Raw genomic sequence first — 142,165 nt, 5'->3', positions numbered from 1 at the left:
ACATCAATTACAAGTTGGAATATTTAATACCTTTTTTTGTCACACAAGCAAATGGAAGCTTATCACTACTCAAAATCATCCAGGCAAAGAAGCATGTTCCGGTCTGTGAACAGCAGAGGTTGGTAGAGATGTTTGTGCCCGTACTGAAAGGTGGATAGCTTGAGTCCCCTTAGTGAACAGCGCTTGACGTTTCTTGTTTGTATGACTGTGACGAGTAGCTGTGTGTCGCTGTATTTTTGGTGGTGGTTGGAGCAGCCGTAGGAGCAGAAGGGCAGCCACTTTTCAGTCAGTGTGCCCTAGAACATGTGGCATAATATAGGATTGAATGAGCACAGTTACGAGAACAACCAGGGGACCCACTAGAGCTGCTCGATTATGGAGTAAATAATAATCCCGGTGTTAGGACCCGGCTCTTTTGTATCACGCAAGGGCAGATATTTGGATATAGCCAAAGCATACACTGGAGATAGAAGTCGTCTCAAAGATAAGGTGTTGTATAACCAGGTGATGACTTCAGAGAAAGAGAAGAAGTGAAGTGAAGTCCCAGCTGCCTACCTATGAGTCAGTTGTTTGTTGCTATGTGTTTGTATTTTATCTGTACTTCACGTTATGTTCAGAATGATTATGTTGCTGACCATTGACCATCAGCTAATTTCACTGACATGGTCTTCTTGTTCTGTAGCGTGCAATCAAAGTATGCGTCAGAAGCAAGATTTAGTTCAATCTGGACACCTTAACTTCATCATAATTATTTGTCAAAAGGGGAAAATTCAGCTGTAGAATCTGAGTTCAGGCTTTGATGAGGGAGCTTGTGTGGGTGCACAATATCACAAAGTTAGTGTTTACTAATCGTTTTTTCTCGATTTTGTTATTTGTGTTCTTGATTTGTGCAATAATCATAATTGGAATTGAATTTTGATTTATTGTGCCCCTAATAGCCCACTATATTCAAAAAGTGCTGTTACTAAATGTACTGCTTTAATAAGACCATGCTGCGCATCATTTCACCTGATAAACTGGTCTTCATTACTGTGTCTGTTCATTGGTGAAAATACCTCATAACTCTGCCAAAGATACATTTTGTACCAAGGCGTGGAAACCCAGGGTGTTGAGGGTTCTGCAGCACCCCCTGGTGAATAGTCTGTGAATTGCAAGTACTAATAATAAACAGGAAATAAGCACTGAAAAGGTGTTTTTGGGGGGCAATGTTCCCTCAACACCCCATAACGAATATATGTTTCCACAGCTCTGTTTGACCCTCAACCAAGGGCTTTGTTTTTACGATGCTTGACAAAAAGAGCATGGCCATGGCTTGGTATCACAGGCATGCTTATGTTTTCAGTTTCACAAGTGTTTGTACACAATTGCTCTTGTGATGTAGCAACATATAATCTGTAATGTCAGACAGGGAGGCTTTAAATTGAAAAATAAATCCACATTTAATTTCCAGCTACTCTGTTCTTTCCTCTTAGTAACAAAATAAAAATGTATAGGCTATCCTAGTACTACAGATACTACTGCAACGGTAACTATGGAATATTAATAATCTCTTTTGTTGCCCCCCCTTTATCATTCCTCAGAACCATCCTCGCGGTGGTGCAGGGAAGCAAATCCTTTGACAAAAGTGTTGAGTTTCTATGGGAGCAGATTGAGCTGACTGAGGTCGTCCACACAAACAGAAGCGACAGTGACTACAGCTATTCAGGACGCAATGTGATGTGTTACTGAATCGACTCTTAATTTGAGGCCGGGAAGAGAAATAAAATAGAATCCCGAGGCGTCCTGAAAGTGCACGCTGAGTGACTGCAAAAGGAATCAATGAGAGCTGTGTTTCGATCCAGCAGCATCATGGATATATAGACAAATCCTGTTCACAGCCCATTTAGCTGCAGGAGCAAATGTCAGTCACACTTAAGATGGGAACGACAAACGTATAAATTACGACTACAAATGAACTACTGCCATTTTAACCCCTACTTCTACTGCTCATTTAAGAAGAATAGCTTAATCAATCTCACTTGATACGGCTAGTATAAGTAAGGTAGGGCTGATTTTGAGCGGGAAAAATCAAACTGCAAATTTAATCAGGAACTTCAAATATGGACTGCTAAAATAATACAATAATCACATGCATTTCTAAACTTGTTTTAGAGGTATTTGAAGGAATAGCGGGTTTTGAACGTGATAACAGAACAACTTATTTTGAGACAATTATTACCAAAATAACTGTGTTCTTTGCTAGTTGTCAGTCACATCTTAAAATAAAACAAAAGAATGACAATACAGCCACTACAACCACTACAATCACCACTTTCACTCACTAGGGCAGTTACCCATGTAGCCATTGTATTGTAAAGACATGCTACAATAATAACACTGTACTAATATTCTAATGACTATCACAACTTGATTTTCAACTACATAGTTATAACGGTTAAAAGGATTTATTACATCCACTGCATTAACGATGGGTTTACAATGCAAGGAACCATGGCATGCAAAACAAACATAGATATATAAAGCATATATAATTCAAAACACCCTGGAGAGGTTTTTAAAGTCGTATCCTCTGAAGAATCTGCAGCTCGAGCCTAATTAGAGAGGCGTCTGTGTTGTACCTGTCCACACTCCTACACACTCGGATGCACAGAACACAAACGTCCGGATTCACTTTTCGCTCTGTAACTTAAAAGTTTGTGGCAGCTGTCTCTCGTCTCAGTGTTCACACAAGTCAAAGATTTGTCAAACGCACGTCAAGCTGTTGCTGCAAGGAAGGTAAGGAGAAGAAATGACGTTTTTAATAGTGGTGCCATGGCAACTTTAGTTATGATCGTAATAACTTACTTTTGAAAGTGAAGTGCACGTTTTACACCAGTCAAGATGAATAATACTAATTATTTAGAAAACATTTAATGACAATGAGTTAATTAGGACATAGCAAAGGGTCAAACTGCAAAATGTGAAAGTCCAACCACTTTGGACGGGGGTGCAATTATGACGTGGAAACCTTTGTGACTTTCATCCCCATATAAGAACCTGTTTTTTGAAAAGCCTGTGATTCCTTTCCTTTCCAATTCAAAGCAATGTACATGTCACTGCAAAAGAGGCAGAAACTGTGCTCGATAATTAGCCTATTATCAGGAACATTTGAACACTTTAAATGTGCACCAATCACACCCCGATAGGAACAGCCTGTAATGGCGCATAATGGGGATAAATGTGGAGAAAAGGAGAGTGACAGAGACCGCCATTACCTGTGTGGCACGTCGAATGTTAACTTGGTAGTATTTACCTTCTAAAATAATTCAACTTTGGTGTGAAGAACGCAACGCAACGCAAAATCATGAAGAAAATAAATGAAAAGAAGTAAAAATATAATTTAAGGTCATAAAGGTAATTTAAGGCTGTATGTTCCGAGAGTCTATGTGCATCCTAAAAGAAGAGCCTAAGTACATTTCAAAAATAAAAGAGCAAGAAAAGAAAGTTGAAAAATAAAGCAGCTGTCCTCAGAGCCTTGCTCCAAACAGGCACGACACCACATTAGTCGGAACGAACAGCGAATTGGACTAAGAACACTGGAGAGAGATGTATGGTCCTCATAGCATCAATGGGCTGCAGCACACGACATGGCTTCACACACAGATACGAACTGACACATCGTCACGTACAGGTAAAAATGGATCTTAAAGCACACCTCTAACAAAGTTTATGATCTGACACCCTCGGACAAGTGCCCAAAACTACAGCCTCAGCCAACCAGAAGTTCATGCAGGACTGCTCGTAGTCCTGTCACTACCCTTACGGCAATAACGTCCAGCACATTACAACTAATGGCTGCAAACAAAGCCCTCGTAACATCTCACCAGGTATCTACCATCGCCTGGGTCTGATCCAGCCGTTGACACTTTTTGGTACAGCTTTCTCCAAAGGACTCAAACACCACTTGCCGGACACGTCCAAACGGGCTACTCATATCCAACTGCTCTGCTACGCACATAAACAAATCCAGATCAATGTCTTGGAACAAACTCCATGTTACACTTTTCACCACACTGGGTTACAGCTATAGAGGTTATGTGTGTGATAACACAGCAGGAGGTCTGCAATGTTGTTCATTGCCACTTAGCATGGATTGTTGAAGGTTCAATTGTGATTGCTACCCTCTGTAGCAGTGTTTCTCAAACTGTGATACATATAGGGAGAATATGGGTAAAGTGGGACACTGGGTAAAGTGGGACACTTAACTTTAATAATGATTATTTTATTACTAAAAATACAATGTGCCGGATAAGTTTCTGCAGATATTATTTCATTTGGCGTGGCAAACCATAATCTACTGAGGTGTGTTCAATGACATAGCATTTGTGGATTTAAGATCTGAAGGTTTTAACTTTTTAAAACTAACACGCATGTAGATTTTTGTTGATAACTTGTATAAGGGATTGCATCTGCAAACAAAACATCTCAAAACCGCATGTTTATTCTTTGTAATTTTATTTTTACAAGAGATTTTAACGCTGTTCACTTTACCAATGTGGTATTGCTAAAGTGGGACAGTTTCACATTGGCAAAGTTGTACAGTGCCTTTTTGTGGAAAATCCTGGGTATTAGGTGTTTTTTTTATTTATTTACAAGTGTTCCAATTAGATCAATTTAACTCGATATTTCTTGTTTTCATTAAGTTTCTGATGATTACATGTCTGACTGAAGTTTTAACTGTGTAGCTCTTCTTCATTGAAGGTTCTTGAGTCAACGTTTTTCCTCTTATCCGAAAGCTTCGTCAGTGCACTGAAGTTCAGTTCAGCCCCAGTCCAGATAAAGACCATAGGGAGCAGTTGAGTTTGGCTCAGTCCCTCCCCTCTATTAACAGCTCACCTGTTAAAGGAGAGGAACTTAGCCAAGCTCAAGTCCTCCCTATGGTCTTTATCTGGACTGCCTTTAGTGTCACTGAAGAAGCCTTTCGGATGAGAGGAGAAACATTCGACACTTCAACTACAGAGTATGGAGATGACACAAGAACCTTCATTGAAGATGGACAACTCCTGAGAGCCAACACAGACAACTAGTGGCTAGAATAGTGGCTTACCACCACCACCAAGTATGGAGTGAATGAATAATGATGACAAATTTACACAAAATAAAATTAAAATAGCAAATAACAAAATTAGTCAATGGGTAATTGCGCTACCACAACCCCTGTACTACACCCAGTAGGAATCAGAGTTTACCTCCAGCTTCATGAGTTCCCTCTTGATGTGATCGACCAGCTGTTGCGCACCAATCCCTACAGTTCGGATCACTTCAACTCTGCAACATGACGTAGGCTACTTGTTTATTAAAGGCAAGTACTGTACATCTGAACCATCTGGACCTTCTTGAAAACACTCACCATCACGCAGGTGCCACGTGGCTCTATTAGATTCATGGCGCAGGCGACTCTGGACCATAGACTGTAAAAATAAGTAGAAGCTGAGCTAGATCAGGGCCGAAGTAAAGGCTATAGGAGTTAGGTTGCCCTGCTAACTTTGCAGATAACTTTGCCAACAATGTCTGAACAACATGCCAATGTGACAGGCTGTGTCGTAGACTAGGTTGCTCAATTGTCTTCTGTATTAAAATGATAAAATGTTGACACTAAAGCTAAGCTCTCATCTAGTCACATGACCTTTAGATACTGTTGTGGATCCGAATAAATTGCTATCCTGATTCATTAAGATGCGTTTTCTCTGTGTGTAGCCTGTTTGCTTTAATTTCGCAATATTTTTACCTGCCCTGCCAGAAATTATCGCAGGCTCCGGAACGCTCATTTGGCACGCTGTCTTGCACAGCACCAGAGCGAGAGCAGAAGGCTGAGGATACAGGGGAAGGAGGGAGGGAGGGAGGGCGTCAAAAGCTCCGGAGTCTGAGCGCGCCTTCATTCATCCCGCCGCGCTCACACAGGGCTGTTCTTCAGCGGGAGCACGGAGAGCCTGCCTCTCAAAGGATTCTCACTGGAAATGGAGCTCTTTCCCATCCAACCTCTGGGGATATTTAAGTGTTTCTGACTGTGCGTCCTTCCGGTGAACTCAGCTTGGCTCCTGTAGCAGATGGAAGCGCGTAACCAGCACGATGGATGGGAATGTGTTGGGAAAATATGAACTAAGAATCAAGTTGTGAAAGTGCAGGGGCTAACCGCAGATTTACGCTTTTTAGCCCAAGTTTTTGTTCAATTTCATAATATGCAAAATTAGATGGTTAAGATTTTCCCACATTGTTGGTCAAGTCCAGGCGTAAAGCTGGTCTTTCCTGCTGTGTCATCCTCAGTCCGGGGAGAATGAGGTGTCTCTGGGTGAAGCATGAGCGGTCAGAGGATCAGTCATAGACGGCTGTCTCTGCTATGGAAGGCTCTGTGGCTCTACTTCTGCTGGACGTCCGGAGCCGCAGCCTCTGCCTCCGGACAGAGCGACTCCGCGGACTCTTTCGGGTCCCTTGGCTGGCTGCTGTCCGATAAAGGACCATTCCATCAATCCCTGGAGTTTACAGAAGCGAAAGAGAGGTACCAGCAAGGCTACAGCACCAGGTACAAGATCTACAGGTGAGTGCACGCAGCAGGTTATAGCATGGTCACTTTCCATTTTGCACTGTGTGTTCGCCAAGTAACTGTGGTCAAGGGTTGGGTCACAGAAAGAGAGAAGGACTGAGAAAAAGAATGTCCGACCTTGAGAGCAAATAGCACTGATACTATGACTATGCTCAATGGTGAAAGACTGTTGTAGAGGGGAGGGAGCTGCGCAGGAGGAAGAGGAGGTGGTGGAGCTGACCAGTGCAGGGCACCACGCTCTAAAACAGGGACAAACCCGGGAGGCACTGCACCGTTTCAGAGGAGACTGAAGGCAGCCAGCCAGGTTTGCTCCGGTTTCCCCTACCTCCAAAAACATGTTGGTCAGGCTGGCCCACAATGGCAGCGCAGCGGCTCAGGACTATCACCTGAACACAATTTCCTTGTACACTTGGACAATGACAAATAAAGCACTTACAATTATTATGTAAAAAGAACAAACCATTCAAATTTAAATAGAGCCTTGTTTCAGGCAAAACTTGTTTTTGCCAGAAAGAAAGTATTAATATGTATTCACCTATAGCACACAGGACCCAACAGAATAGAGTATTGTGATATAGCCTTTGAAAGGAATGTAACATTATTGTGTCAAGTTAAGGTTCAACAGTAGTGACCCGGGGTTATGTCTAAAGACTTGAGATTTGCTTTGAGTGTCTTTCCAGGGGCTGCTGATGCTTGAGAGCTACTTCTCAGACTAGCACATTTTCATCTGTGATTTCCATGCTGAGGATTTTGGGTCGGAGTGGACCCATCAGTGCCAGCAGATGTTTTAGTGTCTGAAAGAAAAGCTTGTCCAAACTCAGATATGTCTAGATAAACAGGTACAGCAGCTGCAGTGAATTAGGCAGAGAGATGATGAGCCAAACTCAAGATGTGATATTTAAGTATGCAAAACAGCCTCACTCATCTTTACGAATTGTGTGATTGGGAAGTAATCACTGATCAAAGTCATTAGCTTTTGGATAATTACTTTTTTTTTTGCTAATGTACCAAATGACCTCCACAGGACTCCTTTGATGGGGGATATCCGTCACATCTTAAAGCAGGCTTCAAGCAGGGTGCCATGTCTGTCTATACATCTGAGCCAAAATTCCTCATTTGCATTATCATCTCGGTGGCTGCAGAGGGTTTTGATGAATTTCCGTTGTTTTTTTATCAGTCTTATGATGACTATATCTGGGCTGGGATTGTTCAATGCATCATACCTGGACAGTGTGTGCAGTGCTGCCGGACAGCGCCAAGGGCACACACAAGAGAAAGAATGCTTTATTGTTGAGATTTGTGGCTTTATGAATCATCTTGTCCATTATCTCCCCTCAGGAATCTCTTACTCTGTGGTGTTTATCTCGCGGTGACACCTGCATTTGTCAATACTAAAATCTCCTTCATAAATAGGATCCACAAAAGCAGCCAGGCCTGGTGGACATGTCATACATTACTGCTACTAAAAAACCCAATGCATTGACTTCAGCCAAGTGAATTTTTGTAATTAATTGTTAAATAGTTCTCTGTCAAAAGCCACTGCACTTCACTTTATTTCAAATGGCCACAAAGTGCTCGAATGGGCTGTCTACTGTAGCCTTTATTATACTTCAGGGCCAGAAAAGGGCTGCACATAAAAACAACTTTTGCCAGCTATAGTAATGGCAATTACACATTTTGACCACCTGCAAGAGCATTAGACGGAAAACTGACACAAGAATCACATACTGTACATTTCAGAACATACAGGGTTTGCAAGTTTGCTGATTGAATCCTTATGGAGACAGTTTTTTTGTTTTAATCCCCCCAAGTAATTATTCGACAATTGCACCACTAAAATTGTAACTTCATATCATATGGCAATTATTGTTAGTTTCAGAAGTCACCAATCTGAAGCTAAAGATACGGCGACATGTTGTGTTTGTACGAAGCGTCGAAAAATGGTGAGGTCTACGTTGGCAGGGCATTAAGTTTACCAACAGCCAAAAAAAAGACACATTCTGTTGATGGGTGGGAAGAGCGAAATATGATGCACAATCCCGCAAAGTGCAATTACTTTTGGCACAGCCACCCAATCCACAAAAGCAAGACATTATTATAATTATTAGTGTCCAAAAGGCTTTTAACAGCACAAAATCCTGTGCACAGTTTTACACTTGAGCGTGACTTTGCAGAACATTTCTCCACACACAGAAGAGCACAGTTCAAATCACACAGTATAATTTGGCCGTTACACCTGGTGTCGCCTTTTAAGCCAAATGGAGGAAGAAAAGGAAGTGAGACTTTGTCAAAGTGAAAGGAAAGGGGACCAGGGACTGAATAGCGATATGAGAAAAGAGTGCAGGAAATAAAGGAATGGGAAAAAGCGCAGATCTGGACACATGTATCAACAGGAATATAGACTGTTGTGACGATCTTGCCTACAGTGAACAGATCTGCCAGTATCATATTGCTTCGACATAATTGGAAAGCATGTCATGAGTGAAAAATGGAAAAATGAATGTCACTCTAAAAAGCCTCACTGCCATTTCGTAAAATACTTATTCAGGTTTAGTCACCATGCCAACGATACAACTGGCCGGCTCCTCCATCCACTGTCCCTTGCCAAAAACCCACTGTTACTACTCTTCAGTAATACGTTCATTAAACCATGATTTGATTTAAGCTAGTTCTCTTCAAATGGTATTTTTTAGCAATCTTCTTTTCTTTTTGTTTCTTCTCTAATATCCTCAAAAAACACATCTATCCTTTTTGCCAGAGCCCTGCGTCCCCCTCCGCCTCCACGTCGCCCGCTCTGTTAATCTTTTACAGTAAGTTACAGTGTATTTAGCTGCACCGTTTCTCTACACGGTTGGAGTTTGCCGTGGGCGATCCCTGTCCCCATGTTAAGTTGATTGAATGTAACGACACACATGGCACAAATGTCCCCCCTCGCTCAATTATTTCTCTGTCCATCTCTTGTCTTGTGGTAGGGATTTGATTGGATCCCTGGAGGCGGGGTAGGTACCGCGCGCAGTCATAGAGGTGTAAGCATCAGGCTGCGCGATGCTGCTATGGAGCTGTGGGGGAGCTGCCTGCTGGCTTCTGAATATCAACACTGAATCTTTTTGAAGTTTGCCTACTGCTGTGAAGTAACAAATGGGAAAGCTGATGAGTTGAGTTGCATTCATAAGTGCTGTCTGAGTTTGGTTTGATGCAAAGTTGTTGGGATTATACTGTCATCTTACACAATGAGCTAAGGTAAAAGAGGGGGAGCACATGCTTTTGCCATTTCATAATAAACAATGAGAGATGTACCAATGCTTGGAATATGGAGCATGAACATGGATATAACATTTTTAAATAACTCTTGTCTATTTCACTTAACTCTACTGATATTGATCTGTTACACAACCAGCTTTTCTGCTTTTTATATAGGCTAGTTTATAATGTTAATCTATCTTCAATGTTCAACTACCCCCTAACATGGCTGATAAGTTTTTATAAAAGGTGGATATCTAAAGGCTGTGTTGGTTAAGGTACAAACAAATGTCATTGATAATGATGGATGGTGCTGTTGAGGAAGAGTTAGCCATACCACCTTAATTTCTCCTTTGGCGCCAAGGTTGCCAGGTTGCAGCAGCCGAACCTGTCCAAAAATATCTGAAAAACCGCCCTAAACCCACAGCTGGAATTTTAAATGTTTTTCATGTGCTCCTGAGATGATAAGAAACCGACCTTTTCTCCCTCTCCGACTGAAAAAGCAGCTCTCAGGGCTTTGGATTTGAGATTTTGACATTCGAAAATAATGATTATGATCAAGAAATAAGCTAAAAATTGCCCAATTTATGTTGAAAACAGCATGGCAAAAAAAAAATAACTGTGGACACTGTCTGGCGCCCACAGTAGCATCACTAAATAAACCACAACAAACGGAAAACAAAACAGGTCAAAAGACAAGCCTCAGTTCAGACGAGTCGAACCGCTCTGCCGTTGCTTAATGAGGGTCAGAATGAGTCTCTTTTTTTTTAAACTGTAAAGAACAAATTTTGTTTTGTTTGCTTTATTCAATATGCTTTTGGCTTTGCTATTGTAGACCAAACAAGGAGGGAAAATGGGGCAAATTGTGCGCATTGATTGATATGTTGTTGTTTTTTCCTGTTGCACACTGTTTTTATCTTGGCAAGGGCATGAACATGGATTTGAAAGCCAGAGAATATGAAGGAATAATGTTTTGTTTACAGATCTTGATCAGCCGCTGATAAAGTTTATATTAAGGGTCTTTTTAATTATCAACTTAAAGCAGAAAGAGGAAACAAGTCTTGCTTCAATCAAAAAGCTGCAGAATGTCAAGTGAGCTGAACTGTGTGGACGTATCAGGTTACATTGTTACTGCGAATAATGTGCAGTGGTAAGTGCTGGGTTTGAGGGTAAAGAAAGTGCATCATTATTTCTGAATCACTATGCATCTTTTAGCAGTAGTAACTGAAGTGGCAGTGGCTCAGATGACAAAGCTGCTGGACCACTGATTGTGAATTGACCGTTCTTGAGTTCTTGGGTAAGACTCTTCTCCAGTGTCGGTGACGAATGTGAGTGTATGAATATGTGGCTGCTTGGAAAAGTGAAAAGGATGAATGATTACCTGATGTAAAGCTCTTTTCAGTGCGGATGGAGAAAGAAAGGCATTATAAAAATTGTAAACTAAGTATTTCTAGAAGATTTCAGTTTTCCGCATAGATATTGAGTATGCTGAACATGTTTACAGTGTGCACGGTGATTTCAAAAGCAACTCTAATCGCTCCGACTTGATAACATGCTTTTAACACCTTTTCCACTCCTGCCAGAGCGACGCCGTGTTATTGGTGGCGTCTCACATGGGGTCACCTTTTTCTAATCTCCATCACACCCTTCACTTTAAACAGGGACTATCGACCACGTCCCAACAACAGCATTAAACCTCACTGTTTCTTGTGTTGTTTTTGTTGTACCGCAGGGAGTTTGGTCGATGGAAGGTCAACAGTTTAGCCGTGGAGAAGCGGGACAGCTCATCGGGCAGCGGGGGCCTGGCTCCACCCCTCGACCCCGAATTCATGCAGGCGGTCAGGCAGCTGGGACGCCGGCCGAGCCTGCAGAGCATCACAGAGAGCCTCATTAAGAAGTATGGCACTCACGTCCTGGTGTCTGCCACGCTGGGAGGTACGCTTACACTGAGCACTCGCTCACTTCCGAGAGGAGGGTTTTTGTTTGCAAATAGCTCTAACAATCTGAAACTGATGTTGAAAGACATGTTTTATGTTCTTTACAAAGGAACAATGTGTTTTTTTAAGGAGTTCTGGACCATATGCTTCATAGGGTAGGACAGTTGAGGGTGAAGGGGGTTTAAGATACATTCAGCAAGTTGTTGGTGCAATCATGGGCGCAGATAGCGGGGGGGACGGGGGGGACATGACGTACCCAGATTTTCATTCACCTGGATCCGTCCCCCTCACTTTTATGAAGAAAAATATCTTGCAAGCATTTTGCAATGTGCGAAACAGCGCCTCCCTTGACCATTCACTTTGATATGCGGCGAGAAACGGTATTGCGCTCATGTGTTTGTGTTGACTGGGCTGTGCGTGTGTCAAAATGCGAAACGCGAGCTGTTGGTTTACTTGGTTATCAGACAGTGTAGCCTACGTCAGGACTGCTTTTTCATACGTCATGTGGCATGCTTGGTGAGTGATTAGAAACCGTACCAATACGCATTATTGTCTTGCAATGATGGGCAATTAAGTTTGATAGGTTGTCATGCCTGAGCAGCTTTGTTCCCCCCCAGTTTCAAAAACCTATCTGCGCCCCTGGGTGCAATGATCCGTGTACATGTCTGCACTATCCGCTACTAAACCGCATCAACCGCATCACTGTATTATTGTGGCTATCCTGAAGTCATTCGGAATATTATTTTTTGCAAACTTTAGGTCATGAAGCCATGTATCTGTGTCCGACATGCGACATCATAATATGGTGAGTGTCTCTTGGCTGGTCCTGGAACAACAGCTCAACAGATATGGTTTTGGAACGTTAACGCAGAGAAATGCTATCACACCGTAAGGCACGCCAGTCTGTACATCTGTTGTTTTCTTATCAACAAAGCACATAATACATTTCTTGGATCAGTGGTTTGCGTTACACCCGACACCAAATCACTTTTAGGGAAGTAAATTGGAGAACAGTGAGGGAATTTAGTTCATAGCATCAGCCGCCAAAGGGAGGATCGTGTTTGTTGTGCAATGTGCTGTTATTTATACACCACAGGCTGGTCGCTTATTTTTCTTATAAATCATTATCAATATGCTTTAACCCAGATGGAAAAGGAAATTCAACTGGAAATCCCTATTATTATGTTGCACTCAGTATCATTCTGATGTCTGCTTTGGCTTTTATTTCATTCCCATGAATACGGTAATTGGCCAAAAACCCACAGTAAACATACGGTTTGGCTGTCACTGTTTCAGAAGTGGAGACAAAGAGCTTTATTCCAGTCTCACTATTTTGTACCAGTGTTCAAAAAATCCCTCCAGCAGAAATCCATCCAAATCCGTGGAGAAGATAAATTCAGATGCTCCGACACAGAAACACAAGTTCACAAAGCAATTTGGAAGTGCTCTCTCTGCTCCTCACAAAGTGACTTTCAGCAGCTGTCATGTCTCTGAGATAGGCTGACACAGACGAGTGGTGGCACTCTCAAGTCGAGATTATGTTAAGTATTATTAACTTGTACACCGTTTCAAATTTAGACTGGCTTTGTAGAATTATTGTACGTGTAATATTGAGAAACGAAATAAAAAAGCAGGTCCCTATTGGTGGATATGACAGGAAAGAATCACTTTGATTAGTCAGTAAAACATGGTTCACTTGACTTTCCGGTGATGTTTGATATTTGACTTCCTTATTGCACTCGGGCACAGTATGTGACATTCGAAGCGGAAGAATTTCCATAATTGGTGTTGTGCCGCCATGCCTCACTAAGGTCCAAGAGCAAGTCCAACCCGGGAACTTTGCTTCTTCCTTATTCCCATGAATACGTTTTAGACTCATGAAATTGCCACCACTGGCTCAAAAGTTAATACTTTAAATCGCCTTAGTTTATTTAGATGACAATAATTATGGGATTTTAGCCATTGCAAATTACATAACATGAAGACAATATACGCTCAAACTCAGCACCGACAGTTGTTATTTCCTAATTTGGTTCTGTTATTTATTCCTTTTTGTTTTTTTTATTCAGTTCTGATTCACTGTTTACATGTAAATCTGCACAAAATGTAAACATGTTGAATTGTCAATTGCCCTTTTCACTTTGTCATAAAGCGGGTCAGAGACAGAGTAGTGTGTAGCTATGGAATATATCAAAAAGCTGCTATTATGCTATACAAATCAGCTTCCTTCCATCTGAGTTTACCACAAGTCTCTGCACCTGCACAGTATTATTAAGTACCACTCCTTAGAGCTAGCGAGGTATGCCAAAAAATCATATCACAATTTTCTTGTGAGAGATCATGATTTAAGCGGTATCTGAAGATCCGAGCACTTTTGGTTAAATACCTCCCTCCCTCAGAGCATGAGAGAGGCAAACCAATAGGAGAGAAAAATACACTGAAAAGCCACAGAATTCACTATATGACGATCTCCTCATAACAGCAGATCGTCACAGGGATCAGACCACGGATTCAATTTTTATTTTTATTTCGCTCAGCCCTAGGTTCTTGTACAGTTTAGCTCAAAAGATCAAAAGATTTTTATTGTCAATTAATGCAATTGAATCAAAATTGAAGTTCTGTCAAACCCATGGTGTGGGGCGGGGGGTTGGGGGGTGCCTGGTGGATAAAACAACTTGACCTGGCCCATGGATTGCACTGGGCTCCTTCCTGATAGCCTGGTAAACCATATCCACCTCTTTTCTGCGCGAAAGGAGGTGGGTCTGGACATACATGGTAAACAAATGATTGGCGGCTAAGGCCGAACCAATCATGACAGTCACAGTCAATTGACAAGGTTACGTCACTCACTGTGCCACTACAGTATGTTGTAGTTCAATCAACAGTGACACGTGCAGAACTTATTAACCAAAACTAATCATGGATGGATTCAGCTCATATTTTTTGTGAGTTGGACTACAGCTGTCGTCACGTCCGCTAATTGCTGATTGGTTTATTTCACTGACAATCTGTGTGCAAAAAAAACAAAAAATAGGCTCGCCCGTTCAGACTGCTCCAATTGCTCCGTTACCAGACTAATTTGCAGAGCTAGGCAAGGTGGAGAAGGTGAGACAGGTGGAGTACATGTCCTTAATGGAGGGGAGAGGGGCTCGCTCTGCAGATCTTCTCCGCTGCTCTCACTCTGCGCTGGAGGCTCCTGTGTCAGGAGCTGGTGCCAGACCACACAGTGATGAGGCTGGTCCGGATGCTCTCCATAGTCCATCTGTAGAAGTTGCACATAACAGAGGCTGGGACTCTGGCTATTGGTTGGAGAAGGTAGAGACGCTGATTACTTTTCATGACCAGTGATGTCGTTTGCGTGGTTCTCTGTGATGTGCACACCCAGGAACATAGTGCTGGTCACTCTCTCCACTGCAGTACTGTTGATTGTTAGTGGTGCATGCTGGAGAGGGGGCTCAGCACACTGCCTTGGGGACTCCCCGTATTGAGTGTGATGGTTCTGGAGGACTTACCGCCAACACGTACAGCCTGTGGTCTCCCCGTCAGAAAGTCCAGCAGCCAGTTACACAGTGAGGTGTTGATCTCCAGGTTTGTGTATTAGCTGCTGTGGGATTATAGTGTTGATGCTGAGCTAAAGTCTTAAAACAGCATTCTAACGTAGGAGTCCTTTGTTTCAAGGGGAGTGAGGGCTGTATGAAGCGCAGTCGAGATGGCATCATCAGTTGAGAAATTGGACAGATAAGCACACTGGTATGGGTCCAGGTTGGGAGGGAGAACAGACTTGATGAGCACATTTCAGTTTTCTCTCAAACGTTAGTGCACATGGACAGTGAGGTGCACCTGGTTGAAAAAAATGAAAATGAAAAATCGTTACTCTTATCACAGTGGTATATTATAAATAAAATAAAATAACAATTAGGTACCACATTTTTCTCAAGGACGAAACAACATCTACGCCTAAACACCAGCAGCGTTTGTTTTGTCTTTACAGTAGAAGCGCAGTCTTTCCAGGTCCTGTCCTTCCTCTCCACTCTATCAGCTGTAATCACAGCTGCACTTCCACCATCTATAAAGATGTTAATGAAAGATGATTAGCGCTGCTCAGTCAGAACTAATGAAGGCCGTTTTTCTCTCTGGCACCAGGAGAGGAGTCTCTCACCATATTCGTGGATAAGAGGAAACTGAACCATGAGTCGCCATCTGCAGACAGCGAGACGTCCAACAAGAAGTTCAACGGGACGGGCGCCGTGACGCTAGAGACACTCCACCAATTGGCCGCGTCGTATTTCACAGACAGAGAAAGCACGCTGAGGAAGCTACACCACCTACAGATAGCGTCCAGTGCTATACGGGTATGTCATCTTCAGTCACATAACTTTTTACAGTATGGACGTCATTTTGAGGACTTTTTGCCATTCAAGAATATTTCGACTTTTTATTGCTAAGGTAATGGGCCTCATACATCATCACGTTGTACCCGTGATGAATATGAGAGACCAAAAGACCATAAGGCTATACCGTCTTGGATGGGGGAACCACTGAGGAATACCAGGAAGCCGGTGTGAGTGAGGGATCAGGGGTTGTCGGAGGGTCCTTTAGCGCAATTGTGTGCAGACGCACTTCTGTCAGTCAGCCCCAGGGGAAACTGTGGCTACATATGTACAGCTTAAAAGTTAATGAAAATTAGCCTGGTGAGACCAGAATGATACCCCTTTGTATTTTTATTTTGTATCAGTCTAGCTCGTGCATTCAGGTTCTTCTTGTCCGCTTCCTGTTTGCTTGAGTATGTTCCGCTCTGGACATATCGTTGATGCCACGGTCACCAGACTCAGTCGCTGGTACAGCAGTGAGTCTGGTTTTCAGGCATAATGAAAATACTCTTCTTTTGTGTGAAGTGCTTTGAGTGACTGTCATGTGAAACGCGCTATACAAATAAGATTCCCTTTCACCTTCCCCAACGTAAGAGGATAATGTTTAAATTATAATACGAATGCAGAATCAAGAGCAGCATCTGACCTCCCTTATCTGCCAGTAGTAGATTCTTAATCAAATCCATCTGGCAATTCATCTCCCTCAATTATTCAGGAGATTTAAATGTTTTAGGTATTGTCCCATAAAGCGGCTGTTGACAGCTACAGCACTCGCATTTGGAAAAATGTACTACTTTAAAAAAAAAGGTACAAAATAGTATAGGGCAGCAACCATTGTTTACCAATCTCTTTTGGAGGCAAGGCGTATGGATCATAGCAAAGCATTCCAATGTTCCCTGATTTATTGCATAGTGTTAACAGCCGAAAGGCTATACACCTCAGCATTGAGGATTCAAGTCCTGGCTTTAGTAATTTGCTGAATGTCTCTCCCTCTCTTCACCCCCTTTCACACTGCTCTGTCCTGTTTAATAAAGCCAATGGGGAATGCATAAAAGAGAAGTGTTAATAGAAAATCTACCGATAATCTAAACACCTTTGATGTATCACTGACCACGAGCTCTGGACAGTGTGAGACTATTCTTTTAGCATCCTGTCTGTCCTCTTCACCTTCACTGCACTGCTTCACATAATGTAATGTTGATTTAAGCCTCTCTGCAGAGTTACTTTGAGACTTCTTTGCAGCTCACCCTGAAGATAACAATAAGGAATAAATCACTTAATTCTCGCTCTGGGAATTAATTTAGGTAATTTACTTAACCAGGCTGGATTAAGAACAAATGCCTGTTTAGAAATTTGCCTCAATACATTACAATTTACCTGCTGCTGCTACGGGGTACAGCTAAGCAGATAAAGTACTTTAAAGCTAAGCATATTGGCTGTGACATGTTGCCAAATAAAGTTTTTAAGACACATTCAAGTATAGATGCACTACTTTGCATCAGCGTGCTTTAAAACACCAATCATTTTCTTATGTGAAGTGGCTATTAGGCTGTACGCATTAATCAGGCTGAGGGGCAAACCGCGCCTCTAAAGTGAGTGGCCTCTGATGAAGACGAGTGTCCCGGCCCCCACCCCGTCCCGACTGGAGAAGCGGTTATGAATCAGCCTGATTGATTAGAGATATCGTGCCATTAATTTCCAGTCAAGGTCCTCTCCCCATTTACTTTTGTAGCATGTTGAGGCAAATTGAAGATGAGAGGTAGAGATGAACAGCAGTATCGTGTAATATGATGAAAGATGTGAACGGCGGCACCTACAGAGCATCGCGGCTCATTAGCGATTCGTTAGCTGTTCACCATATATACGTACACACTTTATGCTAACATACTCTGAGTGGTGCTTTCCTCAGCGCCAGCATTAATTACACTTAGAGGCAAAGTGAGCACATGGTTTGAAGTTTGCTTTTTTATTTTACATTTGCAAAGGAGTTGATTTAGCAAATTATTCTGTGAGAGCATAGGGAGCTATGTAATTGAAGACCTTCATGATGCTACTTCACAGTGACTTAGTGCATTTAAAATTCATTTGAGGCATAAAGTGCTCCTGATGAACAATCTCTTGACCCTAAAATTTATTTCATTTTAACACAAAAGGGATGTTATTCACAGGTTGCACTTGAAAGACTCGATGTTCTTTGTATTGAAGTGAGCAACAGAACACAGCTGTAATGACTTTGCATATTTCAGGTCTAACACACTCCTGCATTTGAATGAGGCTCCTGTATTCATGTATTATCAATGTTTTCCAGGTGACTGAAACCAGGACGGGCCCGCTCGGATGCAGTAACTATGACAATCTGGACACAGTGAGCTCAGTGCTGGTCCACAGCCCAGAAAACAAGGTCCAGCTCCAGGGTAAGAGCCATTGAACTCAACAGAATGCTGGTTAGTGGAGTCAAGAGCGACGAGGGAGCGTTTAAAGAGCTCCGTGCTGTATGCCAGTGGGCATTGTGGCTGAAGAATTATTGCTCTTTCCTCGCAGCAAGAAGGCTGCAAGTTTGATTGTGGGGCCGTTCTGTGGGGAGTTTTTCATGTAGGTTTGTGGGTTTCCCCCAGTTGCTTCAGCTTTCCGTAAAACATGTACAATAGGGGACTATGTTTCCTGCATCCTTTGTTTTATAAAAGCATAAAAAGCATTTTCACTCCACAGTGACACACTGGTGGTAGGGGTGGACCAAACCGTATTGCATATCGTTATCGCGATATCATTTTTTATATCATAATTTTTTACGTCGCTGTGGACACAATATAATTTATGTTACGCTCAGCTCCATCAGAGCAGCATAAACATTGACTGTAGAACACAGGGACAGGTGCTTAAAAAGTAAAATCAAATGAAGGATGTTAACTGCTTGAGTAGATCTTTTTTTTCGAGGAAATTAGTATGTTGTAAAAAAAAATAAAAAAAAAAAATTAGCTGATTTAATCTTCCCAATAGGCGTAAGGCTGGGATTTTGAAGGAATTTGTCCATTGTCAAATATATTGTCAAATACATCGTTATCGTGATATTTCTTTTATATATCGTGATATAGATTTTAGGCCATGTCTCCATGCACAAACTAGGGCTGTCACGATAATAACTATTTCGACTTATCATTCAATAAATAACAGATAAACAATATATTTTTTGGCTCGATATTTATCGTCAGTACATTTAATAGCATTTCCCCTATTTTTTCTTTGTAAAACTTGGATTTTTAACTGAAGCAAATTTAGTTACATTATATTTCATGTTTATTGCAGCTTAGGTAGTATTTTAGGATATGATGATGCGCTTTTAGAGCAAAGGTTTATTGTCCGTTTTATGTTGACAGTATCTAGTATAGTTAGAGTCAATAATATCGTTTATCGTGAGACTTTCTTGCCTCAATACATCAAATGTCAAATTTGTTGCTGTGACAGGCCTAGCCCTAACTGCCCTAACTGCCCTAACTCTTGGTTATAATGAGCTGCCTTTGCCACAGCTGCCCTGGGGCCAAACTGAGGCAGATGTGGCAGCTGTCCAGTGCCAACAGTCTCAAAGGCCATCATGAAACACCCTGAACCCCACAAGTATGTCAGGTATTTAGTAAAGGGTCAAGTAAAATTCCTACATATTTGTAGACTCATATTTTTGCCTTAATTCCCCTAATTAGTCAAAACATTATATTACATTTGTAGGTTTTCATTGTACTTTCTTTACCTTTTGAAATTCCTCCTGCCAAGTGCTCACATATCCCCTGTAGACACAACTGGGGATTTTTTTAACTCCAACCAGCTGCTACACCAGGGGTAAGATACCACTATCTCAAGAGCCACATGTGGCCCTTTAAAGCCGCTGGTGCAGCTCTTTTGATCTTTCATGGGAGAAAAAAGAACACCAAGAAAGCGAATTAATAAGAGTGATGAGCTGCTAAAGTATAGGACTATATCTGAGACAAACGGTTTGATGTTCAGTGAAGGACACTCCAGATCCCCCTATAATCCCTTCTAACAATACAGATTTCCATCATAATACTATCAATAATTATAATACAATTGTGGTTATTTTGGTTCCTGTTTTACATTAATATAGATATTTTCAACAGTGATTAGCAGGTACTGTAGCCTATATTTCTATTCAGATACATTTATGATTACATGTTTCCCTCTCAGGGTTGCAGGTCCTCCTCCCACTCTACTTGCAGAGCCGTTTCATCCAGGCTGCGCTCAACTACATCGGCTGTAAGTCCGAAGGGGAATTCGTGTGCCGCGGAGGAGACTGCTGGTGCCGCTGCAGCGTGGACTTCCCACACTGTAACTGCCCCCTCTCAGACCTGGACTCTCTGCAGAACAGCCTGCTGCGTGTCCAAGAGGCCTGGAGCAGCACCAATCAGGAGTTTGAGCAATCTGGTGAGTCCGTGGCATTCACTGGAGGCCTCCAAAACCAGGATTAAAACAGTTAAGGGACATAAGAAGTTCAGGCTGAGATTGCCGCAGAAATACTCTCTCTCACCATTAATTCTTCGGGACAGTTTACTTGGCTCACACTCTTCTAATCTCCAAAGTTTCTTCACAAACATTAAGCCTTTTGAAAATTCACGCCCAGCTATGAAACATTGCCAGGCTCTAAATCCGACGCCTGTCAATCTTGGTGTCACATCAAATAATGTTTGTGAAACGTCTCCGAGCTGGAATGTGTCCAAAAACAGCATCCATCTGTTTTCACTCGAGTCCCCCCCAAAAAACATACATGTTTGCCAACACAAGGACGAGCATAATAGCGTGTCAACAAAGATATATTGCAAGTCATTTTAAACTTTAATAGTTAAGAGTTGTAGATGTTGAGAAATTTCAGTTTTGTTTTCCCACCTTTACACTTTAGAAACATTATGCAGAGAGGTTTAGATTCTGTAGAACAAGTAACCTGTCAAGACAAGCCATTACCAAAAAAACATTTAGATATACTTTTTTCTCTCTCTCTCCCACGACTTTAAAAACACACACATTTGCTTTAAATAATTAAACATTTAAACATTATTTGCTCTCCAATACCGGGTGTAGAAGATGCCATGTAAAAATTGCATTATAATAATATCAGGACTTTCAGTAAGTCACACAATAACATGCAATAGTTGAGTCCAACTAGGAAAAATACACCTATCTTCAAAGCATTTGTGCTTCAAATTTACAAAGGTAACCTGCTACAAAATCAAAGTCAATGTGTTACTGTTGAGGAGACCATATTGTGTGCTTCCAGCTCGGCCCCATGTGGCCTTCAGCGCTGTGTGGTTCAGGTGTGTAACATGTGAGGGAATATATGAGATCTTGTCTTCTGCCTACAGCATTTCACAAGTGTGAGATCAAAGCTCGATATGTTTCTCTGTGATTTAGACTCTCATCCTTTGAAAAAAGCCTGAAAACTTTTCTGTCACACTCTTGTTGTTCAGTGACTCCGCACTACCAAGGCCACCAGTGCACTCTATTTACTTATCATTGAAAGTTATTGTGCCAAGGAATAAAAGCTGTATTTGATTAGAGAGTAGTTTTTCTTGATCAACAAGCGCTAGAACAATTGCCCGAAATGTCGGCCTTCTCTGAATTCCTCAAACAATCATGCTTTGCTTTCTTAAGGATACGCAATAACAAAGTTTTGGTGTGTGTGTGTTACTTCCGCACTCTGTTTAAACCAACACACTTTACTTATTGCATCTTGTTTTACAGAGGAGTTTCGCGGCTTCGTGGAGACACTGCCAAAACATTACGCTGTGAACACATCTGTGGTGGAGCACTTGTGGCGCGCGGACGCCAACCTGCTGCAGCGCTACCGTCAGCTGGAAGCCAACAGCATCCAGCTCCTCAACAAAGCCCAGCGCATCACTAACAAGCTCTTCAGACTGAGCAAGAGGTGCAGACAACAGCCCAAAATAGTCCTACCAAGGCCGAGGTGAGACAACGCCGGGGGAATAATTCAAACCCCAGTCTGTTAACCCAATACGCTGCTAGAAATGTATAATTATGAAAGAGATTTATGCGCCGGGCGTTGTGAGAAGCAGCCGCGCGAGACGGTACTTATTAGAAGGCGCAGTTATGCAGGAAGTGCTGACAGGAGCAGGGACGGTTCCCTGTTAACTGAAAAAGACAAGGTTGATTGTCCATAGAGACGGTTTTCACTAACACCACACAGACTGGGTATAAATTACTGTGCATTTAAGGAAGGATGTAACCTGACTAACCGACTGACTTACTACATGTATTCTGAAAGAGTAGTTTCCCTCCAGACAATCCTGCCTGTCCTAGCGCGGTATGCAGAAATGTAGCAATTCCAAAACATTCAAAGTAATTCAAATATACATTTCATGTTTTTTGCTATTCTTCCAAATTCAAGGATGTTTTTGCCGCTGGATTTTGAAAAATTCTACTAGCAGAGCAGATTACGCAAAAATATCAACACAATTGACCTACAGTTTCAGATAGACCAGTAACTATATCAAACTTGCCGAAGTTGAATATTCATTGGTCATTCGATTACCTTTTTATGTTAGAATGTTTATTATTTCAAAACGTAAAAAGAGACCCTCTAATGCTGTTTAATTAACCCTATCATCTCAGGATATTTCAAAATGCAACAACAATTACATTTAAAAAAGGAAAGAGACATATCAGTATTAGGTGTCTTGCCTATTTACAGCATGTAAACAGGTATGATTGAAACCCATCTTAGATAATCGTATATTGATTTTTTTATTATATTGATGGCTAATGGGGCCCTTTAAAGAAACACTGTTATTCCAGACTAAGATATGTTCTTACCTGAGCTTAGACGAGTTGATGTGTACCTGTCTGATCTTTACGTTGTTAGATGTTGTTAGCATTTAGCCTCTCCTTCTCTCCTCTATGGGGTCAAACGGGGGTGAAGTTAGAAGTGACCAAGCTCAGTATATCTCAGTATGGAAAAACGGTGGCCTGTTCCTTTTAAGGTAAATAGAATGTCCTAAGCAATATGTATGACAATTTTGGCACTTGTATCACAAAGTGGCCATAAAATGAGCTTAATCTGCTACACTATACAGCTGGAAATTACATTTAATGGAAGCAGTACCAGAGTCTTGAAGAAAGCCCGGTGGCTCGTTAGGTTGAGAAATGTGTGGAGCAGATGCACAGTTTTGTCCCTCCCTCAAGCTCAAAAGAGTCAGTGTGTACATGCTGCCAGGGGATTGGAGTTTAAAAGAGAACAAAGGTTACATGGTAATTTGTAGCTGTCCAAAGGCTGTAGTGAGTGTGGGACAGTGGGTCGTCCAAGTCGCTCCCTCAAACTGTCTTCCTGCGTTTTCAGCTGCTCTACCATCTGTTTTAATATCTATCAGAGATCACTTTGGCCGTATCTCCGCTCAGATTTATGCCTCTCTCATGAACACTCCATATTGATAGCTATTTCTGGCTGGAAATTAACTAAATGACACAATCCATCAGCTCAATAGTGAAATGCGAAGCCCTCTCAGTGTACAATCCAATTACAGTTTTTATCACACTCCTTTTCTCTATAAAAGGAAATTCAATCGGTCTTGCATTTAAATCTGTTTAGAAGGAAATTGCATTTTTGTGTAAACACAAAAAAAAAGACCAACTATTAACTTATAGTTGGTCTTTTAACAAAAATAAAATGTTGCAGCAGTTTTTCCATTGTTATAAATAATGTAGCAGAGCAGAGAGGCATGCGTTTGAGGGGTTTTTTGAGCACACAAAAGAATAGACTTGATTCAAATCGGATTTTGCTTCCATGGCTGCAGCTGAGGCTGTTTGGTTAGAAAAGCAAACATGACTGGCAAAACTGAAAAATCAGAGAGTAACAAAAGGGGGAAAACTGACAAAAACAAAAGTTTTCCAGACCAACTCTTAATCCATACATGACACTTACATAACTGTTGACCTTAACTGAAATATCCCCTGACCTCTGCAGGCCCCGGCACTTCTGGCTAGGCTACTGTCTGTCCATCCTGTACTGCAGTGAGAACAGCCATGTAGGAGTCTACAGTGAGGAGGGTCGCAGCTGCTCGTGCCCCCACGCCCTCCCCTCCTGCCAGGGCCTCATGCCATGCTCTGTGGGAGAGGGGTCCCGCTGCGCCTCCTGCTCCACAGAGAACCGCACACGCTGCTCCAGTTGTAATCCAGGCTTCAGTCTGACTCAGGGGGCCTGCCGGCCTTCTGTGCCTGACCCCACTGACCCTTACCTGGGGCTGGAGAGTGACCGTGACCTGCAGGACTTGGAGCTACGCTTTCTGCTGCAGCGACGCGACCCTCGCATCACTCTGCACGGCGTGTTTGTGAGCAACGATGTGCGTGTCAACACCTGGTTTGACCCGTCCTGGAGGAAGAGGATGCTGCTCACACTCAAGAGCAATCGCGTCAAATCCAACCGTGTTCACATGCTGCTGGGCATCGCGCTGCAGTTCTGCCTCACCGCCAACAGCACTCTGGAACCTGCCTTCTCTCTGTTCGTCAACCCGTTTGGAGGCAGCCATGCAGAGAGCTGGACCATGCCCATAGGCCAAAGCGGGTACCCTGACTGGGAGCGCACCAAGCTGGATAGCCCACTGGACTGCTATAACTGGACCCTGACTTTAGGAAACCGCTGGAAGAGCTTTTTTGAGACTGTACACTTTTACTTGCGTAGTCGTATCCGGGAGTCCGCGGGAGGGAATCGTACTACGGTGTACTATGAACCTCCAGAGCCCACTGAGCCGGCCAATAATGTGGGCTACATCAAGATCAGCAGCATGCAGCTGCTGGGATACAGCGTGCACTTTGACCCGGAGGCCATTCAGGACCTGATCCTGCAGATTGACTACCCATACACTCAGGGCTCCCAGGACTCTGCCCTGCGACAGTTGGTGGAGCTGCGCTACAGGGTCAACCGGCTCTCTCCTCCTGGCGCGCCCCACGTGGACCTGTTCTCCTGTCTGCTACGACACAGGCTCAAACTGTCCAGCGCTGATGTGAGCCGCATCCTCACTGCCCTGCAGACATTCAGCTCCAAACAGCCCAACCACCAGGAGTACGAGGCCAACAAACTGTGCAGCTAAACACTGTTTCCCTGGATCCATCTGTGTCGCGTGTGTGTGATATGTTACACATACAAGTTGTGCATTTAAAATTGTTTTTACAATCAGTGTATTTTTATCAAAAGATTGTTGTCAAAATTAATACTTCTGTATAAAGTATAACACTAAGAAAATAGGAATAAAGGTGTGGCTACAAATCTCAACATGTTTTAGTCGTTTGTTTTTTAATTGAAATAGCCATTTTAATTAAAATAGTAATTTCATCATTACTGTTGTTGGTGTCCTCAATTTTTCACTCCCAATCTTTCAGTGAAAAATATTTTTGTTTCATAACTTGACAATTCCAAACTCGTTGTAATTACAGAAAACATTTTATTCATGAGGTCCTTGCACTTTTAGCACTGACAATTTTGCTTTCATGGAATATTTTAATACGATATGCAGTTCGGATTTCCAAAATGGACAACTGGACATGGTTGCAAGCCCGGAATTTAAGTTTGACATTAACATTATTCTCACGTTATATTTGTTGTCAAAGCGTTGGCATGCATCAAACTCAATCCTCTAATCTGCCTCACACATTTAGCGTGTTTGCCTCTAGAGAGCTGCAGTGTTGTGTTGTCTTGGCCCATCTGGAGCCTGCGTATACAAGGTCCCCATTCTCCAGTCAGGGGCAGACTGGCACAGATTACTAAGTACACCGCGTTCCTCTGCCATTCATACTTACTGTGATAGATGAGGCCCCGCATCAAACAGCAGCCCCCAGGTGTGTGAGACAAGGATAGTACATTTTGGGTTGGACTCTTACAAAAGTGTCCCAGACCAAACGGGAAATCATCTTTAATCCCCCAAAGGAGCTGCCGGTGGAGCCTCGGGCGCTGCAGCTTTGATTAGACTAGCATCTTAAGACGCGACTTCATCAAGATTCACCGGGCACGTCTCTCCAGAGATTTAAGCCAGACACAATTTACTCTGATGCGCCCGATCCAAATGAATGTGAAGAGGCGGGTTGATGCAGGGATGTACCACACCAAACAAAACTGTTATTCTCAGAGGTACGTGCAAAAAAGATGTTAAATGATTTGAGCAGGAAAGGTTAGCGCAGCTCAAAGTACTGGTTTCATCATATGTTGCAACCGTCTTTGATATTATTTTGAAGCATTAATGCACATGATGAGACAAGGCTGCAGCATCAGTATTACTCTTTCAAACTGCATGTTACAACTTTGGTGAGCATCACACGGAGGAAGCCACAATGTCAGATTATGTGAGAACACTTAGCTGTCGTAAAGCTTCACCATGCAGGCGTTTTTTTTTATATTGGCATCTACATGGTATGAGTTACATAATGAATTCCTACATTAAACCCACCGCATTGTAGAGAATACACGCTAGTTTTATGTAAATACTTTGGCTTTAAATAATGAGCAGGGAGGTGGAGATTCTGAGGGGGATACTGAGTGTTCGGTGAAAGCGGAGCATGTGGTGTGTGTTTAAAGCTAACATTGTGCATCTGGCTGTGGAAATGTGCTGCAGTGGAACCAGCCCAATGCACAAGAACAGATGAATGATGAGAACATATGAGCTGCTGCTCTGTCTCACAGGAGAAAATTGCACCCATTAAATTACTCCAAAAAACATGTTTTGCTTTGTTTTGTTTTTGCCAAAATGACAGAGAGCACACTTGTAATTTTAAAAACCCTCTTGACACACTTCCCTCTTCGAATAAAATAAATAAATAATTCAAATCAAAAATCAAATGAGCTCTTGTTTTTGTAATTTTATAACTAGTTCTTACAATGAGAACACTTTCACATACTTGAATGGTTTTCTATTTAATTTGAAAATGACCCCATAATGATTCAAGTAATATTGTAGCATTACAAAACCATGACCCCTTGGTAATAAACAATGTATGTATAGTAAAGTCAAACTGCAGATGTTTTGACCTGGTTAATGGCCAATATATCAATATCTCGGGGCCTCTGCACATAAACACAAACTGGCATAAAGTTTGACGTCTTCTCTATCAGTAAACATAGAACTGAAGCAATGTTTCTGTCTCTTGTGAGTTGAAAGGATTTAAAGCCTGAATATTAATATGGTTCATTTAAGGACCAATTCACCGGTTATAGAATCTCAGTTTGTCACAGAAGAGGTTCTCAAAGTCGTCGGCTGGACTGCGTTGCTTAAGTTGCCTCACTCCTGTACGCCTGAGAGCTTAACACAAACATGATTCTCAGTTTTGTTACTCATGTATTTCAAGGCTCCTGCCCTTGATCTGAAATTGGGCCATCATATTCACGGTGTCTGCAGTCTGTATACGGGAAATGCATGTAGCAGCACGTACACGCAGGCTTAAGTTTGAGCTGAGTGTCAGTGCGGAGCCGTCTGGTGGTCCTCTGTGGGAACATGAGGTGGACTAATGTGCGAGTGTGTGTTTAACAAGCGTGCCGCGGAGAGGAGAGCAGCGGAGGGGAAGACTTTATGGAGAGGGACGGGCCCGTGGGAGGCATCAGAAATAATGGTTGCCGATTCTTCAGAGCAGCGCAGACGGGCCGCTTTATCGGGCAACCGGGAGAGACAGGCATCACTCACTTCTGTGATTGATACATAATTTGGTGATGTCATTGCTTCAAAGTTTAGGTTCATTCAGGTAGAGGTTCATTATCCGCTTCCAGTTCAGTACAAGAGGCCTCATTAATAGCCCTGATTTTTGTAATAATATACTGTAGCTTTGTCTTTCCGTGTATTGTGGGAAAAGACCCAGGGCGAGGAGCGCCAACCACGCTCCTCACTCCCCTCGCACTTTACAAGCTGCTCAGATTGCATTCAAAGAGATACGGAAATGTCATTGATCTTGTGGGAAACACACATTTATAGTAAACATTTTGACTCATAATTATTTGCAACTTTCATGAAAGTCTCTCTTTTTTGGCATTTAGAACATAATATTTCCATTTAGAACTAAGTTTACAGCACAGGACATTTTTTCCCGCAACTCTTGAACGCCTCAGCCTCTCCTCAGGTGCTGCTTTGTTTGTGATCATGAGGAGGATAAAGATCTGATGGCTCCCTGAAGATATTGGATTATTAACAAACGGACATTTCATGAGGATTTAAGCTGCTGTCAATTTCATGATATTTTTGTAAACTCCTATCATAATGCTTAACTGTTGGCCGCTAACTGTTGCTGCATCTTCTGCTTCAAACACATTTGGGATCTCTTGTTCAAGTTTTTGTGTTTCCATGGTGTGTGTGTGTGTGGGGGGGGGCACTATCCTTCTGCTGTTAGCAAGTGTGGCACACATGGTGGCGCTTCTATGGGACTGCAATGGTGCCGGAACGTGTGGGTCAGAATGTTTTTAATGCAGGCAAGCTGATACCGTAGAAATGCGCTAGCCATATAAAGACTGCAAGAATAAAAAATGTATATCTCAAATATATATCTCCAGAAATCAACAACACTCTGGATAACTAGGAAATTAGGCCCTGTGTCAAAAATCCTGAAATATCCCTTTAAGTTTAAGCCAGGAATGTCCAAACCTATATCCAAGTGCATGCAGTTTTTACTTATTCCACACATGCAGCAGTGTGGATGGCTACAAAACTGTGGTCAGTGCAGTGAAACATTCACCCCGGTGCATTTAAAAGAGGTTTAAACTATGCCCCGCACCTTTATTTAGACTTGGAACCATAAAGACCCACTCTGACTCACAATAAAATGCTAGTTTTGAAGATTTTATTTGTGTGGAATCATAAAAAGTCCTCTCTCTGAAGATGTGTGACAATTAAACAAGAAGCCTGAGGGTCACAAAAAAAAAAGATCTGAGGGGCCGCATTTGGCCCCCGGCTTTGAGCACCCCTGGTTTAGACACAAACTGCATTGAGGCATCTGTGTTTTCTTACAGGACAAGCGCCTCAATTTGTCCTTACCCTATAGAAGCTACTTTCTATTCTATCTTTTTTTTTTTGGACTCAAACATTCTTTCATCTCACAAACAAATGGCAATACACTAAGCTACTGGCTCTTTCCTGGCATTGTTATTTTCCCTCTCCTAAAGACTTGTCTTCTGCGAGCCATTAAAAGGCTATTCACTTTAGTAGCAGGACGTGTTCATTTAGTGAATTAAAGCAGTTGTCTTGCTCTGCCAGCGCTGATAAGGCGTGAGAGGGAGACCAGAATATTGATTAGATGTAACGTTACACCAATGCCGGAGGTCTGAGAAACAGTTGCACTTCTGAATTAACTTTTGGGTTTAAAAAGTAGAGTGGTGTTTTTCCAATAAGCTGAAATGTGACAAATGACAGCCACGTGCCATGTTTGCACGTCAAGGCTGAAATTTTTGAGTGTTGGATTGAGTTATGATAAAGCGAAAGGATTTGACTGTGGACAGAGTGGAAAATCCTATCAATCAGCATTATGTTGACTGCAATGTTGTGAGACAGCCTTGATATAAGCATAAATAAATGGATTCTTACATTTATGAACAGTACAGAGTATGTGGTTGTTCATTTTTACCATTAAAAATACAAACATGTACAGCATTCTTTCATTGAAGATTCATTAAGGACACAGAATCATGGTCTATAGTGTTAAAAGAAAATGATTAAAGCCAAAGCCAAAAATGCAGTTATTTTTCAAGCACAAAGCAAAAAGAAGTCACTCACATGGATAAAGTTTGCATTGACTATTGCCTGTTTTGCAGAACATCAACATCATAGATCTATTATGCTGAGAATTGCTCAAGTCAATACGTCTTTATACTCCACGTTCAAAGACATTCTTTCTCTGCTAAAGAAAGTTAGTGTGTTCCTAACCAAGAAGTACCAACACCAAAAGAAAATTCTTTCCCTCCAGGGCCATTGGCAAAATCATCCTCTTTTTCTTGCACAGATTCAAAGTATGTGTTACTTGGATAGACTCTCTTAGTCTCAGAGGAGTATTGTGGAAAGTACCATTGTCTGAATTTGGTTGAGTTGAAGACGTATCTTCAGAAGCTTCATCTCGCTCTTTGTCGAATGAAAGACTTGTAAAGGTCTATTTAAACTCTAGCTACACCGGAGTGAAGGGGTCAGGACTCGCACCGAATCCTGGTTCACACTTTTCATAATGAGACTATTCGTAACAGTGAAAGATGGAAAACAACTGTGTTTTTGAAGCGTGGTTTCTAACACTGCATCTGCACTCATCAAAAACTTTGTACAGATTTCTGCACTTAGTATTTTCAGAGTTTGGATTAGATTTCAATACAGTAACAAGTCGGTGCCAACACTAAGTCTATGGGGAGTGCTGCCAGGACATCAGCCTTAAATCCATATCACTATAGATTAGGGTGCAGATAACTCGATTTGGAGACCTCAGAAGGATGCCGCTGAAAGGAAACAATATCTTCTCCAGCCTATGCAATTCATGGTTATAAGTCAAACTCAAAGCTATTTCACTTATCCTAAAGCCATACAGTGTCACGTTTAACCTAAAACACAGACATTAATCTCATTACAGCTGCTTTCATTGGAGAAATATAAACATTTATGTGTGTGTCTTGTCTTCACTGTGAGCTGGCTCGCCTCTCCTCAGGCCTGACTCATAATCACCAGCTCGTTTCCATGGAGATGCTGCTGCTCTGCTTGGACAACAGGTAGCCAAATATTATTGATTTAACTACAGTAAGTTCTCCTTCAAATGCTTTAATTTGACAACACACAGTAAAATGATTAGTGTCTTGCTGACGATTAGGAACATATTTCGTGTCCCTTTCATGTTTTTTTTTAGATGCAGACAGCATGTTTGCAAATGCCCATATATGGTCAAAGCAGCCAGAGGGGGAAAACAAAAAAAGAATAAATGTAACTTTCTCCCATTTCTCCACAATAACTTTAACAAATGCTAAATTATGAATACTCCTTTCTACTAAATACATTTTTTTTTAAAAAGACACAGTGAGGAGGTAGAGAAGCTAACACTTGCTTCATGCTACGTTAGCTAACAAGTGCCAGTTTGTCTAATGTGCCGCTAAAAAACATCCACAAGGACCAGATTTTGGCTTGGCTTTGTTTGTGTGTGATAAATGTATACTCCAGAAAACGGCTAAAAAGAGTAAAAGATTGTGATTCCCATGAGAGGTTTTCTTCCCCCTCGGCTCGGCCACGCCCCGTGTATGTCTGTGTCTCAGCCTTTTACCTCAGTTCCCTCCATAGACATATTATTATTGCTCTCGTGACAAAGCATAACCTTGAATATTTTGCTCTACACAACAATGCTCTAGAGGACACAAAGCAAGGCAAGTTATTTGTACGGCACATTTCATGTACAAGACTCAACTCAATGTGCCTCACAGCTACACCAAACACAAACAATACAATAAAAAGCAATAAAACAAAACAATCGATACAATTATATTTTTAAAAAAAAGTCAAAAAGCTGCAAATAAGCAGCCTGGACTTAAACAGTCAGAGTTGAAGCCTGTCTCACAAGCAGAGCTATTTTAACGTCTATTCTCTGAGCACTGGACTAATCCGGTCATATTTCCTGGTTCTGGTCAGGACTGGAGCAGCAGCGTTCTGGATGTACTGCAGCTGTCTAGGCCAGTGTGCAGGCCCTTACAATAGTCTAACCGGCAAATGCATGAATTAGTCTCTCCAAGTCCGGTTTCAACACTGTGTTTTACAAGATCTCCTCTGTGCAGCAGCTTCTTACAATGTGATACTGTTTTGACACCTCCAGCATAACTGCGATGGCTTATCTCTCAACATTATGAATACAGTTTTCACCTTTTGCAACCTCACAAGCCTCGTGTCAAACCTCATTCCTGCAGGTAGTTTAAGGTAAAGCTCCATCATTGCGCACTGAATAAAACTGTCATTGTATTTGCTTTACTTTGATTGAGATCCCCTGGTCCGCTCCCCACTATCGGCCCATCAATCTCGTTTCCTTTTGCGCGCCGCCCGTGAGCCTGTCCTTATAGCGAGATTAACAGCTCACTGGGGCTCACGTCAAGTTGTTGCATTATGACTTAGTGCCCGTTACTTCATTGCCATTGTTCGTCCCTCGCACACTCATTACCGCTGCCCCGCTAATGATGCGGAGGGCCGAGGTGCTGCTGAGCGCAGACGAAACACTTCGATTTACAATGGCTCCCAGATTACTGATAAAGGCGCAAAAAAAAACAGAACTCTGCCTGAGGTCTGTACAGGGAAGCAGATGTAGGATTATTTACCACTTCCATTAAAAAAAACCTTGGCGCACTACAGTATCTGATAATGGACTGGTTACGAAGCATTAACTAAAGGAAAACACTTATCTTTTCCACATCTATTGCTCCTGTTTATGAGATTGGTCATCATACATTATCAGCAGACAACAAAGAAAGAGAGAGAGAAAGAGAGAGGGTACCTTTTCTGTATCATTGGCAATATATAAAAGCGTGTAGAAGAAAAAAAAACAATTTGAACATTTTCATAAAGACTTCAACATTACGAGGGATAAATCTGAGTATTTCACAATATAAGTGTAAATGCGTGAAATTGCCATTGATTTAAAGCTGTGTGGGCTGAATTCCCTGCCCTCCGAATCTTTTATTGCTACAGTGCTGGCAGAGATGGAAAGGAAGCCCATGCCGAGCCTCACACTGCAGTATTTGAAGTAACCAGTGGGCAGAGCCTTCTAAGTCTCTCTCGCCCCGTCTCAGTACTCATTATCGCAGTAGCCGTGGAAACCCTGGTGCCTGCTGTAAGCCTTACAGAGCAATCATTGTTAATGATAATTGTCCGGGCCACTTTACGCATATACGCAGCACCTCTGTGGTCATGGGAGGTTTATGTTGGTTTCTTTTGGGGATGGCAAGTTCAAAGAGAAATGGAAATGCAATATGTGGTAAGAGAGCGAGGAGAGTGGCATCATGTACTGTATCTGGCTCCATATGTTTACCCAGAGACCGAGAACATAAATGAGTTCACATTATTCATCATTTGGTTGTAGTAGTAGTAGTAATAGTAGTAGTAGTCATCATGCTTGGTGATAGTAGGAGTTATACTACTCAAGCAACATTTTTGTTAAGTATACTTTTAAACTGATTAGGAGTACTTTGCCCTCCTCTGTGTTCTCGAAGAAACTTCCCTGAACATTGTGTAAGTCTAATTAAAGAGAACACCCTGTATTTCCCAAAGGAATGAAATAATTACAATCTAGTGTGCCCTGGACATTTATTAAACATAGACCACAGCACATATTTGTCCCAAATGGCACTTTCATTTGACAAGCTCATAGATTCAATATTATTAATATTTCATATCATAAACAAACAATTAGTTGTGTTCATTTATTCAACACTGCATGGTGGCACCGTGAGCCTGGCAGCTCTACAGCGGCCCACTTCACATTAATCAAAGTGGGGCTGACTCGTACAGAAAGTGAGCATCTAGAGGGAGCTCTGTGATTAACACTGAATAACTTCTCCTTATGAAGTGTGTGGGATCAGCAGTTCTGGGTCTGCGGGGAGCGAACGGAGAACAGGAGCTGCCATAACCGGACAAGCAGCAATCTCTCACAGCAGACATTACTGTAAGAGGCCTCAGGCAAGTGACAGCTATCAAACACGGCAATTAGGACAAACACTCAACGTGGGACTATGAAGAGGCATGTTTCAAATGACTCACTTTGGCTTTTTCTATTCAAATGTTTCTGGAAACTGAAGCCTCCACAAGCCTTGGTCAAGGCAAGGAAGGAGACGAGTCATCAATTTCTGAGTCTTCATTTGAGCTTGAGTCCAAGTGGAGTTATTATCACCTTAAACCAAGTCTGAGTCCAAGTCACAAAGTCAAGTGCATCAGAAGTCTCCTATGACTCCTGATGGCATTTAAAGCCAGACATTTTGGATTATTATTTTGACAGCATTACAAAACATCCTCCTAATGAGCAGCTCGACACATATAATGCTATTTTTGGTGTGGGTAATCAAAGGACGGTTTTGGATGAGGACCAAACAAACCCATTTAAATCTCATATTTGGCTGCCTTTACTCAACATCTCCATGGAGACGAGCTGGAGACGTCCCGCTCCCAAGTGACAGTCAGGTCTCACAGCAAACACACATCTTTTAGGGATTTGGACTCATCTATAAATAAATGCTTGTATTTATTTATGACTGATTGAAATGCGACTTAAGTCATATTAGACTTATATTTGAGACATAAAAGAAATTACTTGCAAAACAATTACCAAGTATGCGTCGATGACTGGATTTTAAGAGCTCTGCAAGTTACATTATGATCAGTTAGATATAGAGCAAAATATTTGTATTCATCGGTGACTGAAAGAAATTAAAATACTTGGATTAAACACATAGCACAATCTGAAATTGAATTGAAGCCACACATGTCCTAAGTTAACACAGCCCTCTGTATTTATCCTTGCTTCAAGCCGACACAAAGAGTTCATCAACTTGTGACCCTTACACTTAAACTTACATGTTCCAGTCCTAATAAAGTTATTAAACTGTCAAATGAAATCGATTTACCAGTAATCCCACATTGCTGAAGCCGTACATTTCCTCACAGCCCTTTTGTAGAGAGCCTCACTTTATTAACAGCAAAGTCGGGGCTTAGGCTTCCCGGGGCACAGGGACCCAAAGCAGAAGTCGCATTCCTGATGACTAAGCTGGTGACTAAGCTACAACCTCCAGTGCAAATGCATTTGCCACCTAAATCCCCTCAGAAAGTGGTTGTGCCCTGCCTGGTTAAGCTGCCTCCTCACTCTGGGGGGCATTTAGGAGCGTCGGACAGTGTGGTGATGGCAGAAGGCAGGGGTCAGGGGAGGTCGCGGTGGATCCAGTCAGATGGAGAGTGCATGTGTTCTGCCCCAGAGAAGGACTTGAGTCATGCGGCAAAGGACAAGGGCCCACCTGACGTACAGAGCCTGCTATGTACATTCAGTTATTTTTCTACAAATACAACTAATGTGCATTCCATTAATGGCCTTTTTCATTGTTACCTGTCACTTTATTTCAACAGCACATTTTAAAAACATTCACAGTGCTCACAACAACAAAAGAAGTATATCTGTATTTAGCACCAGCCCGTTCTCAAATGAATATAAATAAAATAGTGTATTCAAAAACAATAAAATCCAAAAAAGAAATAAAGAATAAAGGCACTAAGAATGAGTTGCCTGGCCAGCCAGACGCTTCTCTTTACTGTTCAAAAGAAGAACCGCCTGGGCAGCTGATCATTTCCTGATTTTACCACTATTGGTACACTGCACTGCACCAAGAGAGGGAAGCTGTCCCTGCACTCTTCCAAAACACCAAAGATGGTGATGGTGACGGTGACACTGTTTTCTTCTGTTCTTTCTTCTTTTTTTAAATAAGAGACAGTGTTGTACTGGCAGACATGCCATCCCTTCCTTGTTTAATGTTTACTGAAAAGGTTCTTAATGCTTTTTTCAATTAATTCTCTTTACACTGTAAAGCCCTACGAAAAATGAAGCCCTCACTTGCCAGTAAAATACTTGTTAAAATAGATGAATATTAATTATGTGAAAAGCCGTTGGTTTTGTACAGTGTGTTCAGTTTGTTTTGTAACATGCCACCTATTGTGTCAATTTTAAAAAAAGGTTTACTGAAAAGGCTTCCTGCAGCTTGTTCATGGGTCATATCCGGCGTTTCTCTAATTCGTTGATGCCGTCTGTCAATTACACCCACCGGGAAATCGCTCACTCCCAGAGCACATAGCTTTGAAAAAGCATCTTTGAAAAAGCATATCGTTTGACTAAAAATAAACAAGACATATAAAATGTAAAATATAACTAAAAGACAACAAAGGACCACACACCAGAGAATAAAGTGGATATAAAAATGAGACTTAAAATGCCAAAAGTTCGAAAATGGAGTTACAACAGACAGAAGTTGTGCAAAGTAAGAAAAACTTGAAATGTTAAGATTTGATAAAATATGTAGAAAGGATCATTAATTTATGGTTGTTTTTTTTCATCTTTTTTTTTGCATGTTTTAGAATGAAACATTAACCTTACATTAAGGCTATTATCGGGACCCCATTAACATCATTTGCAAAGACAGCTGGCACTAAAAAACATGCACAATAGGTGAATCCTCCAGCCAGGTGTTGCTGAGTCCCCAGGTGTCGCCCACTGCTCCTTACAGGTTGCCTCAGCGGCATCGAAGGATGGGTCCAATGCAGAGGATGCATTTGTCTATGAGGACAATAAAGCACCATAAACTTAAAGGGACGATATGGAGTTTAAAAATGTTAAAATTATGTATTTTACTCCCCCTACATGTTCCAGCCATGTCCTAATGTGTAGAATGAGCCCAGACCTGTTCACCACAACTGCCTCTAAAATCCTGCACTGTCACTCAAAAAGGTGTAACTTTGGGTCCAAATTGCCGTCATGCACAAGCTTGAGGTGCAGTTACACATATGACCTGAGGTGGCGGTAATGAGCAGAAAATGGCCAAATTGCATCTAGTCCCTTTAACTGTTGTAAACTAGAAGATACATTCAGAGATACATGTACCTGTAGTAGTAGTACGACAAGCCACCCCACCATTTCTCTGGCTGTCTTGACGAGTGACTCATTCCCAGAGACCTCGGCCTCCTCGTTTCTCCTGGTTGTTGCCTCCCGTTTGGAGCCTTCAGATCTAATCTCCCCACACATTCATTACACGCAATAACAAGACAAATCCAGACTAACGAACTGTCACCTGCTTCTGCTGTTGCCTCATTTAATTATCACTTACCCTTAAAGACAAACGCAGAGCAATTTCTTTAAAAAAAAAAAAAAAAAGATTCACACAGGATGTAAAGATTTTCACAAACAAGCCAGGTTAGATTTCATATGTTTGGCATGTAGACAACCTCGTTTCCTACATACAGGTTTCATGTGGGGGCTGAGACAGAACAATGGGAGTCAGTCAAGTTTAATTCTATATGACTGGTGATACATAAAGTGTAGCGTAATTTTTTTTTTATGCAGAGCACCTAAATACAACTGAGAAATAAACAGTGCATCCATTATTGGTAAATGAAAGGCTCAGGCTGAAGAAGAAAACAAACAATTAAAAAAAAGGATAACAAAAATCTTTTACTGCCAGTAAAAATGTTTGTTTGTTTTTAATGAAAATTTAATAACATTTCTTAAATTCTACTTTGACGCTGTTCCACAATTGAACACCCTGAGGAAGATAAACATCTCTATTTGATTTATTTTCTAACTTTTGAAAGAATAAACTTGCATTGATCTCTCGTTTTATATTTACACAAACTCTAAGGAAACTCTCCATCTGGAAACACATTTCTCTGAAGTTCATATGTGTGAAGTAAATGGGCCGCCCCGAATGCCAACGAGCATTGCACTCTCCTGGTAGAGACGTGACAATATGTGTGTCTGACTTATTATATACTGTAGTATTCCTATTTGAAAGTAACAATACTCTTGAGTACAGTCGAGGCTACACTGTCCACCTCCCATCATGATAGCGCTGCCCAGGCCCACTCGCAGATGAAAGAAATGTCTTGGCTTCCCTTCAAGACCATTACTCTCAATTCTAGTGGCTCATCCCCACACCTAGCCTTGTCCTATAGATTTCCCCCATCTTTCCATTCCCACCTCGGACTCGTAACCTCGTGCTCAGCTGTCAGATCTCTCTCCACGCCTCAATAGAGCTCCATGTCCGCTAATAGGATGAAAGTGAAGCTTACACCTCTTTGATGTCCAGATTGAAATAAATTGTCAGGAATCCGGGAGCTGTTTGCCGTGTATCTTTGTGCTGCTACGGCTTGAAATAAAATGCAATTCTTTCATTTTGTTGCAATTTAAAAGGGAAATGAATTGGTGTTTTTCAAATTTGAGAAACTAATAGATCTGAAGGTCACATCTGTTCGAGTGTTAAGTTGCACCTGCGGTAGAGGCTGAAAGCGTTTGATCGTGCTTTGTTTTGTGTTTTGCCATCTGCAGGGATTACAGGTCAATCTGCACAGTCCCAGCTCACGTGGAGACTTGCAGCGGAGTTTTATTTAGATTCACAAGAACATTTTGGGATGATAACAACACAATCAGGCCAGCTGTGAAGTGTCTTTTCACATCAGACAGAATAATCCTACATGGAGTTTACTTGACAAACGTACTTTGAGATTGAGGGATGCCGGCTTGTAAATGGTCTTGTGTTTTAAATGACAAGTGTGGGTATATTTCTCAAAAAGCAAGACCATATGTAAAATGGAGCCCCCTATAGAAGTCAGTGCCCCCATTTAGAAACACGGACTGAGCATGGCTAAGTGGCCTGTAAAATTACAGTGTTGTGATGCTGTCGTTATCTTGTCAATTTGCAGCAAGCTAATTAGCATAACTCAATGACGCACATGTAGGAAAACAGGGATTCAAAGGTGATGAGTGAATGTGTCTTTAAATCAAAGCTGTTTTGTTGAACAATATGAACAGCAGCAGTGCAAGCGCGTGCAGCTGTGCAGTAGTGTGCAAAGAAACTATGCAGGGAATAAATTAGAAGTTCTCTCTTTTGAAAAGATTATTTCCCATAATCAGGTCCCCAGGGACTCCACTACAATACAGAGACTGCAGCCGTCTGCTGTATAAGAGCAGCACAATGCTATTATCATACAAACTAAAGTTTGCTTTATTGTATGTTTATTATATGAGAGAGTACACATTCATTTTCCACATTATTTTTCTGATTTGAGTTTGGAGAAAAAAGAATATACTACCTTAACCCACTGGATTGCTGTGTGATTTAAATCTCACAAAAATCCATCTTGAAACAGCAAGGGCCCAATCTGGTGTTTCTAATAGACTAGACTTTGGGCATTGGGCGTTCAGTGAAATGTTCCAGCTCCAGACCTGGTGCATAAAGTGGGCTGTAAGTGGGCTGGACAGACACCCATGGCCAATGGCTAAATTATAGAACAATCTTTTTCTGCACATCTGAACATCTGCTTTTCAGATGTGCTTCGGCCGTGTGGCTACAGCGGGACCGGCAGTAAATTCTCTTTCTTTCGGAACATCAGAAACAGAGAACAGTGTTTAATTCAGTTTAGTTTGACCTATGGGAGCTTAAAAAAGAGGCTGAAAGAACATGAGGCAGTGCCCAATGGCCGCGGGTAGCACAGAGAGTGTGTTTGAGAGTGCAAGTGGGGGACAATGCATGGAAATTAGCCCAAGGCTACTCCCCAGCGTGGCGTGTTTACATGCATGACCTGCTGACCAGTGCAGGACACCATGCTCTGCAGCAGGGACAAACCCAGGAGGCGCTGCACCGTTTCAGAGGATCAGAGGAGCACTGAAGGCTCCTTTCCCCTACCTCCTAAACCATGCTGGTCGCCGAGGCTAGTATAGCACTTATTTACTTATGAGTGTTCATTAACATGCACTGTCCCAACTAAATAAACAAACAAACAAACAAACAAACAAACAAACAAACAAACAAACAAACAAACAAACACATAAACTAGACCAAGTAGCCAGTGGGACAAAAAGAGTTACCGCCAAAGCTGAAATCTACCTGTTGTAGCTCGGTGTTAGGACGTCAGACTGTGACATGCCAGTATCAACAACAGACGGGGGCATGTTACATTTTGAGAGTGCCCTTTGGAGATGGAAAAATTGAGACCATTTATCATAATGACACGATCGACTGCCAGCTATTAGGGGAAGTACTCTATAACTAACATGGGGTTTGCATCCTTACTGGCAGTGCTTGTGATGTGCCCTCTGCAGTGTGTGATGGTCCGATGTCACTGCTTGTGGTTTTAATTGATACACCCTCCCTAATGGTAATGCATTATGGTGCAATACAATGACTCTTCTCTGATACGTAATGTTATAATTACCTAATGACCGGCTGTAATGGCTGACCTACACATCACCTCCTCACTCACATCAGCGAACCACTCTCATCTGTGTCGCACCACAATGACCCCTCCCTCCAAATGACATGTTACCTTCCACCACCAACACCCTCCCCTCACATCCACATGCATAATGCAGCTTAATTAAACATGATTAGCACTGTCTTCGCGTCTTCATTTGTGTCTAAGGTAAACCCCGAAAGCACCCATGGGTACAAGCAACAGAGAGAAGGATTACTATTGCCTTTGCAGTGAACGGCCATTGTCCTGCCCTTGCCCGTCCTCGCAGCTCTGCCCTCCGCCGTAAAGCTCCAGTGGCTTTATGTCCCAAAGTGCTCGTTACGGACCTCCACACTTACACCTCTCCCAAAACTTGACATTTGAAGCTGCCCACATTTTTGTTATGCTTGCCAAAGGACGGTTATGCTAATGCAGCAAATGAAAGTTTCTTCTTAAGGGAGTGGACTATGTGTGAGTTTTATTACAGCTGTGGCAGATGGTTAATGACTCTCAACAATGAAAAAAAAAAAAAATGATACAAAAGCAACTCCAAGAATGGGAGCATGGGCATCTGCAGTAGAGTCAAAGAACATTAATTATTTGGCGGGATATGGGTGCACATACATGGCACGTGCTTTCTCGAGAAGTAAAATGAATGAATGAAATGAATAGGAAATCTTAATAAGTCTGTTTCCAGAGCAATTTCATTGTAGTTTCTATACAAGGAGCAAATGGAAGGACCTCCCTGCTTAACAAAGTAACAAAGCACTCTGTATTCAGGCGCATATCCTACTTTTCCTCTTTCATTCCTTGTACTATTCAAAATAACATTGTAAAATATCAAATATGTTGCTGATTGAGTTTAAGCCACAGTGATTATGTCAGTTATAGTTGTGCTGCCTTTGCAATATTCAATGTGCACATCACATTTCCAGCATCATGCAGCCCTCTTTACCCTTTCAAATTTCACGTGCGGCGCAAAAAAGACGTGTGGGCAACCAGATCATTAGTGTGACTCGCTCATTGTGCTCTGACGCTCCTGTCAGCCCCTCAGACTGGCAGCCTGAGTCACCAGGATGTTGAATACTGAAGGCACTTTTTTTTTTTCATCATGTGTCTTAAAATATTCAATGTAGCTAATTAAAATGCTCTGTTTGATATGCAGAAACATGCAGAGCTCCCAGAACAATGGCATGCCTCTGAACAGTGCACCTGCCACTTCACTGCTGCACCACCTTCACGCATTACTTTTATATGGGTTATAAAAGAAAGATTCATAAAACAGACTTCTGGGGTGGTTTTAATTTTATTGTTTATATTACCACTGCTGTGCATCTGAAATAAATGTGTTACAAACTGAGGAGTAAAAGCAGTTAATAGCCTTGAGATCTCTGTTATTGGAATGTCCTGACCCTGCCTCAGGAGAGCTTTGCTGGAGATAATTGTTTACTCCTTTTGCTCTTTTGACATTTTGTTACAAAGCTGCTTTAGTTTGAAATAGTTTATTCATGAGGCCGTAAGTAGGAGTACTGTTGTGACATGTAAGTAAGTAATGATACACAAGTAAGTAGGATAAAGTGAGAGAGGCTAAATGGGCTGGCATGCTGTATGTCTCTGATGTGACGGATGAAAAAACAATGAGCAGTCCAGTGAATAACTTCTTGTGCCCCTTTCTGCAGGAGGTATCAGAAATATGGCTATGTATGAAAATTGTGACTGTTTACAAAAATGAACCTGAAGCAACACAAAGGACTTACTGTAGCAACACAGAATGGGGAGGAAGAAAGTGTTGTGTTGCATGACAAACTCAAAGAATACGCATCTTGAATGTGAGGGTGCTCTTTATTCATTCCAAGCCTGGACAAAGAGAAGCCTCAAAAGAAGAAACATGAAGATCCAGGATATGAACATTGGTAAGAAGAAGAAAAAATACAATTTGCTCAAGCGCCAAAGCACAGTGATCTACTGTGAATGCAAAGGCTGCCGTTTTTTATGTCATATCTCAGACTATCACAATAGTCCATAACAGCCCTGCCAGAATAATGTAATTTCAACACATTTATTTCAATCACACGGTGGATGGATGACTGAGATTGAGCCATTTCACAGACCACAGGACAGACACCAGCGCAGACCTTAACTTGGGAACACTTATTTAGACCATCCTCTGTGGACACTGCCATCCATTATCATTAGGCTTCAATTACCAAACCAATTACTCTTATAGACAAAGAAAGTCAGTCAGACATTTAAATGCAAATATCCTTATAGCAACCGCATGTGCTTCTGTGAGGATGTTTCCGTTCAAGTAGTCATGCAAAACACAATCATGAAAATAAGCAGATCTATTCAAAATGTAGGCACACACCATTATGCGTAAACATGCGTGGCTATACCCAGCGGAGAGCACTTAAAAGCAACACAAACATCGCCTCTGTTATCTACAATGGCACTACACAGATAATGCGCTCCTATGGGCGCAGTGGCACAAGACGACAATGCAGAATCTATCTTGGGGTTTTCTGTGTGCAACGAAATCAATGGGGAATACAAAAGCTCTCTGATGCAGTGTCAGTCCCTTACCAAGGCAATGAGGGAAAATTGAGGTTTGAAAGAAAATGCAGCTTTAAACGGAGAGAGATTGTGGGCATTATACCTCTCAAAGCCTGTAAGAAGGCCTTGGACTTAAAGGCTCATTTATGCAGTTCACCCTGTGTTTGAAATGAATAGGTCAAAGACTTTCAGTGTAAGAGGGAATTGTAAGTTTCTCCTTATATACAGACTTTTTTTTTTTAAGTGATATATGATGCAAATGTTTTGATCTCACTTTTAAGTTTTGTATATGATCCCGTCTATTGTAGACCATGGTGAGACAGCTTAGTTTTTTACCCTATTGCTGTACGTGACGTCACGTTTATACTGCATGTTGTGATGATAGTGCCCTGCTGCCATCTGTCGGTGTACAGCAGTAGCGCAGCAGGAAGAGACACGTTACAACCACAGTTCTAAGTGTAGTAGGTTATTTATATTATTGAAGAGCGCGAGGTCACAGTCTCAGCTCGAGGCAGGAGCCAGACTTTCCCATCCTCACGTGGTGACAAAGTATTTCAGATGACAGAGTAGGTCGTCCTATAACCGAGAGGCTTCATGTACAGACTGTCATCATTGGGCAAGACACTTCACCCACTGCTCATGTGAATGTAGTGTGTGAGTGAGTGGAGGCAAGGGCGCAACGTTTGATAAAATGTTGGGCAATTCCTTTCAGGGGATCTAATCAGTTACATGAGTAAGAGTATGGAGGAAATGAGGAGGAACGCAGTGTAGCGTTTGTCAAAACTTGTCAACACAGGCTTGTAAAGAGCAATACAAGTGCAAGCCATTATTATTGATATTATTATTACAATTTCCAGAGCATTATTAACCTCTTACCCCCCGCCTTAAGAGAGCACATTTTCTCCAGCTTTACCCAAATCTAAAAGGTTCTCAATGGTAACTTAGCCTACCCTCCAGGCCAACTACATTTGAAAGCTAAGACCTACCTTTCTTGTGTTATTGTTGCTTTCGTAGCTATTTTGACACTTTTTTTTCAAGAAGCTTTTAGTAGAAGTTTTTTAAACTGGAGAAAATGTGCTCGGTTCAGGTGGGAGTTAAGAGGTTAAGAAACTCCCTCATATTGGGAAACACATGATATATTAAACAAATGATCTCTCTATATCACACATACAAAAAAAAAATCATCAATCTTTATTTTAGTTGGCCCCGTTATTATTTAACTGCATAGATTTATATCAAGGCTGTCAATAGATTTTTTTTTTTTAATTGCGATTAATTGCACTAAAAGCCCAACAGCTGATAACCGGGATCTTCAGCCATTTCTGAAGATCCCAGGATTGATAACTCATATTTTAGAGACATTTTCTTTTGTGCTGAACCTTTTGGACAGAAACTGCAAACTTTTAGGTTCATGAAGTAGAACGTAAGGACAAAATTAAAATATTTTTTGTTGAAATAGGATAATTAAATTAATCACGATTAATTATTTTTGCGATTAATGCGATTAATCGCGATTAATGTTGACAGCTGTAGTTTATATATAGACAGTATATATTTTTTATTTTTTTTATTTTAAACATGAGATTTTAAGTTACAAAGCATATAGGCTACCGTTCAAGTTGCATTCATGCCAAAACGTCAAGTCACTATAGTTTGGGGAAATTGTTAGAAGAATTACCCTTTTAATAATATTTTTTTAGTTGAGTCGAGATATTTCCCGGATGTTACCCCGTCTAATGGTGTCATCAGTTAGCCTTGAGTGGAGAGTTATTACTCAATGGATTTTAGCTAGAAAGTATAATCTCAGAGGAAAACCCTCCGGACCACATCACAGATACAAAGCCAGATAAGATTCCTCCCAGACTTACATGAGTAAAAACATGACCAGTCACATGACCACGCTGGTCACTGGTGCGCAGTTGTCGTGGGGACGCACATTCCCATCCGGCCCATGACTCCGAGGCTTGGGAATTCTCTGGAATGTGGAAATATGGGACATTTGTTGATATCTTTGTTGCAATTAATGTGACAAACACAACAGTAATCATACCTCAGTCGTATTAAAGTAGACTTTTAGGACATTGTTTTCACTGAGACAAAATATGTTTTCCTTTCGCAAAACACTGGGGTTATGTGAAGTATCAACCCTAACTTGTTTGCTACACTATTTATGTACTGTGCATTATTTGATTAGACATTTTCCCTTTTATTACATATAAAGGCTATATGAGGGTCTGTTGTGTGATGAAGGAAAGTTATATGTGGCTGCTATGTACTATTTGAAAGCTGGTGTTTACAAAATATGCTTTAAATTAATGAATCCTTTGATAATTCCTCATAAATCATCTGGATCCTTCTATAAATACTACAAAGTAAAATTTCTCTAGTGTCTCCTCCTTACGTCACGCAGTTTTGTGCACCGACAACATCTTGACCATTTGGCCACGTCTAACTCAGTGCACTTATCCTTGATCCTTAATGCTGCAGCAGAAGAAAAAGAGATACTGTTAATCATATTTGAACTCTAAATGACTCCGCAGTAATCTCACTGAGAGAAGCATCAAATACAGAGCAGCTGAAGGAACATGTGTGAATCTTCATGAGAAGTGACTTATCCCCTGTATGCAGAACATGCATTATTTGTATCATGGCGTTTTGTTGAATAGAAATGGCAATTCTGTAGCCCATGACATACGTAGAAAGACAGTATAAATAAAACCCACTTTGTCCTCCTGCTGAAGACCAGTCTGCAGTTAATGATAGAGGCAGTGCACCGCGCATTGTCAGAGGCGCAGACAAATGCGAAAGGTCCAATCTTGGTCCAAATCCGGCCTCAAAAGCTTTGTTTTCAAAAAGTACTAACACAAAATCAAATCAAATGCTCTGTACATGTTTTCACAGCCGTCTATGGAAAGCAAAATCAAACCCTTGACACTAAGGAGCACATGGCCAACACGTGACTGTGCACAGCAGTTTTTAACTTAGCACACAATTTGTTATTTATTTTGTTTTGCATTATGAGCCCCAGGGCATATTGGTGGTGGTGGATATTTAGTCGGGACAGTTTTTTCTTTAGTTTACAATATCTTGCTGTATCAGGTGATTCACTTTACTGCCTAACGTGAAAGCAAAGGCTATGGTTAACGCAAGCTTTATTTTGTCCGAAAATATAATTAACCCTAATCCTAACCCTAAAGTGTCCCTGTTCCTCAGCCTAATACCATGAAATCTCAGCAGACCGTCCCTCCTGAGCAGATCTATAGTTAATCATATCAAAAACAGGAAGATTTAATCACGTTGTACAAATTGATGATTTAAGAGCAATCAGGTACAGCACAATAATGAATAAACTAAATGCCAGCCCCAGCGAACTATCCACTGTCTATTTAACTATAGGGCAGCTTTGAACAATTAGAAAGAATTGGCAATTTTATTCTGAGATAATGAATAATTACTGCCGAATTAACATTTATTTCAAAACCAACTTATTATTTATATTGTACTTTCATCGTGATGCAACAAACCGAGGGTCCTGCGCCGTGAACCGAACCGAACCGTGAGATCGCTTAAACTTTACACCCTATTTAATACCATAGGATTCAACATAGAGCTGTTTGCTCAGTGTGGGTGAACATGACAGAAGGTGCACTTGAACTGATGATTGAAGATGTCGCCTAATAAATATTGCTCTTGAAGGACGGCCTAAATGACTGAGTGTGTGGGCTATTGTACATGGACCTTTGGCACACATACATCTGATGTGTGCCAAAGGTCCATGTAGTGCAATATTGGAAACGCTAATGTTAAGTCAACAGTCCTTCTCACCTGCTCTGCCGGGCTCTGGGGCAGAGTGATTCTCAGAACAGAAGCCTCTTCAGAGTTGCTGAGTTGATCTGCTCTCAGCTGCATAATCTCCAAGAGACTCTCAACAGCTCTGCCACAGAATCCGCCTCATCTGCGGTTTCCAAACGCTAAAACAAGACAAACATTTACATGGTACAATGGAAAAAGGTTAAGATGACGCTCCTTAATGTCACTGCAAAGATACTTCGAAAGTTTCTAATCTCACCCATCCAATACACACACACAAGCTGCACTTTTTCATCCGAACCTATTAAACCTGTATAACCCAGCTATTGTTCTTTGTTGCTTTAAAACAACATACTGCTCCGTGTGTTGTTATTATATTAAGTGTATTAAATAAACTGTCCAATAATGTGAAGACCTCAGTGGCCTCTCTGCAGTGTCTGTTTTAATAGCAGCTCATTAACCCCTTGTACCCGCTCACCTCGTGTCGCACACTGTGAGGACATATTTCAGAATACCATTGGCCACATTAGTGTGACTGACCCCAACATATAAGTCGTTTCTTTTGGTTTATGACACTTATTCAGCCAGTGTTCCCAATTAGCTTCCGTGAAATCCCCTTGGCACTGCGGGTGTGTGTTTTTAATGTAGCAGCCGGTCTGTTGTGCACAAAGTGAGTTCAAATTTATTTGCCTCCAGTGGATATTTCCTCGGATTAAATCAAACTGATCATATTATTACAGGAATACACTGTACAATGCCTTACAGAACAATTATACACATTTTGAATAAGTTGGGCCAAGAAAACGTGCCACAGTGCATGTCCCAATTAACCTTTCATTATTTGATAGTCTCTTTTTGGTGAGTCCATGCTGCCCTCTGTGGCCATCCTCAGTACTACAACCACTCCCCTTGATGTACTTCTGGAAAGATAGTTTTGTGAAGACATTTGCACAGATATATCTTGTTATATTTTATTTGTGGTGAACAATAATTTTACTTATTGCTGATCCCGTGGCACACTTGTACATGTGCACAGAGCTGGTGCAACATTTGGCATTGGTTGGTGAGGAACAGGTACAGAAAGGCACAGGAACAGATGGCCGCATCCAAGGGGGATCGTTTATATTCTACTGAAGCCCGGCTCAACGTAGTTAACATTGATTTGTCTCCAGCCCCAGATGTTCGGTGGCCAGCTGACATTTGATCATGCAGAGATAGTATCATGTGCATTGCTGCAGGGCTCGGCGCAGATCTACAGTAAGCAGTAAGTGATAGGCACCTGCTCTGCGAGATCAGTGACACTCTTCATATTCAGATGTGTCTGGACAGATGGAGCTACACTCAAAACATTATCTCTCGTCTCGGTTATACCAAACACATCCAGATCCAACATGACTGCAGCGGTGTTTGTTTTCAACTCAAAACAACACTTTGCCAGTCATAGGAAATAATGTGTATTCTTTTTTATGCTGAGGTCATGTTGTAATCTTCCAGTCACCGTCTACCTGTATCTAAATAAGCAGAGCTCAGAAACATTAAGGGGGAAAGCAGGAGCAAAACAGAAATGCACATTTCCATCTGGCACAGGAGCATTATAGGCCTCAGGGAGTGGTCGCCTGCCTGTGCCCAGAGCCAGGACTAAAATATGGTGAAGCTATTTCAGTTTCATGCAGCTAAAGTCCTGAGCTGTCCTTCTCAAATTCTTAAAATTACACAATTGTTGTCCTTGTAGGTAAAAAATACCACACTGGCTACATCAACTCTACTGGACAGACAGCAATTTGTTTTTAGGTAAACAAAAGAGATCCGGAATTCACTGGTTTCTCTGCGCAGTCGAGAGTTAAGATGATTTTCGGGAGGAAACAGTCTGACTGGAAGTTTTCCAAATAAAGGGGTCAGAGCATTTGGGAATTGAGCGAGCTCAGTGGGAATTTCATGACCACTTCCCTCCTTCCAGAAATCCAGCCCTGACTAGAGTCAGCCACCAACAGCCGACCGGAAGTGTTCAGTAGAGATAACATCCATACAGCGGGACTTCTAATAGAATACTAGAGAAACATTTATGTATTTTAAGACCCTTCTTAAGTAGAAATATTTAAAGCTCTATTATAGTAGCTGGTGATATCACAATATACATTTCAGGTCAAGTCTATTGTTCTATGTATCATAGAATATTGTAGTACCAAGGCCTGGTCAAGGTTTAGTGCGATACATTAAAGAAACAATGACTTTATTTGTAGTACAACCATCAAATCATGAAAACACAAATTGGGCCACAACTGATCACCACATAATCAAAAAGTAATTTTACTTTTCATAGGCTTCTTTTCTCTTTCTTCATGCCCAAATTTAGCATTTGTGTCAGTTCATTGTGCAGCCATTACATGACTGTTGACTAACTCCAGCTGACCATTGAAGGAGACACAAATAGAAAAGAGGCAATTGGATCAGGTTGATGAGGTTTCTGGGTATTTGTGTCAGTGTGTTGAATCCACGGTCACAATGGTGACGGTGATGTAAGGTGACATTGAAATAAAAAATAGACAACAACTGTGTCATACATAAGATCAGCAATTTACAAAGAGGGCACTGAGCACTGCGTCAGTTACAGAGTTAATATGATAATGCTAATGCTGAAAGTGGTTTGATCTTTGAGTCTGCCATATACAATAACTCTGTGAACTGTCTCTGCCAACACCAACACTGTACTGCACCCATGGGCACATAGCTGCTGTTAGGATTCTACAGCCCCCGCCTATACTTTTTAATTGTATTGTTTATATTATAGACAAATAAAATCAGTGCTTTAAGGCCCGAGAGTGGACTACCCATTTCATGAGAACAGCTAAAATGTTACCATATATTCTGTATGTATGGGACATGAGCAAGTCCCAGTTCTTTCCTTGGAGTATGGTATTCTCCATTGTCTTATTATTTTCTTTCAATCTTTCTTCATAAATTTGCCACTGCACTGATGTAAAACTGTGAATAATACTTACCACCAACAGTGTCCCATTAAACCACATTAAACCTTTACATTTCACTTTAACTTTTATTGCTTATTTCTATGTTAACACATCATTCGCACTGTCCGTGGTAAACTTGAAGTGAAAGGTTATATATCCATGACCTATATAGCTTCTCTGGTTGTCCACAAAAAACAGAACTAGACAACAATGAACTTCTCTCTAGCTTTGGTCTCATGACAGTAGAACTGGACATGCAGCAAAACTCCGAAAACTGGTCACATGTCATGATTAAGCTCATTCTCCTTCCATATTTCTCTTACAATAAGGAAAGTTTAAATCATACTCAGTTCTTATACTTTCATCCACAGCAGGGAAGTCCAAAGTGCTGGCGTCTTGCCAATTCTTTTATTTAAGATTTTCTTCGTCTCTTGTATATGGCCAGAGGTGGTGGTTTTTACTGCAACTTTAATCATTCTACATTTCAGTGTGAGCCAGAGATGGGATTAAAGTTCCAACCATAAATAAAGGTGAGGTTGTGCAGTTAAAACCTCTACTAAATGCACCCAGTTGAATGTTTCACAATTTCATTTAACCTCTTACTGCCCACCTTAACCCAGTGCATTCTCTCCAGTTCAGCTTTACCCAAATCTGAAAGGTTACAGCCTATAGGCCAGTGTAACTAATATGGCTATGTTTTGGGTACAATCATATTACCTATGTTGTTGCCGTCACTTTTTATCACGCTCTTTTTCATTTCATTATTGTCACTTTTCTGTTGAGCTTTCATTACTTTCTTGTCACATTTTTGTTGCTTTTTGTTGCTCTTTTTTCATATTTTTGTTGTGTTTTCTTCCCGTTTTTGTTGCCATTTTGTGGATACGCTGCCCTCAATGAAAAAAAAGTTTGGACGTCCTCGGTCTATAGTGTACAAAAACATGCATATTTTTGTCATTTTACATTGAGTTGCACACAAGGTGAACCTACTCTTGATCAGAGGGCGGAAGTCTGGCAGCGCTAAAATCCTCAGAGAATGTCCACGCAGTCCGTCCCCTTTCAGGCATTGTCTGAGCCTGATGGGGCTGTGGAGCTGAGGGTCTTACATCCTGCTCTTGATTTGAGCTCCTTCCTGGCATTTTTCCTGCCAGCTCACCAAGACACAGCCCCCATCAAAGAATCCGGTGTGTGTCGTTGCTAAAGATAGTCTTTCCCAGTCAGTGAACAATAGTTTTCACTGTTGCAGGGTTATTTATAGGCCGTTGTAACTCTGAAATCATATGCCTGGGATTGTCAGGGTGGAAACTTGCAGTGGTGCTCACAGTCATCTCAAACTTGTGGAGGCTAGTTTAGCTCAGCCATAAAAAGTAAAGACATTCCCATTATTGTTATTAATGAGGGTTTGGTCACTAAATTGTGTTAAAGAAGGAAAATTACAGAAAGTGTGTATTTATCTTTCAAAAAATATATGATTTCATTTGGCAATATATTGTGCAGTCCAAATCATAGCCATCAATGTTTTTTTTACTTTTTTCATTATCCTTTCAGAATAGCAACATAAGCATTATTTATTCATTCACTCCTCACACAGTGATAAGCTTCTAATGTCACTACAGCTGACCATCATCAACCACTCAAACCCCCGTCCAATTATGAAACAGAACATTTAGATTGTAAAGTTTCTCAAACGAACCTCTGACATCTGAAACATTACTGTCGTCTTTTCCAGTGGGGAGGAGGTAACGGCCTCGGATCTGGCAGAAAAGTGTCAAAAGGTTGGTTCACATGTTGTTAGCTGTTACTGGATGTGAGTTTGTGGGACGGTGGTGTGGTTGAAAAAGGGGCCATTAAAGAGGCTAAAAATGTGTAGGTTTGAATTGTACTGCCTTTTATTTAGTCAGTGTTGGGCTTTAAAATTGTAGTATATTCGATATCAGTAGTCACAGGTTTTTTTAAATTGAATATGTTTGTATTACTTATTCCTGTTTCAAAACTGTGTTACACTACTTTTTTTGAGTTACTTTTGAGTTACTTTTATAAAAATATAAACTGAAAATAGCAATAATGCCACCGAGCAAAATCGCAAAGATTTCCTTTTCCTTCGCTTTCCTTTTCCTTCGCTTTCCTTTTCCTTCGCTTTCCCCCTTTCTCTCGTGTTTGCTTTTGAGGACATCATAGCTACACACAAACACAGATCTTATACACCAGTGTCCAACTGATACTGCACTTTATTTAGGGGGAGTTTGCCATTTTTTCATTCATACATTTAAATGTGCTTGTAACTTAAGTTACTTGAATTGTAATGACTAATATATTCCCTTATTGTGTGTAAGTGATATGTTATGTTCCTTAGTTACTGAAAAAGGTAATACTTTTTGTAATATGTAACTCGCAACACTGTATTTAGTTAACCATCAATGCTGATTCAGTCTAAAACAATGGTACTTGAGCTTCTTCGGGTGTTACTCCTATTTTAGATGAATTCATCTTCACTAAACACAATGTCATCAAATAGAGGAACTTGTTGATCCAGGGCAGCGCACATTTTATTGTGTGGAGCGGTGCTCACTGTCGAGGGGATTTTCTGTTCCTGTGAGAACGTCTGGGCCACTCCAAAAAAACCCACAATCATCACTCACTTTTGGAGTTGTGTCACTCATTGTGAAGTATCACATGTTATTCAGCGCAGTGGCCTCCCACTGGCCTCCTCTGATTGGCTGAGAGGGAAGTGAAGTCACAGTCCGGGCGATGTTTAAAGGCGTCCCTCACTCTCACAGAGCACAAGCACTCGAGCTCCGCTGACTCAACAACGACCTGCTATACTCTTTGGATTTATCACAGGAAGGCTTCAACATGTGCCGCGGACTGGACTCACTGCCCACCACCTGCCTTGAAAGGTATTAAGCTCACAACAACACCTCTACACATGTGAATGACACTAGAGAAGGAGACATTTGGGTAACAGTTGTTTTCTCTCCAGGGCAAAGGAGCTCAAGGCATTGTTTGGAAGTCTCTTGCAGAAGACAGATCACAGCATCACGGGGCAGTGCAAGAAGAGTGACAAACAGAGGTGAGGAGCTATAAATGTTTGTTGTAAAATCTGTTTTCATGCATTTTTTGAGCTGTGACATGTGGCTAAACATATATTTTGCTGCAGGTTCAACTTAGAGGAGCCCCTAAAGTGGAAAGAATCCTTTGACAAACTGTTGCGCAGCCAAAGTAAGTTATCAGCTCATATACCTTTACAAAATTGTGTGTTTTGTTTTTTTTTTGCTTGTTTTTTAAATAGAACCAATTTTTAACTCTTTCTTCTTTTTCAGATGGTCTGTGCCTGTTCAGAGCATTCCTTGTGTCTGAGTTCAGTGAGGAAAACATTGCCTTCTACTTGGCGTGTGAGGACTACAAGTGCTCAAAACCGTCAAAAATGGCAGCCAAGGCCAAGAAGATCTTCGACGAGTTCATCGGCTCTGACGCCCCACGAGAGGTAAAAGAAAATGTGCCACTTCATTCAGTTAAGTGTCTCCAGGATGTGATATTGTGAACTAACCAATGTGTCTGTGCTTCTTGTATGAAGGTGAATCTCGACCACATAACCAAGGCTATCACCGCGGCCAACATGGAGAGCCCCACCGCCTCCTGTTTCGACCTGGCCCGAGCCAAGATCTACACTCTGATGGAGAAGGACTGCTATCCACGCTTTCTCAAGTCCTCCACGTATCTGGAGCTCAGCAGAAAGGCCAAGACGGGCTGAGCAAAAGACACCGGGACCGTTCACTGGAAAAGATAGAAGAGTTCCCTCGAAAATGGAACATCAACGAGACGCACAGCCCAGACTTAATGGGTGCTCCGGCAGGAAAAATACCTCAGACGCAGACGCAGGTTGTGGGAAGACTGAAGAGTTGATGGACAGTACAGTTTCACAGACTTTGAGAAAAAAAAAAAAGGGGACGTACATGCCAGGCACTATAGGCACTTTAATCTACTGTAAACCTTATTTATTTATTATTTATTTATTGCATTGGTATCTCAAATATATGTTTTTATTTGAATAACCTAATAAATGAACGGAATATATTTTGTAGTAAGTTGTTTTGAATAAATATGTTGACAGTGTGGCATTGCAAGCTTCATAAATATGCAGTCAGGACCAATGAGAGAAGTCGTAATGTATGAGACATACATTAAACATGAGGTCAGTAATATTCTCTAAACAATCTCAACACAACTAACAAAAAGCTATCAAGGAATGAATCAAAACTAAATCAAAAAGTCAACCTAAAGTGGATGAATGTTGTTGACTTTCTCGTCAAATGTCCAGGATGTAGAAGGATGAGGGATGTAGTTGTTAACGGCAACCTGCAACACAAAATGGAAAGAAACCAAAACTACTATTAAGACGGTTTCTGAAATCATTGTCCACTAACGAAAAAGCTCTACGTGTGAGAGCCTGTTGCCGTGGAGACGGCGTATACCTGAGAATTAGATTCACAGGTTTGTTTACCTCCGTGGAGCCAGAAGTGAGTCACTCTCCTTGCAGAGATGCCCGTCTTTCAACACTTCTATCATTCACAACCTTTGTCTCCTCTCAGCGCCCACGGACACCACTTACTAAAGAACCTGTGGGAAGTGATGGGGCTAATAAGGCCTCCTTTGTGAACGCTGGCTCACACACTGTCACACTCACACTTTCACACAATGCACACACGTGGGTTCGTCTAATTGGGAATTTACTGTTGTTGTAAAGCTGGCAGGTGCAATATCTGTGTATTACTAATTATCCACAGTGACGTTGCTTCCCAATATTTAACAAAGGAAAACATCAAATGCAAAAAGAAAAAAAACGAGTATACGAATTATTCAACAATAATTAAAAAGGAAAAAAAAGGGATTATGATGATTATGAGGAAGAAAACACATCTACCGGGTCCAGATGTGTGAAGTGAAGGGATTTGTCAATGCACAAAGTTTCAATCATATTCTTCATATTTTAATTTGTAACATTCAAGACGATCACCTGCGTTTGAAGAGAATTCATTATTACAAATTATTTGGTGGCACTGAGTGTGAAGAGTTGTGAGCGTGAAAAGCAAATCACTGTGACAAGTGAACATGTATTTTTTTTAAAAAGGGGAAACAAATAATAAAGATGAGTCCATGATTTGAACTGAAGTTGTTACACATAATAATAATAATAATAATAATAATAATAATAATAATAATAATAATAATAATAATAATAATAATAATAATAATAATAATAATAATAATAATAATAATAATAATAATAATAATAATAATAATAATAATAATGATAATAATAATAATAATGATAATGATAATAATAATAATAATGCATTGGTTTTATATAGCGCTTTTCTGGACACCCAAAGACGCTTTACATTGCACTATTCATTCACTCCATACTTGGTGGTGGTAAGCTACTATTGTAGCCACAGCTGCCCTGCCCAGGCAACTAGTCTGCGCCATCGGCCCCTCCAACCACCACCAACCACTTACTCACTCGCTACATTCGCTAGGCTTCCTGGTGTTTCCAAACGGTCTCCCATCCAAGTACCGACCAGGCCCTTCCCTGCTTAGCTTCCAAGATCTGACGGAATTGGGCAGAGCAAAGGCGGTATGACTACAATACATAGTACTGTATATATATATATATGTTTATTTAAGCACCCGTCATTTTAGGAGACTAGTGGTTTGATACTTTGAAAAGTATATTGACTTGAAAATGACATTGCCCCACCAGATGAGAACCATTTTATTTAATAATAATAAATGGTAATGGTAAATGGTCTCAACTTATATAGCGCTTTTCCACCTACATTAGGCACTCAAAGCGCTTTACAGCAAGGATCCACTCACACCCATTCATGCTCTCATTCACACACCAATGTACGCAGACACTGAGTATTATTTAAGAGAACTTCAGTCCACATTTAACTGTCCCAAACTGTATTCTGGTATTGCACTAAAATGAATGCGTCCTTATTGCCTGTTTATAGCTGCACAGGCCAATATTTCAGAAATGTCTGTCAAGCGGAACTCAGCCCAACCCAAAAACAATATTCAGATCATTTACATGAAAAGGTGAATTTTCAATCTATCTCGGAAAGAGGAACTAGATTCCCTGTTATTTTCTCAACTTTCTGTGAAGGACAAAATAAGAAAACCCCACACAAATGAAACCAAATGGGCAATCTACATCATGGCAGATATAGAATGATAATAAATGGGGAAACTCCCAAAAAAACAGAACTATTTAAGAAACGAGAAGTCCCTCGAGCGTTGTGTTCTGGTTCAGTGAAGCGTATCTAATAAAAATCACAACAGAAAAGACCAGAGAATTACCACCAACATGAACTACATCCAGTCATTGTTTAGCGCAGCAGAATAATGGGTCAATGTGTATATTTGTCAAAAAACTGAGATACCACTATAAAGCTACATTAAAGTATACAATTTAAACTATTTGGAATAGTACAGTGCTTTGGCATATGTTTTCTTTACGTAATTTAGGTATGGGCTCGTTGTGGACGTAATAGGGCTGGGTACCTTTCATTTTTTAATATACGAGGTACTGAAACAATACCTTTTTTGGTATCCACTATGTTATTCATTCATCTAAAACCATAAAACAGGAAAATAATGTTTATTTATTCCATACAAGACTGGAGCTGAACTATCAAGTGACTTTCTTTAACGTGCAGGTTTGAATGCTTTTGAAAATATGACTTATTTAGACGTTGCACGCTCATCAGTTGCGTAATTATCATGTTATTTCAGTGAAGCAGAAATTTTAAGGAAGAAATGTTGGGCAGAAAAGTTTTTATTTTTATTTGAAATTTGAAGCTGCAGACAGACAGGAAGTGACATAGAAGTTTGACTCACTCGTTTCCCATTGACTTAACATGGTTGGCACGGCAACAGTTTAAAATAGTTTGCCTTGATCTATGTCACTTCCTGTCGGTGTCCAATAAGGAAGTGAAACAATAAACGTCATAAAAAACGGCCAAACTAAAGAAACCTGGGGACAATGTTTAGCAAAATCTCAAATATAATCATGTTAACTATGTTTTAGCAAAAAGTGTGTCATATGCACTTTAATGTTGTCTCAGGACCAGTGTTGGGCAAGTTACTTTAAAATTGTAATATATTCTATACTGGTAGTTACAGTTTTAATAATGTAATATGTTTGTAATACACATTATATTTCAAAAATGTAGCTGAGTTGCACTACCTTGAGTTACTTCTGAGTTACTTTTTGTAAGATATAAATGAAATATAAAAGAAAACAGTAATAATGCCACTGAGAAAAAGTGCAGTCAAAGATTTCCTTTTCCTTTGTTTTCCCCATTCTCTTGTGTTTTGTTTTGACGACATTAACTACACACAACTGCATCAAAACTTATATCTAAAGCAAAATATATAGTCTTTACAATGACAACACTATAACAAACAAACAATATCTTAACCTGGATTCCCAAATAGTGCTGTGTCAAGCTATAACAAAGCAAACTCACTCATATGAAAGTGGGGTCAATAATGTGCCAAATAAAGGCCAAACCACACCAGGATCAACTCTTCAGAGCTATCCCTGCTCCACTGCAGACACGTCTCATTTGGGGTAGGTTTAAAAATGAGTCCAGTGAAAGCAGCACATGTTGCTCATCCCGGCGCCTCCTCAGCTGGTGGACATGATGAGTCAGTGCGCTGGATGTGAAGCATATTTGCCATGTGAGTGCTGATTAACAACTTTGCCAACAGCGCTTGTACTTGAGTGGAGTAAAACAAAGAAAGGTTGCCATAGAGACAGGTTACTGGGGAACAGGCTCTGTACAGAATTCATAGGTTTCGGTAACCGTAACTTTTTATGTTTTGGATGCCATTTGTTGGACTTTTGACCATTCAAAAGATAAAAAATATTTAGTTATAAATGGTTAATTATAATGACAAAAGAGTCAGGATTATACTGTTATTATAGGGAGACTTAAACCTTCATTGTTTCATAGCTCACAGGTCATGCAAACATAAAAATATGCATAGGTTAAATACAGATCCAAATGAACATTACTGATACTGTATAGTAGTAAGTAAGAAACCATCAGTGATGTGTTTGGGCAAAGCCTCAACAGGTAACATTATTTCTTCATTTTGAGCCCAATAGTGGATGTTTGCCAGGGAGGTGCCATACAAGGTGCTCATGATTCACGTCCATGATGAGGTAAAGCAGTTTCTACAGTTAGCGCCAAGGAAAATGTGATGCAAAAGATTCATGACTGCTGATTGATGACTGTTTTCTCAGAGTTCCTCTGTCCATTTTTAAACCAGTGACTTGGACACTCCTCAGTGGAAGAAAGATTATTAATAGCTATAACGGTTTATTTTGATTCTATAAACATGTGTACAATAAATTCCTCAATATGATCCAAATTTGGATTTTTTTCATGGACTGTATTTTTTCTCCATCAAGTATAGCGTTCAGGAAAATTCACTGTTACCAAGGAAATTTGCCATGTTTGTGGGCACTAGCAAACATTTTCCATAGACATGTGCTTAAAACAATATATTAAAAGCCATGGAACAACTTTGTAAGCTGCAGAGTCACTGCTGGTAAATCCATCTAACACATAGTGTCCAAATGCTTTAATGTGAACAATATCTCCAGTATGCAAAACAAGATAAAGATGACTGCATCAGTGGGTCCAGAGTTGTTAAAAAATGTTCAGGTGCTCTTCGAGGACAAAAACCACGAAAACCTTTTATCATACCCATCAGAGGGCCTCGGACACTTTTCCTTATAACTCCAGTATTCTACCTTTTAAAATCCCCATTCGTTTATTATTGCACGATCCTGAACTCTATAGCCTGGAGAGAATGCTACTTTGTGGCTCAGTACTTGTTACGTATAACAAACACAGGGGTGGGAGATGTAACACTAAAAATCAAATTGTTGATTCCTGTGTGTCGATCTGTTGTTTTTGATAGATCGAGATGACATAATTATGCACTTCTTAACACAGCTCTATGCTCAAACACTGACACTTTTCCATTCACTCCTATTGGTCATCATAATGAGTGACGTGTTATTTTAACCAATCTTACTTAAGTGTAACTCCTGTTTAAGAAGCCATTAGCTATATCATAATTACTGAATTAAACGTATCGAATCTCTAAATCAGTGAAAGTAGGATATACTGTGGGTTACAGTAGAAACACTCGTATAGCAATAGTTTTATATATTCATTTAGACCTTTATTTACAGGATGAACATTTACAATCTCTTTCAAAAGAGTTATGGCCAAGAGACAGCAGCACATAAGGCTCCATAATATAATAACAAAGATAACACAAATGGCTCATACATTTGCAACTACCACGGCTCATAACAGATGTCCCAGAAACCTGCTTCCACAGTTGTATAACACATGTAATTGTTACAATAACGTCATTATCTTTAATAGACAGAACGATTATACTCTACTATAATGCATGTTTAGTTATGCAGGCAGGATTATAACATAACACCTATTTCTTGTCATATTGGTATAAAGTCAAGTAAACAAGTGTGTTCTGGGTCCAGCAACTCCAGCGGCACAATTAGTCCACAGTAAATCTGAAAATTGTTTGTTGTTGGAGCCATTTCAGGGCTAGATACACTGAACTGGGAAAAGGCTACTATTTTATAAAAGCCTATTCAATGATGCGTCAAACTAAATATAACAGTTGTTTTCTATAACAAGGTCTGATGCCAATATTTAATGGGTTCAATTCGATAAAAAACTTAGGCCAATAGAGGAAAAGATGCTAGATACAAACTAGAGCCAGTACAGTTTGTATAGACACAACGGCCTTGTCCTTTAATCAGGCTTATCAATACTGTGAATATTCCACATTTCATGGCTTCTTTCATTATTAGATTGAAAGAGGTCAACAACAGGTTCATCTTGTTCCAAAGTTTGGGAAAGTAGTACAGGAAGAAGTGGACATAAGCACTCAAATTCTCAAGAAGTAAAGCCACTTTAGTCTCATCAAGTTTTTGAACATAACCTGTGACACAGGTGTTTTTTTTTTTTTAACCTTTTTTTCATCGACTCATGTGACGATCGCGTGAGCGCCATAAGTAACTATAGCCGAGAACCCCTGGGGAGACACATATTGCAGTTATCACAGTCATCTCTTGCTGGCCAGGATAGAGAACTGATTGAACTCGACCTATTTCCTGAAGGAGGTCCATAAAAGTACAGTCAGATCTATTATGGATGTTTGTTTAGCTATTATTATTATTATTACTATTACTATTAGTAGTAGTATTTTATTTTATGTTGATTATTATTATTGATTTTCTTTTCTTTTTTAAGGGTAGGCTGTAGGCTATAGAGTAGACTGTTGACTGTTATGGCGGGCCATTTTCCGAAGTTTTGTTGCTTGTTTTCAGAGAACCTTACCTTACGCTGGAGTTTCTCAAATAGAACAACCCCTGGAACAAGAGGACAGCGTTAGAAGGTGACGATGAGGCTGATCACTTTCAAAGCCCAACAGGTTCATTGACAAACCAACACGTGCATGTGGTTTGCGCGTGGCACTGAAATATATAGAGCTCTGTCTCCATCTGCTGGACAAAGAGGGAAGTGTACCATACATCATCTCTATTATAAGTTTTTAGAGTTTTAGCTTTAGCAGACTTTCTTGTTAGTTGTAGGCACACAACTTTAAGTAGTTGTGCAGGGTCTAAAGTCTCAAAGTGGCTTCCATTTCGTGACACCGTTCAAAATTGTAATATGTTTTGTAATAGTGATTACAGCTTTAAAAATGTAATATGTTACATATTACTGTTTCAAAAATGTAGCTGAGTTACACTACTTTGAGTTACTTTTGGCAAAATATAAACTGAGAGTAGTAATAATGCCACCGAGCAAAAGTGCCTTGTGTTTTGTTTTGACGACATTAGCTACAGACTGCAGATCTTATACACCAGTGTTCAACTTCATTTGTTATGCTGCTGTTATACTTTATTTTATTTGGGGGAGTTTTTAAATTCAAATGCACTTGAAATGTAATGACTAATACATGTAATGACTAATACATCTCCGTGTTTTGTTTAAGTAATATGTTACATTCCTTAGTTGCTGAAAACAGTAATTTATTTTTGCAACTTATTTCTTTTGTAATACACTACCCCAAACACTGGTGGTGGTGGTGGAAGTAGAAGTAGTAGTATAGTAGTCATAATAGTAGTGGTAGTATTAGTAGTAGAAGCAGTAGTATAGTAGTAGTAGTAGTAGTCGTCGTACTCGTATTTGTAGTCGTCGTAGTAGTAGTAGCCGTAGTAGTTGTTATAGTAGTAGTAGTCGTAGTAGTAGTTGTATAGTAGTCATAATAGTAGTGGTAGTATAAGTCACTGATGCTCCTAAATTCAGGGTATTATAGTAGTAGTAGTGGTGATGGTGGTGGTAGTATAAGTAGTAGTAGCAGTAGTAGTAGTAGTAGAGGAAGTAGTAGTAGTAGTGGTGGTAGTAGTAGTAGAAGCCGTAGTAGTAGCATATTAGTAGTTGTAGTAGTAGTAGTAGTAGTATAGTAGTAGTAGTAGTAGTAGTAGCATATTAGTAGTTGTTGTAGTAGTAGTAGTAGTATAGTAGTAGTAGTAGTAGTAGTATAGTAGTAGTAGTAGTAGTAGTAGTAGTAGTAGTAGTAGTAGTATAGTAGTAGTAGTAGTAGTAGTATAGTAGTAGTAGTAGTAGTAGTAGTAGTAGTAGTAGTAGTAGAAGCATAGTAGTAGTATAGTTGTAGTAGTGGTAGTGGTAGTGGTAGTAGTAGTAGTAGTAGTAGTAGTAGTACTAGAAGCATAGTAGTAGTATAGTTGTAGTAGTAGTAGTAGTGGTAGTGGTAGTAGTGGTAGTAGTTGTAGTGGTGGTGGTGGTGGTGGTGGTGGTATAGTAGTAGTAGTATAGTAGTTGTAGTGGTAGTAGTAGTAGTAGTAGTAGTAGTAGTAGTAGTAGTAGTGGTAGTATAGTAGTAGTAGTAGTAGTAGTGGTAGTGGTAGTAGTAGTAGTAGTTGTAGTGGTGGTGGTGGTGGTGGTGGTGGTATAGTAGTAGTAGTATAGTAGTTGTAGTAGTAGTAGTAGAAGCATAGTAGTAGTATAGTTGTAGTAGTAGTGGTAGTGGTAGTAGTAGTAGTAGTTGTAGTGGTGGTGGTGGTGGTGGTGGTGGTGGTGGTGGTGGTATAGTAGTAGTAGTATAGTAGTTGTAGTAGTAGTAGTAGTAGTAGTAGTAGTAGTAGTAGTAGTAGTAGTAGTAGTAGTAGTAGTAGTAGTAGTAGTAGTAGTGGTGGTAGTATAAGTTACTTATGCTCCTAAATTCAGGGTCAGTGCATAAAGTGCTTATGTTTTTTGTGAATGAAGTCATTCGGCCCACTCACTGCAGCCCAGTGATTGAAATAACTCATTAAGATGCTCGATTCTCATGCTCATTAAAACGATCAGAATACAAATTTAAAGCATAGCTTATTTATATCCAGGTTTGATCCATCTCTAGTAGTAGCTATTTCCCAGAGTCCCTTTGAAACCATGTTATTAAATCGTAGTGAGTGACGGCCACTAGATGTCGCCAAAGTAGCTGATAGTAAATACAGCGACTGTCAATCTTCATCTTTATTCCACTGTCCTCCTCGAGCTCGCTAAATGCACACTTTAGGAGACGCCGCACTCATTTTTCCGACCGCGCGGCGCATAAACGGATGGCTCGACCCTGAAACGAGAGAAAACAATCATGTGTTAATATCCGTGCGTCATAGGCTGCCTGTTGGCGTCGCTTTCTGCCTCTCCACCGTGCCTCGGAGCTCGGTAGTGGGAGTGATTGGGTCATAAGCACCCACATCGTTCAACAATCAGCGGGCTGCAGCTCCATGTAACCCGCGGACCGATCAATCCAGCCAACAGACCCGCGGAGACGCTCACCCCAATGACCCCCGGAGTGACGCGTCTGGGACTGGAGAGGGGGGTATGCGCATATCTGCAGCTCTCTAGCGCTGTCGTAAAACAAGTGTCGGGAGCCAGCCAGCTGTCAGCATCACTAAGGCGATGCCAGGTATAACCAAGTACAATTTAGTGGATGACGCGCAAGATTTGAGGATACCCATGCACAACGAGGAGGTGTTCAAGCATGGGGTGTGCTTCGAGGCGAAGGTAAGCCGGACACACATCAGAGCAGCGAAATGTTTTGGTTTGGGTATGATTGGTCACGTATAAGGTTGTCACTTCAGATATTGCCAGAGCCATAATGTGGAGTTAAGTGCTGCCTTTGATCATTGACATGCAGTTCACCAGATAAATCTGTTGTTGTAAGAAGAAAGTTTGCGTAACTTTGGAAAAAGAGAATGGATTAATGCCAAATAAATGTACGTTTTATTTTTGCTGTGCTGTATTTTAGAACCAAAGAAGAGCAAGTTATGCCTCGAGTGATTTATTAAACATTGCATGCACAAAATCAATCCTTTGGAGACACTAGCTTGCCTGTTTGTCTGTTTGCTTTAGATGAAACCAAATGTTGAGTACCCTATATGCCCCAATTTAGACAAGCAAGACATGGCTTTGTTGCCTAATATAAAGTAATTTGTGACACAATATGATTGCAGATGTCTACTGAACATCATGACAAAAATGCTACTAAGATATAAATCTGTTTTCTGCAGTGGTGAAATGTAACACAGTGATTTATTTAAACTATGTATTTTGCAGTACATTGGGAGCCTGGAGGTGGGACGCCCAGGCAGCAGGATGGAGATAGTGGCTGCCATGCGGAGAATCAGAGTAAGATCCCTTTCCTTTTGTTCAGACCTCTGATTTTTGACACACAGAATCTCTACACTCAGTGCTGGAGTGTAAACAGGTAATCTGCCCTTGGGCATCTCATCAAGAGCACTGTCTATACTCACTCGTAAATTACCTGTCTGTGCAAAAGTGCTTTCTAGTCACATTCACTGGGCTGTCAGTAGCATTTTAAATCAAGGCTGGATGTTGGTTTTATGGCTGCAGAGCTCACAGGGTAAAGTCAATTGTGCAGTCTTCGAGAGCCCAGTTGACAGAGGATTTGCGGCCTGGTCAGATGTTGCTCGATCTAATCTAAACGACCAAGTTAGTGTGTCAGCTCAGCAGTGTCAGCTGTGTGTGCCCCAGCCACACTCATGGTATAATCCCTGCTTTTTACTGCAGTGTAACAGCCTTTCACTTATTGCCAAGATTTTCTGGCACTGCTGCTAAATTTATCACTTTTATAATGCGGTGGTAGCTTTGAGGGTTGTCGCAAAATCCATTCAATAGGGTACACTCGAGAAGATGCAGATTTTTGCCTCTGCTGCCTAACAGTAATGTGTCAAAAGTAAGCCATTGTTTTGTCAGTCTTGGATGGAAGAGGGAAGCACTTTCATCAAGACTTAATGTGGGGAAATAAAGTATACATAAAGAGGTGGTAATTGGAGCTTACAATGCATGCAGCGTGATATCTAAGATGCTGTTTAATAGTAGCTCCTGGGTAATTAGTTTAGTCATTGTTGCAAAACTGTATCTTAATTGTAAACAGATGTTGCGAGTAGCCAGTTATGAAAGATGTACAAAGTCTGTTTTATTGTCAGTTCTACAATATGTACATGCCTATTTGAAATATACACACGGGGAGGGTCTGAGTTCAGTGTCCTTGGGAGTCTGGGGTGCACCACAGTTTTTGTTCACAGGTGGAAGAAGAGGGACGAGGACAGGAAAGGGACAGAATTTAGCTTCCTGACAGCCTGGTGGATGAAGCTGTCTTTTCGTCGGCTGGAATTGGCCTAGAGACTCCACAGTCTCCTCCTTGAAAGCAGCACACAGACAACACTGTGTGGTGGGGGCCAGGGATGCAATGCTGAGGGCTTTGTGGGTCGTACAGGTGAAATCAACACTCTGAATGGAGGGGAGAGGGGTCTCAGCAGCTCCCTAATATACAAATCTCTGCATGCCAGGAAGCACTATGTTGAATTTGATAACATGGGCTTAAGAGGGGCCAAAAGACCAGCTGCGGTTCACATCCTAGAAGCACTAGAGTTGACTAGAAATGAGCTTCTTGTGTGTCCACTTCACCCAACCCTGACATTTCCTGAGATGGATGTGCCACTTGTCCCACTTTGCATGAGAGCACGGGCAGTCCTTCTCCTTAGAAAGAAGTCTGCACTTATTATACAAAAGGATTGTGCAGAAAATTATAAGAAAAAATAGGTTGTTTCAAGGTTATTTTACTCTAGAGCTTGGGATTGTGTCATCAAAACCACAACGATTTCTGGGATTCCTGCCGTAATTCTTCAACACCGAAGCAAATTTAGAAATGCTGACGTCATCGTTCACATAGAAGCATAGGTCAGTACAGTGCATTATGTGTTTAGAGTGTCCCAGAGTGGTCTTTTCACTACTTTTTTTTGTTGCATTATTTTTACCCAATGTCAGTCTCTGGATGATGTTTGCTAGTACCTCCTGACGTAGCAAAATTTCCATGGTAACTGTAGTGTAGGTCTTTTTCAACAGCCAGACCGGCAATTTAATACAGTTTGTAGCCCTCGGGAGGAGATAAAGGACGTTGAGTTTCTCTGTCGGAGAGCTGGGTTTAGATATGTGATAGTTTTTAGATTTATTTACATCTGGAGTTAATATTAGAGGGATAGTGAATACATGGGTAACAGGTAGAGTGGACTTGCATAAAGACACAAGGTTATTTGGTGTGAGAGACGAGGATGCAGGGAGATGATTTGCAGCAAAGTAGTAGAAATAAGGCAACAATCTATTTTAATAAGTCCTCGAAAATATCCTCAAGCTACCCCCTAATCATTCCTATCTGTCCGTGAGTATTTCATACAAATTGAAATGAAGATGACAGAGAATATCAAAGGCTTCTCTGGGTGTTGATTTACTATTTCAATTGATCTATTAATCATCTGATGTTGGATTTCGGTCTTTTCAAAGCGCCGCGTGTAATTCCACATGAAACACGCTTGTTCTTAGACGTCAGAGCCGGCGCATTTAGTTGAGCTTCGGTGTCAATCTGCGAGAAGGATGAAAGTGTCCCCCACGTGTCGCCTCCGGGACGTCTTATCTGTGTTTACTCAATCACCGTTTGCCCCCCAAGATCCGCAAAGTCAGAATTACCTATTGTAGCGTTTTAACCCAAGTGTTTCTGGGTTGTCGTTTGTTTTCCTGTGCAGTATGAATTCAAGCTGAAGAACATCAAAAAGAAGAAGGTGAACATTGTGGTGTCGACCGACTCTGTCAAAGTCCTCCTGCGCAAGAAGAGGAAGGTCAGTGCTTTCGGATGGATCTTGGGAAAAGTGCCATTTGATTTCATGTTGCCACTGCCTTAGGTTATACCCTTGCCCGAATAGAACCTGTGTTGCTATAGTAACCAACAAGGTCAGCAAAGAAAGTGACAGTGCATTGGGTCATAATGTGATATTTTTCTGCGCGTAATTACTTGGTGGGCTTTTTTATCTATCTATCGCCAACACGGAATTAAGAATCTAAATCAGAGCAATTTATTTCAATGGGGGCCCACCCTGTTTTGTTTTATTTACTTCATGTGGATAACCAAGATGTGTGGGATGTATTGTGAGAGCTTGAAATGAGTAATAGCAGTCTAAAAGGGAGGATATGAGGTTCCCCAGCTTAGGCTTTGAAGGAACAGGCCACCGTTTTTTCCATACTGAGATACAGTATATCTCAGTATGGAAAAACGGTGGCCTGTTCCTTTAACACCTTTTTATCAACTGATGGAGTGAAGCCGTTTAGATTATAAGAGCAATAGTTGCCAGCTATAAGACAGACAGTAGTGCTGACATGGTCCAAATGAGACAGAAGAAGCCAAACACGGAGAGACACTACCCTGTGGCATCAGCAGGTGGGGGGCAGGTTTTTAAGCACGTGAAAAGGTCAGTTTAGTAGATGATGTGTTCTGGCAGTCTTGATTGGGACAAAGGTCAATGAAAAACAAAGGGCGAGGATGAAAATGTACAAATCTGGATACATGGGCAGATTTTTAGTTTATGCTGTTTTATGTTTCTATTAAATGTGTGGCTTTCATTGTGCTCTTACCACATTTTGTTTTGTTACCTGGCAGAGAAAAGGATGGTCATGGGACGACAATACAATCCTCGTGACACAGGACCCCATCTACAGGTAAGACCTCATTGCCCGTGCAAGCCTTATTAATCACATGTGTCGTGTGTGTTTAATCCATCCAATTACACAGTTCATTACAAAACCACTAGCCTCCTCGCATCTCGCCTCAACAGGATTTTCTACGTCTCGCATGACGCCCAGGACCTCAAAATCTTCAGCTACATCGCCAGAGACGGACAGACCAACATTTTCCGCTGCAACGTGTTCAAGTCCAAGAAAAAGGTAGATTTCGGTGAACGTTCTTGTTAAATGGTCGTTTTTTTCACTCTATCCCGTGACATTTCCCAAGAGATAATATTTATACGTGTTGTCGCTGTGATGCATGGCGAGCATATGGCCAGTTAATCCATGTCGAAACACCTTGTCCTTGCTCTTCGATCACACATTTTTTACCTTGAGCCTGTGCCATTTTTCCACCAATGAAAAAGACAGAGCATGAGCCTCACATCTCTTCACCATGGAGACCAGACAGACAGTGACTTAGTGAAGATGAATACTAATCATGGAGGTACCAAGAGGGGGAATCATGAAAGTAGCATCCGTCTAAGGCTCTGAGCCGTGGAGAGAGTTGGCTGGGGCCCCTTAGGTGCTGGTAGCGTTATCTGGGTGTCACAGCTTAAGCACGTGGCCGAGTGGGAGGAGATGGGACTCGCCGATAAGGCAGGATTTGATTTACTTCCATGCGACGTGCTGTGGACGCCGTAGGCCATTTAGATGTCACGTCAGAACATCAACAGAGCATTGTGAGCGCGGCCTTGAAAGAGGACGCTGTCACGTTTCAATTATATTTTGGTTGGGTGAAAAATAATAGGTTTTTCTGTGTTGGTCTTTTATAAGGTTAAGGTAACTGAGAGTGTAGTTTAAGGGGATTTTGAGTAAAGATCAATAGTGGACCAAGATGAAAATGATGAATCAAGCCAGTTCACTTTCTCGTGTGTTCGTATCACAACACATGAATGCTGGACACTGACCCAGCTGACTGTCTTCTACCTGCTCTTCACCAATAGTCCAAGAAAAATCTTAAAATATATCAAAATGTTTGTGTTTGGAACAGGCCACCGTGTTTTCAGACTGAGATATGTTCTTACCTGAACTTAGACGAGTTGATACGTACCTGTCCGGTCTTTGTGCGTGCCTGTGGAAGAGCTTGGTCGCTTCTTACTTCACCCCGTTTGGAGCTATAGGAATATACTGGGAGAGGCCAAATGCTAACAACATCTTTGGTCGTTTTGCGTGACTGAGGGCTCAAACCTTTCCAAATGTTTTAACAACCACTAGACCTAAATCCAGATCGAACAGAACTATAGGTCAAGTATAGATCTTAAATAATGTCCAAACTGGTTGTAAACCTTGTCTGAAAGAAAAACACCAAACTTAAATTCATTACAAAAGCACTTGTTAAATTATTCCTAATTAAGACCCTGATTTGAACCTTAAAGGATAATAAATGGAGAGAGCCTTTACCCCTAAACTAAGAAATATTGCTTTGAATAATGTTATAAACACTTGTGTAGTGTGTAAAACCTTCATATTGTTTTGCCGGGTGCAGTGTAGTGTGTTGTAGAAAGTGTGAGTCGTGATCCTTGAATGGTTCATGTCCCTCCTCTGTGGCCCATTGTGCTCTTGGAGCTGTGTAGGCAGGCTCCACTCTTTTCGCTGTCACTGTGAATGTGCAGTTTTCCTTTTGCCTGTGAATCTTTTAGACGTGCACACCTTGCTGGCACTGTCATCTCTCTGGTAGCAGATAGTTAAAAAAATAAAATAAATACAGCCTCTGGAGAACGACTGCTGTGATGTGACATTTGTGGCTGTCTTCTGTCTAAGAGCCAGCAGCAGGAAAGAAACACAGGGAACATTTAATGAGACAACTGCAGCTACGCTTTGTGTTTTAGTCTCAGAGGAAATGATTGGATTGAGATATAAAAGCAATGTTTTTGTTATCACTTTACGGTACCCTTGATACATTGTACCTAAATAAATTTAGTACAATGTAATGTGTTCTGTAACAATGTGTAATAAGTTGTGCATATGGGTTAAATACACAATGGAATAACTTGTATTAGTACTTTGTAAGTACATAATGTAACAGAACACAAGACCCTTTAGGGCTTAAGGTTAGGGTTAGAGTTATGTCTTATTACATTATGTACCTACAAACTACAAATACTCGTTATTCCACTGTAGGTAGAATGTATCAAGGGTAGTGTAAAAGTGTTACCTTGTTTTTACATTATTTGATGGGCTTACAATTAAGACACCAGAAATGGGATTATTTTGTAAAGTGAGTTTTAGTTATTATCTACACTCCTGCTCAAATGTTTGGGCTCACTTAAAGTGTCCTTATTTTTTAAAGAAAAACACTGATTTTCTTAATGAGGATTATATTAATCACAAATACAGTCTAGACATTGTTCATGTTGTGAATGCCTATTCTAGCTGGTTTTAATGGAATACCCACATAAGTGATTGTGATTGATGATTGTTGTGCTGATGAGAAAAGCTATAGAAGTGGATTGGGTGACCCCAAACCTTTGAGCAGGAGTGTACTGTATGTGTGAGAATGCATTTAGTATGTTGTATGCAAAATAATTAGTATATTAAAATGTCACTTTGTGCAAAACGGTCAAAACTTCAGCCCCTTTTTCTCAGTTCTGTCCAGTATCCAAAAACGTAAGAGAGAAATTCCGATTTTGACAATGTCTACTACGATGGATCCTCGACAGCTGAGAGCCTACACAAACAAACATACTGAATTAAACCTATTCTTACGTTTTAAGCTTTTGTTAACCTTTTTGCAGTCGTCTTTGTTCTCTATGTGAAAGTAGCTGAATATCCTAATTGCATCCACCTTCCTGGTTATTTATCCGTTAACTTGATTTATGCAGTCTAAACGCACGAGGAGACTCCCTGACGTCAGCTTCTAATTATTTCCAAATGAACCTGTAGCTGATGAATGGCCTGGTAGTACAGGCACCACACTCACACAGCCTCCTCCAATGAGAGCGCACCTTATCGGCTCTACCAGGGCCTCCGAAATGGACCCATCCATCACAGTGGCAGCACATACGTGCACCAGATTGACAAGGACACTCTCCTCGCTCCTCAGACTGCTGCAAGATTGAATTGTGTCGCTACGCCGCTTCTCCACACCTTTATTTTAACTGCCCTGTCTGACAGCAAAGTGGATTTTGCACTCACTGCCCCAATTTGTATGTCTGGTAATCCAGTCCTCAAATCTCATCCTCGTTATGTTGTAAGAAGCAGTCATGACCCAAGCAGATCTTTTTGAAAATATCCAACTTGAACAACTTGAGTCTTTCTTCTTCTTACTCTCAAACAAAAGCAGAGCAGACAATACCAGTTTACGTGACATTGCAGTGGAAGACATAGTTTTATTACATGCACACACTTACAAGGAGAAAAGCCAGTCCTGCAGTAAGACTGGACAATTAAATGCAGCCCTTCTGTGATAATAATTTCACAGATAATAGTAATTTTCCATCTCTATCAAGTCACGACTTTTTCAAATTAACTGATCCCGAAGATGTTGATTCACTTGAAATGGATTAAATATCTATTTCCATTTCTTCATCCGTTTCAGTCTCAGGCCATGAGGATTGTCCGAACCGTGGGCCAAGCGTTTGACGTGTGCCACCAGCTCACCATGGCACAGAAGAGCGAGGAGGAAGATGAGGGGAAAGGGGAGGAGTCTGCTGAAGTGCCAGGTGAATACACGTCCTATTACTGTTTATACCATATGTTGTTTTTTGCTCCAGTGGTCACATTGTGCAAAATGCGCATCTGCATTTGTATTTCGTACACTACACTTTCGTAATTTTGCTTGCATTGAAGGGCCGCAACCTCAAAATAAAGTGTAATATACATTTATTGATCGATTGTATTGGTGAACAAGGAGATATTGGCCATTTTGGTGCTTCGAAGGAATGAGAAATTAATAATGAAAGAGGGACGGAGTGAGTATGCGTAGGAATTGAACCGGGCAGTATTTGTATGTTAGAGACCAGTAAGGCCATTTAATTGATGATGAACTAGAGGGCTCATCGTCGTCATTACAGTGACAGTTTTCCTCCCTGAAAGTGAAAAGCTCCCTGAAACGCATGCTCACAAACTCATTCTTTTCGTGCAGAATTAGTCATGCATGCAGACTCATGGCATTGCTCTCAATTGTAGATTTGCTGTTTTTAGGAAATCCCACCCATTGCCCATGATTACAGCCATCATATACGATAAGCTTGCTTGAAGATTTTGAAAGAGAGGAGAAAATATGTGTACAGTTACAGTATCATAACATAAAACACTGGAATAAACAGCGGGGTATCCTGAACCCACTATATATATATATCTGGGGGTAATACAAGTGTTAATGGGATGATTGGGGGGGTCTTTCATCTTTCCCTGGTGTCTTTGACCAGAAAACCACACTTACAGCTTTCCCTTCTCTGACCTGGAGACCCAATACACACTAATGGAATCACGACGAAGAAGCTGACAGGCTAACGGGCAAAGCTAACTGCGGGCTAGCGCCACTTAAACAGTATTTACAGCCAAGTTTGAGTTAAAAAAAAATGATCTTAATTATGTAATTGGATGTACAATATCCCTCTCTCCCTTTGTCTTTTCTGTCAGCGTAGCATTTACTCTCACGGACAATTAATAAGTACAAAAAAAACCTAACATGCTATGACACCTGCAGTGGCGCTTTATGGCCTCTAGGGGCATGAGTTGCTTAGTGCTACTTTAAAAGAAAAAGATATTATTTCACTACTTTGTGAAATATTTAAGAGTTTAGCGAAGAAAAACACTGCATTGATCCCACCCTATTTATAAAGTGCTTGTATGGGCATGTGTAAGTGCAAGACTTGTGTATAATGGAGGCTACAGACACGCTTGACTTCGCTATGACAGTGATTTGGTTTTGCTGGCCTGGCTACAACACTCTTGTCAGCAGCCAATGTCACATGAACTCATATAGCGCCTCTAAACATCAAACCTGTCTCCGCCTCTGTTCCTCTCTGTTTTGTCTTCTTATTCAAACAGACAGCCCACAGAAACAAACCCTGTCTACACCGCGTACCTGTCAGAGTAAATACCTAATTATCCGCTAAAGATATTTTTAAACTCCTTGAGGCTCGACGCAGCTTTTGAGATTTGCTGCGGTGATCAAAGGCAACCCCCCTTTTCAGTTCACTTCTTAAGACCGCGCCAAAGCAAAGAAATAATGAACGCTCGGTGTGCACAATCTTCACAGCCAGGACGTTTGCCGTGTCTTCTGAGACTGATCTCGAGGCCACGACGGAGGAGAGCATCGAATGTGCGTCTCTGTCGGATGCGGAGAGGAGCAAAAAGGAAGAAGCGAACGGTGACGCTGCAAAGGTAAATTTAGATCCATCAACCATCGGCTTCGTCAGTCTCATAAAACTCCCTGTCAGTGGAAAAGTTTAATAAAGCCGCCCAGACGTGAAGCCACACCTGCTCAATGCAATTAGGCGATACGTGCGTGATGTATGCCACAGCAGCTGGGATATGACAGCCCGACACACACTCAGTTATTGCGCGAATGTCAGGGGATGTGTAAAAGCGGAGGCTAAAGTGCAAGAGTGCTGTTTGTTGTATTAGTTTTCAGATGAAATGGCTTTTGGCTATAAGCACCGGACTGATGAAGAAAACAGCAACATTGCGTTCAGGACCCTCGGAGTGGGTTCTTGTATTCATCTCAACTTCATATAGTACATCAAGTTTGAGTAGGTGTTGTGCCAAATCTTTCTCCTCCAGCATCGTTGTTTGGTCACGCTTTCTTTTGTTTTTCCAAAGATGATTCTCCAGTGTCTGACATGTTACACAGCCAGCTTTGTACTTGTGTAAGATATTCTGATGGAGTCCAATGTGTATTTCTTTTAGGGCCGTATACCATTGAAAGACATGGCATTGTGCGAGTGATAGAGACAAGACAATGCCAAATAGGTTGTTCTCAGACTTTTCATTCCATGTACCACCAGGCCTAGATCAAGATCAATACAGTGGCCCTCATTTATCAACATTGCGTACAAAAATGGTGTATGCGTAGGTGTATTTGCGATATAGGCCAGAGTGCGCGTGGCATTTATGAACCTGTGATTTCCGCTCAGATCTTTCCGTACGCAAAAGCTGCTGATGGTAAATGCCACGGAGAAATCCTAGCGTCATTTGAATGAAACGCCCAAAACTATTCATAATCAGGAGCAGGGCCGCCTTAACCACTGGGCTTGCATGGGCTGGAGCCCAGGGGGCTTTTGTACACTCTAATATGACATGTAATTCATCTCCAACACCATCATTGGCATTAATAATTATATTATCGTTGACATTATACACCTTGCCTAGGGACAGCATTTGAAAACTAGCGAATACTGACACATTTACGCACATGTGGCAATGCAATTCATGCTGTTGAAAACAGTTTTCCAGCGCTGTTTAGTGTTAATATTGGTGTATCATGTACACCACCTCCTGACTTGGTGTAGGATTTGAGCGCACCGTACGCCTGGTGTACTTTGCGCTCAGATTGATCAATGCCAAAACAGGCGGTAATTTTTCGTACACCCCACATACGCTCTGATTTTACCGTCCGCAAGTTTGATAAATGAGGGCCACAGTGTAAACTAAACTGGGTGTAAACCATGTGTTACTTTTTGAGGGTAATTCGGTAAAAAAAAACTGCAAGTCTCATGTGAATCATTCATTACGTCTAAACAACAGAACAAACAGCACTCATCCTGTTTTTTTGGTGATTTTAAAAACTGAGGCATCACAGATAATGAAACAATGACCTGAAAATGTGTGGTCACTGTTTCTTGGTATAGCAGCATATTGATTAGACACACTACATCTTCCTCCCACAAGTCTACAAGTGTTCTGTGAATGGAAAGTAATCAGTGGATAACACTTCAGCTGTTAGAGACCCATGCTCTTTTCGATTGCTAATGGTGTGTGATATTTTGAAGACTAATTGTACATACGGTGTCACTAACTAAGCTAGGTGTGTGTGTTCTGTTGGTTTATTGATTTGTTAAGTAGCCTGAGTGGTCAGAAGTGAAACAAGTAGCATACTAAACGATTATACTGGTGCACCTAGTCATAGGGATAGGGATTTGTATACATTGTCCGTCTTTATATGAAGACTACAGTGTTCATAACCTCTGAAATATGCCTTCCTTATCTTATTGAAGATTCTCCATGATTTCTAAAGGCTACAGCTGTAGTTACATGAAGCTTCATGATATGTGTTTATTTTTGCAGGACCCCCCAGTGCTGCTACACTCGCCCCTACTCGGTGCGTCTGCTCTGACTGAGGAGGCTTCATGTTCAGCAGAGCACCAGCTCCAGCTCCTGCAGAAACAACTGCAGCAGCAGGAGCAGCAGGCCCTGGCAGCCACTGCACAGGTATCACTATTCAAGGGCACAAGTGTCAGGAGATCAGTAATCACAGATGCACAGGGAAATAAAACGCTCTTTGCAACAAAGTAAGAATTTCTACAACAAAACCAGCGTATCCCAGTCACTTCTTGTTATTGTGTACTGCTGAAGGGCAGCTGCCAATCAGAAATTACGGAGCCGCTGCTGCTCAGCCCCACCTTTGTATGTCCCCCATGTATTTCTGTTTTGTAGATATCTCCACCAGATGTTTCCATCTTTGGTAGGATTAAGTCTAAGCTTCAGAATAAGTGACTTTTTTCCCCTGTCTTATATATATATATTATAAGGCCTGTGTTACTGCTAATGGATCAGGTCAGGCTATCTATTTCAGTACAGATTTTTGGAGACACCAAAGCCTTTCTACTTTTCGAAGTCATTAGTGCTGAAGACTGAGTATAATGAAGCCCAAAGTACCACAGAGCGGCTCAGGGAGTTGAACTGAATAATCTCACTGCTTTGTTCTTGTTATAAATTCTCCTGTTGTCTCTTGCTAAGGTGCACGTCCTGCAGCAGCAGCTGTCAGTGGAGGTGTGTGCGCGCTCCGAGGCTCAGGCCAGAGTGCAGCAGCTGCTTCAGCAGAACACTGACTTGTTGCAGCACATTTCACTGTTGGTCAAACAGATTCAAGAGCTGGAACTCAAAGCCGTGGGACAGTTATCCTCCAGTGAGTGGCTTTCATCTCATGCAGAGCCTTTTTGTGTACATTTGATATGCTTTCCCCATGTTTTTGAGACCTAATTCTAAGACAATCTTGTTTGGTGCAGAGTCTTTAGCATCTGTCATTATAGCGTTTTCTCATCCACTTCAGCGTACAATTCATTATGCCATGGCAGCCCACTCAGTGGATTCAGCTCTGCTCTCCTCTTTCCCCATCTTGCCAGCGGCAAACTACTGTTATAAACCATACAATACTGTCAACAGTATCCGCCTCCATATATTCGGATACAGTTTGTTTTGTATTAGTCAGAACATATTAGAGATGCGTTTGATGCTAAGTTAAATTAATTATCTAGAGATTAACGGTGTTGTGGTACAAAGGAGACAGATTTTCGATTTAATCCAAATGTTTCATAATTTGCATTGTCAAATGTATTCAAATCTTCAAGTCTTAGTGTATAGAATAACATAGACAACTAGTATTTTGTCTTCTTTAATCCAGGTTGAGTCTGTTTTTCTGTTGTTGATTTAACCCAGGTTTTGTGCTGTATGCATGTTCTGGGTTACATGGCAGGCTTGGATATGTGTTTGTGTGTCAATTATTTATTATTAGTATAGTAAGAATCACATGTTTTGGCTAAAACAATAAGACATTGATCTCTTCTCTTTTTTCTTAGTGGGCTCTCAGGACAGTCTCCTGGAGATCACATTCCGTGCCAAGCCCCCGTCCCGTAATACACTCACCCCTTCATCCTCAGTGGCTCCCTTGGCGTCCCCACACCAGATAACTGACAACGCCTGGTCCTCCTCCCTGCCGGGACCGTGCTCTCCTTGCACTGTGGCCCCTGATATCAGCTCTGTGGGCCTGAATGGGAGTGCTGTGCGACTCGAGTGTTTCCGGTTTCCATCTCGAGGTCCTGAGCGGCAGGAGCAGGACGCCGGAGAGACGCCCAGTGAAGAGAGCTCTCCTCTTGGGGAGCAAGTCCTGGGAGCCCTGGAGCTGCTGCGCTTCAGAGAGTCTGGAATCGGGTCGGAGTACGAGTCGAACACTGATGAGAGCGACGACCGGGACAGTTGGGGTCAGGGGGAGGGGCTGACACCGGACGGGGCGCCCCGACTTTTTAATGTGCTGAACGCTGAGATTCTGCCAGACTCTTTGGATGATACTGAGATGGCTGTGTAGTGCTCTGCCCACTGAGGGACACTTCAAGACATTTCCCTGTATTAAGCTGTACAGAACTGGCTCGACATGGATTAATGACTATTCATTCTTTTCAACGTCTGCTTGAAGTTGATATGCTAAAAATCCAACCACAAGGAATTATAAGCCAGTTATTGGGCCAATTCCAAGCACGTATCATTTGTTAGGGTTGTTTCCAGAGGGTCACGAACAGTGAAACTATTACACACCTGAAGAACCTGTGAGGACCCAAATAAAGATTTAAAAAAGCTTCAATGAAATGTTTATATTAATATTAATGCACATGGAGAGTTTATCTTTTGGTTTTGAATTACAATCAATTTTGATTACACTGATTTGCATAAAAGGGTTTATGTATCACAGTAAGAGCTAACAGAGGTCTGATGAACAACTGTGTCTGAAATGATTAGTGTTGATTGGATAAGTGATTTCAGAGAAAACAACCACATGGGAAAATAGCCTATTTTCATAAGTACGCCTGCATTATAGTGGTTTATGTTAAATGTGTCTACTTAAAAAATGTTCTTTTGCTGCTAAGATTTCTATCCGGATCTCTGCTGTTTGTTGTTTATATTTCTTCTGTGTTTCTCTGTGCTAACTAATTGACAGGTCTTGTCCATGGGGTCTTGTCACACTGTAGATTTTTCTGTGCAGTGATTCTGTATAAAAGAAGAAAATGAACGAGCCTAGACTAACCAAACTCAAATTGATATTTGGGTTTAACTTAAATGTTTCATTTCTTATTATTTTGTACATATTGAGCTTGCGATGTTTGAATGCTTGTTCTTCTTTCATGTGTCAAAATAAAATGATCACTTATGAACTTAACAATATTTTTTGGGAACATATTTCAGTATTGTTTCCTCTTACTGATTTCTTTCAGCTGATTTCCTTCCTTAAAGACCATGTCACACTGAAATTGTTTTTGTGCTATTTCTTATACACAGTTAGGTCTTTTTATATTAAGGGTAAATTAGGTGTGCAGGTGTTGTACACTGTTCCTGTCCCAATTAAAATTAGCACAACTTTCAGAATTGGCCTGTGCAAACTTATAGCTGCTTTAGAGAAAGAACCTTTCGAAGGTTTTGTCACTATAATGACCTGCTCCAGCAGTGACTAAATGGGGTCAGCGTCAGGTCAGGGCACAGTGGGCGCAGCAGGACCTGCCTGATGTCACCTCACAGTGAGAGGTCAGAAAACAGGAATCAACAGCTATGGAACAATCACACTTTAATTCAGATCAACTCTGTAGTTCATGTTTATAAGGTAATGGTCTTGCAACTGTGTTCTACCACACAAGACCTCGGCCACGCCCAGGCCAGGTTACAAAGACAAGCCGCTATTTTAATATGATAAATAATTCATTTACATTGTGATTATATATGACTACATTCATAGGCTATTTAACATATCCGAAAAACAAGTGATTGCAATTAGATGTAGCTAGGCTTTTCTATTTTAATAGTCACACATTTAAAATCAATGCCTAATCTTGATCTCCATCCATCCATCCATCCATCCATCCATCCATTTTCTTCCGCTTTATCCGGGCCGGGTCGCGATCCACACACACCTCTCAATAACTTCAAATTCTACCCTATGCTAATGATTAGCTCCACTCAGTGGCTTATAATTGTGTGTTGAATTATCACTGAGTATGAACGTAGAAAACTATGTCCAATTGTCAGTGAGACTGAGTTATCCGTTTATTTTTCCAATTAGTCCAATTAGAGGCAGCTCTCGGGTCCTGCGCGAGCTCCTCCACGTGTCTGTGAAAACCGTCAGCGCTGCGTCAGGTGAGTCATGACTCATGACCCATTAACATTAATGACAAGAACTTTGGAAACATCTGTTTATTGTTAATCAACTATAAGCCTTTAGCCTGCAGTATATACACACTATGACGGAGGAAGGACATAGAATATGCACAGAAGCTGAGCCTGAAGCTAGAATGTTACCCCATAATTAAAGTTGAGTGACCACAGACTTCACCACAGCAGCTATGATGTATGAACTGTATAGGCTATGCCCAAGAGTTCACTAGCTTATTTCCAAGAACACTAATTTGTGTCCCTATCAAGAAATTTGATGGGCATGTTTTGTTCAAGAAATTACAAACAACAGCAAAAGACAAGAAAAAGCCTTTATTAGCTTAATTCTATTCACTCTTTGGAAGTGCATAAAAAAAGGCTTTGTCAGGTTGAACGACCACGTTAACTTCATTGTCTCCATCAGGAAGTTTGTCCTTCACATTTGACCCATCCTCCCATGCCACTGCCGAAACTGTCAGGAGCAGTGGACGACCAGTGTGCAGCGCCCAGGGACCCATCTCCAGATGTTGAGCCATGTTGTTGTGAGGTTAGAGCACATCTGCCTACATGGCCCTCAATACCCTTATAGATTAAATACTCAGTTTGAACAGATGAGTGGAAAGAAGTCAGAAGAGAGGTGGAGCATCCTCAGCTCATACAGCCCAGTCCAGTTGACAACTTCAAGGGAAAATGGACTCAGAGCCTACTCAAACAATGAAGTATTTTTTAAATTAATTATTCAGACAAAGCACAGATGTGGTCAACAGAAACGTCTCCCTCAGTGCCAGCATTAGTTTTCCATAGATCACAGTGGCCCCGTTGGCACTAATGACACGTTGTACCTCACAGTAAAACTTTAACGTGTGTTTTTGTCAGTAGCTGCTGGCCGTGGCGCTAACTGTCTCCTCTCGGGGCTTTGTAATTGGAACCATTTGTGGATCAGGTGGAATTCTGGGATTTTGGCCTCACCTCAAATTCTCCAAGCATGTTATTTTCTCCGAGTGAGAAATACTGTTACATCAGCCTTCCTCCCGCTCGCTCCCACTGTCTGTCTTTTCCATTTGCTCTAAAGTCCTTCTGAGGGAGAGGTCAGCACTCAGCTCTGCTGAAAGCATCAAAGTGAAGTGAATGTGGAATAATCCCTCAAACCAGATGGATTCATGACCAAAGAAGAACTTAAAAATGTAAGTTTAATCTTCTCGCTGAGTTGCCATGTCTGTCTTTTTACGTTTGTATCTGTGTTTGCTGTGGCAGTTTTATGTTGAAAGAGTTTGAGATTGTGCTCATTCTGTTTCAGTGTGCCCTGTATTTCAGCCTCAGACTAAGCTATAATTTGGAACTGACTAACGTGCTTTCCTTGTTTGTTATTTTACTTTAGTTTGTTGCGTGTGGCTATATTTCTGACAAACAAACGGAAAACCTATAGTCAAGGAGAACATAGGCTCCTGCATTGTGCTATTTTCATCAATTAAGGATGTGTTTTTATTTCAGAAGGGTGATCTTGATCTCAATAGTAATATAATATGATATTAAGTAACGATCAAATTAAAAATCGAAAAGTTGGATCTCAATAATTCATTAAAAGCATTTCTATATGATGAGATTTGTCCTTCAAATTTTGATACAAAGGCGACTATATTCAGTGTGTTTATGTCCAAAGCGACATGGCCCTTACGAGGGACATAAATCGTGTGTTCATATACTGCAGGCTCTGTGGAGTGATGGAGCAGCGGCTGATACAACAGGGACTCTGTGTGGACAGGGTCGTTGGGTTGTTCAGCTCTGAGCCAACTGTAGCACACACATCCATGCAATTTGTTTCTTTATTATGTCGTTTTATTTCATCAAAAACTTTTAGGAGCTTGAATCGGAAGATCATGGAGCAGCAGTGGATGTATCCTGTCACCATCACCATCTTAATGATGTCCTCCACTGGGAAAGCACAGGTTAATCCAGGTACGTGTTTCTTTATAAGATACAACTTATAAATTCAAGTTTGCTGGGCATGCCACTGCCTGAACAGTTTGACTTTACCCAAATCTGACAGCTTCTTGAAAAAAAGTGTCAATATAGAGACGAAAACGAGGATGAAAATGCCACAAAAATGGGACAAAAGAGCAATGAAAAAGCAACAAAAGCCACGTGAGAGCTACAAAAAGAAGCAACGAAAGAGCGACAAAAACAAGCCTGAAACGCAACAATAATAGAAGAAAAAAGTGACTAAAGAGCGACAAAAAGGTGACAAAAATGTGTCCAAAAAAAGATGTAAAAGCAACAAAAACACAACCACAGAAACAATGAAACAATGCAAACACGACAGAGACAAAAACGTGGCAACAATCCGTTTTGAAGGCCTTAGCTTTCAAATGAGGCGCTACACTGTTGCTCTCCAGTCCAGAAGCTATTAGATTTGGGTAAATCCGAACTGGAGACAATGCGCTCGGTTAAGGCGGGGGCTATAAGGTTAACTATTGTGTTAATTGTAAAGACATAATTGTGCTTCACTGCAGTGTTTCCCAACCAGGGGTACGTGGACCTGGGGGGTACTTGAGCACTCAGCAGGGGATATTATGAATTATTTCAGATTAAACAAGAAAGTGAAACTGAGTAGAATTTCAATATTAATTTCAGAGGAAAGATTTTGCTTGATTTTGAGAGTAATTTAGCTTCATTTTGAAAACATTACACTATACTGAATAGTTTAGTTGGTCACTTTGTAATAATATCGGCTTCTCCTTGAGGTAGTATAAATGCCGACTTAAGGGGCACGCGAGACAAAAAGGTTGGGAACCACAGCTCTTCAGTTTACCTTTAACATGCATCATTTTCATTCATTTATTTGTGTATTTGTTTGGGACAGTGCTTGTTTAAAGTGAATATACTGGGTTTAAAAATGTTCAAACTATGTATTTTCCTCCCCCTACATGTTCCAGCAATGTCTTAATGTGTCGAATGAACCCAGAGCTATTCACCACAACTGCCTCTAAAATCCTGCACTCCCACTCAAAACGTTTAATATAGAAATTGCAGTTACGCATACGACCTGAGGTGGCAGTAGTGAGTATAAAAATGACCAACTTGCATTTAGTCCCTTTAAAGCATATAAACACACCACACTGGTGGATTGTAGATGATTTATATTCGTTGTCCCGCACTCGCACCCTCAAAGTGGACACTGTTATACATGTTTTTAGTGGTGGGGGAAAAACTCAGAAAGGCCTCACCACTAATGTCAGTATAGTGCCCATATGTTACATTATGATACACAGAGAATCAGCTACAGTCCATGGATGTTAAATTAAAATTCTGTCAACACAAGTATTCAGGAAGCATGTGCTAATAATAAGATCACTTCACTCTGCTGACATATTATGATAAAACTACATCATTATTAAATCACGTGTGTGCTATAGTTTTAATTCTATGTCTTGGCATTCATATGACAGAGTGAAGTAGTTTTCAGTGGGTGGGCTGTGTGTGCATGTGTGTGTGCATGTGGTTTATCCTTGGCCAGGCAGTAAATATACAAAGAACAGAAAAACCTTTCATGAGCTGCAGGTATTTAGAAGGAAAAGTTAGAAAATTTGTAGGCGTAGTTACAGGTATGACACATGCCTTCTCCCTTCCACAGAGATGCACACTTTTACCAGTGGTTTCAGGACGTTTAGAGACTGCTTTTGATTTTTTTAAATATTGAATTGTGTTGTAGTCTGATACTTTAATCATTGCATTTCTTCCCTACTAACAAGTCGTTTCGGAGCACACAGTATTACATAAAACATGGATCGCTTCGAAACATTAGGAAGAAATATATAGAAAAATAATGTGACTTTCTATTTCTTCTTCAACATTATTTGTGCTGGTTTTGAACATAAAGGTCTGTGATCTTTTTCATTTATTGCCCACATTGTGTAAGGACACAGCCTCTATATAAAAGTGTAAACAAAATAATAATAATAATAATGATAATAACTTGAACATTTTCAGAATCTTCGACATATTTACCTTCTTGAAGCCGATGTGTAAAGTTTTCAAAGAGATTGTTTATGTGGCAATACAGGAGTGTGAAGGTGGATTAAACAAAGACGCCCCATAATTACAATGTGGAGACAGTGTGAATAAATAATGTCAGTGACAGATGCTGTTAGCCCTCGCATGGGTGTCATGTAATTACTCCTACCTCTATTTTAGTCATCTTTAGAAAAGAATATATGCAAAATATGAGAAGAAAGTGTGATGTTTTGTCATTCTCTTGTATACTGATTGTAAGACCATTTTGTTTACAGTAAGTTAAAAACTCCATTTTGTTTCCTGTTTCAAAATCAAAACATAATGAGACAAAATCAAGCCTATATTAGACAGATCACTACTTTTGCTTTTTTTTTTTACTGTAAATAACAACTGAGGGAGGAAAGTAGTGTTAGGATGAATGTTGGACACTTACGATGCGTCATCAGCTAGGATTGTAATAATTTGGCGATATAGAATCTACAGTCCTTATGATTTTTTCCTTTACGGATAGACAGATACTTGTGTTTCGCTCCTCACGTGGCTTTGGTTAACTTATTTTAAAAGTAGTGTAATTTGACAAGCAGCTTCGATGAGACCACTCCCCTCTGGTTCTGCTATGACTGGCACCTACACAGTGTTGCCTCTGTTCAGCTGCGGAGGCCTCACGAAACTGCAGGAAGGGCCCGGGGCTGGAGAGAGGGAGCACTCAAATGTATGAAATGTGCAGGTTTGGAAAGGGGGTTGTTATAATATGCAATAATTTAGCTTTTCTTTTTGTAGAGGTGTGCCGTTACCCCCTGGGAATGACCGGAGGTCAGATCCAGGATGAGGATATCTCAGCATCAAGCCAGTGGTCTGAATCAACAGCAGCAAGATTTGGAAGGTGTGTCTGTGAATAAAGATCAATAAGCTGTGTTCACTTTTGAAAAAGCCCATTAAAAAATCCCAGTTGAATTCTTTTATGGTAGAATTTGTTTCTCAATTGTCATATTTCTGTGTAATTACTGGACCTATCCTCCTATCCTGAAGCAGAACTGGCACAAAGTTCAATGTTTTCGCTGTCCACAAGTGATTTTTTTCTTGATTCAATTAATAAAAATGCTGGCACTGTTCAGTAACTCAGGCACAGTTCACAGGCACAGGTCTTAGAATCATCAGTTTATGAGTTTATCTGAGTTATCTGAGTATGTGGTTTTGTCAATAGGCCCCTGCCACTGGGCCCAAACCTCTTGGGCCGATTATCAAGATGATGAAATACTTAGATGTTTAATAATAGTAAACTAGATTAATCAATCTTAGCAGTTAAACCTATTCCTGTTTTGTCTCTTTTATAACTCTCTGCTTTACATAATTGTCCAGACTTGACTTGGACAACAGTGATGGGGACGGCGCCTGGTGCCCTGACATCATGTCTGAACCCGACGGTCTAAAGGAGTACCTTCAGGTGAACCTCCGCTCGCTCCACTTCATAACTCTGGTCGGCACCCAGGGACGTCACGCTGACGGAATGGGCAACGAGTTTGCCCAGAAGTACCGGATCAGCTACAGCCGCGATGGGACCAACTGGGTGGGCTGGCACGACAGGAAGGGACGACAAGTGAGCGCATCTATCACTGCTTCACACCGCTGCCATTTGGTGTTTGAAACCTCATCCCAGTGTGAACATCTGCCCGTGGTTCAGTTTTAACATCCTGAACCGGTTTCTTGTGTTGCCAGGTCATTGAGGGGAACAAGAATGCATATGATGTGGTGCTCAAGGATCTAGAGCCTCCCATTATCGCCCGCTTTGTGCGGTTTATGCCGGTCACCGACCACTCCATGATTGTGTGCATGAGGGTGGAACTGTATGGATGTGAATGGCTGGGTGAGTAGTTCTCTTATCCAGCAATCAAGCTTTTTGTATTGATGCTGATGACGGGTCAGGATAGAGGGGGGTAACATTTTACACATTAGACATGCTGTTTTGACAAAGTGCATTTATTTTTATTGTTGTATTGGAACATATTGTATAATACTCCTTAATAGATATTTTTAATATTTGTGGCAATAGTTAAAGCTATTAATCTAGCCACAGTGGGTCAAATACCAGTGTTCCTTATTGGAGAGGGTTCCAACAAGCAGGATTTTTGACAATGCTCTCTCATCTGTTTGCTCTCACTTAACTACTATTTTACCTTCACTATTACTAGCTTTGCACTGATTAGTAGCTACTACTACTGCACTACTACTACTACTACCACAACACACTAATTTAAGGCAAAGTTACTTGTCTGAAAACTGTTTTGTCTACATTAGATGGACTGATTGCATACAGTCTCCCAGATGGACTCCAGATGTTTTACAGAGGAATGGATGTGTATTTTAACGACTCTGTCTATGACGGAGCATCAGCAGAAAGGTCTGTCTTTACCTGCTTTGAACCAAGATGATGACATAGGAAATCTCATGAAATCAAAATACTTGTGACCCATTTTCTTCCACAGGCTGAGCAAGGGCCTGGGTCAGCTCACAGATGGGACATGGGGCTTGGACGATTTCCTGCACAGTCACATCTACGGCATGTGGCCTGGCTACGACTATGTTGGCTGGAACAACAAAAGCTTCCCCAAAGGCTACATTGAGATGTTCTTTGACTTTGACCACATTCGAAACTTCACCTCCATCAAGGTAAAACTGAAAATATATATATATATATATATATATATACAGTATATAATTATGATCATTAAGAACATTAACCGCTTAACCCCCATCTGAACTGAGCACATTTTCTTCAGTTTGGCTTTACCCAATTCTAAAATCTTCTTGAAGCGCCAAACTAGCAACAAAAACAAGGATGAAAATACGCCCAGAAAAGTGGCAAAAAAAGCAAGAGCGACAGAAACACAATAAACAAGCGACAAAAACACAATTAAAAAGGGATGAAAAAGCAAAAAAGAGACACAAAAGAGTGACAAAAAAAATGCACTTGGTTAAGGGTGATTTAAATACAGGGGTTTTTGGATAGGATATTCCAGCATGATCTTTGCTAATGTGGTCTTCCAATTGGTTGCGATGACTCTCATGATTTCTTTATTCTCCTAGACTTTATTCAAAAACATTTCCTGTTTTCCTCAACAGAGTGAGCATACAATGAAAACTTTGTATAATAACTTATATATAAAATATGTGCCCCTTGTCTGTCCCAGGTGCACTGTAATAACATGTTCACTCGAGGGGTGCGCATGTTCAGGCAGGCCACCTGCTTCTTCCGCTCGGGACCGGAGTGGGAGTCGGAGCCCGTGTCCTTCAGGCCCGCAGTGGACCAGGTCAGTCAGAGGGCCCGCTTCATCACCGTGCCTCTGGGGGATCGCACCGCCAGCGCCATCAAGTGTCGCTTCCACTTTGCCGACCTCTGGATGCTGTTCAGTGAAGTGGCTTTCCAGTCAGGTACTGATGTGATATGGCCTTAATCAGGTTGCAAATGACTTCCTAAGGTTTCATAGGCCTGCAGAGTTTAAATCAAAGGTAAAGTTTTGGCTAAGTTATTATTAAAGGGTCCAAGCCTTTCTCCTACTTAATGACTTAAAACGCTTAGCACCCATCCGCTGATGTCATGAGGTGGTGTTCCTTTATATGTTTAAGCCTACTTGACTGGAATCTTAGCCATTTCAGATTACCCCCACAAAATGGGATATCTGGTTGATAATAAAGCAGTAAATGTTTCACTTATGCTCTGCAAAAGCTTACTTCCATTACATTCATTATTATAATCACAAGCACATAGTAATAAAATAATTGTCAATATGGCAATTTTATCACATGGTTGCCACCTTGCCAACCATGGCAAAACCTTGCCATTGATATTCATGTAAGATTCATTTTCATTTGTGGACTTTCATTTTATGGAAATGTTATAATAGATTGAAAATGATTGCACAAGCTCCGCCATCACAGTAATACTGGCCCCTGCCCTCCATCAGCTCACATTACAATCTGAAACCAATCAATGAAAACTTTTGACTTTTGAATCTCTGTTTCAATTGCAGGATCTGCAGTGTACAATACGTCCATGTTGGCTCGCAAGCAAGGACATCCCACAAACATACCAGGTAACTCATGCTTATCCCTCACTTTTCATTCATTTTAATATATGTATTTTTTGGAAGAGCATCTTCAGGTTGCAGTCTTTATATTTTAGCTTTGAAAATTAGCCTTGGCTTTTGTAGTTGACTAGTGCCCCCTTCTGGTTACCTGTGAAAATACATGTATGCTTAATATAAAGCCAATGAAGGTACATTCACAAACTAGGATTTTTAATGTTGCACAATAGAGTAGTAATAAAATGAGCATAAGTCTATATGGCCACAGTGAAATAGGACAATGAATAAACAAGATAGATGAAGAAATGGATCCTGCCTCAATGATTAGCACTTGCAACAAAAAGTATTTTAAATAATCTGAATGATTGATATAATTATGCACCCTTCCATTTAAAACACTTTTGCCAATATTTTATAGGGGACGATCCCACCCATAAAGTGGACGACAGCAACACTCGAATCTTGATTGGATGTTTGGTGGCTATCATTGCTATTCTGATGACTGTCATTGTTATTATTCTTTGGCGCCAGGTGTGGCAAAAGATGCTTGAAAAGGTGACGTACAAAATCTATCCATATGATCTTGTATTTATTGATTTTACAATATATCAGGGTCTCCACCTGTTTAACTGCCATGAGCTACTTTTACGAAGCAAAATTGTCAGAGAGCTTTGCTTTGAAGACATTGTGTAACTAGACTACTTCGGTGAAGTTCATCCTATAGAGTTAGCAGCCAATAAAATGATTCTATTTTATACTTAATACTTTACCATATTTAACCTAAATGTTTGCAGAGCATGTTCAACACATTCAGAACAAAAATAAAATGTATCTAAAATTTAACTAATCAAGCTCGTCTAGAAAGAGATTAGAGATTCTTTCTGTACATATATTACCACACCTAAATTTGTCTTTGATTTTTAGGCGTCCCGTCGATTGCTTGATGATGAACTGACAGCTCGTCTTGCTTTCCAAACTCAGAACTTCTCCTTTCACCACTCGTCTCTGTCCAGTGAAGGTGGATCCACCTTTAACTCCACCTACGAGAGGATCTTTCCCCTCTGTGCTGACTACCAGGAGCCTTCCCGGTTTATACGAAAACTCCCGGAATTGGAAGATTTCCTTAATGGCGAAACAACAGGTGCTCTGTATGCTGTCTACGTGCAGTGTTCAAAAGCGATGTGGAACTAGTTTGATCAGAATTGAAAATCAAAACATTGAAATAATTTTGCATTTCAATTTTAGGGCCCAGCTCCTGTAGTAAAGGGCTTGTAGCAGCTGGTTCGGACCCGCCCCACTACGCAGAGGCGGACATCATCAGTCTCCAGGAGTGCTCAGACAAATGTTCTATTACAGCTGTCAGCCTGTTCACTGCCACTGACTCATCCATGAAGGAGTTCCCCCGACACAAGCTCACATTCAAGGAGAAACTCGGAGAGGGGCAATTTGGAGAGGTATTAGGCCTTTCAAATAAATAATATTTGAATTAGCTGATTGGTAATTCATTCACCTGCTCATAGTCTCCATATAGCTGATGTACTTTGTGGGCAAATGGAAAGTAAAGTACAAGCCTGGTATTGATAATGCGTGAAATCTCTAACGATAACCCACAGAACAAAAAGGTTTTAAGTGCCGTCAAGTGCATAATGGAGTAATGAGTATGTTTTAACACAGGTGCACTTGTGTGAAGCTGAGGGCATGCAGGATTTTCTAGATGGGGACCTGTCTCTGGAGGAAAACACAGAATCACCTTTACGTGTTGCTGTTAAAACGCTACGTGAAGATGCCAACAAGAATGCAAGGTGAGTGAGTGGTGTGTCTTGCGCTGTGGTTTAATCTTTGTTCTTCATGTTTTGTTTGCTTTCATGTGCAACAGGAATGATTTTTTAAAGGAAATACGCATCATGTCCCGTCTTAGAGACCCCAACATTGTGCGCCTGCTGGCGGTGTGTGTGGACACTGACCCGCTTTGCATGATCACTGAGTACATGGAGAATGGAGACCTTAACCAGTTTCTTCACAAACTTTCTCTTAATGATGACCAACACCCAGAACAACAAGAGAAGACTTTGGTCAGGTAAAGTCACTAACATGTATAAGTGTTGTTTGTATATGGATGTTGTATATAATGATGTTTTTCATTCCCTGTTAGTTACAATAAATTGATGGACATGGCAGTACAGATCGCATCTGGGATGAATTACTTGTCATCACTAAACTTTGTCCATCGTGACTTGGCCACACGCAACTGCTTGGTTGGTAAAAACTGTACAATAAAAATAGCTGATTTTGGTATGAGCCGCAACCTTTATCGCGGAGACTACTACAGAATCCAAGGGCGAGCTGTCCTGCCCATCCGCTGGATGTCCTGGGAGAGTATCCTTCTGGTGAGTGCCACATACTGTTCTGTAAGGCTAAGCCCAACACTGAAGTATTATCAAACTTAACGGTTTTACTTCACTTCTGTAGGGTAAGTTTACCATGGCCAGTGATGTGTGGGCCTTTGGAGTGACACTTTGGGAAATTTTGACTTTATGTAAGGAGCAGCCATACTCACAACTTTCTGACGAACAAGTCATTGAAAATACTGGAGAGTTTTTCAGAGACAAGGGCAAACAGGTTTGCTATATGCCGCTGATGATTGCAGTCAATGTGTAATGTTACAATGATGTGACTCTTGCAACCCTACCAGGTTTACCTGCCAAGACCAGAGTGCTGTCCTGACTTGGTCTACAGCGGCCTCATGTTGAGCTGCTGGAGGAGAAATGCCAAACAGAGGCCAAGCTTTCAGGAGATCCACCTGCGGCTCATGGAGAGCAAAGCATAGCAATGGGAGCATGTTATGTAAATAAATAAAAGTTTATCCCAAATAAACACAGAACAATGAACATCCAAATGCATTTATTGCTAGGTACTTGTAGGTATATTTATAGTTCACACTGCCAGTTGTTAAAGCTCTTTTGTAAATATATTGGTTTATTATTTGAGAGTGAATTCAAGTGTTGATTATAGCCTACATTGTGAATATTATATTCATAAGATATTTTTTTTTGTGAATGTACATTTCATGTAAATACGCCATTAATAAAGAATTCCTCAATTTTGTATGTTCTTCAAAAATAACTTATTTCCTCCCTTTTCTTGGAGGCAGACCTAGTTGAATGTGATTGGCCAGTTTGCCCTCGACACACTCGTTACGCACGGTCACGCCACGCCTGCTCAAATGGAGCTGGCGTTTCAGCTGCTTTGTCGTTATCGGACCATGGGGTAGTTCAGTTCTTCATGTGTTACGTACACATCTGTATGTATGTCTTAGTTTTGTGAAGTTGTGAAGAGAATGGAGCGGATTGTAGTTGTCACCGGCGCAAACAGGTAAGTAACTTGTTTAGGCTTAAGCGAGAAAGAGTCTCTTCAGGCACGAAATGATTATAATCAGGTAGTTAGAAGTGCAAGTTTTATATTGTTTTTTTTTAAATATTGCGCATATTGGTCACTCTTACAAATGGTGCATGTATGTCTATTCAATAGCCTTTGTTTCCGCATTTCGGACAGGATTCTTTTACGGTTGTTATTAATTATAGTTTTTTGCTATCTTCATTCATAGACATTACGCCCTTAATGACCCATACCTCTCCCGTGTCTCTTACTGAATAAACAAACAAGCTTTCCCCACAGTGGCATTGGGTTGGCGCTGTGTGAGAGGCTGCTCACACAGGACAGTGCTCTGCGGCTCTGTTTGGCCTGCAGGAACATGCAGCGGGCTGAAGCAGCGCGTGCTGCCCTCCTCACCTCTCACCCCAGCGCCCTCGTGGATCTGCTTCATCTGGATGTAGGCTCTGTGAAGTCCGTGCTCAAGGCTGCTCAGGAGGTCCAGGCCAGGTAAAGAGGATGTTGAATTCAAACTTTTAATATTTCTGTAACATTTACTGTACCCTCTCCACAGGTACAGTAAAGTTGATTATTTATATCTAAATGCTGGAATTATGCCAAATCCACAAGTGGACTTCAAGAATCTTTTCAAAGGCCTTTTTTCCAGGTAAATTAATGTTATTCATAATTTATATTTTCACAAATGTTCTGTTCTTTTGGTATGATTTCTCCTTGTGTCCATTTTCCATGATCTCCTTTTAGGAATGTCGTTCATATGTTTGCAACAGCGGAGGGTCTCCTAACTCAGCAGGACCAGGTCAACTCAGATGGCCTGCAAGAGGTCTTTGCTACAAACCTTTTTGGTCATTTTCTTTTGGTAAATGAAGCATACAAATAGGCACATTTCATTATTTAGTATACTTTCTGTTTGACTGTGTTTTTGTGTGGCAGATAAGGGAGTTAGAGCCGATGCTTTGTCAGGCTGATCTCACATCCAGCGTCATTTGGACCTCTTCAAGTAATGCTCGTCGCTCTGCCTTCAGTTTAGAGGATATCCAGCACAAAGATGGGAAAGAGCCCTACAGCTCCTCCAAGTACGCCTCTGACCTGATCAGTCTGGCTCTTAATCGACACATGAACAGCCAGGTTTGTTTTCTGTGCGCTGTGTCATAAACGGAATTATGTTTTTCTTGTGCCGCTCGATAAACTGAAATACAATTGTGCAATATGACCTGTATCATTGAATATGCTATATTTAATTTAATTAATCATCATGTCCTCTGCAAACATAAAAATACCCTGTGTTATCTGTTTAAAGGAACAGGCCACTGTTTTTCCATACTGAGATATGTTCTTACCTGAGTGAGACGAGTTGATGTGTAGCTGTCTGGTTTTTACGTGTGCCCTCAGTCACGCAAAAAAGACCAAAGATGTGGTTAACATTTCGCCTCTCCTCCTCTCCTCTATGGGGCCAAAAGGGGGTGAAGTTAGAAGCAACCAAGCTCTTCCACGTTTTCCCTATTTAAAGAGTAACTAAACACCAAATCCACTTTTTTTTGCTGATAAACGGTCTAAATGGTTGTTGAATAGAGTTAGCTACATGTCCCAGTCAATATGTTGACATTTGGGGCAAACTTGTTCAAAATCTCACTTTAGTGTCTAAAACCGCATGGTTGGCGCCCCCTACTGGTTTCACGCAGCAACTACATTTGATATTTTGCGGTTGGAGGAGAGTGTGTCCACGGCGTCCACAAAACGTCATCAGTTCTGCCTCTGGGCCTCTGTGGCCCCGCCCACACACGCCTCCGCCTCCGTCACGTAGCAACCAGGACACGCGTCGCGCACACACCGCCTGAGCTCATGAGTCAGACCAGTAGATGGCGCCCCTGCGATGCTCACACTTCGGCTGAGGTGGTGTAGAGGAATAAATCCCTTAGAAAAGCTACTGTGCGATGCTCTCTCTCTGTTCGCAGTCACTGACAGCGAGCGAGGAGTCTACCAGAGGCGATCTTTTTTTTTTTTTTCGTAGGATAGTTGCTACTAGTGATGCGCGGGTTTCGGGTTCCACCGTCGTCTTTACAGCAGGTTTTTGGCGTAAATATACGTCGGATTTTCATAAAACAAGCAGCGTTTTGCAGCTTGTGATCCAGAGAACGCTTTTGTGGAGCTCATGTCTCCTATTTTCCTCCGTATGTGTGACTGTGGGTGTTTCCCAATTGCCAGGATCCTCGGCGTCTCGACCACTTCGGACGTCATTTGCGTCATCACGGCGCCGCCAAGTGGTGTTCCATTTCACTTGGACCACTCGCACCCTCGCAGCTCGACTCCTCCGTTTGGCTCATTTACGAAGGATACAGCAGTGGATCCTCCGCTGCCTCGGAGAGCTGAAATGACCCATGATGCACTGCAGCATAGTTTCTTTTTTCTTTTCTCGCAAAACTTTATTAGTTTGAACTCACTTTAAAAAAAGTTTTGTTCCACATAAACAGTTTCCTGGCCTCTGTTATTTATAAAACAGTTGTTTTAATGAGCATAGATTGACACGTGACATGACGCAGCCGCTCGCTCCGGAGGCCGTTCCATTTGAGCTCAAAGGCGGCGGGGAGAGGACACTCCGCTCCGTTTTGGAGGAGCCACCACCGAGGACGTCAACAAAGTGGCCAAACGGAGGACGGATCCTCGCAATTGAGAAACAGCCGGTGTGTGACTTCGCGTTAGGCCGACCTCTGCTCTCTTCCTCTCTTGCTCTTGCCCAGCGCTCTTCGGAGGGAGAGAGAGAGAGCGCGCGCGATGACACGCCGGTGCTGTTCATACGGATCATATTTGTAACGCGTAATATTTAATGGTTGCGGGTGCGGGGCGGGGCGGGTTGTAAAAATAGAACAACGTTGCGGGGCGAGCTGGGGCGGGTTAGAACCTGCTCCAAATGCGGGACCGCGGGTTGAAAAAAACCCTGACCCGCGCATCACTAGTTGCTACATCAAGCAATCACAAGTCATGAGAGTGTACCAACTCTCCTACGAAAAAATCAACCTTGCGCACAGTCGTGTAACAGCAGTCTGTCAGTCCTGTCAGATCTAGGGGCTTGGTCTGAGACTGTCAACAGAGCAGACCCCGCCTACACACTCACCCCCCTCGTCTCCCCCAAAGCCTCCGAGACCACCCCTTTCTCAGGAATTTTTGACTTTAGTTTTTTGGGTGGGGAAAGGCTCTGCCACGCCCGTTGAGTTGCACTTTAAGTATTTAAGTAGTAGTGAAGTGAAGATATCACTGTGCGGACATCGAAGTGCTCCTAACGTGTTATTACGCCTCACAATATAGTACCACTTTTTATCCGCTTAGAAAATCGACATGTTTAATTTTGTGTAACTATACTTGGATCGTAACTACTGTAACCGTATTTAAATAGGGGAAACGTGGAAGAGCTTGGTCGCTTCTAACTTTACCCTTACCCTACGCTTTTAAAGTTCCATGTACTGATTCTCAAACAAATTGTAAATTGCATCACAATTAGGTAGTTTTCCAAAAATGATTCAAAATTGATTCTGTTGTTATTTTTGGCAGGGGCTTTATTCAGCCGTTGTTTGCCCTGGTATGGTGATGACTAATTTGACCTATGGCATTTTGCCCCACTTCTTCTGGACTCTCATCATGCCAATAATGTGGTTGGTATGTTTTATTAGCCATTTTCTTTTCTTTCATTTTTGCCTCTTTTTGTTATAAATCATCTAATATTCTTTGGCATTTGATTTTCCCCAACAGATAAGACTGTTCACTAATACATTCACGATAACACCGCACAACGGCGCTGAAGCTCTGGTATGTTAGATGACAGTACATCATTTAATACATGTAAAACTGTAATTTAATATCCTCTCCTCAGCACTGGCTGTTCCTTCAGAAGCCTCAGTGTCTGGATCCAAGGTCAAAGTATCATAGTTTGACATCAGGCTTTGGAAAAAATTATACACAGCCTCAAAAAGTAAGTATTTGATGCTCCTAAATCGAATACATTTCAAGTAAACTGATGTGTCTTTTAACTTTTAGATGGACATTGATGACTCGCTGTCTGAAGATCTTTATTCAGCACTTATTGAACTTGAAGAAGAAGTGAAAAGAAAGCTGTAACATCATATTACTTCAGTTTTATTTTTATTGTGTAAAATACCTACATTTCTTGTTGTAGTAATGTCAATTGCAGAAGAAAAGGTACAGATGTATTTCTACTTTCTTACTGTGTTCTTGGGGGAAAAAATAAAGCTAAATCTTGCATACATTGAATATACTCTATTCATTGACCACCGCATTAGTATTATTATAATAATGCAAACTAGTATTTCTCCACATGTGGTCAGAGATGAGGCGTTTTGCTGCATTTCTTGTGGACTCTCATGTCAATAATGTGGTTGGTATGTTTTATTAACCATTTACGTTCTTTCTCTTCTCTTTTTGTAACTAATCATTTATTAGGCGATTGTTTTGCATTTGCTTCACCCAACAACAGACAAGACTTCACAATAACAACACATGTAAAACTGTAATTTAATATCCTCTCCTCAGCACTGGCTGTTCCTTCAGAAGCCTCAGTGTCTGGATCCAAGGTCAAAGTTTCATAGCTTGACAGGCTTTGGAAAAATAAAGCTAATTCTGGCCTAAATTGAAACTATTCTATTCATAAACCTTCGTTGTCCGTATTACCACTGGATTCACCAATCTGCGTGTAATCCCAGAGACTGGGGCATCTAAGCGAAGGCTTCTCCGCACAAGAGGTCAGAGATGAGAACAGGGTCTCTGACAGCTAGCTCGAGCACATGATTACATAATGTCAATAAAAACATTGCACAGGCCTGCAGACATTGGTGGGCTGCGCAGTGTCCCGGATGGTGCTCGCACCGGAAGAGAAGGGGCAGCTCTCCCAGCCATCTTGTGGCAGCATCCTGAGCGGTGTTCGCATCAAGCCTCGTAGAATCGGAGGTGAATCCCGCTGAAGGGGCGCCATCATGCCCGGACACCTGCAAGAAGGATTCGGCTGCGTCGTGACCAACCGGTTCGACCAGCTATTAGATGACGAGACCGACCCGTATGAGATCCTAAAGGCTGCAGAAAATAAGAAGAAGGAGGCGGCCGCTGCTGGCATAACCAAGACCGCGGCTCAAGCTGCTAAACAGCCGAAGAAGGAATCTCAGAAAGACAGGAAAAACCCGCTGCTAGACAAAAAAGACGAGTCTCAGCCGCCTGTCCCCCTAAAGAAAGAAGGTACGGTTGGCTCCAGCCTGTCGTTAATGTAAGTGCACTAAGGTCTGTGCATCCTCCGCTGCAGCTTGTGCTAGCCTGGCTAGCTCCAGCTGGAGGAGAGCGGAGCCAAACCGTGTGAGATCAATGTGGACCACTCATCATGTGCAGTCTATGTCTAGAGGAATAATTACATGTATGTTTTTCTACCGGAGCGGTCGCTTGTTGTCCCATCAGTGTACGATGAAATGTCACTCCCCCTCCACACAGCAGTGTTTACTATGTGCTGACAGGCTGCATGTTTTGCAAAACATATTGCCTCTAATGTGAGCTTTAAGGAGGGCTATTGTTTATGCCTTTCCTAAATCACATCCAAACCATAGCCAGGATGTAATCAATGTAAACATTCAAAGTACATAGCGTTAGCTTGACTTCAGGTAGATGATGCTCAGGCAGCCTGATGACAGGCCTCTGTGTTTGGCAGGTATCAGACGGGTCGGTAGAAGACCGGATCAGCAGGGCCAGCCTGGTCCTCAGCACCAGGGTGGACAAGGTGAGGGGCGGCCTGTTGACAAAAGGCCTGACAGGAGACCACCTCGAGAGCGGCGCTTTGACAAACCATCTGAGGACAAGCCCGAAGGAGGTGGCGAGTTCTCCACGGACAAGTGAGTGAAAGTGATGAACATTTGGAAACGAGCACATTTGCACATGCTGCCTGAGGCCAGTTTGCCTTGACAAGCTCAGTGTGATCAGAGGCAGGTGCATGAATGTTTGTGTTCAGCACTGAGTGTGTGAAACCATCAAATAACCAAACAAACGTGCTACGTGAAATTGCATTCATCAAATGGGTATGACCTTTCTCACTCCACACTATTATTTATCAATAATGTTGTGTGCAATTATGTTGAACTTGGTGCAACGAGACCTTTTTCCCCTTTGCTTCAGAAATGTCTATTATGCAGCACAAGTAAATGCAGATTGCTTTAGAAGGGTTCATATCCTAACATATCTTTGCCCAACTGTTTTATTGCAACTTTGAAGCAGATGGGAATTTAAATCTTGTGCAAAAAAAAACAACATATTAAACTTAATAAACATGTTCATGGGGAAAATGAAAAATTATGAGTACTGGTAGATATTGTTTGCTTGATGAAACGTAACTATGTTTTGCAGCCACTGCCCATGATATAAACATGTCTGTATAGACATAGATGCTGATTAACTGTATTGTGTTGGTTGTAGGCCTTCAGGAGACAGGCCCCCCAGAGGGCGTGGTGGCGGCAGGGGTGGGCGCGGTGGCCGGGGACGAGGAATGGGTCGTGGAGACTGCTTTGATTCACGTGGGAAACGAGATTTTGACAAACATAGTGGCAATGACAAATCGTAAGTGAAGATTATAGGACTATTATAAGCTTGACAATGTTTTTTAAGTTGATCTGATTTTTATCTCTTCCTTGTTTTGCTTCAGCAGCCAGAAGAGTGAAGAAAAGCGTGGTGGCAGTGGTTCAAACAACTGGGGCCCTGTTAAGGATGAGAGCAAGTAAGAAATGAACAAAGTGAAATTAAATATGTTTGTTTAGTCTGATCTTTAAAGAATTTCAGAAGCTCATGTAAAGGTGGGACTTGGATTGGTAGGGCCTTTATTCAAATTTCCCAGATTGAACTAACCGAACTGGCCAGGGTTGATTCTAGTCCGACAACAGCGCCCCCTGGGAAAACATTAATGTACTCCACCACTCTCAAGCTAATTTCTTTGTTTCTGTCCACCCGGTTTAAAGTGAAGACAAAGACTGGTAACTTTGACGTGTTCATTGATTTGATGTGTTATTGCTTATAGGCATTAGCTTAATATATGTATGTTAGTTTTCTTTCTCTTTATTTTTTTGCAGTGCTACAAAGTTAGTTAGTGTCAAACCTTGTTTCGCCCCATACACCCTGAACCTACTGTGAACCATATCCAGTCATTCAGCACTCAGCTCTGCCACTATATTGAGACACAAGGGTCTGATCAGCTCTCTGTTGATATCAGGCCAGAATGGGATGAGTGTAGTCTGTGTAGACTGTACATATTAATGTAATGATTGATGGTACATTGTGAAATAACTTGCCTAATGTCTATTTTTGCCCTCAGTGAGGCTGAGCAGACTCCTGCTCCTGAGACGGTCCCTGAGGGAGAGGAGAGTGCTCCTGCTGGCTCTGAAAACAAGTGAGATTTGATGATAATGATTAAGACATAGGTCATTATGTCCTTAAGACATAGATTAGTCTTTTGTAAAGGCCTCAAACATATATTCTCATGTCTGCTGGTATTTTTATCACAAATGTTGGTGCAAATGGGATAAACATTGTCTGACCTGCTGGCCTCAGGATTAGAGACTATGCATAGAGCTAAGAGGATTGTTTGTTTGAAGTTCACGGTTTGTCCTATTTTAACTTTTCAGAGAAAATGAGGTAGAAGAAGTAAAGAATGAAGGTCCCAAAGAGATGACACTGGACGAGTGGAAGGCCATGCAAGACAAGGAGCGCACCAAAGTGGAGTTCAACATTCGCAAACCCAATGAAGGAGCCGACAGCCAGTGGAAGAAAGGATATGTGCTGCACAAGTCCAAGAGCGAAGATGTAAGCCATCTGTACTGTTTGTTCATATTACTATGTCCTCTACACAAGTATAATTTTATGATTTACGGTTAATGTAACTACCTTGTTTACTGTAAACTACACTGGTATGTCAACAGAGGCCAGTTGGAGCTTTGATTGACACCACGGAGGCAGAAGTAGAAGCCAACAACACTCTTTACCAGAAGGTATCCATTATTTTAAGAAGTTGTGGAATGATTTTTAAATACATCCACTTTATTTATGCCTGTTTTTCTTGTGCAGGGCACTCCTGATGAATCAAGTGATCATCATTTCCGTAAACCAGCTAACGACATTACATCCCAACTTGAAATCAACTTTGGAGACCTGGGCCGCCCAGGGCGCGGGCGTGGGGGTGCTCGCGGAGGCCGGGGCAGCCGCGGTGGGGGAAGCAGCCGACCGGCACGTGGGGGAGGACGCTCTGACAAGGTAACAATAAAAGCTGTTGTCACAGCTCTAACAACATAGTTCAGTTAGAATGAATGGGTTTGAAAACCACTGAGTCTGAAACCCTATTGTGGTGAGTTAAGTCCTATGATAACAGGACTGGACTTGTGCCGCTGGTGTTCGAAAGGGCAGTCAGTATAGCGTCCATAAAGTTGTTTTAATATTAGCTTATCAGGGCTCTAGACCAAAAAGTTTGGGGCAAATTTCTCAAGCAAAGGTCCAGGACATAATGAGATCTTATTGCCCAAAAAATTAATCCTCAAATCCAAGTCCATCAGAGCTGCTATTTCAGTGAGACAGGGGGTGTTATGTTGATGCCCTCTGGGCGCTGCTATAATGTGTCGCAAGCAACAAAGAATCATTATTTGTTGTCTTTCATACCTTCAGCTATTAAACTGCTAAACAAGGCTGAATCCCATTTCTAATCAGTAATGTGTCTTAAGGAAGCTCCAAATGAATTGCTCTATTGAGGATAAAGTTTTCTGAATCTGATTTCCAGTTTCATCATAGGAACGCTGTGGCTTGTACATTGGTAATTACATTGGAAATTAGTTTTAGGGATGCACCGATCGAGCCTGGCCTTAGTCATCCGTAAATTCTGGTCAATTACAATTGCCCTGCATGTACGTCTGGGCTTGATCTCAGTGGCTGCGTTACATCGGTTGACGTTCTACCTACCATTCAGCGAGCGGGGGAGGCGGGTGTTGAAGGTGACGTCAAGCATTTGCGCCGATTTGCGGGTTGTAGTTTGGCAATGGTGGCAGATCCGAAAGTAATGGAAGTAATGGCTCCCAAATATCCAAAAAATAAAATTGGAATGTGCAAGGAATGTCCCCAAGAGTTATGATGGCTGCTTAACTCACTCGGGCGCATTACATACGTCACGACCAAACGCTAGCAAAAATCAGATCCAATCGTTTCAAAGGAGTTCACCCTGCTGTATATCACTGTAAAGCGAAGAATTCAATCGCTGAGTTAGTTTTAACCTCCACAAATGTATTTTTGATTGCGGCACAAAATGCCACGGTTAGCATCTGTGTGTTAAAGCTAGCAGTAGCATGCTAATGTTGACATCAACTAATCAAGGCTGCCACAGAAACTATGGTACAAATACCTAAAGTAGCCCAATAAAATAAATCGGCCAGTGCTGAAGCCACGTGTTTGTATTTTAGTTTAAGAAATAAGATCTAACAGTTGTAATGATCAGATCACTTCATGTGAGTTGCTTATGTTGATGTGACCTAAAGCATGTCTTGTAGCCAAGGATATTTAGTGTAGAAACGTCCAGTGATCCTTGTTTAATGTTTATCCATTAGTTTATCAATAGATAAAGTTGATAATTGATCCGTAACATTGTGACTTTATTGATCTTGAAATGGAGAAAAGAGTGAATATTTTTTTTCCCTCAGAGAAAGCCACTTTTATGAAAGTCTCTTGGTATGGGTAAATATCAGACACTCAAACCTCCAGCATCGGTGTCGGTGGTAAAAACAAACAAAAAAGCTGGATCGGTGCATCTCTAATTACGTTTAAAAGTTTTGGCTGTATTTTCAGATACGTTTGGGTGGGTTTGGCCCTGATAACTAGAAACCCTGACAGCAAGGACAGTGACATGAGCCGAGAGACACAGATACTGAAGTTTCTCTGACTTTGTGTGAGATCAGATCCCAGAGCCTCCACCTAACGTATCAGCATTACAGCCTCCGGGATGTGTCTGTATCCACACGGGAGTCCACCTGTTCACGACTTAGGCACTAGACCAGAGATCTACGACGTAGCTCAGGAGCGAGCTCTACAGCCCTTTCATGGTAGCTCGCCAAAGGCTACAGTTTTACATGCGCTTCTTAAGTTCCATTTTAGAGTTTTGAACACAGTGAACAGAATCTGCCAACACTTTTGTACATTAAGTAAAGTTTTAGGACAAAATTACATTTTTCTTCAACTATCAAAATATAATATTGACTACTTCCTCTCCTCAGTGAACTCCTAAGAATAGTTAAGTATCTTTGAAACATAAGTAGCTCCGTGACGTTTCTGTAGCGTAAATGTAGCTCATCGGGTAAAAGAAAAAGTTGGAGATGTGATGTGCGGTTCAGGATTTTTTTTTCCTGCCTGCAGGCCTGCATTTGGAGCAGTTTCTAACCCAGCCTGCCCCACAATGTTGTTACTATTTTTCAACCCGCACCTCCCTGCAACCATTAAAAATTATGCATTATAAGTATGATGGTCTGCATAGACCACGGCTTTCTGTACGAAAAGAACAGAAAAGCTAGTAACAGGATGAAAGTCTTCAAGAGGCAGCAATGAGGCGTAATAATCTTTAGTTTTAATCATTCCTAAATGAACAGGACTGGCTCATCTGTTCACGCTCTGTCTACCAGCCCCATTCTCTGTCTCCTCATTGAGTGGAAAACACATGCAAAATGTGTTCATTTATTTAGATCCATCCATCTTCTTTCACTAGGGCCGGGTTGCAGAGGCAGCAGTCTGAACAGAGGTGCCCAGACTTGACACGGTCACTTTCTCCAGATCTTCTGGGGGATCCTGAGGCGGTATCAGGCCAGCTTAGAGACTTAGTCCCTCCAGCGTGTCCTGGTCTGCGTCCGAAACCATCAAATTATAGCATCCTAACCCTGGCAGACTGCAGGCCACACAAAAGCGCATGCCACCACCTACTGTATTGCATATGCAACAATGGTGTCCAAGTAAAGACATTTAAGGAGAAAAAAAAAGAAAACTCCAAATAAACCATCACATTTCCCTTTAGCTTATTTAGTCTCAACAGCTGTTTCATAAAGCTACAGTATGCAAATTAGTAAGTTTCTACTAAATGAAAGCAAAAGCACAAATTGCCTTCATTTAAGCCATTTACTGAGGCCTCTTTAAAACCTGACATGTGACTGTGCTGAGATGACTGGAACATGTATTTTTGTCACTTTCATAAAGTTTGGCTTATGCAGAATCTCATCCTATAGTTTTGTTAGTTAAATGTGCTCCTGTCAATCAACAGCAGGGTGGGGGCAAGGGGGGTGGAGGGATTGGCACGCGGTCACTTATGGGATGGCACATAGCTCCTAATCACCGGTGAGTTAGCATCAGAGGTCCCTATGCTAAAGTGGCTATAATAGTTAGCATTGAGGCTCCTTCCCCTAACTCCTTCCTAACTGACAGATCAATTTGGAGGCTTATTATCATGGTGGACGACGCACATCCGGTTTGGCGCAAGACCTCTTACCAATCTGCTCATTTTGGATGTAGCATCAGTCTTCCCAGGGTTCTCCTCACAATGAGCCATGTCCGGGACACCTCCCCTGTTAAGCACCTTTGCTGGATGATTGTTCATCATCCAGTCCATCGCTCATCAAACACGCTCTAGACAACACTCTTTTAGAGGCATTTTTCAGAAAACGCTCAACCTTCTTTTGCTAATTGTCCATCAAAGATGCAGACTTTGATTCAGCTACAAACTCGCTGTCACACGCCAGGGCTGCTACTAGGCAAGGCAAGGCAAGTTTATTTGTAGAGCACAATTCATACACAAGGCAATTCAAAGTGCTTCACAAGTAGAGTACTACACTCTGTGTTGGAACAAAAGGCTGTTTCCAATATAGTGTATACAATAGCAGCTAGTAGTCAGCAATAGCAGCATTGTTTTTGATATAGTACTATACTTAGGTATGCATCTCTGAAGAGTGCATGTGCTACCAGGAAAAAAAAATAATTTCAGTCCTGATTTGTAAATTTGGTTGCTCAAAAACTGACAGTAAGAATGAACCAATTTCGTTACGCAATATTTGAATAAGGAAAAGCAACAGAAAACTCCAGCCAAATCACAAGTACAAATGTTAATGTGGCCACCACCTTGCAGCACGGGCAACATTAATGCAATAAGAGAATTCCATATCTGCAAATCACAATCCTCTTTCAAATGGTCACTGACTTATTCCATGACGATGCTTGAGAACTGAATTACCTTTTGAATTACCCTGTACTAGTTTCAGATGTGCTGAAAGCTATGGGGCACCATCTGAAAATGTTATGATTCTCTTAACTTGAGAACATGAAATTCTATTGTGCAATTGATTTCAAATCCGTCTCATTTGCAGGCCAGCGGAGTGTCTGTTCCTAACGTCGATGACCCTGAGGCCTTCCCAGCCCTGGCCTAGGCCTTGTCCACGCCACCTGCCCACCCATGAGCCCCTCCGGGCCCCCCCTCTACGAGGCTTGCATGCTTACAACACCCCCAAGTATATAAGAAAACAATGAAAAAAAAGTACAGTCATCCCATTCCTCCATCACCAAAGGACTAAGATTTTACATGTTTTAAGGAGAACAAAACAAGCCGATGGAAAAAGGACCTCTTGTTACACTGAAGTTTTGTATCTACGAACGTGAAAGCAGGGATGTTTTCAACAAACTGTTTTTCTTTTTTCCCTCCACAAATTATGCATACTTCACTGTTTTGTGCTGCTACATTTTCTTCAAATTGGCTGAAGTGCAGCTCTGTCCCTTCAGCTTTTGTGCTCTTCATGATTTTAGATTAGTATTTCATCTACTGGAGTTCCTCCCCAGTAACAACACTGATGTGGTAGCACTACACTACATAGGACTTTTAATAGTTACTGAAATGTGGCTAAACTTGCTTTTAAAAAGTGTAATTATGCTAAACCTGAACCTAGCTGCCCATTCCTTTGCAAGGCTGAAATTTAAAATGGGTATCCAGGTGAAGTGGTATTTTTCTGCTTGTTGTGCAGTGAAAAGTACTTGCCTCTTTCCTTTTTGATAGCTTGCCTTTTTTGGTGGACCAGTGGTTAGTTTTGTACCCCTGATGTGCTACCTGTGTTTTCAGGGTGTTTCGGGGCCCAATGTATATTTTAAGCTGGTCCTGTTAGGTCATAGAGACTGTAATGTTTTTGGACCACTAAGCAATTATTTTATTTTGTTAAAATATTTGTATGTATGTGAAGGTATGTGTGTGTGCACTGGTGTGACCCTGAATGTGTGAAGATGACGGCTTGTTACTTTTAAGTATTCCTGGTTATTTTTGGCACATTTTTCAGACGAGTTAAATGCTTAACCGTTTCATTTTAGTTATGATTGGCTGTGTATATTTATACATATCTTGGAGCGTCTGTCACTTATTTCAGATCTCAAAGAACATGTTCCAAATCATGCTCACTGTTCAATGTTTTTGTCCAAACTCCAGCACAAATTCAGAGTTTGTAAAAGAAAAAAAAAGAAGAAAGTGTATATATATATAAATATATCATTGCTGTCATTGTGAAACAAATTCCACAGCTACAGAATGTAATGTAAGCTTATGGTGCTTCTGCCACCTGTGTCAGCACTTCTAGTGAGCATCTTATTTCAGTGAAGTGAAGTGGGTATATATTTCACATGGGACTGGGAATGTGGGATGAAAATACTGTAAAAAGTGACTTAATTTAAAGCTTTATGTTGTGCTTTGTAAAGACTTGCTGGCAATGTCCTGATACAGGTGGCTGGAGTGGTTTTATGTTGGACTCTGGCCACATGATGGTAATAATTTCTCTGCAAACATCCCTGTTCAAATAAATTGCTTTAGAGGTGTTACATTTTCTCATGGTTCAATCGTGGTTTACCACTCAAAGTATGCAACTTTTTATGTGGAAAAAAAAAAGTTTATCTGTGCGTCTTTGACCTTGTAGTGACCCAGAGTGGTCAGCATGATGCCTTTACTTTCGTCACAGTGGGACTCTCCAGGGTCAACTTTCAGAAGGGTTTCACTGCTCTTACCAGAAAACCTATAAAACAATTGAACCTGGCGCATTGTAGAAACCACTGTGATGGAAACTTATTTTGTGTTTAGCATTAAAAGTTGCATACTGCACCTTTTTAAATGATTTTTTTGTCGTCACATAGATCATAGTTCACATTCATTACATTAGAAAATGAACTCATAGCTCAGATCATAGCCGTGCTCTCACATATATGGATCCATTTAGTAGAACAAATAATCCCAAATCCAGCTATGCGAGTGGGTGTGTCATATGAAGATGGAAACTGCGCATGCGCGAGTCTCAGGACAAGTATTGTAATATGGCAGAGCAACTGAGACGACGTGGGGGTTCAGATGAGTCCAAACTGTCTAAAGAGGTGCCTGGTAAGGTTGACAAGGACAATGAACTCTTCCCAAAGCTGCTCTCTGCGGGCTTCTACGGCGTCAGCTCGTTTCTGATTGTGGTCGTGAACAAAAGTGTTCTCACCAACTACAGGTAACCAACCCTCTGGTCATAGTACAACTCTTGACCGTGGCCTTTTATTTTTGTTTCACGACAATAGCAATCGAAAATGTGCCACTAAAAAAAAACATCTGTTACAGTTTTCCATCCTCAACATGTGTTGGAATCGGCCAGGTAAGTTTAGATTAGCTCAACTTTAAACCAGTGCTTCTGCAAGTACCAAGTGCGACCACAATATCAACTGGCTGCACGCTTGTTTGTTTTGCAGATGCTTGCAACAATAGTTGTTTTGAGGCTTGGGAAGATGCTTGGTGTCATCTCATTCCCTGACATAAGTTTGAATATACCAAAAAAGGTGGGCCTGCACAATAGCAATAGCTTGAATGACAACATTTGATATTCCATTTTCCTCCCATTGTTACAGATGTTTCCACTGCCTCTACTTTATGTTGGAAATCAAATATCAGGACTCTTTGGAACACAGAAACTCAAGTTAGATAAATCATATTTTTGATTAGCTGATTTGTGGATATACAGTAGCATTAAAATCCTTGCATTTCTCTCTTCCCAGTCTACCCATGTTCACTGTCCTAAGGAGGTTCAGCATTTTACTGACGATGGTGTTTGAGGGATTCCTTCTGAAGTAAGTCAGGCCTGTCTTTAACTCTCGCAATCTCACGCCATTCAATCGCTTTTTATTCCTCCACAGAAAATCTTTTGCTACATCTATAAAAATGACAGTGTTCACTATGATCTTTGGGGCCTTTATAGCAGCCAGGTATGGCAGTAGACTCCTGAACCACACACAGCAAAAAGATACTTTTTAATGTGGTGTTTTATTTTGTTTTTTCCTTTTGCAGTTCTGATTTAGCCTTTGACTTGGAGGGATATATTTTTGTAATGTTGAACAATGTCATGACAGCAGCTAGTGGAGCATATACGAAACAGAAACTTGACTCAAAGGTAAATTGGTGCTTCTGACACAATACACAATAAATAATAACTTTTCATGTCTTTTTACAGGTGCTTGGTAAATACGGACTTCTCTACTACAATGCTTTGATCATGATTTTTCCCACTGTGGCTTACTCGTACTTTGTGGGAGATTTGCAAATGGTGAGTGTGCCGTGTAAAAACACTGTAAACACTGTATGTTATCAGAGTTGTTAGTTTTCTTATTGTCCTGTGTTTGCACAAAGGGCCTGGAGTTTGGTGGATGGTCAGATGTGACGTTTGTCGTGCAGTTTGTGCTTTCTTGTGTTATGGGGTGAAGTAGCTTTTCCTGGTGTTGGTTTGTATTTTTATACAGATAATCATTGCTTGACCCGGTCTTTTTGTGTTCTCATTTTAGCTTTATTTTGATGTACTCCATCATGCTATGCACACAGTTCAATTCAGCCCTCACCACGAGCATAATAGGATGCATCAAGGTTTGACAGTTTAATCGATACTTTAACTTAGTTTGAACATTCATATTCTCGCAGTGACAACACTGTTCATTTCTACAGAATATCTTGGTGACTTACATCGGGATGGTATTTGGAGGAGACTACATCTTCACTTGGACCAACTTTCTTGGTCTAAATATCAGGTATAGGCAAAGCTAATTTTATTCGCTGAACACTTCAGTATAGAGCAAAATCTAAAAGATACATTATGTACACAAAAAAAATACACAAATGGGTGTCAGTGTTCTGCATCATTGAGGGGCTGGAGATGACCACAGTTTGTGAAGGTACATGTAAGGGTGTGTGTGATCACCAGCGATGCTGAAGGCTTTGTGGGTGAGACTCAGTGGCGGCTTTTGGTTTCAAACAGGGGAAGCTCATGATGTTTTCCATTCTTTATCACAGACCTGCATAAACCTGCACCAACATTTGACCCTACAATTTTACACACAGCCTTCTGTGTTCATACAAGATTTATTTAGACTTTTGACTTTTTGGGGAAAGCAACTAAAACAAGTCCAAAACAGGTTTAAACTGGAACAATATCAAACTTAATCTAAACTAAGCTAAATCACTATGCACTGGAGGCTCCTAAGAAGGGTGCAGGACAGGCACCATACTCGAATCAAGTGTTGTTCTTGGAGAAAGTTTATCACGTAGTCCTCTTTACTTTACTTTACTGTATTTTGAAGGAAACAGTATTTTTGAGCAAAACATTTGTTTACTTTTCCCAAAATGAGTAAATCTGCGTGAGAAATTCATGGTGACTGAAGAAAATGAATCCAAATTGAAATGTTTCGAAATTTTATTTTATTTTTCTTGGATCACTTCTGTTTTGAGTACATTAGCATTGTTACTCATAATTGACTTTTATTTTGGCTAGACCATTCACCTTTGCATACCGCACAAAGTTGCAGTAGGTCAGAATGCTCTCTTGTGCACATGATGGGGCTGGGACTCCTGCTGTTCTCAGGAAACTGCTATTGCTATGAAATCACATGACATTCAATTCTTTCACAGTATTGCTGGAAGCCTGGTATATTCATACCTCACGTTCACGCAACAAAAAAGTAAGCATAACAAGTGGAGCAAGTGGTTCATTTTATTAGAGATGATCTGACTGAAATGGTTAAATCTTTCAGAAAACGTGTGACATGAGTGATTGCTCATGCAGAAGAGGACGGCAGCCTGTTTATATTTGATAGAAATCACTATTTTAAGAAATCTGTGATTTAATTGTTTTTTACAAATCAAACTTGAAGTAGCAAGTTTTTTTATTGTACATTTGCTGTCAAGGCTGTATTTCAACAACGTAACACACATGGTCATTCTTTGCATACACATTTATTGGTCATTTACACAAAAATAAACATTTCAAAGCAACAACTTCATGGACTTTTCTTGAGAAAAATTAATCTTGAATTTCATGTTTGAGGTACAAACCAATACTCACATTTGGCGGCTACTAACTTTACCAAAAATAAATTAAATGTGTTTAGCATGTGAAGCTGATATGTTGAAGACCACTTTTGTGAATCCATGAACTGAAGACACGAGCTTCAAGTCAACCTCCACACAAATCACAAGTAGCAGTTTATGAGTCTTACAGGCAAAGTGCAGTTGATGATACGCTATCTGAATAAAATATCCATCTCAAGAAAAGCATGGCATACAAAAGTAATAGACAGTACAGACATGAGCCAAACAGTTATAAAAATGTACCAACGGCTGAAGGTAAGAAAACTATACAATGTTTACATTAAAAACAGACATTCTGTCTAGTAAAAACAAACTGTCGAGTACTATGAAAATCCAAAAATACAGCAATCTCTGACATGAGTTCATACAGGACATCACTGATGTCAGCCTTTACACAAACAAACCTGCTGGTTTATTAACGGGTGCAGTTGTTGTACAAACCATTATACGTCGAGGAGTTACAAAGTTTTCCTGCTGGGTTTCACTCGCACTTCATGAGAAACAATCCATCAAAGTGCAACTGGCAAGTTAAGCAAATGTTGCAGTTCATTTTCAACAGATCAGGTTAATCAGATATTTAAATGACTTGGGTAGCAAAAGCCATCTATTTGCTTTTATGTTAAAAATATAAAAAATCTCTGAAGTATAAAAATATTGGGAGTTATTTAAACATACAAATAGAAGACAGTGGTTCTTGGCAAGATCAAGAGTCCAAGATGGGAGAAAAAAGATGCAAGATGTTGAGCAGAATGTGATGAAGTTGTGGCGCTTTGGAATGAGCTTCTCAGTCAGCCAGTTTATGTAGAGGTCAGGGGCCTTGGTCAGAAGTGTTCAGCTTTCCAAATGAAGTCACTGCGCTTAGGCCTTAGTTTAAGTCCCTGTAAGAGCATTGTAGCTAACAATACCATGGAAATGTCTCTTACACTGACTTAATTCAATTCTCCTGGGGATTCGATGACTCAGTCTCATTATGAGCCAAAGGCTCTGCTTCAGTTCGACATCTTTTGACTGGTCTCTCAAGCTCCACAGCTGGATCTGCTGTGCCATGCTCTACCGAGGGTTCCAAAGACCCATTTCTGTCGTGGATGGGCTGGCTGCAACCATTGGAGTTTTCTAAAACATGTGAGCGTGCATCCAAAACCGAGTGAGTGGAGGGACCATTTGACTGGAGAGGACCCGGTTTGACTTGATTGCCTGCAGGCAAGTGGGCACTATCCACCGAGTGGCTTGAATTGTGGTTTGTAACACCTGTGAATGAGATGAAAAAACAGATTTAGATAGTTAAGTTGCCTGTTGATAAATTGAATCAATTGAAAAGTCTATTAATATTCCCTAGACGAACCATTGTGACTGCTGCCATCTTCTTTCTCTGAATGGCTTGTGCTGCTGCTGGAAGTGGCTGGTGGAGGGGATGCTGCTCTACTCGACGTAGCACTCTCCGTTTCATCCAACAATCTGTCCATGTAATCCCTGAAAATATGTGAAAACTCACCTTAACTTGGCACATTTCAATAATCAATTATATGAAGACGTTTTAGTACTAGTGCAAAGAAGCAAATAAACAGTTAATGCAAAGTTGTATTAATCATGGTTAGCACATGGCGGTGGACTTACGTGACACCTGGGTGAAGGTTGTATTTCCTTTTTCCAAGTCTGGTTTGCTGTGCAAAGAAATCATAACGCTCAGACTTCTTCCACATGTAATAAAACGCCACACTTTCTCCTACAGACCTAGTTCTCACCTGCAAGATTTAATTCAAAATCAACCACTGTTAAAGACTCAATACGCATCAACACAAGAGAGTTAAAACACACCCACCAGCCACACAAGACAAATGATGAATAAGAAAACGTTACCTTGTTGGCTTGAATTAAATGAAAATCTTTCCCATAGGTTTTCAATCCCTGTTCAAAATTTCTACATTCCTCTTCTGTCCAGATTGATAGTTCTTCTGTTCATTTTGAAGAATATGAGAAATAATTTAACTTTGACAAGATTAAAAATGAAGATGCGAAGAAAATAAATTTTATACAAACCTCTGGCAGCTTTTACATTAAACCTAAGCCTCCTTAAAGCTTCCTCTGTATCAAAGTCACACTTGACCAGTTCATATAAAGCCTACAGAAAATAGTAATCGTCTGAAATACAGTGTATAAGAAATGACATGGTGTGCTTCATCGCTCTTACTTGTTCATTGTCTTTGATATGAGATCCTTCTGGAATGGCATCAACTCCCTTCTCCTCTCCAGTCCGTTTTGACGCCTCAGCTAAAAACTCAACTACTTTGGATTCAGGCAGACACTCAGGGTTCCACAGAAGCTGGTCATCATTTTCATAAACTGTAAAAGACAGAATAAATGTATCTTGAGGCGTGACTGTTTGGAGCTCACTTGACTAAACTGTACATTAGCTGAAGCTAGTCAGCAAAGGCGTGCTGGGTAATCGGAAGAGTCGGGAAGTGTCCCGGTGGGCCACGGTACTTTTGGGCCGGCAGAAAGAACATCTATTGATAATGGACTCTCACAGCTGTACTGCTACAGGCCCAAAGGCTTTAACTGGGCTGCAGCAGGGGCAGGGGCTGCTGTTTTAGACAAGTTACACAATGTTTTTTGTCATGTAAATTGGTCAAAGCACCTAATGACTTTGATGTTGAAATCAGAAAAAACTTTCACATTGTGCTGTGCATTCAGTGCTGCATTCACCCCTGCCAGTTAGTTTAAGTTGGTGTAGTCCAGCAGGGATAACGCAGAAGTGTCTATGTGAGTAAATAAGTGAACAGAAAAAAAAAGGCAGGTGAGGCAAAAAAGAGAATGAAACGCAGTAGTGACCAATGTATAAAAAGTGCATAAATAATAGATTTGTCATTTGCAGAACTCAAAGCTGACTGGGGAGATGCGTCAGGCCTAGATTATGTGTGTAGCTGCCAATGTGAAAACAGGTAGAATCGATCCAACAAACTACCGCACTCTAGGCTGGCGCCATAAGTCTGTAGATGCGTGGGCCGGTTTAAGTAATAAAACTCCCGGGCTGAAATGATATCACAGCACGCCCCTGATAGTCAGGCACTCTTACCTTTCTCATTCTCTTTATATTTACACAGCCCAACAGGAGTTTCTGCTTGATACATAGAACCAACCATAATTTCCTGAAAAAAAAAGAAAAGTTATGATAATCTGGGGACGGGGAATACGTGAGTTGATCTCAAGAAGTAAATTAAAACACCATTTTGTAATTGTTTCTCTATTTTTGTCATTACTCTTTGACTTGAGTGTTTTCTCAGTTTGCAGAACAACCTCAGTGGACACAGGCTTCAGCTGAATTTACTTCACTGTTCACTCTGAATTCACATGAACTCTCTAGGATCGACAGCCCTTTCACTGTATATCCTCATCAACAGTGCCTGAGTGAAAACACACATTTATGGGGAGTTTGTTTGTTCTCTCCCTTTTCTTCCTCCAAATCTAAAGGGTTTATATGATTTCAATCTTGAATGTTTACCCTTCCTGTTCATTACCCCATTCAGTTTACCTTTACCTCTATTATTATTGTTTCTTTACTATTATTTGTTACTATCATCTTTTTTTTTTCATGTTCCACGATTTGTTTCCCATGATTTACTATTTGCTTTCATCTTTTTTGTTTTGTTTTCCCTCTTATTCATATCTCACACCTACTCAGCACACACACCGCACATCCACGCCATGCAGAACCCAAGAACGAAGAATCAAATATGTACCCTACCCTTATGTGTCTTTCCTTTGTCTATGTGCTATTTGTAAGCTTTGTTTTATGTCAATAAAAAAAAAAGAAAAAAAGAAAGAAAAGAAAACACACATTTATGCATCATGACACCGACCTTTTTCCAATCTTCAGATGGGACATAGTCTTCATCTTCATCAGATTCTTCTTCAATGTCATTATTATCTGAGGTAATAAAAACTCATGTTAATAAAAGAAAACACACACTTTAATTAATGAGAAGAGTGAATTATGTATCAAATGACAAACATTTGCAGTACATACTATCAAAGTACTTTAACTTCTGTGGCCGTATAAGTTCTGCCGTGCCAAGTGCTCTGACAGGGCGTGTGCGGCCCTCAGATGTTGCCGGCACCTCTCCACTTGGACCTGAAGAGCTTTTACTGCTCTCACCCTACAAAGCCACAACCAATTAAATACATTCAGAACCACACATCCACAATAACAGCAGTGTACATTAATGACAAGTTTCTTGCACATACCCCAGTTCGTTTGAGCTCTCCAGTGCTCCTGCTGCTCTCATCGTTGTCAATGTCCTCTTCTTCATCCTCTTCCTCATCATCCTCCTCTTCCTCAGGCTCTTCCTCCTCTTCTTCATCATCCTCAGCTGGTGAGCCGCCTCCATAACCATACATGCTTAATAACTCATGGATTGGCATTTCTCCTTCCTGTGTAATAAAAGTAGATGATAATTTAGTGTTTTTATTTATTAAGCACCAATTACATGCAAAGGAGGCACCTGACTAAATACTGCTTGGCATCACATTAAGGCTGGTTTATTATATACATATTAATGTCAAACTTTGTTCTTTGGGTATGAATAAACCTTAGGAAATAAAAAACAAAACAAAAAAATGCACCAAAAGTGGAGCAACTACCCTGATCACTAACAAGGGTTCTAAGTAATAATTAAAATATGTATCAGCAGTATTCCATAATCAACACACTCATTGATTAGATATGTTAGAAGTAAGCATGCCGAGGTGTGTTTTCAGTTCTGTACCCGTGCGAGATCTTCTATTTCATTCACTTGGGCTTCATCAGCTGCTTCCAACATCTCTTCTTCCTCTAGGGTTCTCTCATCATCAAAGTCATGCACCAGCATGTCTGCTGACGGGTCGAAATCATGGTCGTCAGAACCGGCTGAACCTCCTGTAAAGAACCAAAGGAATAAAAGCTATCAACAACTAACTCATTACGCGTTTAAATCCTTTTATTGGCATTTTAAATCTCTCTTTTGACTGGCAATATGTATGCTACTCATAACAACCCAATGCGCACTTACATTACAAAAATAGTATTACTTTACCTGGGCTCGAATTGGCAAAGGAGGACTGAAAGACCAAAGAAAAAAAAAAAATCAACACCTTTATTTTTCTTGGGCACAAATAAAGACATGTATGTAAACAATGTGGACAGTAAACAGCATGATGTGAGTTAAGAAAAAGCGCGCCTGCTTGACCTAATGGCTGGACCTACCGAGGCATACTGATACAAAACAAAGACTCAAGGCTTGTTCAGCAACAAACTCCAAGGCTTATCACCATTTCACAAGGATTTGATAGACTGTATCAGTTAAATCCGCTGCAGGCACATTAGCAAAGTTTCATTATCAACCAGCTAACTTACAATGACTAGTTTGAAAACATTACTCTAGTACTACTAGGCTAGCTCATCCTGGAGATGCATCTAATAACTAATCTGGGCCATAAATACTACATAAGCAATAACCACACCTCTTTATTAGCACACGCACAAACAATCTAAATCTTCAGATGTGTGTCGAAGCTCTGCAGTTTTTCCCGCAACAGAGAAGAAACATCGTTAATGCCGCAGAAGCGCTGGCTAGCGGAGCTAGATTAGCCAAACCCGAAGTTTATTAAACAGGTTTGTTTCCAAGTATTTTATTTTATAGGTTGGAAACAAGACATATCTGACTCTAGTCATTGCAACTGCAATTACGAAGGTTCCTACAGAGATTTAAAAATATGTTGGATTTTAGATATATTTTTACAATATTTTATTTCACTTTCTTACCTCCGCCATGTTTGCAATCCTGCGGGTTCACGACAGGGGTCAGCCGAAGACCCGGATGTGCAGTCCCGCCCCCTACTGCAGCAGCAAGTAACAGTCTATGGTAGCTCTATTCAGAATTACTTTTTACAGATGTAAATAATACATAAATTCAAAACATTAAGTGTTCACCAATAAACGTAGTTTAAATCGGTGTTGCTCTTTATTTCAGTATCACTTGTATTAACAGCATGAGAGGGATGGGAGAGATCCTCCATGTCCTTTTGATATTTAGAAAGGTGCTGGAAATGAGTATTTGAAAATACGCCCACATGTGCAGGTAATCACTGATTTATCTGTGCGATAGTAGGCCACACTGCACTATGTTGCCATGCAGAGACCCATCTTCTCATTTTATGTGGAAAATACACTTAAAGTAATCCTTGGGTAAACACATCCCTTACCCTTGACTATAAAAAACACCCATGTTTAACATAGACTGTAAGACTTTCCCAGACCATTTAGGAAGATATGGTCAATTAGTGATATTTCAGATTCTACCACATGTGCCAAATGAGCAAAATAACATCCACCTCTGAATGAAAATGATAATTACGCAAGATAACACACGTTATCTCAAAAACACATCCCTGCCAGCACTATAAAAAGAGGACATGAGCAGAGGATTTCAAAGACCAGCACATTTATTGGACCACAAAGACAGACTATATACAATATACTGCATATACTGTATACAATATACTGTATTTTTTTTCCCCAATGCGATCTTCAATTGTTGGGGTTCTGCTGTGCTTACTGTGTGTGGCACAGAGTGAAAGCCAGAACAATGGCAACGCTCTGCGTTTGTGCGGTCGGGCATTTGTCCGGGCGCTGGTTTTTACATGTGGCGGGTCCAGGTGGAGGAGACTGACAGCAGAAGGGGCTCTGCTCAGAGGTAAAACATTTATTTTTGTCACTGTATTTTTGTGAAAAGGTTTCATTTTACATTAAAATTGTTTCAAGCTATGGGATTCACATTTCATTGCAGGAACCAGGGCAACTCACTTAAGCGCAGACGTTATGAAGCCCATAAGTCGTCAATGGAGGGACGAGCACCAGGCGTTAATGACGGAGTGCTGCGATGTAGGATGTCAAAAGAGTGACCTAACTTTATTCTGTGCACTTTCTCAATAAATGTCAGTAATCATTTTGTTAGTTCAAATGTGATTTGATATTTTTAGTAATACAAACTTAAAATCACATTTTGTTTCAAAGTTTGTTTTGTTGTTCTGGTTGCACATCTTGGCATGTAAATGATCAACACATCCCCAAAGTTTACTCTACATATACAACATAGACTATTGCCAAACCGAACAAAGAACTGTTTTTGAAAGAGTATGTGGCAAAAGTGTCATTTGTTGCATCCCACAGACAGCGACTGCTGATCTGCATGCCCTGTCCACCAAGTTGTCCAATATTAACAATGACAACAATCTTATATCGTGGGATCATTTGCTCCTTCACACGAGCTCTGATCACCTGAGAACATTTAACAACAATCAGACATTTTTGATCAGCAGAAAAGGGAATACATTATTTGTACTATTGACTTTTTGTTTACTCACCTCACATAATGTTTTAGTCATTTGCCGTGACCACTCAGCTTCATATGTATCATGCTGGAGATAGCAAGTGAGAACATCCTTTAGTATCTCAGTGATGACGGGCACTGAGTGACGTTTATAAGGTCCTTCAATGTAAACATAAAAGACACAGACTTATTAGGTTAAGATTATTACAAGTTTATACAGCACCGTGTAAGTTTACACTAGATGTACACAGCTGACCTAGTTGATAAGTGTTCTCAGTAGGTAGTCGCGTGTTGTCATCATGATGCAAAGGGTCCTCCACATTTGACACAGTGCTTATAGAGCTGTGGAACAAAAAAATTACAAGAAAATTATGAAGTAAGCCATACAATCTGAATACTTAAATGTATGACATGAATGTACAGATGAAAAGTAGACATAGCACTAATGGTTCACCCAGTAAGCTACTTACTCTTTAGGCCTGCCATCCTTAGGTTTGTAGCCTGAGTCTGAAGGTGCTTTTCCAATCTTCTTCTCTTTCTTCATAGCTCTGTCTCTGAGCAAGTCCGACATGACAAGCTCAAAAAGACAATGTGCAATACAATTTAAAGTAGAATTAATCCAATCTAATCATCAGATGGTTGTTCTAATAGAGCATATAGATACATTATCCAACAGTCCAGAGTGATGAAAACGGGACTATATTATAAATCAGAACAAAATATTTGTATCTTTGAAATTGTGAAAAGTTATAAATGGGAGTCCAAAACAGAGCAGGTCTAAGTTTGCTAAACCAGTGGTTCTTTGCGAGTTTAGCCGTTTATGATTTATGACTTAAATTACTTTACGTGCGATTTTTTTTTTTGCTGAATACATAACGTTATTAATTTAGTTAAGTTTAAGTCAGAGGTGGGTAGTGTTCAGCTACATTTACTCAAGTACATGGACTTACATAACTTTTTGAAGTAATTGTACTTTTGCAAGTAGTTTTTTCATACAGTATGTATTACTTCTATATGAGTAATATTAAAATGAAGTATCTGTAAAAATAGTAAATCTTCATTTTGATGCGGAAAAAATATGTATTTCTTGATTTGTTTACTTAATTTCTCGTAATAATTTGTTTTTATATGTTTTTAATGGTGTTTTCTTTGAAAATATAAACATTTTCACATTATTTCATGTTTTGTTTCTCATGATTTATGTCACTACTGAAACACGAATCAAACAGTTTCTCAGTGCACACTCTATTCAAGTACTTTTTTACTGTTACTTGAGTAAATATTTGGGCCACTACGTTTTACTTCTACTTGAGTAAAATTATTTAAAAGTAACGTCACTCTTACTTGAATAAATATTTTGGCTACTCGACCCACCTCTGCTTAAAGTTTATTTTAGACCCGGTTAAGTCCTGATCTGGTCTTGCACCCAGGCCTGGTGGTACTTGGTGAAATATTTAATGAGGTACTAGGAGTGAAAAGACTGTCTGATAACCATATGTCTAGACAACACATCCGTAGCTATCAATCCATGGAGAAGCTGAAGCTATTTAAACCAGAAAATGTTAGCCTACAACAAAAGTTAACGTTAGCTTAAAAACGAGATGCTAAAATGAAACCTGTCTGATTATTGTTCACCAACTAATATAGGAACACCGTAAAGTAATACATAATCAGAGTAAATACATCATTTAGGTTACCTTGTCTGGTGGAAACTAGCATAAGATAATCGAAGTTACTGCGCGTTATGTTGTCATGGTAACTGTCTCTTTTCCACTGAAGTGGGAGGAGCCCGCTTCACCGGGGTTGCGTCACTTGCGCCATGGGCTGCGTGTGCCCCCCACCTTCTTCAAAAAACTAAAGACAATAAGTAACATTTCATATCTCTTTATTATCAAGGAACAGGTATTACATTTCAATGACTTTTTAAATATATATATATAGCTATACTTAAAATCTTTGGATGGGAAATTTACATGAAATGATTGCATATTTTGTGTCCACAAACATAGAATAAAATAATCAAGTTGTAGAAAAAAATGCACCAGTCCTCTTATGTCGAGAGGAGCCGCATCTTTACAAATAAGGCAAATTAAATTATACATGTGCTAGTATGTACATTTTCTTCATAGCTGTAAAGCTAAATAAAACAATTAATACATAAATTAAAAAAAATATATATACAAAAAAAATCTACACATTTAATGTTACTCATGAGAAAGATAACACAGTATATGCTTACTTTAGCAAGTGAATTGTCAATGAAAATTTAAATGTCATAATGAAAACATGGAGTGAATGTTTAGGAAAAGACCAAAACAGAAGTACCCTATTGTTACTTGACAGTAAACATTTATTTTGTGGGAAAACTGTATTGTGTAAGTGTAATGCACATTTCATGCAGCACTGTTTTGAGGGGTCATCACCATAAATGGCAACACTTTTTGCACAAGAAAATCACATTCAAAACAAACAATGAATTGAAATGGTGCAGACTTAAAATAAAAGAATAACTGGCAAAAACTAAAAATACAGACACATCCATATGCTCAGCAAAGAGGTATTTACACTTTGTACACAGTTTTTATATTGCTATCAGAAAACAAGATTACTGAACATGGTGGAAAAGGAAGAAAATAACATAGTATATGAAAAGTAGCTATAATTTTTTTTTAGCTTTTTGTTATGTCTCTCAATCATTTTGCAGTCAGAAGTGTCAAAGGCAACTTCAAAATGTGTCAGCTTTCTTACTTTATCAATTATTGTCTTAAAGCTCCTTTCCACAACTCTATGGCACAGCAAACGTTTAAGGCCATTTCAGATATTTATATAACAAACAGTCCAACTTTTAGCACTTCTGTCATTTTATATTAACAAAACACACACAGTCACCATCACTCACCATTGCACAATCCCATATTTTACACTATGGTTAAAACACTGCTTTAGCACGGGCTAAGGCAGTATTTTTATGACCCCCCCTTCACATATGAGGAGGGCACATATTATGGCCAAAGAAATGTGGCTATAGATAGTTTTCATTGCCATCACCTGAAGATCAGTAACCATTGGTGGCACAATCCATCATGTAAGGGGCACTAGCAAGTATGGTCCATAGACTGACACTAGCTGCAAACAATATAAAAAGTACAGAAAAGAGCTGTGGAACAACTCCGTTAGCTGCCAGGTCACTAGTCACATCTAACACACTTTAGCATCCAAAAGCTTTTAAGTGAACAATAACCCCAGTACTATACAATTTAAAATCTCCAATGGTTTATGGAATGTGCCAGGAATTCCCACAAATCTTTGCTGGTTAATGACACAATCTCGAGCTCTATTGCCATATACAGAATCTACTTGCAGATAAGCTTTTAGACACTTGATAACCCCAAAGGAAATCTAATATGGTCTAAACTACAGATTTTGGGAATTCATACAAGTGTGTGATGTTGATTTTTTTCAACGTAAAAGCTGCGTGACCAGATGACAGGCCACAACTACAGTTTGTGGATTTTTATTATTTCTGCGGTGCTTACACGAATCAACACATCAGCTCACACAACTGAGGTTTCCAAGTCAGTTCATTTTGATAAGAGAATATGTTTAAAAAAAAGCCCTGACTTTTATTAACCTGTTATCTGCCAGTTTAGGGCTAGAGTTAGGGTTAGCAATTATGCATATCCAAATCTCAAAGCATATTGACTGGAGAGCTTACAGCCTATATACCAGTGTGATACCTCATTTGAAAGCCAAGACCGTCTAGTTTCTAAAACTATGTGTAAGATCTGTGTGAGTCAAGCACAAGTTGCATCACATTTGCTGAACCTAACCCTAATCATAGCCCTAATCCCCTGATCAGGGGGGACGGCAAGTAACAGGTTAAACTTGAATAAACAGTGCTTCAGACAATGCAGGAATGTTCTCCTGCTATCCCTCCAAGCAAGCAAGTGTAACCATGGGGCACTGACCATCAAGAAACATGAAAACGATCTATAGATGGCAGTGTAAACCAAACAATAGCAAATTAAACTTATGCTACAAATATCTTATATTTTCTACCAGTTTCCACCTTGTTTAAGATTGTTTTGTGTACTTAAATTATAATCTATTCACATTTTTTTTTACAGTGCAAAGACAACAGGTTAGACAAGACAAACTGAGGAATAAGGCTGAATCACTGCATGAATCCACACAATCCACAAAACTGAAAAATTACGTGGATGTACTTACGTTCGACCCCAAGTGCACAAAACGATTCATCTGTATTTACTTGCATAATCTCAGCAGCAGCCAGTCTATGGTCTTAACGGTTAAGTCCAGAAGTATCGAATGTTTGTGTTGTTATGTTAAACCAGTCAGTTCAACAGCGCCTAAAGATGAGGACTAAAATGATGAATTCGGTGTTCACAGTCGTGAGCCAGCGAGTCCATCACCAGATTGTTCAATTATCCGCCAGATATTTTCCTGCAAAGACATAAAATAACAAAATATAACCTGAAATGAAGCGTGCGTTTGTGTGTGAATGAGAGCGTGATGTAAAGAGCTTTGAGAGACGCAGGTGGATAACATTTAGACAATTTACCAAGCTATAAAAGTGGCTTAGAAAGGCTTTAGTTAAAGTAAACATACAGAGGTTCAAGGATTATTTTTTTTACCTTGAGATTCACTCATAAGACTATAAGGGACGGACAGAATTTGTACATAGAGTCGCTCATAGTATAGTGCAATAGTGATTGAGCAGACAGGCAACAGATTTGACTCTTTACTCTTACTACTACCACCACCACAACTACTACAACTACTATAATAATACAATAAAATAATACTAATAATAAACGGACCTGCTGCGAATCTCTTTTTGACCAGTGATAGTCTGTATCCAGTCCCCACCAGCTGGATGTCACACCCTGATAATGTGCTGCCTTCAGAGCTGAACTGAACAGACAGCTGGGAGGGCTTACATGGACCCTCCGTCATCTGGAAACGACCCAGTAAAGCTCCCACTCCTACAAAAACACAAAAGAACAATTAGGCATAAATATATATAGTTTACAGTTGCCTATATGCCTTTTGTAGCAATATAATTACCTCCATTATCAGATCTATGAGAAAGACTAGGGATCTTCCACTGTATGGTCTGTGGTTCTGGAGTCCTGCAGATAAAATAATTCAGATTTTTTTATTTAGACATTGAGATGTGTCGTCATACTGCATCCAATTGACAACTAGCACTGCTGTGAAATTCACAACAGTGCTAGTTGCACATTCTCTTTTTTTCATTCAGTGTAATGAGGATTAAGTCTCTAAGTACATGTTAGGGCGCTCACCATGTAGCAGGAGGGATCATGGTTTGGAGTTTGGCGATGCCTCCATCCACAGGGACCACGAAAACAATGTTGTGTAATGGAGCAGGGGCAGCCATGGCCCCCGTGTTGTATTTGTAGTCTATTCTGAGGTCGGTATAGTTGGCATCACCTCTCCAGCTCACAGCCAAGTTCAGAGGAGTCGACTGGATGCCCTCGGCTGATACCTGAGAGGTATGAGGAAAAGTAGAGGTTTTACAGGACGTTTCAACAAATAAGGACGTAGAATGTAGCTCTATATAGACATGCCTGGTATTTGATCATGTCCACATTGTAGTATGTTGCCTGGGGCTTCTGTTCAGAAATTTTCTTAAGATGGCTCATTAGGTTAGGCATATTGACCGAGAACTCCTTAATGTTTGAGCTCTGTGTCAAGGATTCACTAGGAAAACAAATATTGTATACTGTCACAGCTGTCAAATATTGTTCTATTTTTCATGTACTTATAAAGTTCTTACCAGCACAGGAGTTGTGGGTTGGGTAGGATTTGTTCTAATTGGTTAAAGTTGATAATATTAAATGTGAGGGCAGCTTGATTTGGGTGATTTGCAAAATGCCGAGTTATACCCGCAGGAAATGACAGGACCATCTCCCCTGTGATCTTCACAACACATCTGCATAGACACAAGTGTAGGTGAAAAAAAAATTATAATACAAATCCTTGACAAACTTGACATAAAACTTGACACACTCAGTAAGTTTTCTTCAGTTTCCTTTTCAAGTATTTAAAACAGTGGCCTTACTTGCTTGGGTCAGCGCCTTTGAAGTAGGCATTGATTGTTTCTGTGAAGGCAGCTGCCACTGGCAGAGTGTCCTGTGGTCCCATAGTCAGCGGACTGGGTCCTCTGGAGCATCCTGGAGCACACACAGGTAGGTACATTTTAACACAGCTATAATACATCATACCGGGATGAAAGCACTTCATCGACACTGTGCTCATTTTCTAATGAATGATCCTAAACTTATATACTAAAACTACAGTGGGTCACAGTAGGCAAGTACTTGTCATGCACCCGCAGCCACACAGAAAAGCAGTATCTGGCACAGCTCACCTTCCAAAGCTAAATAGAACCTGCCATGGTCAAACCACACCAGAGACTGAGAGGCCTCTGAGCAGGAAACTTGAGGAGAAAAAACATGAATGGACAGGACGGAGCAGTGAAGGAGTTTGAATGATAAACACATAAAATATCTAAAGCCAAAAGGATGCGGTTTGAGCACAAACTGCTGAGGCCCACGTGTACCTGTATGAATTCCAAGGGTTGGCGTGGATGCAGCACTGTGTGAGGTGAAGGAGGAGATGGAGGAAGAGCTCTCTGCTCGCGCCAAAGGGGCAAAAGGTGGGGGGCTGCTTGAAACAGGAGGACTGAAGGACCGGCTCTGGAAAAACAACATATCCTGGAGTAAGGGGTAGTTGTAGACACCACAAAGAACATTTCACCACTTTAATCACATACAACGTCTGAGAGGGGCTTCCCTGGAGGCAGTTTGGGACGAGAAGATGGTCGAGGGGGAGGAGGAGGTGGGACAGGACTTCCCCGAGACTGAGGAGTGACTGAGTGCGCTGGAGATGATGGACCTGTGATGGACATACAGCCACTAAGAAACAATACAGCTGGAAGTGTTTAGATACAGCCAACAGTTTGATGGACTCTTAACTGCTTTTTTTGTAATAACGTAATGTGAAAGCCACACCACATCACATTTCACACAGTAAATTGAATAAAATACATGCAAATATTTAATTAAGGGTGTTAAGGGAGGACACTGCAAAGTCTAAGCGCAGTCAGGTCATTGTCAGGGTCAGGTAAACTGTCTTCCTTGCCCTCCCTACATCCCTCTGCTTCCACCTGCAATCACAGACTGTGGTCCACTCCAGTCCTCTCAAGGGCATTGATAGGACTGGAGTCCCACCCTGTTTGAGAACAACACAATTCAGATTCTGTTTTCGTGTGGTTGAAATGGCAATAAAGCTAACTTTAGTCTTTAACTAGAAAAAAGTACTGAACTGTCCAAACATGAGGTTTAAATATACTGAGCCCTGTTCCAAACGATTACCACATTTGTGTATAATCTGTAATGTTCTCCAGAGTGGCTTTTAAGCGTCCTACTTTTACTATTAGAAATGTAACAAAGCACTAAGTTCAAAGCATACTGCGCATGATCCAGACGTGCAGTGCTCTACTCACTGCTGCTGGTGTGCGGCCCGGGAGAAGACATGATTGACCTGTAGGTGGTTGGGGGGAGGGGAGGAGGGGTACACCTGAAGCTCGGGGTCAGCTCTCGGGGCGAGCCCACAAAGTCCGGGAAATCATCTCTCAAGTAAGACCCCTCAGGAGTCCTTTTCCCACCAGTGACCAAAGGAGAGGTCACTCCTGTGCGATGCCTCCATTCTACAGGGAGCGGGGGTACGGGACTGGTGGGTGCGGGCGACGAGCAGTACTCCGCAAACTGAAGCACTTCCTCATCCAGAGCCTCTTCATCAAGGCAGACGGGCGGTAAATGACAGGGCGAGAAGTTGGGGGGCAGAGGCGGCGCTGGTTCATCAGGAGGGGGTGGCCCGAGCGTGATGGAGGGGGGCGAGTCCAGTGGGGAGAAGGGGGAGCCGGGTAAAAACGGTGGGGGCGAAGGTGGTGGTTCGTTTGGCGGTGGCCCAGGAGAGAGGCAGGGCGTGGAGGGGGTGGAAAGAGGTGTGCCCGGGGCGGGGGAGTCCGGAGGGGGAGGCGGAGCGGGCTCATCCGGAGGCGGAGGCCTGTCTTCGGGAAAGGTCACCCATCGGGGAGACACGCTTTCCTCTCTGGTGTGGGGACTGTCCATCGGACCGAACACATCGTCCAAATCAGGGGCTGGGGAGCCTCGGTGGGATGCAGGGGATAAGACGTTCAGGTAAATTGGTGCAGAACTACGACCCGCTCTTCCATTTGGTAAATCAGCTGGAGAAAGACATAAAGCTGATAAGGTCTCTTTTTTTGAATAATACAAAGTTTAAACTTGTGAGAGGCAAAGATGATCATACCGACACATTCAGAGGGATATCCATAATGACTTCTAGAAGGAATGTTTTTAGGAGGAAGAGGAGGAGGAGCTAAGGGAGAAAAAAATATTAGAAAAAATATTAGAAATAAATAGTGAAATAAACTTTTGTACGAAAAAGGTAAATTCCTCTGACCTCCTGTTGGAAAGCTCCTGCTCAAAGCTGACTCAGAAAGTGGTCTCGAGTCTCCCCAAGAATCTGCAGGAACCACTGTGAAACATAGAAACTAGTTATTGTCATTATCAATTATCACTGCACTTTGTATTCAATATTACACACAAAACGTTGTGTGATCAGACCAACCGTCATATCGGGCATATTTGATTTCTGGAGGAAGTCCAAAAAAGGTAGGTGCTGTTTGTGAGAGCCTGTCACTGTAAAGAGAAATATAAACACACGCTTTAGCTCGTCAACAGAGGCGTGCTGCATGGTTTGTCTTAGGAGAAACGTACATGGGAATCTCAGGGGGAGCAGTGGGTGTAGATCGTCTGGGTCTAGCAATTTCTTCACCTGTGAAGAAAAACTCATGTTTTTTCTTCAACTTAATAGGAGCACTTACGTTTTCCAACAGATACTTACAGGACAAGTTCCTTTTTATCTGTCCCTGTAACAGACACGTATTTCAGTATTTTATTGTGGTAAAAAATAATACATTTCCTTTAAAATAGAGGAGCAAAGAGAATCAGTAACTTATAATAACAAGTATGTGTCAATTAAAAACAATAGTAATGTTTACAGGCACTCACATAAATCGAAAATCGTGAAAAAGTGCAGTTACTTCTGTTATTCAACTTAAATTGTGAAACTAATATATGATAGTCTCATTACATGCAAAGTGAGATATGTAGCCTTTGATTATCATTGCTCACAGCTTGTGAAAAACCCAAATTAAAAATCTCAGAAAATTAGAATATTGTGAAAATGGACTGTAAGCCATAATCATCAAAATTTAAACAAAGGCTTGACATTATGTCACTTTGCATGTAATGAGTCGATATCATATGTTAGTTTCAAGTTGAATTACAGAAGTAAATGCACTTTTTCATGATATTCTAATTATACGACGAGCACCTGCATTTTCACTTTTGGATGACTTTTTACTATTGCACTCAAAATAATGTAATTATGAATAATGAACAATAACAACCAAACAATACAATACAATTTTACAGAAACAGAAATGTCTTGTTTCATAGCAGCCACAATATTGTATTGGGCACTTACCGGGCTACGTCTCTGAGACCAGCAAAAAGGAAGAGAGAACAGACCTGGGTCAGAGAGTGAGTGACAAATCAGTCAAGTGGACACCAACTAAAAACTGCACAAGAGCCTCTTTACTTTCATTGCAAAGTGCTTGGGATGCAAACATGAGCCATAACCCCATATGAGCAGCTGGACACTCAGAGGAGATAGATGGATGAGCTCAGCCCGATGTGGGTTATGTTTCGATTCAATCCAACTAAACTTTGCAGAAAGTAAAGCACAACAAAGGAAAGTGAAAAAGTGGGAAGATCGTTTTCTTGTGCAAAGACTCAAACACGATTGTAAAATGAGATATAACAGTGTTTTTCCAGCCTTTTAATTCAGGTACTAAAGCTGAAACTACACTATTAAAAGGGACCAATCAGAGGCTACACTCAGGCTACTCAGGTTGATTTAAGTTGATGTGATTGTGAATAGTGATGTTGATGTTGATAGTGAATTTCAGACCCAACACAATGAACTTGTAAACTTAATCACTAAGATTCACTACAGTTGAATTAAGAGCGAAACGTTCTCAACTCAACCCAGTCCAATTGTTGTTGCGTTTAAATCTCTCCTGGATGAGCCTTACACAAGCGTCCTCGAAGAATCGATTGTTTGTGAATGACTGATATAACCCATTTTGAACAAAGGGGCTCCATGCCATGCGGTCTTTTCTGACAACAACTAAAAACGACAAAACAAATAAAAAACAACAAGCTTACCGGACTCCTTTTCTACAATGTGGCAAAGACAAGCAAAAAAGAGGGACAAGAGACAGACTGAAAAGAGGTATTCGAGTGACAGCAGTAACAGTCATGTGTGGCGTGATCTGAACAACCACACAGTGTCCTTGTCGGTGCTCACCAGAGACGGAGAAAGTGCCAGGCCCCCGACCGAGGCTTTGAGCTCGTCCATAGTGGGAGGCAGGCACTTGGCACTGTCTGAAACGAGCGGCTTGATCTTGATTTTGAACTTTCTCTTGCTGTCCTCGTCGTCCTCTGAGTCACTGGAGGAAAAAAAGTGCTTCCCCTTGGAGGCAGGTGAACGGTTAGTCAAGGACAAAGTGAGAGGCTAATTTAGACTGTTGTACGAGCCTGCTTTTGTATGCCGTTGCGATCTACAGAAGTCCTAAATCTCAGTCTATCATCCTAATATTGCCGTACAATCAATGGCCTTGCACTCTCAATAACCAATCATCTCAAAATTACACCTGTCAATACACTTGAAAGGATATAGTCCCCATCGTCGCCACCGGGCCGAAGGCTGAAACCCTCCTCATCAACGTCAGGGGAAGCCTGCGAGGACACAAACAGTTAAACAGATCGGATGAAAACATTTAGATCAGAGGCCCAGTGGCGTCTTCACAGATGCTCCTGCTGACTCAACACTTTCACAGTTATTTAGGTCCAACGAGTAATTTTAAACCGAGAATTACAAGACACTCACATATCTATCCCAGTCGATTTCCCCATAGAACCCATTGGGTGCTCCATTTGACCTTTTCTATAAATTTAAGTCAGAAATAGACACTTTTATATAACTCTGAATAAATAATGCAACCGATTCTATTCCAAAATAAGTCATGTAGTTAGACATACACTGCCTTTCTTCCCACTTCCACTTCCTTCTTTGTCAGGTGAGCTTCTGTTGGTAAGAAGAAAAGTTAATCAATTAACATTAAGTGAGCGGAGAAAACATGCATTTACTACCAATATTTGTGTGAATAAACTTACGTTGTGTCTGAATCCCTGTCTTTTCTTCGCAGACCCAGGGCTTTCCTGGTGCGGTTTTTCAGTCCTGGCAGAATAAAAATGGCCACATAAATATAAAAGTACTGAATGCATTTATGCACAGGATCTAAATATGTATGAATATTGACATCAAGCCATTTTCATACAGTTTCTTAATGTAGCAAAGCCAAATTTTACATAAACCTTTTAATGCCATTGTGTAAAATAGAAAGCAACTGCGAGCAAGAATTGATCAGAGGCCAACTTCATTAGTGTGAGAGACCTCCTCGAGTCTGCCAACTCCCCTGCAGCAGTGACGCCAGGCAACATGCAACACTAGACCAACAAATGTGCATTTATGATTTGGACGGGCAAACTCCAACTTGGCAAACACAAGCCATTAAAGAAATATCAGCAATGCAAAAACTCATGGGAACAATACAAGCAATAAACGTAACCGTGCAAACTTTTAAAATCTTCGTCAAAGAGCAAACAATGCAGAGTAATTGCTCTATAAGTGAACTACGCTCTGATGGATGAGCCGTGGCCTGTGTATAAAGTGCTCAATGGTAAAGATTATTCCAGAATCATGACTTGTGTGCATCATGGTATAGGCGCTATAAACAAAACAATCAGTTGGCAAAGCATCATGCTCATTGATGAACGCAGAGAACTGTACAAGACTAAGTCTGTAATAGAAGCAGTGTCCATGTGTTATTTAACAACATCATTTGATTTAAACTAAAATGCACAAAGGAACTCTCTGAACTCTAAATGTGCACTAAACCAAGATAATCGTGACCAATATATCGTCAAATTATTGCTTTAGAGGACGCAAAATCCAAATCGCTGGACGTCACATATGACATGGCACAAAATCAGTAAGGTTTTCCAGATGACTGACAAAACGCATTATGATAACTTAAAATGAGTGAAAGTTTTTTATTTTTTATTTTAGTTCCATTTTACACTCGGGTTGGTCATGGTTTACTGTGCCAAAATGATTCTGTAAAACTTCTGAATATCGTTATCGCCATATTTAATACAGTTTTCAAATATCTTTTTTTTTTTATATCATGTAGTGCAGCCCTAAACCATGAACATACCATATATTCCCAAGAGCAGAAACTGGCTACATTTCATTCATACATGTATACAGTAAAGCGAAGCACCTAAAGGCCTTTTCTACTTCTTTAGTCACTCAAAGCATCCATTGATGCATTCACTCATGTTTCCATTCACTTCCATCTAGCTGTGCATGTCACTATTAGGCCATAATAATAGGCCACATGATGACACTCTTCCTGCTTCTGGAGCTAAACTATATCACAGTTGCCCAACTGCAGACCTTTGGCTAATTATAGCTGCCACCCGCATTTCCTTAATGGATGGTAAAGATGCAGCATGTCATATGGGGTCTGATTTATAAGAAATACACTGTACAATACGGAGTAACTAGATCCGGTTATTTGATTTATGCTCATGGACTGAACAATAAGGATCCTTCCAACAAACGTGTAAGCAACAGCAGTGGTAGTAAAACAGGGATAGTAATTTATAAGAAGATCACAGTTCAGGAGTTAACAAGCTGCATGTTCACTCTAATGTGTGACTTTGTGCACACACGTGTGGTTACATCAGTCAGGCAAATAGCTGTTTAGCTCCAGAGGTCTACATAGCACAACGGATCACATCACTTGCTAACTCTAATAGCCCGGACAGCCTCTGCAGGACAGACAGAGGAGGGCAGGGAGAGGACACATCAAAATACCATGTAAATGAGTGAGTCAGGGAGGTGCAAAGCTTTACCTTGCATCATGATTCCAGATTTTCATCCTATGTTGCCCCAAGCCTGGTGTGCAAGCAGCTAAATCAGAAATCCAGCCAGTCAGAAGGTGCCTCGGTGGGGCATAGCTAATTCTGTATGATGCTGATTCCAGCCTCCCCCCAAAGGACTCGCCTCCCAATTACCCACACTGAGAAGATGGACAGGGGGCTGTGGGATCCGCTGTTAGAAACAGAAAGGTCCACAGCTTGCGGGGGAAGGTGTCCTCTGTGCAAAAGGCTAGGCCCCAGAAGCCTGAGCAGCTACGACACACGCCATCTCTGAGAGGGGGATGCTGAGGGAAGGAAAGAGAAAAAAAAACAGTGCGTTAAAGAGAGAGAGAGAGATGGGCGAGGGAGGCGAAGAGACAGAGTGTGTGTGTGTGTGTGGGGGGGGGGGGGGGGGTCTGGTGATGTCACATCTGCACTAAACCAATCCCTGCCACAGCAGTCACATGGCTCTGCTCCTAATGCTTCAGCTCTCTCAGTCCTTCAGCTGCACAGAACAGCTCAGGCCACGTGAAGAGGAGAGATTACAGCCTTCTACAACTAGAGTCAACATTGTTTACATTTTAGAGGATACTGTACTATACATGTGTTTATTTTGTTTATGTTAATTATGTATTTGAAATAGAAAGTATGGACAAGTCTGGGAGAAAATGAATGATTGTGTATCTTCTTCAGTCAAATGCCAAAATAATTGTGACAGTGACTGCTGTTATATTACAGGGATTTTTTTTTTAAATTGATTTATGTACACACACCACAGTTTGAGAACTAGGCCAATAGAGGGTCTTACATTTTATTGCCTCTGCATGGAATAATGATTTAGGGGATAGGACAGTTTTTTGGAAGCAGTGATACAGTCCTAAATACAGCCCTAAAACATAGTCAAGGTCAAAATATATTTAAGATCATAAAATTGTTTATTATCCCAATAACCAGAGGCATTTGATCGTCATTCATTTCAGTCCTTGTTTAGTGCACACCTGAGTTCATCTCAGGTTTCTCTGTTATTGCATGAATAAGGAGAATTGTTAATGGGCTTACCTGAGCTGGCCTGGCACTGAGGCGTGTGCAGTGCAGTCCACTGTCTGTGCAGCCTCCGAGGTCAAAGTTCATCATCACCGAGATAAGCTGAGGATAAGAGCATGGCGCTGAGCAGCAGCTGATCCTTGAAGAACAAGAATTGTGGAAGAAACTAGAAATGAGAGAGAACTTAAGTTAAGAGACTATATGATTGGATTTTCTGTCGTTGAATAATTAAATAACAACGTTTAAATGTCTAAGTAACTATTTAAATTAATTAAATCTATTACGATGCGTCACAACATCCTCAACACTGCCCCCCAGTGACTGCATTTATTTGGTTGGGACAGTGCATTTTAATTACTATAAGGGTTTTACACACATTGTTCTGATCATCACTCACAATCAAACACTAGTGTCTATTCACAGGTCACAAACACAAACTGTTATCGAGAATATAGTGCAACAAAAATATTAAGCTGTAGTTTAGTAGTTGAGGTGTAGTTTTGTGGTAGTAACAATTACAGCTTAGTGCCAGTAGATGACGCTCCAGTTCAGTAAAACAAAGCACCTGCCTCTTCGCCTGTGATGACTGTGATGGCTGATTATAACGCTTTGTATAATGACATCATCGAGGTTTTTTTGTGAGTCATCTTCTGAATTGTCTGTTTCTGTGGTTTTGTCTTTTCGTTTTTCAGGTTACACTGAAAAGAGTTATCACACGGCCGGCAGGGCCAGAATCGTCAGGAGATGGCAGTGTTATGCACTTCTGAATGCACCAATTGTCTCTGGGCAGAAAAGGCTGAAGACCGAGAAAAAAGGAGCAAGAGGATGATGTAATCCCATAATATCTGCTACAATGGACAGCAGGTAATGGCTGCACAGACAGGCCATCTGACTGTGCTTCTCTCAGACACATGTCGGTAACTGTCACAAACAGAATAAGGCTATTTGCATGAACAAAATACCCTTTGTTTATGGTGATAACAAGTATTACCTTCTGTGGCAGACATGTTTGTAATGCTGTATTTTACACTAGGTTTTTATTAGGATTTCATTTCATATATGCTTTTTAATATCATTTTAGAGCATTCTTCTAAGCTGTACGTTTAGATCCTTGTTGAACAATGTAAGAATTTAAGCAGAAAACATTAGTCATAATAATGGACCTAATTCTTTTATTATGCAAATTAATGAGAAAAAATCAGTTTGTACGAAGCACTGATGTAAATGAGCTGTGGGGTGTTGGTAGCATTAGTCATAAATATTTGTCCTGACATGATAGAGTCTTAACTTTTAATTTGAGTATGCTAATTTAGCCCTTGGCCTTGTTTAGTCCTGTGTTTAATCCACCCTTAGTCCTGGCTCTGTCCGCATAGATCTTGTTTAGTCCTCATTTACAGCTTATTTACTTCCAGCTTAGTCAGAGTGAGTTCATTTACCAACTCCCTACACTACATTAGATCCCCAGTCATATATAAGGTAGAAAACATTATACAGAGAGTGTATAAAAGCTGAGGCCAAAGATCTGCCTTGTTTGCATATGACCTCAGCCCCAACGCCTAAGGCTAAACAGAAACACCATCCATTATGAGGAGTGGTTAACCAGCTCTCTCCCAAATTACAGTGACTCTGGGTTCCCATTTTACTGATTTAGCGGTTGTGTGGTTCCCCATCTCATGTTACGGACTGTTATAGTGAGACAAACTCACGCAGGCCATCCTCCCCTTGTAAAAACCACCTCGCCATTTGGGTTTAACGAGCACCAACCGGCCAGAGCACAGGCTAGCACTTTAAGCTCCTTCGCTTTTCTCAGGCCTTCAGACTTCGTAGCATGGATTCATATTTTCTAACTCGAAATAATGTATGTGTCTGGAAAACAGGTACTTAATGTCTGGGCATCTCTAGCTTTGTCCCCTACATTGCACCTGTTTATAATAATATCACACTTAAAGTAGACTTTATGGAGAATAATGTATCAATACTTCTTGCATAAAATGTACAGTATTGTGATTCCTAACCTTCTGTGTTTACCTGACCTGTCCCAAGTTCTTAAGATGGTCACTCTCTCTTCTCCTCATGACGTCGGCAGGTGGGGAGTGAGCGTTTTAAGTTAAGTTGGATTGCACTAAACAAAACAATTCCAGGTATGTTTTTTTGGTGAGGGGAACGGCATCATGACACTCTTACAACAGAGGGAAAAAGGTGGGTTCAGCAGCACGGTGAGCACTTTCAAAGAGCATGGACTTATTTTGCAAAACGACTTTTCAAGTTTAATTGCGAGAGCAGTCCATTGAGCTTCCACGGATCATGTTGCATTGTTGCTTTAGTAACACAGCCAGCCCCGGGCGAAAGACTTGACCACATCCTCCGTCTTGGCAGGGGGAACATTTTTTATACCACCGTGACCAAACAACTGTTGAATACGTTTTTTAGGCAGAGGGCATTTGCTGAGCTTGGATGGTTTAAATCATTGGGTTTTTGGGTGGGTTTTGACTGGCAGCTGTGAAAAGGTGTCCGGATAGCTTTGCACTTATAGACGTGACCCTGCTTTTAACCTGCTGACACACCTCCTGTCTGCACCCAACCCCCTCCATGCCTAACTATTGGCCCATCCTGACAACATTTACCCTGCGCCAAACTCCTTTCGGAACATCTGTGTTGTTTTTAATGGAGACCTTTGACCTCCAAGGCTAAAGATAAGTTAACCTTTACAACCATGTCCTGGCACTGGTAACATGTTCGCTTGTAAGGCTCTTGTGCTGCATGTGTAGGACAGCTGGGGTGGAATAAGAAAAACAGCGACATGGATATGGTTTGAAGAAGGGAAAGTTACAAGTATTGAAGAATTTGGGCTGAAGCACTGTTTCCCCTGTCCTGCCAACACCAGTAAAGGGATTTTCCTTCCCACCATCTCCGGCTATGGAAAGCTATTTCCGGATTGTGTCGTTCATTTACTTAGTTTGCAGAGCGCCCAAGAATGAGAGGCCATGGAAAAGTGAGTGTGGCGATGTGGCTTTGGTGGTGCAGGCAGACAGAGAGAAAGAGAAAGAGTGTATGTGTAAGAGGTGGATCAGACACAAGCCAAAGCAAGGGACATTTTTACCAAAATAGCGCGAGCAAGAATCTCTGAGGGCGACATAAATTCGAGCATGATGAGTGTAATACAATGGAGAGAAGTTTGACGTGAGACAGAAACCATGGCGACAAGGATCATGTCCCAGTGCACTGGATCTGTGGTTTTCAAACTACAGTGTGTTCAGGTTTTACATTACTTACATTTAGTTTAGTCCGGGCTCGTTCCGAAACTTTACTTTAGTTCCAGCTTACATAGTCCTGTCTGAGTCACAGTATCATTATGCACATTTCAGTGGTTCAGGTTCATGTGTTTCTGAGGGGCTGCAGAGTGTGAGAAGTTTGAGAATCACTGCTCTGTACAGTACATCTTTTAAACGCAAGACAATGGTTTCTTCTGACCTATTTACCCTTTGACATTTCTCGTATTAGTTTAGTCTAACCCTCTGTGACAGGCGTAATTGCCAAAGAAAGGTGGTCATATGAGCTAACGAGGCCTTCGACCTCGCAGCACAATGCGCCGTCCGTGTTAGATGACCAAACAGGATTGAATAAGCTCATCTTTGTCTTGACCTCAGGGGCTTTACAGGAAGAATAGGCCAAAAGGAACGAGGCACATTTGAGCCGCCACATTTTATTACTGTGTATGTGTGCACACCCCAGCCAACTGCAATAATCAAGCCACACTATTTAAAACTTTTACCATATTTATGTTATTAGGCTGATCTATAAAAGCCAGACAGATGTTCTACATGTGCAGCATTGTGGTGGCACAAAGTTGGCTGCTAAAGTGTGTGTGATAAGCTTAGCCGAGTTTCTCCAATTACTTCGCCATTAAATTGTGGCAAGAGGCAATGAAACAGCTTTACTATCTGCTTTTTTTACAATGAGAAACGCAGCATAAACCCTTCTCTTACTATAATTAACATTGACATCATTTGGATATTCTGTGTACCGTTATACCGTTTAAAAGTGAGGTATATATAAAATCTCAAAATAAGAGTCTACTTTTGCAAACTATTTTAAGTTGTTTTATTAAACCTGATTGTCCCTACTTTTTCCAGAACTCAGTGTGTAAGCCGTAGGTTTGGGGAACTGTCAGGTTATTATGTAAACACAAGCGGCATGTTCGTTTAAACCGTGTACACTTGTTATACTTCTTGATGTCTGAGGTCACAATGACAGTCTGCAGTTACAGTTCAGTCATGTCAGAAGAACACAGGTGCAGTGTGGGAAATGACAGCACCGATAATGCAATCATTATTTTGGAACATTCACGGAACATGATGTTTTTATTTTAATAAATTTCAGGAATCGAGGGTCCACAGTGTGTTGGCTACTCTTGTTGTTGTGCAAATGAACAAAAAGAAGAACAGAGCAAGTTCTTAATGGGAGTTTGTTTTGGCAGCACAGTGTTAAAGTTCTGGAGCGAACATGCAATATTTTACAAAGTGTTTCCAATTAATGTGGCCCATACTGTCCACTATATTTTCTGACCACAAAAATAAGCTTCGGAATAACAAATAATAAACTATATTAATGCGCTAAATGGTCGTAGAGATGCACAAAATTGAAAGATTGACATTCATATTGAGGCTACAGGACAATATTTACAAGAAAATGGGCCAAATTAGCAGGTTTTTTTAACTAGTGAACATCTTTTTTATTTCATTTTTTGCAGGCTGCTAAAATCCACATTAAAAAGGGATATTACAGGATTTTTGACATAGGGCCTCATTTCCTAGTTATCCTAGTTATTATGCATATTGTTCCCCGGTACCTATGATCCCCGGTACCTATGTTCCCCGGCACCTATGTTCCCCGGCACCTATGTTCCCCGGTACCTATGTTCCCCCACTACTATTGATTAAGATTAGGCCCAGCCCCAGTCCGCTATCCTTAAGGTTAGTGGCTAGGGCAGGGTCAGGGTTAAGCTGATTGATATTTTTTTGACGTTTTACTCATGACTTGTGATCGGTTGATGTACCATCTCACCTACGAATAAAAAATCACACCCGGGGAACATAGGATCCGGGGATCATAGGACCCGGGGAACATAGTACGCACCCTTGAAGAGTTTAGTGGTGCTAGTGCTAGGCTAGTGCATGTCTATGGTAACTAGTAGCATTAAAAACCGTCTGACCCAAGCCCAGTGCACCTGAGGCAAATCACTTATAACACCAGACTACCGATATAAATGTCTGTGTTGACTGAATAATTGTTTAAATATAACCATTTTGCATTTAAAAAAAACTTATATTTGAGCACCATCAGCTTCCTGGTTGCTTGCTACGCAGCGGCGGAGTGATCTGCTAGGTTACCGGATCTACAGTAGTTTGTTTACCTGCGGCCGGCATTACTACACATGGAATTCACAAAGGAGCTTTCTACAAATCAAATATGGCAACGTTTGGAGGACTACCCCATGATTTTGAAGAGGATTTTAATGCAGGCTACTAGTTACCATAGACATGCGCTAGCCTAGCACTAGCTTAGCACCACTAAACTCTTCAAATATAAGGACTGCATGAATTTAAAAAAAAGTATATCTCCAATAACACTCTGGATAACTAGGAAATGAGGCCCTATGACAAAAATCCTGAAATATCCCTTTAAAAATAAAATGGGACAATAGTCTAAGTGACATTTTTTACTGCAAATAATGTAATGGAAAATTAGGATTAGGATTGCCACAGTCTCAACAGACAGTTTAGAAAATAAAACAAGTAGAGGGCACTGCTTTCCAGCCACTGTTATTGCAACTACAACAACTTCTTTTGCTGGTATTATCCAAAAATTTACTGTCTGTCCAAGAACATTTTGCTCCCGTGTCGCTCCAAAAAAAACTATTTTGACTATAGCTGTGGAAAAAGAGCACAAAAAAATGTACTGGAACTATCATCTGATTCCAGCTGATAAAAAAATCCTTGATCTGTAGTGGAGAATGAACATCAGGACATGCAGTTAAGCCAAACCAACGATGGCGAGGGCTCTCACTGTTCTGGGTCAGATATCCCAGCCTCTGGCCTTAAAGTGCCAAGGTAAATCCTAACGCATGACGCTGACAATGAGTTTACCAGCTCTGCACATAGCTCAAGGTTGTCTCATTTGCTCAAGTCACCGCCGCCGCTATTGTTTCGTGCTGTGAGTTGTGTAATCCTAGATTCATTTGGGCCTATCCTCTTATTGTTATGGCTCCTCACTGGCTGCTTAACACACTCTGAAATAACTTCCTTAAGACCTATGTAAGCAAATGCCACTTAAAGTATTTGTATAGCCGCACATGATAGAAGTGCTGTGTGTGTGTCCGAGCGTGGGCGTGGGCGAAAGGTAAGAGGGGATGGAGGGGGCGAGCATTTGCGGTTTGTTTTGTCAGCAAAATGTCAATCTGTTCTTGCAAGGTTATCCCATATGATCTCCCTAAATACACATGGGCCTGCTTGTCCATCTGGTTGGCAGTTGAGCGCCTCCCCTCCCTCCTCTACCCTATCCCGTTTGACACCCACTCGTTCCACCACTAACCACCTCTACTTAAGCCCAGGTTTGGACTTTGGAGGTCTTGGCTTTTACCTCCCACAGAGAGGATGTGAATAGGAACGACAAAGCTTTCCATTCTCCTCTTTACAGTCAGATTTTTTGGATCGGTGTAGTCCTCAATGGCTGTAACACAAGTACAGCGGTTTGGTTGCTCCCTAACAACTAACTTGACAACGAAACAATGCACTGTTCCTTTAGACAGAGGACACTAAAGATTCATGCACTCTTACAGGCACAGGCACAGGCACACACACACACACACACACACACACACACACCGGGACGTCTTCCAATTTCCCCAAAAAGGATTTTAAGAAAGAAAGAAAAAAAAAAAATCATCCCCTCTCCGAAGTGCTCTTGCTTTTTTTCAAATGAAAGATGTGCCTTGGAACAGCCAAAGCCTTGGGGCCTGAGCAGAACTAACCCCGCACGCAACAGCCCTCAAGACAAGTTTGGCACCCACACCAGCTTGTTGCGTGCTAACTCTCTCCCTACCCCCATTCCTCCTTGCTATCCCGCTCTGCAATTATATGCTACGTTCCCACCCAAACATGCAAGAATAGGCCCTTCTCAGTCAACAGACAAACCAAGTCATTCTGTCCCTCAAACCATGACATCATGACCATTTGACTTCAGCGTGAAATCCAAGCTTAATTTAACTCTGTGTCAGTGGCAAAAGAGAAAAACTGGTGTGTCTTACATTGGCAGTCAGTGCTGGTGAACGAGCACTTCTGGGAAAAGTTTTCATCTAATCAAGTAAGGCTTGGTTATCTAATTTGAAACAACTAAATTATTTATGTAAATTGAATTGTATTAAGAATTCTAAGAAATACATTGTACAATTACATGCATCAATTATTATGCTATTATGCAGGTCACTCTAGCCACAGGTCACAAGCAATTGTACCGTAACATATTTGGGTAAATGTAGGGTTGCTTAGGAAGGGCATCTGGAATTCTCGAAAATGTGCATTTACATTTATGTACATGAATCCTAATTTGTTGATTAACTGCAGATGCCCAGCCTTCCCTTTAGCCACACACTTCCTCCAGCTGTTTGGAGTGCCAAGCCTTCCCCAGGCCAGCCGAGAGTCAGTCCCTTCAGCGTGTCCAAGGTATACCTGCCTGGAACATCTGGAACATCTTATGCCCAGGAGGCACCTGGGATCGATGTCCAAGCCACCTCATTTGGCTTATCTCGACATGGAGGAGCAGCGGCTCTACTCCAAGCTCCACTGTTATGACAGACCTCCTCACCTTATCTCTAAGTCACCATGAGGAAAACAATTAGATGAGAGTGGAAACATAGACTGACCGGTAAATCGAGAGTTCTACTTTTTCAGCTTCTACACCACAATGATCTGGTTCTAGATAAAGCAGAAGAAGATGCATGGATGAATGGAACAATGTTGATTACAATGTTAATTCTATTACCTAAGTATATCTTTATCCGCTTACCAATCCAAAACCTATGACGGCTTAATGAATGGGCTTTAGTCATCTCTGTTTTTCAAGTCACCATATTCTCTGTGAACATTTTAGTATGGGTCAGACTCCTCTCTAAATTGCATTTCTCAAACTGCTGACAGCACTTGAGAAAAGCACACCTCATTTTCCAAATCTGCCTTGCAACAGAGTGCTTCTCTCTGTGTCCTTGCCGCTCGAGGGAGGGGATCTTAATACTGAGTGTGCATACATGACAGAACCAAGCCAATGACAGGCAACACCTCGTCCCGGCCAGCCCTGGTAACAAAGAGCCCCCTCGCTCGCTCCCACACACGCATAAATAACCACTCCACAGACTCCCCGTGCAGAGGAACAGGGGGAGAACAACCAGAGAAAGGGACTATTTAGGCCGGTCCTCTGCTCTCATGGCTTCCAACTGACCTTTACTGTGGGTCACTAAGACCAGCCACAGACCAGAATACCCCTCATTCTCTCTCTGCTTGACACTAGGGTGAATCATCCCAAGACTGCGCTGCAAAGTGATCTCAAAAAGCGTACGTGCTTTACTGTCCATAAACATTAACAGCTAAAAGGCATATTGACTCAAAAGCTCTCCTCTCTGGAGCATGTGATGGCAGCCAGGGTGAAAGGTGAAGGTCAGAATATGAAGGGGGGGAATAAATCCTGTAGGAAGGGTGACAATGGTTGCAGTCCTCGCTGACAATGATGCCTTTGTGGGCCCTGGGTTGCTTAGTGTGTCCTGGAGCTCTGCCTAATAGAGTTATAGTGCTGATGTGATGGCCGTGGAGCAGAGGAGAGTAGTGTCCTTTTATATAAAGGGGGGCAACAGCCAAAGAGCTTGAAAAGAGCTCCCAGCTTCTCAATTTTGCTCTGCATGAAAGGCGCTGATTGTGTGATCCAGGGCGAGAGAGTTTACCAGCTTAACTCCACTGAGCTCGCAGCCATATCTGTGCTCTGCTGCTGAGCACATGACTCTGCTCTGTAAGATTCACTGCCGACAAGACACATCAGTAAAGGTCAGCTCAGGTGGACCACAGGACAAAGACAAAATTTGATTTAAATAGGTCAATTAATGCCAAAAGTGTTCCTGTAGTTATTGAAGTTACTTAGTGTTGGTATGTTCAAACATTCTAATTAACTATTAGTTTTTTATTATAGTAACCATAAAGTCCGTGTGTGTATACTGACTTCATACATACATTATAGTTTTATTATTACCTATATGCATCAGCTGACCCAAATAAGATGAACGATTCTGCTGTGGCGCACCACGACTACCTCAGATGTCACCTCTGTTAGTGGGATTAGTCTGGGGAGAGTGTGGCATGACGATGAGTGGTGTGTGACCACTGGGTGCTACACGAAGCAGGACAAAGGATCTGGACAACCAAGGCACGCAGTTCATAGAGATTCTGCTGCTGAAGCCAATTTAACATTTTCTTCACCAAACATTGGGTTGTTGCTTTTTTCTTCTTTTTGGCTTTTATTTGACCTCTGAAATGATCATGCTATGTTTCCCAGGCCCAGCTATTTAGAGCTCATGCTTTTGGTCATCCAAAGAAATCCAACTCTAGCCGTTCAGACACTGTCCCTACTTACATATCCACAATGGTAGGGTCCTTGGGGCCAGACCAAAGCCGCCCTATACTGCCCACAGTTGAGTTGCCTCTGGCAGGACGACTGCATGCTTGGTGTGCTGGTTCTGGCTTCTGAACAGGGAAACCCCACAGTCTCTCCATAGTGGATGTTGAAGACAGTGCCAGGACCATTATGCCTCCCTTCAATGGTGGTGAGCAGCTCACATTGAGCTACAGTACACACTACATTACACTTCAGCAATGGTTCTCAACTGGTGGGTAAGGAGCCAAAAGTTGGTCCCGGGGTCAGATGCAAAAGGTCATTAGCCTTTGTCAGATTAATGATTTTTTTTAAGTTCAATATATTTAAACAGCATCAAACGAATTAGCACAGTACACTGAGAACACACTAAAGTACCTTTAGCATACTACAAGCACAAATTACACAGTACTAGGGCTATATGTATAACTGAGGAAAAATATCAAAATCAATAGCTAAGCAAATTTGTTAATTGTGTGTCATGTGTTCACACTAGCTTCTGCGCTCCAGGTTAGGGTCAAGCCGCTCTACTATCATAGTACACCAATGGACAGCACAGTAGGGCAGCGGTTAGTGCTCATGCTTCACAGCTAGAAGGTCCCGAGTTCGATTCCCACCTGGACGGGGCCTTTCTGTGTGGAGTTTTCATGTTCTCAGGCTTCCTCTGGGTACTTCAGTTTCTTACCATTAAAAACATGTACAATAGGTTAATCCTCCAGCCAGGTGCTTCTGACCATTAGCCTGGCTTCACATCTGGAGATGCTCACTGCTCCTACATGTTGCCCCAGCGGCATTGAGATGAGTCAAATGCAGAGAACAAATTTCCCTACAGGGATTATAAAGTACTACACAGCACACAGTCCAGCGCAGAAAGCTGTATAAGTATAATATAATGCAACACTGTGAGACCGTGACACACATACTCCCAGTAATGGACTTCAATCATCTCTGACATGGTTTTATTGTATTGCATGGATTTATGATGCGCACCAAAGAAAACAATGATAAAGTGGTCATAAAGTGGCGTACACTGGAAAAACAGTCAAGCTACACAGTTCCTTGACAGACTTTATTGTTTTATTTAATATTCTAAAATATTCGTATTACTCTGCTACTGGTGCGTTTATAGCATTTTAGAAATTAGCTGCCTTTTTTTTTAGATATTTATTTACTTATATACTTGTCTGATGCCTTTTCTTTTAAATAGTTTTTTGTTTTTTGTTTTTTTAAGGGAACGAAGCCTCAAGTGAATTGACACAGAAAAGCAAAGTAACAGTAAATTTCCTGATGCATGATTTTCCATGGCTCAGTCTGAAACTCCTGCCATATCATGTCACCACTACAGCTCAGCTCCACAACTAACTGACTGCATCAGTTTTAAAAAAAAGTGAGTGCTTTTTACTAAAATTGGGGTGCAATTGAAAACTTCAAAATGAGGTTGCAATGCTTCCTTTTGCAGCCCGACAGAGCCTGCATGTCAGAAGTGAAACTGGGACAATAGCTGTTTATTACTTAGTTATACTGAATGTTGCAGGTTCTACTTCCCGGTGTTCCCACAGCTCGGGGGCACATTGCAGTGGTGTCAGGATGAGTCACACCAGCAGCAGGCAGCTGGCAGGCCTGCACTATCCCCTCCCCTTAATCTTACGATTAGCCCTTACTGATCCCATCAGGGCTGTCTAGATGTGGGGTGCAGAGCCTAAAGACTTAGCCCACAAGTCAGCCATTTCACAGTAAGCCAAAGAACATGATCAAATACAGTGAATCAAGTGGCACATTCAATTAATACAAAAACAAAAACTTTGTTAACATTAACAAAGTTGTGAATATATAGACAAAAGACAATCACAATGTCTCCTGTCCAAGTGACATGCTGAGGCATGCCCTCGGTCACATATGGTTTAACACACAGACATCATAAAGCATGCCTAGTTCATATGCATATGGTGTCACACATATGCACTAATAATTGAGTCCTGGCGTTTGATATAATAGCAGCATTAAGTACGTGAGTAGATAGTTAGAATAAGTTTTGTTTATAAAGACTGAGCCAATAATGTAGGATAGCAGATGATGAGTTGTCAGTACTAGACCTGTCGGTAAGATGTTTGATGAGAAGAGGCAGCGTGTTATGGGCAGTAACCTCTCTGACACCCAGAGTTCTGGGTCGAAAGGGGACCTTTAGTAATAACAGTAACTGAGGCAGACCCCTGACCAGAGTCCTCGTTTCACTCTCCCTGCAGCTATTAGCATCAGCTCGTGGGAGTTGTGTTAAGGCACTAAACAATGTACAAAACATGCATTCATAATAATAATTATTATGCAAAAACATGACCTGAACTAATAAAGATAGAAGAAAAAATCTTCTTTCAGCTTATCTGTTGTTCGAAGAACAATATTTGAGTGACATTTATTTCAAAGGGCAACAGTCAGGATGTAGGACGTGTTTAACAAGCTAAACTAGTACACAACTCATACTTGCCAAGAAAGGCAGTCAGCCCAGTTGCTGTGTCTAACTGTCTAGGACTAAAGTCAAACCCAATGAACCTGTATTCACAATTGAACATATAGACAACATATGAGAATATTTAGGTTGACTATTTTACAAGTGTTGCTTCAACCCCCATGAGCTGCCACCTTAACGTGGTGGGGTTGTTTGAGTACCCGAATGATCCGAGGAGCTATGTTGTCCGGGGCTTTATGCCCCTGGTAGGGTCTCCCATGGCAAACAGGTCTGAGGTGACGGGTCAGACGAAGAGCAGCTCACAAGACTCCTATGGACGTACACCAATCAAGGACCGTGACGTCGCCCGGCATGGCGCAGCCGGGGCCCCACCCTGGAGCCAGACCTGGGGTTGGGGCCCGAACGCGAGCGTCTGGTGGCCGGGCCTCTGCCCACGGGGCCCGGCCGGGCACAGCCCGAAGGGACGACGTGGGCCCGCCCTCCTGTGGACTCACCACCCGCAGAGGGATCCATAGGGGTCGGGTGCTAAGAGGACTGGGTGGCAGTCGAGGCCGGGTGCCTCGACGACCTGGTCCGCATGCACAGCTTCTGGCGTTCGGGACATGGAACGTCACCTCGCTGGGGGGGAAGGAGCCTGAGCTGGTGCGGGAGGTTGAGAGATACCGACTAGATATAGTCGGGCTCACCTCCACGCACAGCTTGGGTTCCGGATCCCAACTCCTGGAGAGAGGCTGGACTCTCCATTTTTCTGGAATTGCCCACGGGGAGAGGCGGCGGGCTGGGGTGGGTTTGCTCATATCCCCCCAGCTCAGCCGTCACGTGTTGGAGTTCACCCCGGTGGACGAGAGGGTCGCGTCCCTACGCCTTCGGGTCGGGGACAGGTCTCTCACCGTTGTCTCGGCCTACGGGCCCAACATCGGTGCAGAGTACCCGGCCTTCTTGGAGTCCCTGGGAGGGGTACTAGATAGTGCTCCGACTGGGGACTCCATTGTTCTACTGGGGGACTTCAACGCCCACGTGGGTAACGACAGTGAGACCTGGGAGGGAGTGATTGGGAGGAACGGCCTCCCCGATCTGAACCCGAGTGGTGTTCTGTTATTGGACTTCTGTGCTAGTCACGGTTTGTCCATAACGAACACCATGTTCGAGCACAAGGGTGTCCATAAGTGCACGTGGCACCAGGACACCCTAGGCAGGAGGTCGATGATCGACTTTGTAGTTGTGTCGTCTGACCTCCGGCCGCGTGTCTCGGACACTCGGGTAAAGAGAGGGGCTGAGCTGTCAACCGATCACCACCTGGTGGTGAGCTGGATCCGCTGGCAGGGGAGGAAGCCGGTCAGACCTGGCAGGCCCAAGCGTGTTGTGAGGGTCTGCTGGGAACGACTGGCGGATCCCTCTGTCAGTGGGGTCTTCAACTCCCACCTCCGGAAGAGCTTCACCCAGATTCCGGGGGAGGCGGGGGACATGGAGTCCGAGTGGACTCTGTTCTCCTCCTCCATTGTTGATGCGGCTGCTCGTAGTTGTGGCCGCAAGGTCTCTGGTGCCTGTCGCGGCGGCAATCCCCGAACCCGGTGGTGGCGCCCGGAAGTAAGGGATGCCGTCAAGCTGAAGAAGGAGTCCTACCTGACCTTGTTGGCTTGTGGGACTCCTGAGGCAGCTGAGAGGTACCGGCAGGCCAAGCGTGCTGCAGCTCGTGCGGTCGCAGAGGCAAAAACTCGTGTCTGGGAGGAGTTC

The 142,165-nt window shown here is 41.3% G+C and overlaps 9 protein-coding genes and 1 pseudogene across 12 annotated transcripts; 7 read left to right on the top strand and 3 right to left on the bottom strand.

The window, feature by feature from the left end:
* The first annotated feature begins 5,879 nt into the window (after positions 1 to 5,879).
* Positions 5,880 to 25,431, top strand: LOC306972148 (BMP/retinoic acid-inducible neural-specific protein 3-like). Its single transcript, XM_079568643.1, has 7 exons — positions 5,880 to 6,574; positions 11,553 to 11,755; positions 15,901 to 16,109; positions 18,436 to 18,541; positions 20,322 to 20,558; positions 21,870 to 22,092; positions 24,106 to 25,431. Exons 1-7 carry the CDS (start codon positions 6,336 to 6,338, stop codon positions 25,226 to 25,228), a joined length of 2,340 nt encoding a protein of 779 aa, XP_079424769.1. The 5' UTR covers positions 5,880 to 6,335; the 3' UTR covers positions 25,229 to 25,431.
* A 26,765-nt stretch (positions 25,432 to 52,196) lies between these two features.
* rgs5b (regulator of G protein signaling 5b) lies at positions 52,197 to 53,435 on the top strand. Its single transcript, XM_079568977.1, has 5 exons — positions 52,197 to 52,307; positions 52,391 to 52,480; positions 52,568 to 52,629; positions 52,731 to 52,894; positions 52,985 to 53,435. The coding sequence occupies exons 1-5, from the start codon at positions 52,264 to 52,266 to the stop codon at positions 53,159 to 53,161; spliced, it is 537 nt and encodes a 178-aa protein (XP_079425103.1). The 5' UTR covers positions 52,197 to 52,263; the 3' UTR covers positions 53,162 to 53,435.
* An 8,617-nt stretch (positions 53,436 to 62,052) lies between these two features.
* On the top strand, positions 62,053 to 76,717 carry LOC306972474 (carboxyl-terminal PDZ ligand of neuronal nitric oxide synthase protein-like). Its single transcript, XM_079569097.1, has 10 exons — positions 62,053 to 62,606; positions 63,159 to 63,230; positions 65,645 to 65,737; positions 66,553 to 66,611; positions 66,728 to 66,836; positions 70,216 to 70,339; positions 71,884 to 72,008; positions 73,911 to 74,054; positions 74,583 to 74,751; positions 75,422 to 76,717. The coding sequence occupies exons 1-10, from the start codon at positions 62,502 to 62,504 to the stop codon at positions 75,925 to 75,927; spliced, it is 1,506 nt and encodes a 501-aa protein (XP_079425223.1). The 5' UTR covers positions 62,053 to 62,501; the 3' UTR covers positions 75,928 to 76,717.
* A 2,087-nt stretch (positions 76,718 to 78,804) lies between these two features.
* On the top strand, positions 78,805 to 88,791 carry ddr2b (discoidin domain receptor tyrosine kinase 2b). Its single transcript, XM_079568603.1, has 17 exons — positions 78,805 to 78,940; positions 79,615 to 79,712; positions 82,548 to 82,650; positions 83,127 to 83,364; positions 83,484 to 83,631; positions 84,063 to 84,165; positions 84,251 to 84,434; positions 84,956 to 85,196; positions 85,796 to 85,858; positions 86,268 to 86,404; positions 86,774 to 86,990; positions 87,095 to 87,303; positions 87,524 to 87,651; positions 87,726 to 87,926; positions 88,002 to 88,236; positions 88,319 to 88,468; positions 88,542 to 88,791. Coding segments are annotated over exons 1-17 (2,592 nt in total). The 5' UTR covers positions 78,805 to 78,938; the 3' UTR covers positions 88,677 to 88,791.
* Positions 88,792 to 89,064: 273 nt separating this feature from the next.
* On the top strand, positions 89,065 to 93,492 carry LOC306972710 (3-keto-steroid reductase/17-beta-hydroxysteroid dehydrogenase 7-like). Of its 2 annotated transcripts, XM_079569412.1 has the most exons (9): positions 89,065 to 89,221; positions 89,525 to 89,728; positions 89,793 to 89,885; positions 89,981 to 90,095; positions 90,170 to 90,364; positions 92,783 to 92,887; positions 92,981 to 93,037; positions 93,102 to 93,200; positions 93,266 to 93,492. In XM_079569412.1, the coding sequence occupies exons 1-9, from the start codon at positions 89,187 to 89,189 to the stop codon at positions 93,344 to 93,346; spliced, it is 984 nt and encodes a 327-aa protein (XP_079425538.1). In that variant the 5' UTR covers positions 89,065 to 89,186; the 3' UTR covers positions 93,347 to 93,492. The 2 variants fall into 2 exon arrangements, 1 of the variants encoding a protein (XP_079425538.1); XR_013793532.1 differs by lacking the exon at positions 93,266 to 93,492 and having other exon boundaries at positions 92,783 to 92,883; positions 93,102 to 93,177.
* A 602-nt stretch (positions 93,493 to 94,094) lies between these two features.
* On the top strand, positions 94,095 to 103,126 carry serbp1b (SERPINE1 mRNA binding protein 1b). Its single transcript, XM_079568704.1, has 9 exons — positions 94,095 to 94,474; positions 94,935 to 95,115; positions 95,693 to 95,833; positions 95,919 to 95,990; positions 96,582 to 96,656; positions 96,892 to 97,069; positions 97,186 to 97,254; positions 97,331 to 97,516; positions 101,641 to 103,126. The coding sequence occupies exons 1-9, from the start codon at positions 94,219 to 94,221 to the stop codon at positions 101,698 to 101,700; spliced, it is 1,218 nt and encodes a 405-aa protein (XP_079424830.1). The 5' UTR covers positions 94,095 to 94,218; the 3' UTR covers positions 101,701 to 103,126.
* A 346-nt stretch (positions 103,127 to 103,472) lies between these two features.
* On the top strand, positions 103,473 to 106,397 carry slc35d1b (solute carrier family 35 member D1b). The gene is made up of 13 exons (XM_079570237.1): positions 103,473 to 103,788; positions 103,896 to 103,929; positions 104,024 to 104,110; positions 104,180 to 104,247; positions 104,327 to 104,398; positions 104,465 to 104,533; positions 104,616 to 104,718; positions 104,779 to 104,871; positions 104,955 to 105,022; positions 105,107 to 105,185; positions 105,264 to 105,346; positions 106,224 to 106,273; positions 106,346 to 106,397. The coding sequence occupies exons 1-13, from the start codon at positions 103,583 to 103,585 to the stop codon at positions 106,354 to 106,356; spliced, it is 1,023 nt and encodes a 340-aa protein (XP_079426363.1). The 5' UTR covers positions 103,473 to 103,582; the 3' UTR covers positions 106,357 to 106,397.
* A 1,163-nt stretch (positions 106,398 to 107,560) lies between these two features.
* mier1b (mesoderm induction early response 1b, transcriptional regulator) lies at positions 107,561 to 112,533 on the bottom strand. Of its 2 annotated transcripts, none has more exons than XM_079568929.1 (13): positions 112,480 to 112,533; positions 111,752 to 111,776; positions 111,446 to 111,594; positions 110,925 to 111,110; positions 110,707 to 110,836; positions 110,540 to 110,607; positions 109,756 to 109,828; positions 108,871 to 109,022; positions 108,720 to 108,801; positions 108,540 to 108,634; positions 108,297 to 108,424; positions 108,025 to 108,152; positions 107,561 to 107,930 (listed from the first exon to the last, which is right to left on the bottom strand). In XM_079568929.1, the coding sequence occupies exons 1-13, from the start codon at positions 112,486 to 112,488 to the stop codon at positions 107,617 to 107,619; spliced, it is 1,539 nt and encodes a 512-aa protein (XP_079425055.1). In that variant the 5' UTR covers positions 112,489 to 112,533; the 3' UTR covers positions 107,561 to 107,616. The 2 variants fall into 2 exon arrangements, with proteins under 2 accessions (XP_079425055.1, XP_079425056.1); XM_079568930.1 differs by having other exon boundaries at positions 108,297 to 108,343.
* An 899-nt stretch (positions 112,534 to 113,432) lies between these two features.
* Positions 113,433 to 114,617, bottom strand: LOC306972342 (dynein light chain Tctex-type 5-B-like; the record flags this gene model as incomplete). The annotated part of the gene is made up of 4 exons (XM_079568931.1): positions 113,433 to 113,994; positions 114,081 to 114,205; positions 114,303 to 114,388; positions 114,517 to 114,617. 4 exons carry the CDS (start codon positions 114,615 to 114,617, stop codon positions 113,791 to 113,793), a joined length of 516 nt encoding a protein of 171 aa, XP_079425057.1. The 3' UTR covers positions 113,433 to 113,790.
* Positions 114,618 to 115,921: 1,304 nt separating this feature from the next.
* LOC306972303 (SH3-containing GRB2-like protein 3-interacting protein 1) lies at positions 115,922 to 128,427 on the bottom strand (annotated as a pseudogene). Its single transcript, XR_013794294.1, has 24 exons — positions 128,293 to 128,427; positions 127,228 to 127,538; positions 125,422 to 125,485; positions 125,287 to 125,332; positions 125,135 to 125,191; positions 124,923 to 124,983; positions 124,553 to 124,728; positions 124,411 to 124,422; positions 123,668 to 123,679; positions 123,023 to 123,047; positions 122,896 to 122,953; positions 122,747 to 122,817; positions 122,579 to 122,653; positions 122,426 to 122,494; positions 121,599 to 122,342; positions 120,867 to 120,988; positions 120,654 to 120,789; positions 120,462 to 120,530; positions 120,153 to 120,264; positions 119,868 to 120,023; positions 119,374 to 119,791; positions 119,135 to 119,199; positions 118,888 to 119,052; positions 115,922 to 118,510 (listed from the first exon to the last, which is right to left on the bottom strand). The product of XR_013794294.1 is annotated as an SH3-containing GRB2-like protein 3-interacting protein 1 (transcript).
* Positions 128,428 to 142,165: the final 13,738 nt, after the last annotated feature.

This window comes from Gobius niger (assembly GCF_951799975.1).
Source record: "Gobius niger genome assembly, chromosome: 13".
NCBI lineage: Eukaryota > Metazoa > Chordata > Actinopteri > Gobiiformes > Gobiidae > Gobius > Gobius niger.
Note: the sequence above shows the minus strand (reverse complement) of the source record. Positions and strands in the feature narration are given on the sequence as shown.

What these genes read in the sequence shown, in the direction of transcription:
- LOC306972148 (XM_079568643.1), top strand. Translation starts at nt 6,336, where the DNA reads ATGAGCGGTCAGAGGATCAGTCATAGACGGCTGTCTCTGCTATGGAAG. An exon ending in TAGCGTCCAGTGCTATACGG is followed by an intron (nt 16,110 to 18,435) that starts GTATGTCATCTT and finishes AATGTTTTCCAG; the next exon opens with GTGACTGAAACCAGGACGGG. An exon ending in AAACAAGGTCCAGCTCCAGG is followed by an intron (nt 18,542 to 20,321) that starts GTAAGAGCCATT and finishes TTTCCCTCTCAG; the next exon opens with GGTTGCAGGTCCTCCTCCCA.
- rgs5b (XM_079568977.1), top strand. Translation starts at nt 52,264, where the DNA reads ATGTGCCGCGGACTGGACTCACTGCCCACCACCTGCCTTGAAAG. An exon ending in AAGAAGAGTGACAAACAGAG is followed by an intron (nt 52,481 to 52,567) that starts GTGAGGAGCTAT and finishes ATTTTGCTGCAG; the next exon opens with GTTCAACTTAGAGGAGCCCC. An exon ending in CAAACTGTTGCGCAGCCAAA is followed by an intron (nt 52,630 to 52,730) that starts GTAAGTTATCAG and finishes CTTCTTTTTCAG; the next exon opens with ATGGTCTGTGCCTGTTCAGA.
- LOC306972474 (XM_079569097.1), top strand. Translation starts at nt 62,502, where the DNA reads ATGCCAGGTATAACCAAGTACAATTTAGTGGATGACGCGCAAGATTTG. An exon ending in GGAGTCTGCTGAAGTGCCAG is followed by an intron (nt 70,340 to 71,883) that starts GTGAATACACGT and finishes CAATCTTCACAG; the next exon opens with CCAGGACGTTTGCCGTGTCT. An exon ending in CGTGGGACAGTTATCCTCCA is followed by an intron (nt 74,752 to 75,421) that starts GTGAGTGGCTTT and finishes CTTTTTTCTTAG; the next exon opens with TGGGCTCTCAGGACAGTCTC.
- ddr2b (XM_079568603.1), top strand. An exon ending in ACAGCAGCAAGATTTGGAAG is followed by an intron (nt 82,651 to 83,126) that starts GTGTGTCTGTGA and finishes ATAATTGTCCAG; the next exon opens with ACTTGACTTGGACAACAGTG. An exon ending in TCAGAGACAAGGGCAAACAG is followed by an intron (nt 88,469 to 88,541) that starts GTTTGCTATATG and finishes CAACCCTACCAG; the next exon opens with GTTTACCTGCCAAGACCAGA.
- LOC306972710 (XM_079569412.1), top strand. Translation starts at nt 89,187, where the DNA reads ATGGAGCGGATTGTAGTTGTCACCGGCGCAAACAG. An exon ending in TTTTTGGTCATTTTCTTTTG is followed by an intron (nt 90,096 to 90,169) that starts GTAAATGAAGCA and finishes TTTGTGTGGCAG; the next exon opens with ATAAGGGAGTTAGAGCCGAT. An exon ending in ATTATACACAGCCTCAAAAA is followed by an intron (nt 93,201 to 93,265) that starts GTAAGTATTTGA and finishes TTTAACTTTTAG; the next exon opens with ATGGACATTGATGACTCGCT.
- serbp1b (XM_079568704.1), top strand. Translation starts at nt 94,219, where the DNA reads ATGCCCGGACACCTGCAAGAAGGATTCGGCTGCGTCGTGACCAACCGG. An exon ending in TGTCCCCCTAAAGAAAGAAG is followed by an intron (nt 94,475 to 94,934) that starts GTACGGTTGGCT and finishes TGTGTTTGGCAG; the next exon opens with GTATCAGACGGGTCGGTAGA. An exon ending in GGGGAGGACGCTCTGACAAG is followed by an intron (nt 97,517 to 101,640) that starts GTAACAATAAAA and finishes TCTCATTTGCAG; the next exon opens with GCCAGCGGAGTGTCTGTTCC.
- slc35d1b (XM_079570237.1), top strand. Translation starts at nt 103,583, where the DNA reads ATGCGCGAGTCTCAGGACAAGTATTGTAATATGGCAGAGCAACTGAGA. An exon ending in CATGTGTTGGAATCGGCCAG is followed by an intron (nt 103,930 to 104,023) that starts GTAAGTTTAGAT and finishes TTTGTTTTGCAG; the next exon opens with ATGCTTGCAACAATAGTTGT. An exon ending in TTGTGGGAGATTTGCAAATG is followed by an intron (nt 104,872 to 104,954) that starts GTGAGTGTGCCG and finishes GTTTGCACAAAG; the next exon opens with GGCCTGGAGTTTGGTGGATG.
- mier1b (XM_079568929.1), bottom strand. An exon ending in TAATGTAAAAGCTGCCAGAG is followed by an intron (nt 108,635 to 108,719) that starts GTTTGTATAAAA and finishes CAAAATGAACAG; the next exon opens with AAGAACTATCAATCTGGACA. An exon ending in AACCTTCACCCAGGTGTCAC is followed by an intron (nt 108,153 to 108,296) that starts GTAAGTCCACCG and finishes ACATATTTTCAG; the next exon opens with GGATTACATGGACAGATTGT.